At 41.7% G+C, this 129,486-nt stretch overlaps 1 long non-coding RNA gene across 1 annotated transcript; it reads right to left on the reverse strand.

Moving 5' to 3' along the window:
- Window positions 1-52,814: 52,814 nt before the first annotated feature.
- On the reverse strand, window positions 52,815-108,417 carry LOC144458399 (uncharacterized). Its single transcript, XR_013487892.1, has 3 exons — window positions 108,359-108,417; window positions 107,283-107,419; window positions 52,815-54,466 (listed from the first exon to the last, which is right to left on the reverse strand). It is a non-coding gene; the product is annotated as an uncharacterized LOC144458399 (long non-coding RNA).
- Window positions 108,418-129,486: the final 21,069 nt, after the last annotated feature.

The following is a 129,486-nucleotide window of genomic DNA, read 5'->3' on the forward strand; positions in this document are numbered from 1 at the left end:
AGTGAAGTCTTGGCTTTACTGAGCATATATGTCATGGTGGAACGCAATTTGGACTCATCAAAATGAAAGTAATGTTACCAACCACTGCGATGTGAATGCAAACTGAACAAAGCCCTTAAAGGTATTAACGTTTTTGGGAGATCTCCCCATGGGTGGTTTCTCTCAGGGAGTCCCCAAAATTGTTAGGGGTTGTCCAAAAACGTCTATTGTTGCCCCCAGTTTAAAGAAATACTGACAAACCTTTGCATGTAAGCTTGAATAATAGCTCTGAAGAGTTGCTTTGTGGATGACAGGCGCTGTAGTCAGCTTTGATTCATAGCAGTCATATTGAACTCCAATGATAACTCCATATCAGGGCAAAAAAAAGAATTGAAATGTCCTTAAAACTTTCTCAAACCATTCCTGCTGCATAATATACTTATTCTCCTTTGACATGCCTAGTACATTCCAAACAATCATTTCTCTGACAACACATCTGTAAATATGCCACCTCCCAGTTTACAACATGGTGATTTTTGGCAGGAACACCAAACTGCTTCTTCCATGTTGTATTAACTATGCCTGCATCTCTTGCTTGTTGATACACAATCTGTATTGTACTGTACTGTCAGACCCTGGTACATGTAGGTCTGCACCTTCTCTGCCTCCTCATCTTTACAGAATGTAAAGCAACTTGTGTAGAGCATATCTTTTTGGCAGTGCACCCAGAAAATTTCTCACAAAGCAGAGTCTTTTTATTCATAAGACTCATAGCTGAGGGCATCCCAGAGATGCTGCCAAAAACAGAGCCAGTGATTTGATCTGACCCTGTGCTACCAGATCAAGAGATGAAAGCAGAGCAGCATATTGCCCCTCTCAGTTTGTTTTGTTCCGTAGAGGTAGCCGGCTGCGGTTAAGTAATGAACCCTTTTGAAACGAGGCCAGTGTTACCTGTGTTTGCAGAGCACTTAGGGCCATTGGCGGCTTGCACACCATTTGCTTATCTTTGGGGTGAGTAATGTGTGTTTGTGTGTGTCTGTGGTTGAAGCCTGGCCCTGGCTGAAGTCATCAATCACCGCAACCCTGGGGCTGGTCGACTCACGTGGCCTATAGGGAGTGAGGGTCCTTGGATCAAGAGTGGGAGAGAAAGAGTGCATGTTAGAGAGAGATAGAGGAAGGCGGGCATGCATACATTCATGTAAAGCCTGTGTGTGTGTGTGTGTGTGTGTGTGTGTGTGTGTGTGTGTGTGTGTGTGTGTGTGTTTCTGGGTTATAGAGGCTACATCAGGGTAGTCACCCTCATTTGTTTAGTCAAACTCATGGTTCTCTCCGCTATATGATCAAATCAGCAATGGTTTGCATAATGTAACTGCTGACAACAGCAACATTGTGCAGTGTGTTTACAAGCCCACACACAAGCAAAGATGACAGAAAGGCTTCTAAATACACCTTGATATGATGATCTATATACCAAATCTCCACATGCATTTAATAAACCTGCACCTTCTCCTCAGTCGGCTCATGTAGCACCTCAATATCAGTGGACAGGGCTGAAGTGGAAAGTGAATCCTTCTTAATCCAGTTAAGCTTGCTTTTTATCTGTGGAGCAGTTTGGACAGCTTTTCAGATAAATGTAAATCTTTCTGACTGAAATTAATAGCTAAGGCCCACATAATACAATCGAAGCAGATCGGAGCTAGAGCCGATAAATACCCGTGACTATTGCAGAGTCTTTTGTCCTGGGAGTGAATGCCGACTGTAACCTTTCCAATTGAACACAAAAGCCAGATGCTAGTGGGTGTTGGTGGGTTTCTCCTGTGCAGTGGGAAATGGGTTTTAGATGGATCGACATGAAATTAACCACAAATATTCAAGGCCCCCAGACAATGTATTCCAATGATTTGGCGATTATCAGACTTTCTCTGGCACCACTAGCAGATCAGGTATTTCCCTCATTCTGTCGAATATTTCAATATCTTTAAAACAGTTTGGCACACAAATTGATACATGTATTCAAGCTAACCAGCCGATATATATCCTGCTGACTTGGGTGATCCTCTGGCATTTCCTTTCATGCCATCATCAGGTTTATTTAATGGTTCTTTATTGAAATACCGTAACAGCTGCTGGATGGATTGCTGTGAAATTTGGTACACACATTCATTTGTATTTACTTTGATCCTTTGAATTCTTATGGTTTAGCACAATATCTGCTGCATATTCCTCAGTATATGTACGTATATGTTGTATGTAACTATTTGTTGGTTTACATCTTTCATTTGTGTCTGCGCTACATCTTATTTTCTGCTGCAGCAATGACCCCATTTACCCACATGGACTTGTAATTTTCATCTAATAAATCAGCTACCCATGACTCGTATTCAAGGTCTGGCATATGCAAACTGCAGGTCAATGGTGTGCAAAAGTGTCCCTGTTTTTACTCAACAAGATCTAGTAATCCTCATTTCACATGAGTCATCGAGGATTTTACTTCCCTGATTGGAGCACTGGCAGGGCCCTCTCTAGAAACACCTCGACTCATAGTAACAGGTCAGAAATAAAGTGGTTGTAGAATATTGAGATGGATGGGTAAGTATAACCAGCCATGCACCATTTATGGAAAAGCTATGTGTTCAGTGTAATGTCTCAATCACAGCGAGGGATTCTCAGCTGTGTTGTTAGCACAAGGACAGGAGCTATAAATCCTACCAATGGCACCAGGCTGGATACAGAAATAACAGTGCAAATACTGTGTAGATCTCTGTGTGTAGCATGTCTTTGTGTCCGTGTGTCTGCATGTGTTTATGTCTTCCACAGATAATCTACATGATGGCTTAGTGCACAGGGTGTCCCCCAACAAGTGGACCATGTTGTCCTGCTGAATATTCCTGAACAAGATGTTTAGCATGCGAGTCATCCACCCAGTTACAGCTGAATATTTAATGTGACACTCATTTCACAATTTCAATATAATGTAGTCATTATAATATGTTGCTGCCAATGCATCATTATAATAAACTGTACAGATATGTGGCGTGCAAGTCATAATGACCCATGGCTACCTTGAAGACATTTTGTATATTTTTCCATTTCCACATTTAGACTTTTTAAGACAGTCTTAATCTCTATAGGCTCTAGTTCTGTGCAAGTGGCAGGCCACCAGAGGCACAGACACAGGTACACTGGGTCTGGCTGTGCGTGGTGCTGCATAGTGGACATGGATCACACTTCCCAGGACTGTTTTTCAGCGTTTTATGGCAGGACATCAGACATTACAATAGCAATACCCCCCTTCCCAAAGAAATGTTCAGAACAAAATGAGGTGGTAAAGCAAGGAGAAGTGTAACACTTACAGTTTGGTTCATAGAATCTAAAAAACATATACATCACCTTATTATATAGAAGCATACACATTAAAAATTATTTTAAGAATACAGTTACACTTCAGGAAGCATGGGCAAAGTCGGAAATGTAACACCAGAAGTACTATTTACTATTTACTCATATATACTTCCACAATGACATGTCCCGATATCGATAGTGCGATAGTGCGATAGTGCGATAGTGCAAAGTGGCGGTGATGAGCTAGCCAATGGGATACATAGGATACACATGCACTTACATGAATGCATTGCCAGCCCACCTTACCACAACAAACCAGAGAAGCTTGTTGGGCGGCTGTGGCTCAGGAGGTAGAGTGGGTTGAGTATTCCTAGGCAAGATACTGAACCCCAAATTGCAGTGAGTGCGTGTGAATGGTTAATTGGGTAGCAGGTGGCTCCTTGTACAGACACCTTAGGGGCCGATCACACCTTCAGGTGGCGCTAGAAACGCGGATGCTTCAATGACGCTTGAAATGCCTGAAACGCCCTTTCAATGAGCGCCACTTAAGAGGAGCACACGATCACAACATTGAAAATGGACGCAAGACAGCTATGGTGCTACTGGTGCCTGATGGCCAAAAGTTGAGATTATTTCAACTTTCAGCATCTACAAATGCGTGTCTAAAAAGACGCCAGAAAAAGAACGTGCGTCTAAAAAGACGCCAGAATGATGCTCGTCATAAAAAATGCTTGAAAACCAGTCAGATGCGTCGTATCATAGGGAGTCAATTGTTTTACTGGCGTCTCGTTCCTAGCGCTCCTTGCAGGTGTGATCACCTCCTTAGCCACCAGTGTAAGAATGTGTGTGTGTGAATAGGTGAATGTGACGTGGTGTAAAAGTGCTTTGAGTGGTCAGAAGACTCAAAATGATATGGAATATATAAGTACAAGTCCAACCATTGCAACACACACAAAGACGTAGCGTGACTTTGTTCTCTGCTCAGGATACCATTACTTCACTTTATTTTTACATTACAGTAGTGGTTCGGTGACGCCCCCCCCCCCCCCCCCCCCCACCCTCTCCCCCCCCCCCCCCCCCCCCCCTCTGGATGATGAAGCTGAAATGGATCAGGCATATGTGAACATTGGGAAAAGCCAAATCTCAAACAACAAATCCTCCTGTACAAAAAGTAGGAGCTGTTGTCCAACAATCTGCCTGTGCATCTGCTGTGGAGGAGTTGAGCGTGAAAATGTTTGACAGCAGGTATCTGGAGGCCTCTTAACCTCTGCTTCCTTCCCCAGGCCTGCGGAGCTCCTCTGCCCTCATTTGTTCCATATCAGAGTCGTATACTCTCTCATCACTCTGCAATCTGTATGAAAATAAACAGCCGTGCAGGGAAGCAGCCGCGCTGACGTCAAGGAAGAAGACGGAATCTGATCAAAAACACATCGAGGCAAAGAGGAGGGAGACCATGGCGTGATATGATGGTCAGAGAAAGGATTTTATTAGTGGAAACCCCACAGTTAAAGATATAGATTAGATTTCTTTGAGGTGTTAATTGCCATTGAGCAAGGCACTGACCCCTGCAGCACTTCCTGTAGAACAGACACCAGTACAGGACTGTGGTTACTGCAGGGTATCTCCCAGGTGCGAGTGTACGTGCTTGAACGTACCCCGGTGGGAGCAGTCCCGCTGACGTCAAGGAAGAGAAGAGGATCTAATCAGAAACACACACGACAGCTGAGGAGGATAAAGAATTGGAACAGAAGTTGATCTATATTCAGATTTGGATGTAATATCTAAAGGACAGCACGGAGAAAAGTTCCAGGTTAAATCTGCACTGAGGTGAACAGGGACAAACAATGAGCAAGAAACTTTTTGATCAGTTGAGTCCCTGTGGTGCAGCAGAGTTTGGTGAGTGTGTGTGTGTGTGTGTGTGTGTGTGAGATATTGTCCAGACACCTGACAACTCAACACACTCAGCCTGTGGTGTTGATAGGGGTGGGTGGGACCTGCAGGTTGGAGTGACAGATCAGCCACTTGGTGGGATCTGACAGCAGGCCGGTGGTTATCTCACTGACCTGCTGACAGCAATACACACACACACACACACACACACGCACAAATGTATGTTACACAACAAAACATCTGTCTCTGACAAGATGGACTGACAAGCGAATAGCCACACACACTAACACACATACACTCTGACCATAGTCACCCCACCCCCCACCAACCCCGTAAAACACACACATCTTCAAACATCAAACAACACCTTGAACCCGCTCCCTTTACCCTACGGTTTACCCTCTGACCCTGTCCAGACCCTCCCCTAACACAAACACCCCCAGCCCCTCACTCCTGACCTCACACTCACACCCAGCGCCCTGCAAAACATGAGCTGGCCATTCCATCGTTGCTCCACTTGGCACATGTAGAGCAATGCTTCACTCCTAGTGGCTTTCTTATCGCTCCCTCCAGGCCACCTAGACTTCTGTCAGTAAGAGCCACTAATTAGACAAATGTCCCAATCGCTCTGTGATCAAAAAATACATAATACAACTAATCAGTAAACAGTGTCTTTTTTGGATGAAGAAGTAAAGTCTTAAATGTAACCACATGCAACTAGATCATAGCCAGGATGAAATTAAGTAAGTAATACTGTTGATAGAAATGCCATTGGGTTTGCAAATAAAGCTTATTTTTGTTATTGATTAATCTGAAAAATATTTTCTTCATTGATCAGTTTATCACATGGCCTATAAAATGTCAAATAACGGTTATGAACTTTCAACATAACTTCCCAAAGCCCATGGTGACGTCTTCAAATGTCTTGTTTTGTTTTAAACTGAACAGTAAAGCTGTAAAGATGTGTTTGTGCCCACCTCAAGAGATGACATCATAAATGTTCTATACCCATCCACTTCCTAATGGTGCATCACAGAAGTGAATCTGTGGCACAGTACAGAATACCTAGCAGAGAAAACAGAGATGAAGGTTATACACTGCAACAGTCCAGAGAAAGGCAAAGGAGCAATGTGTAATCCACTTCCCTACCCTTGATGATATTGCACTCACATTTGCAAAAGAAGGCATTCCTGCACAGCAAAAAGATGCGACAGAATGATTATATTTTACATATAAACTCTTAACCAAAAATAATATATTTGAATGCAACCCAAACATTCTGATTAGTAACTTAATGTCTTAAACAGTCATTCATTTTCCATCACTGCTTATCCTGTTAGGGGTCATGGCGGAGCTAGAGCCTAAACCAGCTGACACTGGGCGTGAAGCGGGATACACTGTGGACTAGGGGTGTAACGGTACACAAAAATCTCAGTTCGGTACGTACCTCGGTACACAAGTCACGGTTTGGTTTTTTCGGTACAGTAATGAAAAAATTAGACAACTATTAAATATCTTTTACTTATTGGTAACCTTATTAAAACATACGACCACAGCAGTTAACTCTTTTTACACAATTTTTGAATGAAACAAATATATATATAAAATCCTGCTTTTTCACATTGTTTGAATGAAAATAGAAATATAAAAGTGAAAAATAAAATCCTGCTGTTTTTTTAACACATTTTTTGAATGAAAAATATAAATATACATTTCTGCTCTAACAGTTTTACTCAATTAAAATAAAAAGTATAGTGCAGCTGGTCAGCTTTAAAGCCTGCTCAGATTCAGTTTTACTAGGAACTTACTTAGCTTTCCCACTCTGTTAAAGTGCAGTAAACAAAACATGCTTATATCTAAAGTGCAGCTTAAACAATTTTACTCAACTCCAATGGCATTGATTATTTCTTTAGCGCGATGGTCAGGGAAACACTCTTTCTTTTTAAATGACGACGATATCGTAGTTTGCACCAGATTGCTTTTTCTAGTCGTGCCGGTTAACGTTCAAACTCGGGTGGTGTCGCTTAAGACGCGTTAGCATGTTGGACGTGTTTCCAAGTACATACCCGACCGCCGTTCCGCAGTGTCGGCACACTGCTTTTGTCTTGTCCACTTGTTTATTGCCATCTTCGTATTTTACCCTGAAACCAAAGTGTTCCCAAACGGAGGACTTAAGGTTTGCGGGTGGGTCTTCAGGTTCGTCAGGCTCACTTGCCATGTTGTCAAAATGCGAGAATGCACTGCACAAAGTGAAAGCGGAGATTTACGGGACTCGGTCCGTCACTCAATTATGTCCGTCGGGGAACTAGATATTTTAAATGGTTCGGCTAGCAAAAACGGAATTAAAATAAAACAAAATAAAATAAAAATAATATCCTGCGCCCAATAATTCGGTACAGGGTCGTGCCGAACCGAAAGTCGCGTACCGAACGGTTCGACACAAATACATGTACCATTACGGCCCTACTGTGGACAGACCGCCAGACTATCACAGGGCTGACACATAGGGACAGACAACCATTCATGCTCACTTTCCCACCTACGGCCAATTTAGAGTCACCAATTAACCTGCATGTCTTTGGACTGTGGGAGGAAGCTGAAGTACCCAAAGAAAACCCAAGCTAACACAGGGACAATGAGAGGCATGGGGCGCCAATGCTAACCACGGCACCCAGTAAATGTAACAGATAACAATTATATTTATTTTGTACTCTCATTACACAATGCTGTTACATGTAACTAGTTAGATCCCAACACTATCAAAGAGATTCAGTTTACTAACATATAAGACAGAGAAAATTATTGAATCCTCACAAATTCTCTGCATTTTTGGTCAAAAAGGGACTTAAATGATAAACCAATTATCAAATGAATTTCTGGTGATTGACTAACAGATTAATCTAAGCTAAATGACACAACTCATCTGAACTCTAAAGTAATAGTCTGCAATCCTGCTAAATGGTCCATGGATGTTGACAGTTTTAGCTGAAGTGGCTATTGGCACATAAAAAATTAAATCAGATCAGATTTTCCTTCTGTGTAAAAACTGAGCCTCAGCTATCTCTGCTGTTGACGAAAGCAACAAACTCTTTCTTCTTTCTTCTATCTACGACTCCACCAAACACAGAGGCATCCGCCCACACACACACACGTACACACACAGAGTGTTTCCCTGACCTGAGCCACATGACAGCGGGAGCTGTACACACAGTCCCACCACATCCCTATCATAACGCGTCCCTCCTCAAGACACCCAGGAGGATCCTAGTCTGTCATTGGCTCTCACAGCAGACCGCTTTTCAACAGCAGTGACACAACACCTCTCTAATTAGCCTTCTTTAAAGGTTACTAATCTCAGTAAAGATGACTCTCCGTAACACACACAATAGCCCCCTACCCTTCCCTCTGTCCCAGGTTGACTGTTGGGAGCTTCTGGATCCCACCGACATCGACTGCGGTGGGTAGAACAGGGAGTGTGTGTGTGTGTGTTTTTGCATATCTGGTTGTGTGGCGGTTTTGAAGTGTGATGACAGTGACCATGAAGGATGTGTGAGCGTGTGTGCGTGCATGTGTGTGTGTGTGTGTGTGTGTGTGTGTGTGAGAGAGAGAGAGAGAGAGAGAGAGAGAGAGAGAGAGAGAGAAGCAGAAGGCCGAGAGACTGGATTTAATTTTGATAGTGATAGCGAAAGTGTACACAGGTGTGTATTTGTCTGGATGTATATGGATGTCCATGTTGTTTATGCCTGCATCCGTGTGTGTGTGTGTGTGTGTGTGTGTGTAGGTGTGGGAGTGTGTGTGTCTGTGTCAGTATTTTGGTCGGGTTTGCTCGGCAAGGCCTGTGATCACACTACGTTAAAGACTGTGATTAGGAGAACACACACACACACACACACACACACACACACACACACACACACAGCAGATCCCAGACTGCAGGAACACACACACATGCATGTGCACACATACCACTCACCAGTAGTAACTTTGCTCACATACACACACTCCCACATACAGAAGCAAACCACTACACACACACACACACACTTGCACTCCTGTGAAATGACACACACTCGTCTCTGGATGCTCTCTAATTTGCTGAGGATGAGCTGTGAGCTCGTGAGGTAAGTCATGATGAGGGATGGCTCATCACGCTTGGTGGAGATTATACAGGGAACTCCATCCCAACACGCTCACACACTCATTTCTGACTGGATGCGTCACTCAAGGTCGGGGAAACTAAACTCAAAATGGTAACATGTGGCACATTTGCAAAACCCACTGTAATCAGTAGCCATAATGTCATCATTACTCAGGGCTATTTACACTCTGTGTCCAAGCTCCTCTTACTGTAGGTCTTTTGGGGCCACGTCAAATCTTGTCAAAACAAGTCTAAGTTAAGTCCAAAGACAATCAAGACAAGTCCAAGTCAAGCCTCCAGTCTTATTAAAACAACTCTAAGTAAAGCCACAAGACAACTGAGACACAATTTAGTTCAGGTCTCATATCTTATTATCTTATCAAAGCAAGTCAGGTCAGGTCTCCGAGACAGTCAAGACAAGTCTGCAGTCTGAAGTCCTGTCAAAGTCCAAGTCTCAAATACTGTCAGAGCAAGTGTGTGTACATCCTCAAGACAATTGAAACAGGTCTAAGTAAAGCCTAAGGTCTTCATTTTTTCTGACTTAAATCTGACTAGAGACCAAGTCTGAAGTGGACAGCTCTTTAAGACAATATTTTGCAAGATAATTTCTGAATAGGATATATGAAAGGAAAAAATTAACTCATGGACACCATCTTAACAAAGCAACCGATGGGGTATTCACACAATAGAGCAATAGATAAGTGTAGCATACTGCAGGGTCATCAACTACTTTTGCCCAAAGGCCAGAATTGTTCTGAGCAGACACTGTGGGGGCTGGGAGATAAGAGTTTGTTCATATTCTAGCGTGAAAATATGGCACAAGCTGCATTCCATTTTTAAAATTAGGGAACTGGTTTCAGCTTCACCTATTCAATCAGCACCACACAACCTGCAAAACTAAAATCAGGAACACTCTTTTCATAGATTTAACCATTTATTGCAACAAATGGAAATACAGTAATGTTTTGCACTGAGAGCTTCGCTGTTGAGATGCTCCCTGGATTAGACAAGCAAAATGCTATGTAATAATAGGGAGCGCAATGCAGAAAACCCCCAGGTATACAAGAGTGGGCCCAAGCAAGACAATACCATTTTGACCGTAGCCATGTTATGACTCTAAATTAGAAAGGTGGAGGCTGGGGTGATGGAGGTAAAGTTTTGCCAGCAGCAGTGGCTGCAGTGTGTGGCAGCATTGGTGTAGCAGGGGTCAGTGACTAGGAAGCAATATTTAAATGGACCGCCTTGTGTGGCAGTGGGCTGCAATTGGTGTGTGACTGATAAGAGACAATGATCCAATCAGCTTGCTGACAGCTGGTTACAGCTGGGGCATATGATTTCCATGTCCTGAGTGAACTAATGCAAAGCTTCATTAAGCGTGAATTAGCCACCCAAGCCCAACCTGACCCACATCTGCCAATAGGTGCATTCTAGTAGCCCAATTGTTGTAAGGACTGAGACGAGGATAGACAAGGCCTGACCGCTGCATGTTTTGTGTGTGTGTTTGAGAGAGAGAGACAACACGAGGGATAGAAAAGGTGGAACGTGGACTATGACGCGCAATGTTTAACAGCTTACTTGTTATGCTGCTTTGTTACTTTTTGACCCACTGAATCTGTGATATTTTCTAGTAGGTAAGATCCATCTACACCCCACTGGTTGTGGGTTAACCCACATATAACTATTACACACTAATAACATACTGAAAGACTGATTTATAACATCTTTAGTATTTACAGTACGGGTCGAACATACATATTTGAGGTAGTCAAATCATTCCTAATAAAATGATTTCCAATTCTGGACTGTTTGTGGGGTTGGTTCAATTTAGAAAGACAAACAATGCTGAATATCCTACATTTTTTCTTCCTAATATTTTTTAAAATTCATTAATAATCTGCAGCCCAGATGGGAATCTTTGGTGACACATACAGTATGTGACCCACGTTGACAATCACTGATGTACTGTGATGGAGTTTTAGACCTGTCAAATTCCTGAGCTGGCAGCAGTAGTCAGGTCAGGTTTTTTACTTTTAGAAGTATGTGAAACAGAACCATCACAAGTATGATTCCCACTATGGCTATAAAGTGTGACTGACAAAAATTCTGAACCACAACCTGCTCACTCATTGTGTGTCTGAGTAAAAGCATCATAAAAAGCACAAAGTGTACAAGCGTTCTTTTGTCCTTGCGAGGGATTATGATTGACAGTTTTATTATGGAGCAATATGATTTTATTCCAGTCTCATGTAGTCTGTTGCTCCACAATCCATGATCTTACTCCACAATCTCCTCAAACACTCCCCACAGCTTGGAAAAGCTCCCTCATAGTTCGTGGATGAATCACACACATAGCAGGTTTGCAAAACTATCTATTTTGAGAGATCACATGTCAAATCTGGCATCTGCCACTTAGAAATTTTGAACCATATGCTGCTATAAAACCTGTCAGTGATAAATGTCACCTCGGGATGCATTGAGCAAAACAAGTCTTTATAACGAAATGACATGGTAAAGGGAAGTACAGTTTTATGATATAATCTGGATTCACTATTTACATTTTTTAAAACCCTACAGTGCCTGCCAGTTCTGCGAGGGTCTGCAGGGCGCCAAAATGGCCGACCTCCTGTTCCAATGGCCTTTAACTACAGGCTTCAATGGAAAATGACCACCTTAAGTCTGCCTCGACCGCCCTGCACGGTGACAAGCACCCCGGAGACCCGTGATTGGTAGGTTGGTGACAGATGTGTGCCATGATTCGTGGGGGCCGTAATTCAGGCTGTAATTTGCAAAGTGGAAATGTAGGTGACTGAGAGGTTTGTCTGTGTGTGTGTGTGTGTGTGTGTGTGTGTGTGTGTGTGTGTGTGAGAGAGAGAGAGAGAGAGAGAGGGGGGGAAAAACAGCCATGTGAGAGTGGGATGGTTATGCACAATTTGCAGGGAGATCTTAGACAGAGTTTTCCTTCTTCCTTTTTCTTTTTACGCCCCACATGACTCGATGCACTTTCCACCAACTCTATCATCAAACTATCAAACTAGAAGCATGAAAGTAAGTCATGACATCATTTCCTTTTTAATCCCTTTCGACTTCCTGTGGTCTGGGAATCCAGAGTGTCTTCCCACATGACCTAGTGACAGTGCATTTGGTTGTATAATTACTGCTCACAATTCCAGTAATGAATATGCTGCTGAGGTCAAAGGTCAGAGAAGTAAAGAAGGGGGCTTTTCTCCGAGAGGAAACAGTGGTTAGAAAAGAGGAAGCGTCTCCTTATTTTTATTGTAGCGGCAGCCAGAAGAGATCTGCCCAGCTGCAGTGCTGAGAGATAGGCAGCTCAAAACACACATGCACATGCACATGCACATGCTCACTCGTACACACACACACAACTCCCCACCTGTTCCTCTGTCGCGATCGATAGCTGCTTTGATGCTTGGGGGCGATGGTGGTGAGGTGGAGGTGCTTGGGTACAGGGCTACATGGCCCATGGGACCCACGAGTGTCAGGGGCACTTTGATCCTTGTTACGCCCCTACATGTAGAATACCGGTCTCTGGAGGGGGTCCCATATCCCCTCTATCCCCCCTCCTCACACCAAGTTACCCTCAATTCGCCCCCCTCTTACTCCTTGCCTCTCTCCCAGCTCCAGTGCTGATCCTCGGGGACAGGTGAACCAGATTCCAGGCCCGGGGAAACACGGACGCTCTCACGGTTGAACTGCACTGATTATTACACAGCTGGAACACATGCTGGAGTTACAGGCCAAAGTACACGAACACTGTATATGTACAAACACAGGCTGTCTGCCTTTGTGCATATATTTAAAGTAATAGTTTGACATTTGGGAACATACTTATTTGCTTTTTTGCTGAGAATTATATGGGAAGATTGATACTAGTCTCATGTTTATTTGTATGTTAAGTATGAAGCAACACCCAGCAACTGGTTAGCTTTGCTTAACTTAGCTTAGCTTAGCATAAAGACTAGAAACAGGGGGAAACAGCCAGCCCGGTTTAGTCTGAAGAAAATCCACCTATAAGCACCTCTAAAGATCACTAATTAACATGTTATCATCTTGTTTTTTTGTTTTGTTTTGTTTTGTTTTGTTTGTTTGTTTCCAAAAATCTCATATTGTTCCTAGTCTCTAGTCTTTAAGCTATTTAAACTAAGCTAACTGGCTGTAGGTCAGTCTGGTCTTACAGAAAAACATGAAATGATCATGACCGCTCAACACAGCATTACGTAGTAGGGGCACGTAATGTGCTATAATTACATGATGAGACCACAGAAACAATGTCAGTGTAAAGTCAATTAAAACATTTTGTTCTGATGGACACACAAATTCCCAGGACAACGTAACACAGTGGTATAAAGAGCGAGAAAGTCCATGGGTAGGGGGTTGGGATGGTAGACAGGTAAACCGTGGATACATTACTTTACATGGTTATGTTACTTTTCATGGATCTGTTACTTTACGTTATTTACATGGTTACACTGCATGTAGATACATTTTCTTCCTTTACTTACTTTAACCCAGATCACAATCTTTTACCAAATCTAACCCAGTACTTTTTTCCCTAAACCCAACCAAACTGTGACAGTGTCAAGACCTTAACAGCATATTTAAGCTGTGACTATTCTTAACTGACTTTCCATTGGCAATGTTTCAGTGGTGGCGGCATAAAGTTTTAACACCATATGTGTCACCACTGGTGTAAAGAGGTCATGGTTGGGGCGTCAGTAGCGTAGTGGATAGATTCTATTCTATTATTCTATCATGAATAAGATTAGTGATTTGAAAAGTGTATGTTGATGATCTCTTCATCGAAAGCAAAATTTGGCCTTCTAGCCAAAGTTTCTATCAAAGTCAGACAGAGCGAGCAACACACAAACACAAGTAATATTAAAATCATATATCAGGACACTTTATACAAAACTCTGGTCAACAGCTGAAATGAGTTAGCTAACGGTACTAAAGGCAGCAATACTTATGCTACATACTGCATTTCTATTACTTACACTGAAATTAATGTAACTGAGTTAAACTGACAAAGAACCCCTTAATGATATGTGAATATTACATGATAGTATAAACGTTTACCTAGTTTTCCTTTGGTAAGTGACCATGGTACAACCTTAATAACCAACTCAGTGTTTTTTGCCTCTTCCTTGTATGTTAATTTCTCATACTAGAAACTCTTAGAGTGTATTATTTACAAATTAATACACATATGGACTTTGTTCAACATTTAGTTTAGATCAAGAGTAAACAAAATGATGTCTTCGTGTCATTCCAAGATATCACACATTAAAAGTTCTGATACAGATACATTTTGAGTGTGCACATGTACGTACATACACATACATGTACACACACAGATACCCAGGCATCCATATATACACACACTTATGTAAAGTTAATTCAGTATCATTTGCGTGCCTGAGCATAATCAGATTTATGACTGCTTGGTTCATACAGAGTTGAAATGTGTTCAGGTTGAATCTAAAGAGGACTGACACAGTAACCACAGCGCAGAAGAAAAGAAAATGACACAAAGGAACGTTGGGGGAAAAAAGCAAGAGATGGAAGGTAAAACTGAAAATGGGTCTGTGTTTGTGGGTTCGCGGTTTCAACGACAGTCAAGGCCAATGGATGTTTCAGAAGATAAAGAGGGAGATGAAGGGGGCATAGAGAGAGAGGGAAGCAGAGAGAGAAAGAGCAACACAGCTCAGCATGAAGAGGACAGCAGGACGAACAGTGCGTCCATTGTCCATGTGGCCTGGTTAACATTTTAATGAAGGAGCTGTATCCAGAGTCCTGCCACAAACTACACACTGACTCACACAATGATTAACACTCTGCAAATACGCTCGGACAATACAACAGCTAACTGCAAACTCATTGACATGAGCACATGCGGACATACTGTGGACACATGCCAATGACACAAAACAGGAGGACTCTCATTCAAATAAACCCACAGCCGCAAAACCACACAGCGATCCATGTGGATGAATATTTTTAAAATAATTCTGGTTTATTACAGGTTATCTGCGTAGATTTGGATATCATTTTTATTGGTTATTTTACACAAGAAAAACCTTGACAAGTCACACTGTAGGTAGTTAATTCATCATTCCATTTTGCAACCCAATCACCAGAAAAAAAATGTTGGCAGTATACATTTATGTAAACCACGGAAATGTTACATTTGTACGTTTTTATGTCGCTAATACTGTGGTTAATGTGTGGTTAGGTTTAGGCACAAAAAAGACTTGGTTATGGTTGGAAAAGTTTGGGCTTAAAAAAATCCAGTTTTGGTGGCACAGTTTCTGTTGGAAACGCAGCAATGTCTTGGTAAAACAAAATCGCATTTTACGGCACTATCGAGGCTGGAAAAGCAGTGATATCTGTGAAAAACAAAGGGTTTTTGTGACACCATTCCTGGTGGAAAACATCAACACGTCAGTAGAAACACCCAGGTTTGGTGCAGTGTTAATTTTGTCAACTAAAACTTAAACGACAACTTTTCGTTGACGACCCTTTATTCCGTGACTAATTTGTAACAAGAACGTAAATTTGATAAGTACTGACAACAACAACAACTAAAACGAAATCTCTGTTCATTATGAAGTGACGAGTCGAAAACGTGACGAAAAAGCTGACGCTGGCCAGCCGGACAATCTGGATTACAACCATCCTCAATGCCTTGATTGTTTTCCTTTTTAACCAATTAATTATCTTAACTCAAATTCAAACTCTCAGTCTATCTTGCTGATTGGATGACCTCCCCCTGCCCTCCGCTCAGTGGCGGTGCACGTCCAGTTTTGCCACACAGACGCCTTGGCTCCACAGCGGGAAGCCGGGAACAACAATGCCTGGTCAGAGCGTTGAGTTGAACGAAAGTACGTAATTATGAGCGGATTATCTTCACCTATGACTTGTCAAGTGGGAAGAAAAAGAAGAGAAGATTTATGGACACACTTCTGTTACCTTCCAGCCGAACGAAAGACTGAGTGTATCGTTCCCAACGAGGATGGAAAGCCTTGTGGATTCAAGTTTAGTGGAAAAAACAAGACAAATTTAAAAACCCTTGTAAGAAAATACTAAATTAAAATGGGCATAACGGTTAAGATGTTATGATCTTCTATTGATGTCTTAAGAGGATTGGAGCTTTATTCTTGCAGGTTCTAAGTTATTTGTTATACAAATATACAAAAAAAAAACAAGAATTTGTGAAGGACATGATTATGTATTGCACATTTTCTAACAAGCCTTAGACATTCATTTTTATTACACAAGAGTAATATGGTACATTCTCAGTTTAAATGACTGAACACACAGTATAAAGGTATGCTTACAATGGAGTTTTTACTACCATGACAAACATTCTTTTGCAAAATCTATTACAGTATAACAAAACTGTCAAACTACATCAAAAGACTAAAATGAGACTAAACTAAAACTGATTTCCACTGACTAAATTTTAACTAAAACAAAACTAAACTAAAAGACTAAAATCTGACTTTAACTAAATCCAGTCTTTGGTGAGTGACTAAGACTAAAATGAAATTAAAAATTCTTGTCAAAATTAACACTGGTTTGGTGTTGCCACTGGAAATACAAAAATTACTCCCTAAGAACAACCCGTTTTTGTTTCAGCTTTGTTCTGTTGATCTCTAAATGTCTTCTGCAGTGGTCTGCACCTTGGTAGGTATCTCGCCTAAATTCCACCATCCCCTCTTCTTCCTGATGACAAAGTCAGCTCATATACTACACTTTAGAAATGTTGATATACATATGGAACATAAAAATGCAACATATTTGTGATTTGCAGAAATGTACAATGCCAGCATTTTCCATCTGGCAACTAAGAACCTTAGCTAACCAGGGTGTTGGTTAAAACTTTTCTAATCACACTGCATGTGTTTCTAGCCTCATCAGGGTTTATTTATAGCGATGTTGCCATGTTCCCAGACCTCACCAATTAATCTATAAGTACAGTGTTATTATTACTAATGGGAATGATGACCAAAATTACAAAAATGAGACCCTGTGCGCACACTCACACATGAAACTGATGGACCCAACAACTTTTCCCATGAATCAAAATCCAAATGTCCAGCTTCCATGCCCACAATAATATAGATGATTGGAGGGGACTGCTCTGATCTGGCAGGGGAGAACAGTTGCAACGGACCTGAATGTTAAAGACGAGTACGAATGTTTATTTACTTTTTTCTTTTCCAAGAAATGCAATTTTCTATGATGAATAGGCAATTTTGAAATTGTGGGTGAAATGACCCCTCAGATTGTGGTGAAATAACCATAAAGACTAACATCAGAGCTGAACTCCAGCCATCAGCCGTCAGCCCACCACCCATACTGCTCGATGCACAGGAAGCAAGAGATTCCTAAACTTTGGTCAAATGTTCAAATGCATAACAACGACTGTCGTTTTGAATGAGCATAAAAGAAGGCCCCCCTTTCTCTTCCCCACACACACACACACACACACACACACACTCACACAAATGATCCAACTGATGGTGATCTGCAAGACATATGTTGGAGGGGCTACGAAGGGGTTGTTTTCAAATCAGATGCAAATGTTTTTGAGAGGAGACTGCGGAAACACGTACATGTAAGTCGGCAAAAGTTCAGTGTGCCTTCTGCTGCCACTGTGTCGAATGCTCTCTTTCTCCATCTCTCACACCCTTTCCATTCACTCCTTATCTTCCCATTTTCTTTTTTCTTTTTATCTCTCTCTCTCTCTCTTTCTCACACACACAGACACACACACATGCAGCACAACATAATGTCTTCCGCAGCTGTCTCTCCAGGGCAGGCAGTGTAAGGGTGATATGATGAAGAGAGTGAGAGAGAAGAGAAGGGAGGAAGAAGAGGAAAGGAGAGGAGGAGAAGGAGGAGGAGGGAGAGTAAATCTTGGGGGTCACCGCCACTGGAGTTGGATTCCTTCACACCAGTTGTTGAAAGCTTCTCCTGCACGCTTGGGAACATGTGTGCATGCAAACACACATTGAAGTGGCTACCAGGCGGCAGCCTCCAGGGCTGAAGAATGAAGCCAATGCAGAAGTGAGAAAAAGTGCAGTTCCTTGAATGGACACTTGAAGCTGGCTCCACAAGCAAGTTAAAACCCCCACAGACATCCAAGTAAAAATGCCCAACTTAACAGCAGAAATAAACATGTTTACAGCCTGGCACAGAAAAACACTTTTGGTCTCTATTGCTAATTTCCCCGTTAAAGGAAAATTTCGGTTTATTTGATCTATCGTCCTAAATTTGGTTCAAGTGACTAGTGACATACAGATAATAGTTAGCATGTTAGCCGTTAGCCTAGATACAGCCGTAGCGTCAGACCTGTTAAAACGTAATTGAACGGGCAACCCTTCAAGTGCAAAGTTAGTCCACTGAACAAGCTTTTTTTCCACAAAGACCACCTCATATCGTTAGGATAAATGTCAGAGAACATATAGAAAACGACATGTAAACGTGTTGTCTTACCTTACCGGTGTGGTGCCATGTTTGTTTACAATTTAGCTCTGCTTTCCAAAGCGCTGCCGAAATATCGCGAGAACAAGCAGCGATCTCATAGCATGCCTGAACAAGCAGCAACAGCTGGAAGGCAGAACCGGACGGTCGCCTGAACGGAGGAGGAGAGAGAGAGGCGCAACAGGTAACGTTAGAGGACGAGAGAGGAGGAATGGCTGCTGCAAGGCTGCATAGCTCTGGAGATTGGTGGAGTAGCTGTGAATGCTGTGCACCAGTGCCCACAGAAGAGGAATGCCTCTGTTGCAAGGAATGGGACCAGTTGCAGCCTTATTTTCTAGGTCTGGATGTGACCGAGGACGAGACACCTCCACCTGGAGTAGTATCCAGCTGGGCTTTATCTAGAGCTGGCGAGATATATTTCGGCCACGCTTTGGAAAGCAGAGCTAAATGGTAAACAAACATGGCACCACACCGGTAAGGTAAGACAACACGTTTACATGTCGTTTTCTATATGTTCTCTGACATTTATCCTAACGATATGAGGCGGTCTTTGTGGAAAAAAAGCTCGTTTAGTGGACTAACTTTGCACTTGAAGGGTTGCCCGTTCAATTACGTTTTAACAGGTCTGACGCTACGGCTGTATCTAGGCTAACGGCTAACATGCTAACTATTATCTGTATGTCACTAGTCACTTGAACCAAATTTAGGACGATAGGAGACGGGTTCAAATAAACCGAAATTTTCCTTTAACGGGGAAATTAGCAATAGAGACCAAAAGTGTTTTTCTGTGCCAGGCTGTAAACATTTTTATGTTATGTTTATTTCTGCTGTTAAGTTGGGCATTTTTACTTGGATGTCTGTGGGGGTTATAACTTTCAAATAAACCGAAATTTCCCTTTAATGTCATCTGTATGGGGGGGGTGGGGAGGGGGGGGGGGGGGGGGGGTTATATAACTCACCTGTTTAAAGGGGCACAGCCACTTTAGGTGACAGATGACTGCTATCTGCTACCACACTGTCAACATTGGTGAGGTAGTGTAACCATGGCATAACTATAGTTTTTTCTGGTAAGTACATTTTATTCAATGGTTTAAGCCTGTTTTTTGCTAGCAGAAATTAGCATTAGTATTATCACAGTCAACCATAGCTGTAAATGCACCATGCTAACCAAGCTAGCAAATAGTAGGATTAGCTCACTTTCTCGTCCAATTATGGTCACGTCTGGCTGCAAAAATCCAAGATAGCAACGGCCAAAATGCCAAACTGAAGGTTTCAAAATGGTAGATTACTCCATAAACCAGTAGGGGGCGTCACAGTGGCTACATGCATTATTTTAACACATTCTCTGGTGGCTACGCATACTGTTTCCTGTCAGCCCCTACTACTGCCTCTCTATTAAGGTGACTGTGTGCTGTGGGAAGGATGTCTTGACCACGTGTGTTTGGTTATACACACACACACACACACACACACACGCACGCATGCGCACGCGCATGCACACGCACACACACACACACACACACACACACACACACACACACACACACCAAGAAAGCCAAACACACAGCTGAGGACATCTGTATAAGAGGCCGTTTACACGTTGCTGGCTATTTTCATAAACGGACATTTCACTGTCTCCGTTTTCAAAAAGATCTTCGTTTACACTTACCCGTGTATATATACACAAGAGCATGCCAAACCTGTAGGTGGCAGTGTAACGAGAAGCTCAAGCCTTCCATGTATCCATTGTCACCATAGCAACATAGGTCGCACTTTTTACACAGGCACAAGTTCTGGCGCATACTGTGACGTGGGCCGCCTATAACTCCGTTTATCTGCGTTTATCTCAGTTTACATGCAAACGCGCAACCGGAGTTTTCCAAAATCTCCACTCTGGCCGGAGTTTTTAGAAAGACTCGTTTTCAGAGGAGAAATCTCCGTTTGCGTGTAAACAAAGGGCACAAACGAAGGAAGATGTCTCCGTTTATCAAAATCACCGTGTACGTGTAAACGGCCTCTAAAGAGAGGAGGCAGATTGCAGGAGCTATCTTTATGTTCATTTTTCCCAGAAAGGGATACAGCAGCAGGTGAGTGGTGGGACTTTCCAGACTGAGTATAGACAGGTAGTACAATGGATGCTCCCCAAAATCCCCCAATCCCTGAAACCAGGGTGCCTTACCAAGAGTTCGGTCCCTCTTTAGTCAATCAATCCCTTCTACCATGGCCAGTTCAATTAATGGTTTCAAAACTCCACTCTACCACTGGACAATAGAGGCTATAGTTTTGAAAGGTGCATCGGTAACAAGGTGTTATGTATAATGGAGCCAGAGCATTAGAATCACATTACTGATGATATCACTGCTGTACAATCACTGTCACAGTGTTATAACTCTATTAGTATCCCTGTCGAATTACTACAGAGGGAGGAGTTCTTACGGTAAGTGCCTTAACTGCTGTTAACATATTATTATATGACATATCTGGGTTAACATTAAAATTAAACATCTCTGCAGTGTTACTGGTCACATCAACATGGCAGCAGTGGAATCATTGGCACATAACTTTGCAGAGAGAATTCCTATTGCATTATCATTACTATGTTATATAGTCACTGTAAAAGTTTAACTGCTGTCCCAGCTAGCAATTATCGGTTTCAGGGCCGCTCCCCTAACATTCCTATTGGCTTATGAGAATATTTTGTGAAAATGTTCTGATAATGTGCTGCGCGTAATGTTTTAAAAGGTTCTCAGATTGGGCTTTTTGAAGAAGCTATGACAATATCCCTGAAACTTTTTGATACAACTCTCGCACCAGTGCGCTAAAAATAGAATTATGTAATTTCTGCTCTAGCCAGTGGTGGAAAGTAACTAATTACATTTACCCAAGCACCTGGAAGTACTTAACCTGTACTTTACTTGAGTACTATAATTGTCTCCTACTTTATACTTCTACTCCACCACATTACTACAGATGCAAATATTGTCCTTGTTACTCCACTTCATCTATTTTTGCAGTTATGTTGCTGTTATGTTGCAGATTTTGATTCTGCATTCACTACTTGTGATAAGCTTATTAAATACAGACTATTCTTAAAGATTAAGTGGTTTGGCTTGTGACCTCTTAGCGAAAAATGCAGTTTGTAGATCGAGCCCCTTATCATGCTTGAGATGTGTTAGCAAAAAAACATTTTTCCCTCTAAACTTCTCATTCAACAAAAAAGAAAAGATTAGAGAAAATAAAAGAATGGATACAGATTTGTGTGACAGAACTTGGATTTTCCTCCTATCTGAGCCACAAATCATCTCACAGTCCCTAAGATTCATCTCGTGACCCCTTGGAGGGGCCCAACCTGTAGGCTAGGAACAACTGGACTTAACTATTGACTCTATATTGAGTGTTTAGAACTGGCTACACCTGGACCAGGTACAACAATAAAATGCTGCTTACACATACATGTCAGAATTGACAATCTAACAATGCTGTTTACTGATAGTAACGGGACATTTTACAACTTTACTTTGTAAAGGGGCTCTACACTAAATAGCTGTCTGGACACAGTTCTCAACATGTATGTGGCTGAGCTGGCTGCTAGCAGCTAATGGCGCTAACTCCATAAACAGGGCAAAAACAATGGCAACAGTGCTGACAGAGCTAATTGTGACTAACTGGTGGGTCGGTGTCTGTTTAACAGGACAGCCTGCAAAATGGGATCATAGGCGGCACGGGTGTGACGTTTCAGGTGGTTCTCACAAATTTTTTGTATGTTTTACTATTGCCTAAAGCTAACCTCCATAAATTAACGGTAATTACGAAACTGTACATCAGGGACGTAACGTCATTTGTGAGGTGCAAATTCGTAGGATATCATATGAACCATTCTATGAGAATACGTTAGGCGTTTTGACAATGTATTATGCATACAACCTACCGCGGGATATTTCAAAAGTAACTGTTAGCAGTTAGCGGCTAGCTCACAAAGGAGGAACAGCAACCATAAATGTCTGCAAATTGGGAAAACAATGAGATGTGGGAGCTCTTTGCCTTTTAAGATCAGATGTCATACAGCAGGGATGTTAAATGATTGTTACTGACACAGTAATGCTATTGTTGTTGGTTAGAAACTGCTGCTGACGCGTATGTTTTATGTCCTACTTGTCAAGCTTATCACACCTCTTTTGATTCCACAAAACCCTAATGCAGTGTATAATCACACACTAAGGTAGAATAATGCCACAAAATGCAAAGGTGGCATAAAGAAGCGACTTTGTAGCTGCCCCATAGCACAATCTCTGTAAAAAAGGGCAGAGGGAGTGTGACTTCTCTGCTCGGGACACCATGACTCTACTATATTTTTTCATAGCAAATAGCAGTTTGCTGTTATGTTAATGCTCTGAATGTTGCACACTGAACCTTTAATTACATTTTGCTGATGATTCTGTGGTACTTTCACTTTAATAGGATTTAGAATGCAGGACTTTTGCTTTTAAGAGAGTGGGCTCTAGTTTCGCAGACCGGGCGAGGCGGGGGCGCAGAGCACCTGCGCTTCCAACTGGGTGTGGCCAGGTGGATTTTGCAAGTTTGGCACACCGTGCGCCTGGCGCAGCTACTCCTCTTTCCCACCTCCGTCCCTTCTACCTGCGCAAGTCGGAAAGAGGGAGGAGAGAAGGCGTGGAGTGGGTTTTACACACATCACACCAATCAAATGAGCCCCTCTCCTCGCCCTTAAATGCGCCGTGCGAAGGCATAATGAGAGTTTACTCAATTCGCCATGGCAGAAGAGAGCAGCGAAGCCTTTTGGCACGAAACTGTCACTGCGCCAAGCTGGATCTGTCGACACCTCCCCCTGCTGCGCCACCACACCCATCTCAGCGCACCTCGGTCTGCCAAACTACCAAACTGAGCGCGCCTCGGGTTGCGCTGTTCGAAACTAGCTCTGCGCGGGGTTCGCCACCCTGCGCCACCCTGCACTGTGCCCGGAAACTAGAGCCCAGTATCTTTATATTGTCATATTGGTTATTAACTTAAGGACTGGAATACTTCCTCCACAACTGCTTGCCAACAGAATCATAATGTTCCATGTAGGACATTGTTTGGCTATGTGTAACACATAACAAAACAACATTACGTGAGCGTTCATTGAAACACTTAGCTAAATGTCCTTTAAATGTTGCAGGTCAAACTGTGTATGCATGATTATATAACTTTATATCTGACTCACTAACATACTGAATGAACGGAATGTTCTGCTAATCATTCAACACACACCTTTACCTGTATGGCACCTCCACTGCATATCAGTTAGCACAATTACACTGTACACACTTCCTGTCAGGGAGTAATGGCAGTCACCTAATCTTAACCACACACTAAACACACAAACGCATGAACACACACAGACTCACACACTACACACAACTAGGGACACACACAGACTCAGAGTTTATACTACACATGCACACACAGTCTAGCTTTCACTGACAGGTATGCAGACTTACAGTATACCGATTAGTGTGAGCACTGAAACACACACACACTCAGAAAGCAAACCCACACAGTGTCTGAGCATGGCTGGAGGTGCCTGGTGTTGTTTTCTGACTCATATTTCAGCTCGCTGAAGCTGCTCCATGCAGCTCTTTCTGCGGCCGCGGCTCTCATTCCTCTGAAGCCACATCAAGGGGTGCTGGCTTCCCTGCTAAACAGACGCTTTAGCAGCACCGCCGCTGGGTCCCACCAACCAAGAGAAAGAGGGGGGGGGGGGGGGGGGGGGGGGGGGGGGAGAGAGAACCCTCCAGCACGGCCACACCACAGCCATTATGTGCAGATTCAATGGAATCTAATGTGGAGGATGTGGCTGGCTATCTCAGATGCTGTTTATGTAACCGTGAAGAGAAGAAGAGAGGAGAATATTGAACAGAGAATAGCAGAGGGCCAGAGACAGAATAAAGCCGTCCATTCTCTGCCTTTTGTCTAACTGGGTGGACGCTCCTCTGCAGCCCGTCAGCTGCCCTGCACTTTCTAATGGCTTAATGAGCGCTAAACAGAGCCATTATAGACTAAATGACCATGTGTTTAAGGTTGGTTTGAAAAATTGGGCGATTACGAAGTGATGATCATCTGTATAAACAAAACTAGGGCTGTTTGTGCCAGATTTGGACTGTGCTGTTGTTTTCTAGGAGGGTTAAAAAAAAAAGTTTGGGGCTTCAAGCAACATGCCTGTGTGTGATCAACCACCATGCAGCTCTCTGTATCACTGGAGTATGAGTGATTCAGGACTCTATTCAGCTGTCATGCTTTGTATTAGACTGCCCCCTAGTGTTGGCATGTCCCCTGCTTCCTCTCTCCTCTCCTCTGCTCTCTCTCTGTGTGCATGAAGTTATCTAACAGGTATTAGCACCGGGGGAATCTTGACTTGAGTGAAACCAGCAGATGTGGAGGTGATAATGACTCTCAAAGTCCTCTCAATCTTGGCTCGGGGAGTTTTCCCAGACTTTATGCGCTCAGTCAGCTAAATTAATAGAACAACAAGTGCTTGGGGAGCTCAAGCGCACTGTATGTGTGTGTGTGTGTGTGGGGATGGTGAAAGATGGAAAGATCATGCTTGCTGATGCTCACAGCCCACTCACTGTCCAAGCACACATATCCTCAATACATCACAGATTTTTAAGTCATTGTTGAGCTGATATGTCAACCGCAGATTTCTTTATTTCCTGTTTTTGTCAGCTTGTAATTCACTCCCGTGTCGCTGGCTGTTTATGCTGTCAAGACAGTAATAACTTTGTCATGCTTAAAGGCAAAAGGAGACACTGGAATCTGTTCTTCGTTTCTGTTTAACAACTCCCCAGCAATGTTTATCTGAGCGCAATCTGGGGCCTTATTTAACTTCATTTTCAAGATGTTAAAAACTGTGAGAATGAAATGTTGGAGCATTGGAAACAGGTGGAGTTGTCTTACCACACTGCCTTGAGTAAGTCCGTTCTGTGAGACTTGATACTTTTTTTCCCCACCAGATTTCACAAGATCCTTTCCTCCACTAGATTAATCTGACAGCTGCAGTTTTTACTTTGCAGAGTAGACTTTCACATGCAAAACCTACAATGAGCTCATGCTGTGCAGGATCGTGCACTGATACAGCTTAAACTACCAGTGTTATACAATAGTGGAATCACCTAGAACTCTGAAATATTTTCTACTTTACTTAAAAGGGTCATCCAGAATAAGTACTTCTGCTTTGAATATTTTTCCATACAAGTTTCACTACTGATTAGCTTTGGCCTTCATGAATGTGGGATTTGAACCAAACATCAGACATGCATGTGAGATGATTGACATTTTAAAAGTCTGAACAACAGCTTTCTAGAAAGATCTTCACAATAATTGGAACATTTTACAGGTGCATCCCTGAAATAGTGAGGTGAAATTGTTGTTGTTGTTTTTTTTTCCATTCATTTTTTTAAACAGACTATAGACTAAAAGTCTTGATGCCCTGTGCACTGTTCCTCATGTGTAATGAAAGGTGTGTTGACATACAAACCTAAAATTCCATAAAAATTGTGTCATAAAAAATAATTATAGGGTCAAACCTGATTTAAAGCAGGAGATGCTAATTAAAAGAAGGGCCTACATAGTTATTAAATGAATATATATCATATAGCATGGGCAATAGGAAAAGTTCAAGAGGCAGTGTTTGACAACCAGGCCTCAATCACGTCGTAATTTTACGGTATAGTACGTGATCGCGTTGTGCTGGAATATCCCCTCCAATGGAATCTACACACTGGTTGTGTGACGGTGTGAAAAGCAGCCTGGCTGAATATCTGAATGGATGTGATGTGGAGCGGGACTGATGAGCTCACGGTATTAACCCATTGCATTACACGTGGCATCGATCTGACAGAGAAATGACAGCTGACGGGGGCAGAGGAAAAAGCTGTTTCCATAGGAATGAGATGATTTGCTGAAAGAGGCAAAATCTTGACTGACTTAAGTGAAAAGTGTTAACCCCCATTGTCAGCTGAACGGGTTGTGGATGGATCAGGAAATATTCAAATCTATGAACATGATCGCAAATGATCAATAAGGTCTCCAATTGGATTTTCATTGAGTTATTAGTTATCAGTTTGCAATGTAATGTTATCTTCCTATATAATGACGAAAACTCTGGGTGTGTCTGTTCCATGTTTTTCTCATCACTGACTTGGTCAATCCATGTGAAATTTGGCACAGTGGTAGAGGGTCATGGGAGGATGCGAATGAAGCAATATTACATCAATTGGCCAAAGGGGGCGCTATAGCAACCAATTGAAATTGCAAAATTTGAATGGGCATATCTCATGCCCCGTATGTCATAGAGACATGAAACTTTGCACAGAGATGCCTCTCCTCATGAGGAACAAAATTGCCTCAAGAACCCATAACTTCTGGTTATATAGATTTTCCGCCATTTTGAATTTTTTGAAAAACACTTAAAATCGATCTCTTCCTAGGAAGTTTGACCGATCTGCATGAAACTCGGTGAATATAATCTAGGGACCAATATCTTCCCTCTTGGCAAAAGTTGGAAAACGTCATAAAACTGAGCTTCTATAAGGCAATGAATATTGTGGAGGGCGTGGCTCATCACATAAAGGTGTATAACATCTAAAGGGTTTCACCGATCACCACGCAACTTTGTAGGCATATGACCACACATAATCTGAGGGGACCCCTCCATTATTGATCCGATCAAACAAAATGGAGACACTAGAGAGCTAATTTCTTATCTAGGCCTAGATTTTTGATGATTTTTGATGATTTTTACTAAACTTGGTAGATATGTAGAACAGGACGCCTCAAGGTGACTGGAGAAACTGAACTCTAATTGGCAAATGGGTGGTGCTATAACAACAGAAAAATGGCTCAAATGCGACACATCGCTGTGGCTGCAATCGTACTATCAAATTCACAAAAACTCTGTCTGAATACATTGCTCTTCTTAATGGGTTCAGTTGACTATTTAATCTGCAATTTCCTATGATCTGTATCCTAAACACACACCATGTGAAACTGTACATGGGCAACTGTGCATTCAATGGGTATATAATTTAAGAAGTTACGTTCTTTTTTCATACAAATGTTTCACCACTGGTAACTGTCTTAAATCCATGTGAGCCTAGCACAAATATGTGCATGACATAGTAAACAGCAGCAACTACTACCATTACTTTCACTGCTACTGATACAATGATTTTTAGCAAGGTATTAAATTATTGAGTTGTGCAGGGATGGCAATTTGTTGTTAGCCAACCTGGAATTTAACTTCACCTTGGTTTCACCCTGCTCATGGGCATGAACAGAGTCCCGCTTACAACGCTTCCACTTCTCCTATACATCCATGCTCTGATTCGGTATTGGAAACAAATCATGAGCTGCCTAGAGATTCCCACTCCTATATGGTTTTGCTTTTTCTTATTTTTTTAATTCTCCACTTGACAGAGTGTGAAATTAAATGACATGTTAAGAAATGGTTTTGCAATGCAGATGGCTCCCATTTTTCTGTAAAGCTCTTCAGTGTATGTCAGAAATAAAACTAGCTTTAATTCATTGGCAAGTAAAAACAAGGAAATTGAAAAGGGTCTTTCTCTACAGCCTGCCTAGGTTTGACTTGTATGTTGTTCACAGAGGTCAGAGTTCATACACTGTTTTCCAATAAGAAGAGATGATATTTTCTCTTTAGACAGAATCCAACACTGTCACTGAGATAATGATTATAAACCTGTTGGGATGTTAGAAACATGATGAATATGTCTGTACGTGTGTGAGGAAAGTGGGTTTTTGGTTTGTATCTCCTGACCTGGAACAGATCCTCAGACATGACTATGTGGCACTTTCCAAAACTCATTCATCTCCCCAAGCAAGGCAGCTTTCAGTGCATACCTCACACACACACACACACGCACACACACACACACACACACACACACACACGCATTAACAGTACAGTGTATGTTTAACTTAGCAGCTAGAATAGTCCCCCAGTGAGAGGTGTTGATGGATGGATGTCAGAAGGCAATGACCTGCCTGGGTCTCCTCTATTTCACATAACCACATTAACTGGGTCATCAATCAGTGTGTGTGTGTGTGTGTGTGTGTGTGTGTGTGTGCACATGTGTGCGTGTGTGCACATGTGTGTGTGTGCACATGTGTGTGTGTTTTTGAACACACACAAGCACACCATGTGTTTGGCTAGGCCAGCGTTCCAGCATGTGAATTGTGAGCATGAATCCATACGTACTGGCAATACGCTTAACAGCAGGATACACACACACACACACACACACAGAGGGATACGGATCTGTACTGTTGACCTGCAGGACCTCATTACTGCAGCCAATCAGGAGACAAAACATCAGGCTGATTAGTGAAAGACCTACACAAATAAACAGCGAAAGATTGAGCAGAGAGAGAGAGAGGGGAGTGAGGGAGGAGGGAGAAGGGAGAGAGAGGGTGGGTGAGAAAGAGATGGGGGAGAGAGAGGGAGATAGTGTTGCCTGAGGTGAGAGGGGTTTCTCTCTTGTACAACTTAACCTCACACTGCCCCCTCTGAGTTCATGTCAGAGGCCCTGTGGATACATTACTATGTGCTCTCACACACACACACACACATACAAACACATCCACCAGTTCACACACTTGTTTTTCTTTCCTTGCGCTTATATCTCTCCTGCACACACAAACATACATACACACACACACCACACCTAATGTTCCCTGCAAAGAAGATGCATCCACAGATGAGCTGCGTCACAGCTCAGTGGTTGTGATGAATGAGGAAAATCATGGCTACAAATCTTATCTGGGCCTTCAGTGTGTGTGTGTGTGTGTGTGTGTGTGTGTGTGTGTGTGTGTGTGTTTCCAGCTGTGCTCTACTTAATGGCCTAGTCCCCTCTGATACAACCTCAGTGGGTTATATAAGAATTGGCAGACTCAATTGTAGAGTGTGTGTGTGTGTGAGTAAATTACTACGTACATTACATTACAGTCTGTAGATGCAGGTTGTGTGTGTGTGTGTGTGTGTGTGTGTGTGTGTGTGTGTGTATTTGTGTGTCTCCTGCTTGGTAATGCCCTACAGCAAAAAACACACTTCTGTAAAACAAAGGTTATCTGAAATGGACATACAGATGTTTACAGCAACGATGAAAGAGCCCACATTTTCTAAGCCTCACACAAACACACACACACACACAAACACACACATTTATACTTTAACATACAGGACTATAGACATGCGCACAACCAAACAACACACACACGCCTCGGTGACACACTCACACCAGTGTGAATGGCATTACAAGAGCTGAGGAATCTGGCTGCTGGATATTTCCTCCATTCCTCTGTCAACCATTCATCTCTCGCTCCGAGGGAGGAGGGGAGCTAGGGGCGAGAGAGGTATACAGAGAGTTAGAGACCGAAAGAGAGAGAGAGAGAGAGAGAGAGAGAGATGGTCTCTTCATTCACCCATTGGCGGGCGGCCAAGAACATTCTGTACTCGTTTGTTTGTGGGGGGAAATAGAGAATACGTTTCTATTCCTCATGAACCTGACCTTCCTGTCTGCTGCCTCTCTGTTCATTTACTGTCTGTAGGATTCCCTGTGTGTCTGCTTTCACATGTCTCTGTGTGACTGGCTGAGCCCCTGTGTCAGATCATCTGCCTATGGGTCTGTATACTTAAAAGCTCATGCTGTAGAAGAAGCCAGTCAAGTAATGACCTAAGACAGTAAATATGTGTAAATATCTGTGCATCTGCATGTGTAGCTGTGGAACCTGCTGGAAACAATACTCTGTTCAGTTTCTCCAAAAGTCAAAATTTAGCCCTGGTACCCAAATGGCAACAGAGACCTAAATTCCAGACTCATACCAGATTTGTGAGGAATGATGCATCAGATCACTGCTCTTATTCTGGGTGCTGACACTGTGCATAGACTGGCCCAAGGGCTTATAACTGTAAATTGATTCTCAGCCCAAAGTTCAAACTTAGCCAAATCTGGTAGCTAAATATGGGCCACAGCTAGCTCACTTGTAGCCCTTCACCGCTAAGAAACACCTGTGGCTTAAAAGCAGACCATATTACAAAATCCAAAAAATTACCATCACCTTGAACTAATCCTTGAGACGCTATGTATTTGCTAGGGTTGTGTTCACTGATCAAAGATCCAATATCATTGATGCAAAGTGAAAACATCGATCCATATCATCATCTTTAGGATATGCCTTTATTTTGAAATGCTTTGTCACTGTGAAAGATCGAAGAAACGTTATTTACTCAGGATAAATGAGCAGTGTGAAAACATTTTGGATTTCGGAAAAAACAGGGTCAACAGACAAAGCACACACCATATTTAAATAATGCTGTTATGAGATAAAATTCTCAGGAAACACAACAAACCTGGTCGGGAATTTCAGTCCGCTAATGTGTTGCTCTCGCTGAGGAAGTTTCAACAATTTAAGGCTGAAATGATGTGCAAGCAGGCTGAAATTCAACTGTGCTGATCTGTTGGGAGACACAGTAACTTGACCAGAAAAGTTTTAATAATAAATGTAATTTGCTAAGCCATGAGTAGAGGAACAGTACACTAGCTCCTAGGCTAATTTATGCAATGTAGAAGTGCTTAAGCTAATAATGGACAACTAGCAAAATCAATTGTTTTGTCTATTGACAGTTATTATTGAGCTGAATTGTTGTCAAATGATCTTGTTGTTAAACCATATATGATGGCTGTTTGGAGAAGTTTGTCTTCAGGGCTTCAAGCTAGTTAACAGTTAGCCCTGCAGTTTCAGGAACAATTATGTATGTGTTGTTTTTATCTTTTATGGACGAAAGCAAAAATGAAAGAGGTTGCAGCTTCTTATGTACTTATGTAACAGATGGTGTTAAATGGGCATATAATATTGTCTCATCAATCCCAGGCCCTGGTATTTAATTGAATCAAAACTGTATTGTAGCAGACTTTGTGATATTGTCAAATATAATATTGTTGTCCAGAGAACCAACATAATAAATATTGTACTGCAATGAAACAAGTTCTAGTAAAGTGAACTTCCAACAATTTCTGGTTACTCAGTGAAAATCAGTTAGGTGTTGTTCCTACTTACTGTGATTAGGGGGCTCCGACTTGAGGCAGTGTCACACGTAGCTTTAAACTCCACACTAAATTGTATGACATGCTAATGGATATGTTTGAAATGAATTTACCTGCCTATCTGCCTGTCTGTCTGTCTGTGTGTCTCTTTGTCTGCCGTTCTGGCTGCACAGACCACATTACACCATATGACAGTCTAAACACAACCAGCTGTGCCCTGCACTGCTGGGAGCCCCCCATCACACAACTCTGCTTTCCACACACACACACACACACACACACACACACACACACACACACACACAGAGTCACACAAGCAAAAGTATATACAGTATGAACATACTGATGTATAAAAAACATGCTTAGAGGCAAACAGGGGTGCATACTGGAGGTATACACATGCACACACTGAAAAAACAATGCACGAATCCATCAGTAAAGAGAATCTATATTTAAACGGCAAAATATACACTTTATTCACTTACATATTTCATTATATAGACTTTGTCTTTCTAAATCGTATTGCTTTGCTGCTTCTTCTTTTTTACTTCTTAATCAAGAGCACATGCTAGCATATGTACATTTTTATTCGACCATGTCCTTTGTGTGTGTGTATCTATGCAAGTACATGGTGCACAAATGTCCACTCAGTCCAACAATCAATAAAAGCCTCTTTGTTAGAAATATATTAGAAGCAGTAGACCTCTCTATGGGCCTTGCTGTGCCATAAACACCACTTATTAAACTGTACGACTTGGTATTATCCAGCACAGATCTGACAGTAAAAAAATGTATTTTCAGTGCTGCCTTGGCTGGCGTATATCAATAACAGCTTCTATAAGTTATTAGTGAGGGTGTGTGGAAAAGCTATGATGACAGAGGAATATGTGGCATACAGCACAGAGCTATAAACAGAGTATGAGCTCAATGTGAATTGAAGCACGGGCAATTAGAGAAAGCAGTGGAGTTCATTTGTTTGCTGCGACCAGAGAAAAGTCTGCCAACGTTGACTGACAGCTCATAAGTGTCTGTACTGAAACTGTGATGGAGGTGATGATACTGAACATTGAGGCAAAGAGTTCATGAGGGCCCAAAGAAAACAAAGCATACAGTTGTGACACATTTTTAAGCAATGTAACATCTACCTCTGAGGCAGGCTTGTTCACATCGACTTCTGAATCGTCATGGCTAGTAGTGTAAAGTGAAACTACAATACATATCGGTGTAATGCAGCTAATGTAAATGACCATAAAAGCCAGATTTTGACTTCAGGAAAACCCAAAACCAGGACTGAATTTTTAAGAACCTTGTAGGCTTTGATTTTTGCAACTATGTCCAACATTACTGTTAGGTATGCCATAAGTATTTGTGGGATCAACCCAATCTCATTCCCAGATCGTCAAATACTGACACTTTAAAATGGCCTTTCGGCATCTGATAATGACTCATAGGGCACCCTTCAGAGTGTGTATGTGACACACAGCTGAAACACATGGTAATGTGGTTAATGATGGGAAATGGGCGCAGTTAGGGTTAGGCAACAAACTACTCGCTTAGGTATCATGTTTTCTTTCTTACACATGGTGTGGAAATGACCTCAGTAATGTCTCCACAATGTGTCCGCATAAGTGGACATCAAATCCCTATAGACCAAATTGTTTTTTGGTTAATGATGATTCTATATTTAACTTGTTTGAAAAGCAGAGGAAAATTTGGCTTTCTGGTTTAACCGCAGCAAAGAAAATTATAGCTCAACGCTGGCTCCTTCCGCACTCGCTCAGCATTTCTCAGTGGTTAGCCTGTTTTTGTGATACAATGATGTTCGAAACTATCCTAAGCAAGGATCTGCAAAGCAAGGTCCTCAATTCACAGCCTTTGGAGAGATGAAGCGTCACATATTTCTAACCTAATAATCTCAGTGCCTCAGGAATCAGTGCTCCGATAGTAAAGTGTGATTGTTTCATTTGAATAGAGACCATAGAGATGGAGGGGTTAAGGGGTGTTCAGAAGGGCATTCTGTGGGTGGTGCTGGTGAGGAGTATGTGTTCAGGGGGCCGAGAAGGGACTGTTCAGACCATCTGATATCTTCTCTGTACCAGCAATATACCTGTATTGAATAAATAGTGATAATAATAATAATCACTGTGATGATAATTGTTACATCACGTGAGCGATGTCGATGCATGACGACCATACATAAATAATGTAATGTTACATCAGTAAATTGGTAACTTATGTTTTCCCTTGAGATGTAGGTACGTAAGTTACATAATATTATGCTAAAACAACAGTGATTTTTGGTTTCATGCAGGACACAAACTAATGTCTCCTGGGTGAAAGTCTGATTTTGTCCCTGTGTAGACTTTTTCACCCTTTGTACTCCATCAGGTGCTTTCAGTGTTAAGTTTTGCCATGGATGGGTTTACATCTGAGTCAGTTGAGGGCCTAGTGCGTCTCACAAAGATGCTAAAAGGTGGTGTCGATATCACATGCCAAGGGGCATGACAAAGCATTGGTATTTGATGACCTGGAAATAAAAACAGACTGGTGGGACAGACAAAGAGAAGAAGTGGTACTGATATTAATTCTTTCTTTTATATAAACACGTGATACATGTTTATATACTAATGAAGAACTCAGGGCAAAAAAGGTAAAATGTTGTGAGCCTTACAACCAAAGCTACAACAGGGAACTGAAAAAAAAAAAAAAAAAAAAAAAAAAGATTAGACCAACTTTAAGTTCCTGCAGTGGAATAGGGCTACAAGCGTCACCAAATAAAATGTTCAGCAGTAAAAAACACAGGTGCAACCTAGATTTTTCCTTCTATCTGGTTCTTCGTCTTCAAACCTGAATCGGTCAGCCTCAGGCTATCTGCTGTTTCACAGGTAGACAGCTCATCAAAATGAGTGACAACTGCTGGGGTGGAAACTTGACCAACTGTGGGGGAGGAGAGCACTGCTGACAATACACTTACTGCCTCTAGGCAAGGAAGTTGCATTTTGGGGCTTCAAGTTGTGTCTTGCAACATGTGAGGCCATGAGCAATTCAGGAAACTTCCAACAGGTTTTCCTCCTTGAATCCAGAATTCACAGCAGCTTATGAATATTGAACCCATTAAAATGAAACTCAAAAACTCCCCTGTCTGGTGGAGAAACCAACAGTTAAAAGTTTATCACCAATCCGTGCTGAGGCATGTTTCTACCTACCTTTGTTTTTACACAGCAGAAATTCTCATATCTAGCACTAAGTCCAAGCCAAACAATGCTATATCACTATGCTATGACTTTCACAGCACCACAGCCTTTAACACACACACACACAAGAGGTTGAGTGTGTAAAGGGTCCACGTTTCTGTCTTTGAAAGCAGCCCGAGTGCTCAGCAGCTGTAATACTCTCCTGTTGACTTCATGTTGACTTAGCCATTGAAAGCTGTAGCAGGTTTGAAATTAAAACCTGCACTGTTTGGCTTGGACCGAGCGTGCCTTATAAGTGTACACTTGAGCTGGGTTAAACACTTGTACTTCTGACACACTCCTCACACAGGTCACTAGTGCATCTCTTACAGAAGAACGTCACTCCGATTAATCTTCTCATCCACCCGCACAAAAATAGTGAAAAAATCTGCAACTCAGAGTGTCAGACGCCAGAGACTGAAACTTCGAGTTTAGTCAAGTTGAGAGACGACTGTTTCTTTCAAAAATGAAAAAGTGTGTGTGTGTGTGTGTGTGTGTGTGTGTGTGTGTTTGTGCATGTTTGTGCAGATGGGTGATTAATTGCACTGGCTTGGATAAAACAATAAACAGTGGAAGAGCAGGATTGTTCCCGTCAACCTGACTGTCATGTAAGGCTCAAACATCTTGATTTCAACATTCCTCCAGTCTCCACATTTCATTCCTGACTCATGTGTTTGTTCTTCTTGAGTCTGCTTTTTTTGTAAAGACATTTCAAGAACAGGTCCAAAATCTTTGGAATCTTTTTTGCTTTGCTTCTCTTACCCCTTAAAGGAGCAGTGCATAGGATTTTCTGGCAGCTAGTGGTGATGATTGTAGACTGCAACCAGCTGAAACTTCTCCAATGTGCCAAGCGTGAGCTCCCAGTTAGAATTCCTTCAGTGTTCATTATTTAGGAGTCTAATAATTTATTAAGTTCTCTTCCTCTTCAAAACAAATGCACCTGCTGATTTATAAGTAAAACACTGAATAAAGCAATTACATGTTAAAAAATCAATGTTTTTCCTATGCTGTTCTGCCCGTTGCAGCTGCTAACTATGGTGGCCGATGCGAAAATGCAAGATCGCAAAAACGTGAATGGCCCGATATAGAGCCAGTGTTTGGCTTGTCCATTCTGGGCTACTGTACAAACATGGCAGTGCAACAGTGATCTCTGTCAACGAGGATCCACTCCCTATGTAGATATAAATGGCTCATTCTAAGGTTAAAAAAAAAAAAACACAACTTATTTTATTTTCAGGTGATTAAACACTGAAGAAAACATATTTCATTATATTCCATCTCTGCCAATATATCACCTAAATCCTAAATGCTGAACCTTTTAAGTTGCTTGTTTTTTGTTTCTTTTAAGTCAAAATAACATAACCTTGCCTTTTAAGATGTATTCATTTTATAATGTGGTGCATCTAAATGTGCATGCACACAATGTCTGTCAACACACCAAGAACATTCCAAAAAGCTCTCAGACTGATTGCTACACCCTATTAGATCTCATGCAGGTTGCATGAACCCGCTCGTTTTTCATTTAATGTTTTTTCTTTTTTTTCTTCTTCTTCGCTTTGACGTTCTAAAGATATTTTGGCAGATTGTTGGAACGACGTTTAAAGTTCTTCCAGATGGAGCCTAAAAAGAAGTCCTTGTTTTATGGAATCAAAGTGGAGTCAGGCCTAATTAGAGCTGGGAGTGACATTGTAGAAGGAAAGGAAAGTGGCTCAAGAGGAAAACTGATGTCTCAGGTGTTTCAAGTGTCCCACTTCAGAACCACAACCTGTCCTCACTTTTTGTTCCCAGTCCGTCTGCTTTTACTGAACAAACTTCCAATCATTACCTCCTTTTTTCCATTGGCAGAATCATATCCTGTGATGTTTTTGTACACCGTAAAACAACCTCAAACTCCAATCAGATGTGCTTCCCCAAAAAACAGTTGTGCACTTACAGTATGATCAAGTAATGTACTAAATACAGATGTCTGACGCCGTTTGGACATTGGGAGTGGTGGGAGACAAGGAACGAGACAAAAAGTGTTTCCTGAGAACCGCATCGTCCGTCTGATTAGTCATCGTAACTCTCCTCCAACAAAAACACACAAAAATACAAAAACATAGCTTCCTTCCTCACTCCCATGTTCTGCACCGAGACAGGGATGATGTATTTCATGCTGTATGGTCACACATTATTAAAAAAGGCCAATATGCAATGTAAATATTGTTGCTTTCTTCTCCTACTGATAGAGCATTTGCTGGCCCCATTATTCACTGATCAGTTAAATAGTCCAGCCGGGGTTCTGGGACCTGGAAATACTGAGGAGATGACAAATACACAACACACACACACACATACATACACACAACCATGTGCAGACAAGTATGTTTTATCTGTCAGTTCAGCCAGATACGAAGTTCCGTAGTGGGTTTCTCCCAAGACACACACACACACACACACACACACACACACACACACACGCACACACATACGCATGATAATACAAACACGTGCATTTATGTATGCACCAAAAAAAAGCCATAGATGATGACACACATCCCTTCAGTTATGCTGGTTAGATCATTTCCAGTTCACATGTAGTGATTTCAAGCTAACGAGGGGGAGGGCAGAGTGTATTAAAGCAGGACTGAAACATCAGCTGGCCTGGACAGGCAGACTGTAGCTCCATATATTAGATAAGCTATGCTAAGCAACAATTAGCCTTAAAGCAATAAAGGGTATATCCTGTTTTGTCTTCTCTCTCAGCTATTAACTACCTTTAAAAAGTTTTTTAAAACTTTAATTTACCTAGATGTGCCTGGGTCCAATGGATCACTTCCATGCTTAATGATTCTTTGAGCACACCAGACTGGCATCAACCCTCTGGTCTACGCAAGTGCCTCTGTGGCTGTCCTAATGTCGAAAACACACCAAGCAGCGGCAAAATGCATCGTGCAGCAAACTGCCATGCAACAGCTATGGAAAGCTATGACAGCTGCTCCGAGCTGCAGCAGCTTGATTCTATGGCAAAATGCAGCCAAACTGAAAGTTGAGGATAGTAACTTCAAGTGGTGAATTGTAGCAAAAGAATATCTGCACGCAATCAGTAAACAGAGTCCAGTGACTCCTGTTACATGTTGACTTAAACTTCAAAGAATTACTTCCTACCTAAAACACATGAACATGCTTCTAAGCCAAAGAAACGTATAGTTATTGCAACAAGCTATACTGTAGCAATGCTTGGTGTGTTTTATTGGTGTAAATGCCTTTAATTCAAATGCCATTCTTCCATGACTTTCGGGCAAAAGCTAAATCTTAGCTCCAGCCCATTTCAGTCTCTGTGCATGAAACTGGCCATGAATATAGATGTTTTCCATATTCTTTGGCGTCACTTTGCTGCACTTGTGCTATCATTTTGCTAGCATTACCCAACCTTAACCCGTAGGTGATTGTTGATTTTTAACAGGGAGAACATCTATGTTTTTTAGAACATGCCAAATGAAGTTACTTTTCTCTGACTTACTTGTCTCTTGTCTTGTCTCTCTCATGTCTGTATCTCACTTACTCAAGCCTCAGTGCTTACTGGAATGCACAGATTTGATTGGCTGAGTACCATTGGTGAAATGATTTAATGCATGCACTGGTCTGTGAGCTTTCTGGTCACTAAACCAGTAGTGCAACTGGTTCAAATAGAAATGCTTTGTCAAAAAGAAATAATTCTGGGTCTGGGTAGGACTCTGGACCTGGGGATGGAAAGGGATGGCACATTAACAAGGGGGATGCATTTTGGTGGAAGGCGTTCCCCCTCAAATCACTTACTGCCCCTTACCTAGCTATGATGTTCCATCACAGCAATATTGCGTGTGATAAAAATCCCCAACTCCATTAAAATACCCACATTGCACCTGTGTTGATTTAGTTTTTGGCTATGTGAGGACCATCTGAGCAGAGCAACATTAGCAATCATGTGGAATAGTGTTTCTGGTTATCCAGTGGATTTAAGCCCAACCTTCACTTTCCATGTAACTGTTTTAGTTTCCACCAACTCCTGTGAAAAATATTTGGCTGTTTTGTTTCTAAATAATCCACCATATTTACCAGCTAAATGGCTGGCTAGATGACTTTATCTGTCTGTCTTCTGGTGCTGCAGGTTGTGCACAGTGGGTGTTTTCAAAGGTTTTCCACTACAAAAAGCAGCCCGCTGCTGCTGGAAATAAGGCTGATAAGAGTGGTGAGACTAAATCAAATGAGTCAAGTTTTGACCATGAAAGCAAAACAAATGAGCTGTAAGATGATAAGATGCTTTATAGAGCTGAGAGGAACTACAGAGCAAGCTATTCTTTGTGGGTTTATCACCACAAACAAACCTTATCACATTACACATAGTCAGTTGGTCCATTGTTGATAAAGAAATATTGATTTGTGAAGCTTTAAGTTAAATTTCTATATCCATATTTATTTCTGAGTCTCAATCTGGAGTTGTACAGACATGAATGTACTATACATTATAGTGGCAGCCTATTTGTATATGACTGAAGTAATTTAGTTTTTAAATAACCTTAACCTGACACTGCCTGTATTTATTTCCATGTATTTTCATGTTACTTTATTATAGAAATTTCTGTGGCAGGCTAACCTTAATGTAACCCACGATAACTATAACACAGTCTGACAGTAATATCACAATAGTTTGTCTTTCTGCTGATCCATAGAATAATAAAAATGCTATTTCAACCAGCCTCTATTATCATTCCACATGCAAGGCAGTTTGGTTCCAGGAGAAACAACCCGGCTGCCATACGTCCAGTTATCTAAGAAATAAAGAGTTTCTCTGTGAATTAGAAATGCGGAATATGTAGTACGGCTGAGGGCTTTAACATAACAAGGCAACAAATCATTGGCAGGCAGACATGCCGACACACAAACAGGCGGGCAAGAACTCACAGGCCGAGACACACAATACTGTACACACACATGTACTGTAAGCACAGCCACAATGCGTCAGCTGGGTAGTTATTGTGTAGAGCAGTGTAAACAGGAAACATGTCGCAGGACCACGCGATTCGTCATCAGACCTCCCAAAGCTTTGGTACACAGCAGAACAATACGAGCAAGATGCTAAAAATACACACAGACATACACACACACAAATACACACACATTTGTCAGCATATCTACACATAGCCGCCATGTGTGTGAGCATGTTGGTGTGCATGTTTGTGTATGAGTTTATCTACTGTATGTGTGTGTGTGTGTGTGTGTGTTTGTGCGCGAGTTTATCTACTGTATCTGTGTGTGTGTTTTTGTGTGTGTGGTTTGCTGTGTTGGTAAGGACGTAGAGATACAAACAAACTTGTGGTCTGCTCTGGAGAATGGGGCAATTTCCTGGTACACACAGCACACAGCAGGATAAAACCCTGGACAAGTCAAGACAGACAGAGAGAGAGAGGAAAAAGTGTGGACCATGATTTTCTTTTTCATCTTCTCACTGCTTTCACATGAAATGGTGTGGGCTTTGTAGATCAGTAGTTATTTAAAAAGTACCTGTATAGAATATAGAACATAGTGACAGAGAGCATTAAATGACAGCACACATAAACATTACTGTGAAAGTGTTGGTTGGATAACTCTAATGTAGTACTTTTTAGTTTTTAGAAAACAATACTGAAGGGCGAATTCGCAAAGAATGGATTGCACTGCCGAAAACAACATGAATTGCATCACGTGCAACCCCTATCTGCCCCATCTCAAGGTCTATTTCACAAAGGATATTGTGCTTATGATATTGCATGCCCATAAAGTTTTGCAGCTGAGTGCAATTTGCCATTTTCTGTGTCTGACTGCAATTATCTATGTGGCAAAGTATAAATGTTGTCTTTGCGCCAAGAACACAGAACAATGGCAGAGAGAAAAAGAAAAAAGAATCAGACCACAAGCTCCAGGACCTGTCTGACAAGCCAGTGTAGTAAGTAGGCCACAATCATATAAGTTGTATCATTTACGTCATTTACTATCTCATAACCGTAATACTGTTACAGAAGCTCATCAATAAGAGTCCACAGTGGAGGGAGCTATTGTAGCTTGTAAGCTGTTGCAGACAGTCGTGAGACAGGAGTCAGTGGTACACATTGTTTCAAAAAACTGTGTGAACCTATTGTTCCAGTAGTGACAGAGCTAAGTTGACAACCTAACATGTTTGCTAAATGAAAATAAGCAAGATTTAGCTTGGAGAGCTTTGTTTTTCCTCTTTTATTGAACAAAATCGTGTAGCCTACAAAATGGCAGGGTGAAGTGAACAGAACAGTAGAGAAAACTAGAAATAACACTAAGAAAAGGGTGAGGAGGTGGACATCGGGAGGGAGCTCAGAGTGGAGCCGCTGCTCCTTCGCATCAAAAGGGGTCAATTGAGGTGGTTCGAGCATCTGATCAGGAGGCCTCCTGGGCACCTTCTGTTAGAGGTGTTCTGGATAGTCCAACTGGCAGGAGGCCCTGGGGTAGACCCAGAACACACTGGAGGGATTACATATCTCATCTGGCCTGGGCACGCCTTGGAGTCCCCCGGGAGGAGCTGGAAAGCGTTGCTGGGGAGACGGATGTCTGGGGTGCTTTGCTTGGCCTGCTGCCCCTGGCTGCAGATAAACAGTTGAAAATGGATGGATGGATGGATGGATGGATGGATGGATCTGCCTCTGTGCACTGGTCAAGTTGTATTATAGTTTAAATCCATGTCTGTAAAAACATGGATGCCTCACACACATCCTCTACTCCGCAGCACAGAAGATCTATACAATCAGCACAGTATCAAGGTGAGCACCCAAGACTAGCTTCACCAGATCAGTATCTGACCAAATGTCTCCCCTTCTGTTCCTGAGATATGGTGTTGAATAATGACTAGAAAAGTGTTTTTGTAGAACATTATGATGTCACGGTGAAGCTGACCTTTGACCCTTTCAAATATAAAATGACCTCACTTCAAAATCTTATCCTACTGGACATTTGTTATGGCTAAAAACATTTTGTGAGGTCACAGTGACCTTGACCCTTGACCTTAAATCTCCAAATTCTCATCAGTTCATTGTTGAGGCTAAGTGGAGGTTTGTGCCAAATTTGAGGAAACTCCCCCAAGGCCTTCTCGTGATATTGCATTCTGAAGAATGAGAAGGACTCAAGGTCACAGTGACCTTGACCTTTGGCCTTTATAATTTAATCAGTTTCACGATGAGTCCAAGTGGAGGTTTGTGCCCAATTTGTCCCTCAAGTTGTTCTTGAGATATCCCCGTTAAAGGGGATTTTTTGGGGAGTTTTTCCTTATCCGCTGCGAGGGTCATAAGGACAGAGGGATGTCGTATGCTGTAAAGCCCTGTGAGGCAAATTGTGATTTGTGATATTGGGCTTTATAAATAAAATTGATTGATTGATTGATTGATTGATTGATATCCTGTTCCCAGGAATGAAACAGATGAGGTGACAGTGACCTTTGACCACAGAGTGTAATCAGTTCATTGTTGACTCCAAGTGCCAGATTTGAAAAAAATCCCTCAGGGTGTTTGTGAGATATTGCGTTCATATCGCAGGAGGGGATGGATGGACATCCCGAAAACATAATGCCTCTGGCTACAGCTGTTGCCGGTGTGAAGGCATAAAAATTGGGAAGCTCTGGGAGCCAGCAGCCTGGCCAAGCCAGCTAGCCACGTAACAGTTAGCTAGCTAGCTACAGCAGTTCACCAACTAGCCCTGTGAGTAGCCTAGTCACTTCATCACCATACATCCGGCCCAATACAATTGGCCTAAATGAACAGTCACTTTTTGACTTAGTGATTTTGTCACTCAGCTTAACCCTACAGAAATTGTCCCACTACCAGGAAGTCACAGGCTTGATCCCAGAAAGTCCACTGTTCTCCCTCAGTGTTAATTCTTCCAGATAGAATCAGGCAGCAGTGTTTTTAAGTAAAATTAAATTAGGTAATTGCACAGCAAGTGTGTTGAAGCGAAATTTGGCAGATTGCTCTGAATAACGTGACACAGTCAAAAGTCAGACCTGTCTGCAAATGCACACACAGCAATACTGATGTAATTGGATGGCAAAGAACAATGTTATCATTCTGCCGTCTGAAAGGACTCATTCCACATACACACACAAACTGGGAGGATGAAAGCGGCACATTTTATACATTGCTCCGGCTGTACTTAACCTGCTATAAATTAACGGTGCGTTTCCTATATTTAGTTTGGAGCTGAGCCAAATGTTCTCACAGCCTGTATGTCTGACTAACTTTCTTCATACCGTGTCACTGGTTAAGAGTCGGGCTGCGGATCAGCCATGCATGTTCACACACACGCACACATGCACAAGTCATTAATGTGCGACCCCCACAAAAACACTTAAACCCTTACAGATTACTCTGGGGTAAGCCCTCTGATGATTTTCATTTGAAGTGCGGAGAGCTTGTTTCAGTACAGCACATTTAAAATATTTTTAAAGCTTAATTGACCACGAACGTGACTTAAGATTTTTCTCTATCTGTGCTCAACTGTTTTTTTCCGTACTGAAACAAAGAAGGCGTTGTGTGTCTGTAAAGTCTGGGGATTATGATTAACGCTTTGATTACTGAGGCTATATTAGGAAGAGATGGAGGGGTGAGAATGAAGGAGGGAGGGGGAGAGACATGAGAAAGAGAGGAGGTGAGGGTGTGGTGGTGGGTGGGAGGGTAAAAACAAGAGGTGATGACAAACATCTTAACTGTCCGTGCTTGTGTGTATGTGTGTGTGTAGGGCATCATGCCAAGGTCTCACACCTTGGAAGCAACCTGACACTCATTTCTATTGTTATCTTTGTTTTCCATCAAGTTTCTAGAACACTGTGCGTGTGCGTGTGTGTGTAAGATCTTCTGCATGCTTTTGTAAGATAATGTCTGGGGCACACTAGAGGATTTTTAAGTCTAAACTGATTTTAAAAATGTGGGGGAACACAGACACAACAACATGTTTCAACAAATTTTAATATTTTCATCTTAAGAACGCACACAACAGACGATTCAGTCAAGATGCAGGATCACACACTTGGCATGCATACTAAACAATGTCTGAGGTCTTGGGATCTCAATGAGACTTGTAAGTGTTCAGACCAGCCTTGAATCGGGAACACCCCCGCAATTGTTGGTAGGGGCGAATCGGACCGAAAATCTGCCCAATTATCCTCCAGTGTGAGACCAGCGTTACCCTACCCTTACTTTGAAACCTGATTCGTACAGCACCTGCACAGTACATATAAACAGTGGTTGTAAACTAATATAGTACAGACAACATTCATATGGAAATACCCTACAGTCTTGCTCATTTTATCCTGTGAGCAGAATCTACTGTAACTTACCTGCTGATCTGTCAGAACACTGGAATTTATCAAAAAAAAAAGCTTTACTGTACTCATGTAGCATTGTCTGCTATCACTGTGTGTTTAGCTCAGCAGGTAAAGAGGAGGTTTTCCACTGAAGCAGCAGTGAAATGGCCATCTGGATCAGTGGCAAATCCTTGGACGAGTCAGTCATGAGCCCAGCAACACCAATATAAAAACAGTGCAATTGTCCAGTGTGAGTACTGCTGAATGACAGGGTAGTAAATCCATCACGTCTCATGAGTACATCTTCCTTCACTTACAATTTTCACATCATGCTGCCTTCAGGTGCTTGTCATAAATTTCAGAAATCCAAATTGAACACATACTGACAATGTGGATAATGGAAACAACTGATGTGAAAGAAAATAAGTGGGGTTGCAAATCTGGGTCGTATTTCCAGAGTGGTTTTTATCCCAGTCCACTTCTGTGTGCTAGAGTTCTGGGTTTATTCAAAGCATATCAGTTTAGCACCAAATTGTTCGCAGGTTTTCTCGCTTATTTTTGGTTCACTGATGTGGTGTTACTTTATTTCCCGTCTATCCTCTATACACGTGTATCCTGTTCAGGGTCTGTTCAGTGACTGGAGCCTACTCCAGCTTGTTTTAGGTGAGAGGTATTTTATTTTGTCTTACTTTTAAATGTGAAGTGCTGATTGTGGTTTTCTTTCCATTTCACTTCAGAGAGGCCATTTGTCACTCCGCAGTACTCCCTTCGTACCAGACAAAACAGTAAATGCAAAAGAGAGAGAGAGTAGAATCTCTATCATAGCTGAGCTGTTTGTATATGGCTGCAACATGGATATTTCCTTGTGTAAAAATGTTATTGTTCATATAACCTGTATTTCTGCCTTCATCTACCATTCATGTCCTCTCCCCTCAATTACAAAACAAGCCTCACTATAGAAGCTATATGAACTGCGGTGCTTGGAGCTAAATGCTGTCATCATGGTAATATGCTCTGAGTGACAATGCGGACATGCTCATGTTTCAGCTGTAATGCTTACCATGTTCACCATCTTAGTTTTGTATGTTAGCATGCTAACATTTGCTAATTAGCACTAAACACAAAGTATAGCTGAGGTTGATGTGAATGTCATTAGTATTGTGAGTGAGGTGTGTATCCATAACTTCATGTATTGGACAAGTAAAAATTTGACCTTATGAAATTTTCAGTTCATCTTGAGGGGACCATGAATGTCAAAATCTTATGCCAATCCATCCAACAGTTACTGAGACCAAAGTGGTATACCCCGCCCCCTGGAAGTGCATCTGTTTTTGTGGTGGCTAGACAGTAGAATTACAATTTTCAGGTCCGTCACACAATGCCATGGGGTCAAAAATTACTTTATCCCATAGACTTACATTGTGGAAAAAAACAACTGTAAATCAGTGAATAGGTGTTTCTGAGCTTCACAACCCTGAAATGACTGGTTTCACTTTTGGCATTTGATCCATTTGGTCCCATAACATCTCGAAAGTCCAGAAAACCTGCAAGATTAAATCATTTTATCTCCATTCAAGTTAGCAGAGAGCTAAACTTGGAGTAGCCGGCTCAGACAGCGGAAGTTCCTGGTGTGTTTGCTTTATGGTGTGTTTTGCTTTATATTTCTAATGATGCAGACGATCCTTGTAATTTTACAACTGAGAAGTCAAACATTTTTGGCTTTATGCACCACTGAGCAACTTTTATAGGACTGACCAGGCCCCGCCTTCAACTCTATATCCAGTTCTCCTTATGTATCCATTGGTGTACCCACCAACATTGCCCTAACAAGAACCTTGCTGTTATTACCCAGCTTTTGAAATATCCAATTCTGAAGTTCTGCCTCCTTCGAGATACAGCAAAGATTTTTGTTTTGTTCAATAGCAGGAAGTTCCAACGAAAACTGTTTTATATCCAAAGCAACAGGGACATTGTTTCTGAAAAGGCACAGTTCTGTTGCAAGTTATTAAACATAATTTTTCAATTCATCCCATTTACCACCAGTTTATTGGGGTGGAGGCAGAAACTGATATCTTGACAATTCAACAAATTGAATCAGAACTATCTGTCTGGCAAGCTACCCATAAAGGAAAGTGGAAAAATATGTTTTTTTCTTAATATGGCTGAACCTTTTAACCCTGAGTGCTTCATGTCAACCACCACACAAAGAAACAGGTCTGTTCAGCTTCTCAGGCTTTTACTGCAAAGTGAGCCGAGCTCTCCCAATCCCGATGCTGACTTATGCTTTATGAGCTCATATTGTGGCTGCAGCACGTGTGTATTAGAGAACTCGGAGCATGAGTGATGTATGCTGTGAAATGGATTCCACTCTCATAAATGTACAGATTTGATCTGATTCTTTTCTAGGCTCTGCCTTTGAACTGTGGCTCGTGTAATAAACTCTGAATTCCAGCACAATTTCCTGTCTCACTGGAAGATGCTTTGTGATTGGGAGATGAGATCAGAGTTAAAAGTATACATACTCACACAGACATACGGTTTATCTCATACATATGCGTATGGATGAACACCCACATCCACCCAGACACACTTGTTATACAAACTGATTACATGCACTACAGGGCTCAGAGGAATCCAGATAAGGTTTGAATGTGGAGGCATGTATAAAACCTGACCTGACACACAGGCTTACAAGACAAAAGCCTGCATAAAGACAGGATGTAAAATGCAGACAGTAAGTAAATACCTCCACAAAGGAATCCTCATAACTGCACTCGTGCCAGGTCCCTTTTCTCTGATATTAAAGCAGGCTGGAGTTTTAAGTCTGCCCTGCAGTCAGAGCTTAAAGGACAATTCCAGCAATTTGCTGTAAGTTTTACAATATTACATTCAAGTCAACTTTAGTAAAAGAAAACTTAATTTTGCAGTATGATATTTAGCACTATGGCTCTTTTCTGGTATCTCCCTGCCCTTTCATGTGCTTACATGGAAAGCCTAAGGCAGAGAGAGCAGCAACAAAGACCCCAAGGCTGCAGAACAGAACAGTCAACAATGGCAATAAAAATGACATGATTAGTGAGTCACATCATGAAAAGTGGAGCTGGGTGGAGGCAGGTAGCAAAGCAGCATGTAGAGGAAGCAGCAACGGCAGGCAGGCTAAAGCAGCTTATAAGGGTACCCTCTTTGAGATTTGCAAATTGGATGCATAAAAGGCAATCAGGTGATCCAGCAGCTGACTTCCCTCTATCAACCAGCTGATCTATCAGCTGATGGGGCTGCATGAGATCAGCTGATGTAGCTGGGATATGAGCTGAGCTTAACTCTGTGGCCTGCCTGAACTAACACTATACTCAATTTAATTAGTCTTGAGAGAAGTCTAACATTTTAGACTGTGGATACAAATGCACCATCAATTTCGCTTTGGTATCCTAGTTAAAGAAATACTTCACCCACCAAATGACTAATTGTATGTCAGTGACTCACTGTGTGTTATATTAAATCTATGAAGAAGACCATGTTTTTCTCTTATGCCTCAGGTGAACAAAGAATACAGGCTCAAGAGTTTCTTAAGCAGAGAAGAAAATTGTGGCGATACAAATGGGTTGGAGAAATATTCTCCAAACATTGGATGAGAGTGAGTAAATGAAATGCTATAAGATTTGATCATGCAGGCATAATAATGTTTGTCTCATTAGGGATATACACACACTTCCCACCCAGCGCAATAACGATATAATTTAGTGATCACAACACCAAGATATTTGGAAAACTGGAAAAATGCAACAGTGCAGCAGCGATAACTTGGATCTGTCACAACCTTCCATCATCAGAGTGATCACACGAACAATGACAACACCTTCACAGTCTCATACTGTGATGCAGTTCAGCTCAATTCCACTGGGTGTCCACACCTTGCAGGCTCACAGAAGGGTGTGTCTGTGACAACCAATCACATCTGTTAAAAGAATGTGGCATACCTACCAACAGGGTCAACCACACCTCCTCACTAAGGTAAAAGTTTCTGTCCTTTTCTTGCACAGTTGCTCGCAGTTGCTCTGAGAACTTTCCTAATTCACTCCTAAGCTAGGGCTCTGTACAAAAAATGTTTAGGCTAAATTAGGAGCTCTCTGAGAATACTCTCAGAATATTTGTGAACACGGCCCCTGTTGTCCCCGCTGGTTGCCTAGCAAACTCACACAGATAGCATATTTTTTACCTTTGGACAGAGCCAGGCTGACTGCTTCCCTTTGTTTTAAGTCTTTATGCTAAGCTAAGCTTACTACTCTTACATATAGCGCACAGACATGTCATGGCCTGCAACTGCAGTGGAGCTACTGAGGATCACGTGCCTTGCTCAAAGGCAAAGGTTGTTGAGGGAGGGGCAAATTGAAGTCCGGTGAATTGTCTTCATCCAGATGTCTGTTATCTGTACTAGAGACTGGGGTGGAGGGATACGGACGATATGAGAATGATATCAGAGAATGATATCTTTGGATCAGCCAGCCTCACTCTCCAATGAGAATCCTGCAGGCCACACATCCAGAATCATCCGAAGTCCCAAAGCATTCCTTGACAGGAGACTGCAGTGATCTGCCTCTCTTTGTCTTAGACACAAATCTTAAGCGCCATGCAGTTTCTAAGATTTAAATCAGAGTCAGCCACTATCAGCTGTGCCTGTTCTTCTCTCTCTCACGTCACTCCTTTGGATCCCTGACTCACCAAGTTGACCTTAAAGAAGTCTTTACCGCAGCTTTTAAAAGTTGAGCTAGAACACAAGAGCTGCTGGCCAACGTGAACTTATGTTCCACAGTTATTATTCAAAACATTGCAGAAAGACAAACAAAGAATTTTGACAACAGTTATCAAAATAATGTCACTTAATTTACATGGTCTTACATGCTTGGAACATGGAGTGGTGGAAAGTAACTACAGTACAGTACATTTAATCCTGAAGAGTTTTAAGGTATTTAGCCTATCCTTTACTTGAGTATGTTCCATTTTATGCCACTGTATACTTATATTTTGCTATGTATTGTACAACAGCATCTTTTATAAAAAAACATTTTTCAAATCTTATTGTAGCCTATTTAATGAATATTTCGTTTTTAAACCAGTTGTCTAAAATCAGCATTTCAGCATCAGTCCTTTCCTGTCTTATTCTTTTTGTTTCAAGATACAGACACTCACTTGTAGAACTATTTTTAACAAGTTGATTCACATTTAAAAAATGACTGAACATCAAAATAAGGTTTTTAGGGCTCAGTCTTTGACAGAAATTTCTATATAATTTATCTGTCAACCAAAACAAAAATGCTGCTCAAACATTAATGCATCAGTAATAATAATCCTTTGACATACATAGCACTATGAAAGGGGCATTACCTTTACTTTTGTTACTTTTGGTATACTTTGCTGATGATACTGTTTTACTTTTACTTCAGTAATACTGTGAACTACAGACTTGCAATCAATCAGAAGGGGCTCTATGTGCATACCAGTTGTCTAGACACAGTTCTCAACATGAAGGTGGCTGAGCTGTTGGCTAGCAGCTAACAGTACTAACTCCATAAAGAGCACAAAACAACATTAACAGTTCTGACAGACCTAACAGTGTTAACCAGGAGGGAACCCGAGGGTGGGCGCTTCGCTTCCACACTGACACTGTCCCCATATGAGTGCAGTGCAAAGCGATGAGCAATGAGTTAGCCAGTGGGCTACATACATGCACTAACAAACACACATGGCAGGACTGTCTTACCACAACAAAGAAGCTCCGATTACAACACACACACACAGAGGAACCGTGACTTCACTCACTGCTCAGGATGCCATTACTCCACTGTATCTTTACATAGCCAATAGTGGTTTGCTGCTTTAATAATGCTCTGACTGTCACATAGAGAAGGGTTTTTATTTTGTCATACTTTTACAGTGAATACACTGATTCACTACTCCTCCCACTCCAATCTAACATGCTGAATCAACCAACTTTAGTGCCAACAATGACGGACACAGCAGGTTCAGGTTTAAATTTATTATCCAAAAAGAATCTCTAGAAACATCATGCAATGGCTGACCGTCAGCTCATTGTGTCAGAGCCCTTAGACTCCCAACATTTCTCTTTATCCTTCAATTTTGTCTTCCCTCAATACTCTCAGCCCCTGTCCCTCCACCCCTCCCCTCTCTCATTCTTTGTCTCTCTCCCTCTGTAGCCCCAGGATTTTGATAAACACAGTTGATCCTGGGCCTATGCGCTGAGTATGGAGTGTTTGAAGGGCAGCCTTTCTACTCGGGACCTTGTTTATTCTGCCCACTCCCCGTCAACCGTGTTTAATGTCACCAAGGTTTTTCTCTCCCTTAAACACACACACACACACACACACACGGTCTTTACATAAGTTGTAACAAAAGGGAGAGAGAGAGTGAAATAAGGGAAAAAACAGATAGCAGCTCCATGTGTGTATGTGTTATGGGAAAAGGGGGACGTAATGCATGAAAGCCAGAGTTGCTGATTACATCTCTTTAGAGTGTGTATGTGTGTGTATGCGTGTGTATGAGTGAGTATGGGGTGAGTTTGCTGAGTAAAACCAGGCATACCAGCGTCTTGGCACATGCATATGGTTTTGGCATTTCGGTTTTGTTCGGAGAAAAACAGCAAAAAAAAAAAAAAAAAAAGCCTAGTGTGTGTGAGAGAGAGTACATTAAACCTGTTTGAACAGTGAGTTTGTATGCTACTAGCAATCAGGTTAAGGTGTATAATCTGTATGGTGTGCATGCTTGTGTGTGTGTGTAGTTCATGTTTAAAGTGAACCAGCAGTGTAATCTGAGTGCTGACAGCCTAAATCCCCAGTGGGAAAGTGGCTTTTGTGCAGTAAAAAAAGACATGTGACCCAGATAGCTTGCAGCAGTGTACATATCATTAGATTATACAACATATAATCAAATATCAGTCATTAAAGTGGGGAACTCTTGGTTTGGAAAAATATATATATAAGTCATGTAGGATCAAGGGATATCCTTGGAAAAACAAACAGCAACACTGAGTTCAGGATTTTTGTGTCATGTTTCCTTGTCAAAGACGTTTGCTGGTAATTCATTGGATTAAATTTAGTTTTTACTTTAAAGCTAGTTATTGCAAAGTATAGCTTTCCCACTTTTCAAGACTGCTGATGTATTTAAGCGTTTAGTCACATTTGATTGACAGCGACCAAACAACCAACCAGCTGTCATAAGATTGCGATTTAAATATTGCTCAACTCTGATTGGCTCACGATGCACATGGTATGCTTTCAACTGAGCCCTGTGTACTTCATACCAGTGAGAAGCAAGATAAAAACACAATACACAAATGTTAATGTAAAATGACCCAAACTTTTTCAACTTTTGCAACTGTGTGTTTATGTTGAGCCCCAAGGATTGGGGAAATTGGATTTAAGTGCATTTATATTGGTCTTTCATGGAGTGTTCTTTCCTTTCTCAGACTGTAAAACTTTTTGTTTGTTTTTCTTTTTCGTCTTATTATTTTTTCCACAAAAACCTCCATGAGGCCCTGTTTACACCTGGGTGATCAGATCTCAATTGCACAGCTCTAAGTACAGGGGTAAATGCATCCAAGACGTCATCAATGCATCCTGCATTCTTTCAGTAGTGTGTATGCTACAATGAGAGGCCGCCTGCTCAGCTTGCGTTCTCTGCATATATGGAAGTATGTGCTCATTTGTGCACCAACTTAGCACTGCAAACAGCAGCATTGATGCACTTCATAATGCTTTTGGTGCATGTTTGGCCATTTACCACAATAGTTGTAATTCAAAATGTGAGCATCAGACGCTTTCAGGGTATTTCAGCCTGTAGAGTTGTCCATTTGGGATCAGATCACCCAAGACAGATGTTAAGGTGTACACTAGCCAGCATTTTTCTTAAACCACAGAGGGCACTAAAACACCGTAAAGCGAAATCCATTCAGTCAAATTCCTGAACTCTAGGCTTTATCTGTAAAGCAATAATGTGCAACCTTTGCTGTACAGCAGCCACTGTGGCTACAGGTGGAAATTACTGGCACACTAAATTTTCCATTTTCATTAGGTCTTTGGAAATGAGCTGAATATGACCACAAGCAGAAAATAAAAAGTCGTGTTTAAAACTTCTGGTTTAGCATTTGTGATAAAACCATTGAAATATTTTGCTAACGTGGTGATGTGCTAAAATATAGTTAGCCTAAACAGAGTCATATAGTAAGCAGGCTGACACCAGTAATGTTAGTTTCACAGCAATATAAAGTTGATGCTAGCTAAAATGAGCCACCATAAATTACTGGTCATACCAAACCATGTAAGGGTGTAGTGAAAGAAACCCTGAGTGTTTTATATTGAGCAACAGCGTGTTTTATTGCTGATTCAATGTTATATTTGCAAGACAAAGAATATGTTATCTCGTCTTTAAAAAGTTACACAGACTGGCTTTAATTCACTACTAGCTCCACTAGCACCTGAATATATCCTGGCTTGTATCAGTAGGCAGCAGACTGGGGGTTTGTACTCCCTGCGGGTCGACTTGATAGATTTCTATAAATCAATGGGAGCAGCAGCTAAAGACATTTGTACACTGGGACTGATGTTTTACTGGAACCAAACACACTCACATGCACACACATAGATGCACGTGTGCTAATAAAACCCTGAATGGTTCTTCAACGAGATCATGGATGCGAGCACACTACACAAACACACGTGCACACTTTTACAAACACACGCACACGAGTACATCCAAACTTACACACGCAAACAGCCCCCTAAGGTCCAGCCTGCTCTACACCCCCCCCTTTGAAAGCTCCCAAACCCCACCACGTCTGCAGAGTTCACAAAGAAATTTATTAGTCGAGCCACATCTGCAAGCCATTTCAGTTGTTGTTGTTGAGTCGGGCCGGGTCGAGGAGGGGGACTGGACACTGCATCCAGCTCCCCCCCTTTACCTCCCCCCACACCCCTCTCCCCTCCCTGGGTCAGGACATCTTAAGGAGGTCCAGGGAGGAAGGAGAGTGTGTTAGGAGGAGACCAGCAGGAAACCCATCCTACCATTTCATGCTCAGGGGGACTTTATTGTCCAGGTCCGGTGCTAAACCCCTCAAGTTCATTAACACGTTCAAACTGCTTCAAGGTTTCTTCACCAATACACCCCCACCTCCACCCCCTCCACCCACATTTACTGCAACAACAAAACAATAGTTCTTTTCTCCAGGATTAACATTCAAATGGTGCATACAGTAACAGGCCCTTTGACGTTCATATTAATGGCCCTTATGCATGTGAATGACACACGGTAGGGGGGACGGAGCTGGATGAGCTGTTGGATATTTGCATGTTTCATTAATCTGCTAACATTTGTCCTTGGGTGGGCTGTCTGTGTGTGCGAGTAGGAGCATTTAAATTTTCCACTATTTTAGGCATTCTGTTGAATAGAGATGGTCTGTGAAAACCACACACACAAAAAAAGAAAAATGTCAAAAAGTAAAAGGAGCACACAGAAAGTTTGGGTGGCCCCATCGTGTACAGAGTGTGTGTGTGTGTGTGTGTGTGTTTGTGTGTGTGCGTGAGTGAGTGAGCTAGGGATCTACAGTAAGCCCCGTGCACACAGACCGTCATCAGTGATGAATAGGCCTACCTGGTGAGAGGGCTCTTCATGGACACACACAAACACACACGGTCTTCTTGCAAATGGATTACACTGCACCGGCAATAGTCCTCCTCTGTTTCATCTCTTTTATCCCCCTTCACACACACACACATACAGGCACACACTGAGTGTAATCCACTGTGTGTGTTTATATTGTCCATGGCCCCCAGGATTACAGCAGCTAAGCGGTGAATGCTGGGAACAGCAGGTGAAGCACTGTGATGGGTCTTCTTTCCGTGACGTGGGGCTCTGGAGCTGAGGCGGCCACACAGGTCTGTAGAGAGAGAGACAGAGTGAGGAAGAGAGCAATGGAAAAGGAAGGTGACAGAAAACTGTGGAAGTAATAATGAATATGTGTGACACATTTTCTGTATTTAAAGCTGCAATGATCAATAATCTTATATTAACAATGGGTTAAATAACTATAAAGGTCACGAACACATGGGTAGCCTTTCTTTGAAACACAGCTTTTTGTATGCACTTTGACCATTGTCCACACTGAAAACAGACCTTTTGTAAAACTCTGTCCAGGATGGAGATTTTCAGAAATTCCATTTTCATAGTTGACATGTCAACAGATAAAACAGAGTTTTGGGCTTGTAATGTCAGAGTGGGTGCTGTTATCTCCTTTGTTAGGCGCCACAAATCAAGTGACAATTCATCCAATAGTGAATGTTGCCAAAATGGTGCTGATTCCAGCCCTGCTAACAGGACTTTTACATGTTTAAGTGTAGAGTTACTTTTTCACCATAGGAACAGAGGTGTCAGAATGCTGTACAGCAACACGTTCTCATTTTAACTTGTCTGTGGACACTGGCGTCTACATTAGACACGCTAGGTATTATCCTGCATCTGTTGTTGACATTCCCAGACACTGTGTCAATTTATGCTTGTTACATGCATTGTGTCTTCAAAGTACACCTCCTTTTTTAACAGGAAATGTATAGTTTCTGCTCATTAGATGCATACAGTCTTTTTTAACATAAACTTGCAACATCAGTAAAACACCTTGCTTTTCAGTGTATTTCCTTGTGCAACAAAAGCACCGGGTTAGGTTTGAAAGAAAACATAGTTTGGCTTAACATTCACACAGGAAGAGAACATTAGGCCCCCAAAGGTGAAAGTCCGGGGTTTGTTGATTCCATCCACTGTCCCTCCTGCCTGCCTGCCCCATAGAGACTTTCTAGCTCCTTTTATTATGTTTTTTACCAGCGGTTTTACAAAATGCTGCCGAATGGTGCATTTTATAATGATGAGGAAGGCCTTTCTATCTTATGCGGACGTGCACTGACATAGCGCTGGTATTTGACTTGTTGGTTGGTGGTCACTCTGTCAACAACTGCTGCTGCCCGTTGTGAATTATACCACTGTGAAAGCTACCTTTTTGCGTCACTATCTAACGCCCAGATCACTGACAAAGTGGCGGTATTTGACAAGTTAATAGCTTTTTTGGCTGGACATCAGCAGCGAGGCCAGCTCTATGAATTAGAAATTCTCTAGTACATCCTTATGGGGCTTATACATCTGTTCTGCCCATAACTGATGTTCCTACATTCCGAATCTATTGTACGCTGTGCGGCTGATGGCTGCACAGCCTGCAACAGTCACATGGGCATGCACATCATTGACTGGAGCTGAAGAGGGCAGGGTTATGGTAAATGACTGGTGGGTGCAGCTTCAGAGAAAGCAGATCCCTTCTGCTGTGTGTCTGTATCTAAGTGTACCAGAGCATGTGAGCGGAGCGGAGGATTTTGTGTTGAGCGAGGAGCGGCTATTTTTTAAAAGGTGGAGCGGAGTCTTATCTCTCGCTCCAATTTCACTCCGGCTGCTCATGCCCCATCCAGAATGCATCTTTGCACCTGCGCAAACCCCCACACTATTTTCTTTCAAAACTATGGAGTTTACTGTGTACTTCAGAAAAGAAACTGAGAAGAGAAGCAGCAGTACCTTGGAGAATGGTCCCTAACTGCGGGGAGAGGCAAGAGGGCTTCGGAGGTCGGCCGCTTAACCTGGTCCGTCTCCTCCACACTTTGACTATTTCCACCCTGCCAGCGGTACCGTGTAGAACGGTCCCTAACTGTGGGGAGAGGTGAGAGGGCTTCCCCGGAGAATCTACCAAAGCTCATGTTTTATTGGTGCCGTAGCATTGTTCCGACCTCTCATTGTTCCGACCTCTCATTAGTCAGATGTCCCGTTGTTCCGATATGTGATTATTACTGTAGCCTATTTGTGTACCATAGAGGATCAGCAACGCAACAAAAGTAGGCTACTGGTCGAGATACAAGTGTCATAGAGAGGAGAGAATGAAACACCATAACCTCCTGTTATTAACTCTGGGGTCCGGGTTGTCTGGGGAGCTCTCCGCAGTGCTGAATGGCTCCCGGCGGGCGTATTTCTGCCTTCATGGTGCGCCGCGACCGGCTCTGGGTCGGCTGGGAAAGGCTTGAGGCGAAGCAGGCTCACGGCTTATGTGTTTGCCACTTTGTTTGTTATTTTAACCCACACCATTATTTTTTCCTAACCCTAACCAAGTGGTTTTTGTGCCTAAACCTAACCAGGTACCTAACCAGTGTACTGTTCTTTATTTCAAGATGTATTTATGTGATTTTTTGGGCTGGACCACAACTGTGTGGTCAGTGCTGAAAAAGCAAATGGCGCTGACTGAGTGAATGTTGCCACTTCCTGTATCAATTTAAAAGACCTTGTTTTAAATTCAAAGTGTTTTAAACATGATCCAGCCTGTTGGTTTGGTATGTTCCTGATAATGTTTCAATTGTGTTTTTGTCTTTTCATTTGGACAGAGAGGTTGTTTTTTTATGAAAATATGTGTGGACAGGATTTTTATTTATTTGATTTTTATTTGTTTATTTTGAGAACAGAGGGAAAAAAATCTGTGCACATGTGGACTAGGTCTTAATTCTGGAGTCTGCATCAGCTCTAAGTAGCATTTTAACATCTTTTAACTCATTACTGATTTTACTTTGTTTTGTTCTGTTCTCAACACAACACAAAGGCCCTGTCCCCACTGCACACTACCTGCTCAGCACCAAACAGCAGACTCACAAAGTTAGCAACTAGCTGCCTTTAGTGGAGCATTTACTGGCTAAAGAACAAGGCCCTGTTTAGACGACAACGATTTCTCTAAAAATGGAAAAGTCTGTCCTTTGCGTTTTAAAAAACTTCTGCACTTATATGATGACGTTATAGAAACGATCCCACACAAACAGAGCTCGGCATTGTTGTTGTGACAGTCGGCTTGCCTAGTGACTGGAACCATAATATGCATGTACGAAAGATCTCCGTTTTCAGAGGAACTGCATATTGCAAGTTTACATGACAACGGAGACGCTGCCGTTTCCATAAAGTTGCACTCTCGAACCCGTTTTCAAAACATTGTGTTTTCAGGCACCCAAAACGCCGCTGTCGTGCCGTTTTCAGTTGAAATCATTGTCGTACAAACGGGGCCTAAATTTTTCCTCAGGGTTTGGTGAAGACCAAAACAGAGCTAAAAGGAGACTGAATATTGGACTTACATTCATCAGGTGGACACACACACACAGCTCAAAATAAATCATAATGTTGCCCTGTGTCTGCTGGATGTGCCAATAACCCTCTGCTGGCTAACAAATTACACCCAAAATGTCTGTGATAATGACATCGGGAGCACACACAACTATGGCAAGTACTGCTCGTTTAAACTGATATCTACAAAAAACCTTTGGGTAATAATTAACCATTTAACTTTGTTTTCTGGCCGTTCTTATTTCATGCCTCACAAAAACCTATTTTTAGTGTTGCCATTGCATTTCCAAATCTCAACAGTAAACCTCATGAGTACAAAGTTATTATAACCACTAGAAATGCTGGCCAAAACTACAAAAAGACCCATGCTTTAAATAAAACAGAACTATACTAGCTGGAGAGCAAAACAGAGATGCACCAAAAACAATCATGTAAAGAGACAAACGTCCTCGCCTCTCCCCGTCTGCTGATCACTGGGGGCAGCAGCACTTAACCTGCCTGTCACTGGTTCTACAACTGAGGAAACCGCTGTCCAAACAAGATATGCTGCCACTCCAAATACCCTCTCTGACTCATCTGACTCATCTTCCTCGCTTTTATCACCGACACCACTTTCCCACAGCTACATCCAAAGCCATTACTGAGCAGTTTCCAGGTCAGAAGTTATGGTGGCAGCCTGGGCGTCTAAAACTTTCTGAGGATAGAGTATGAGATTCCATGAGTAACAATATTCTATTACCAACTTACACATACATTTTACTCCTCCACACAGTGTAAAGAGCTGCAGGTGTAATGTTGGTATCATGTCTTTTATTTAGGTGCAGTGTTATCTTAGAGTGTAAATGAAGCCTGCGCCACACTGGCGCCACACTAGATTCATTCTGTACACTTTCCTGGATTTATGTGTTAGAAGATATTGATAGTGATCCTCTCCATAACGTCTGCCTGTCTGGATGTGGAGATGCTTGGCTTTGAAAAATAGTCAACACACTCAATAATACAGTTTTTTTGGGGGGAGAACTGGTTACTAAGCTTGCCAAAGGAATTTTCTTATGGAAGGAAGTCTCTGGTTCCCAAGCCAGGGCTATTTGAAGCTTTAAGCTCTGTCAATGCTGCTGAATCCTGATGTTTCCACATGCAGACATCAGGTTTGTCTAAGGAAATAACTATAAAAGCAGCAATTATGGAGGTACTCCAGGTGGGGTAAGCAGGTAGTGTGGTGGTGTAAATGTGTCATAGAAAGAAATGGGAAGAATGGTGCGCCAGTGTATGTGGATTTTGAGGACAGCGCAGATGAATGGACCCTGCATTAGTCTGAATGGTGCTTTATTCAGATGTCCCACATTTCTATGGATTTAGAAAGGCCAATGTTCTGTCTTTTGATGGCTGTTTTGAATTGCTTTCAACATGACATTTCCAACAGCCTCTCTCTATACAAAACCACCATTGGTTGATTGTCAAAATCATGCAGAGAGAGAGCAGTTATAATTATATTTGCTCCTTTTAATGACAGCCGCTTGGCCTTCACTGAGACCCCCCCAGATCCTTTGAGCACCCAAGGTTAAAGCATCTGGAAATATTTAGTTCATATAAATGCTTTATGTCGGTCAGCTTTGTCCAATGCTTTATTTGTGATTTCATTTTGCATGTTGTGCATGTTTTTTATCTGCCCCTTCAGATGTGATTCTCCTCTTGCCAAACTATGAACATGCTCTTGAATGACCAGTTGATTCAAGTTTAATTACAAGAGACAGAATAACAGAAAAAATACAGACAGACAGATGAGGAGACGTGGATGTGGTGAGGCAGCGGAGAGCTGGAGGCATGATTTGGAAAAACAAAAGGAGGGGATGGATGGGAACAGAAAGCAGGAAGGCGGCACTCATCAGTCAGTTATATAAGCCGGCTAAATGAGTCAGTGCAGAAATCAGAGCTATCAGACCAGAGAAACAGACAGACTTGGCTGAGGAACTGGAACACCGTGAGGAATAACACACAAATGATAAGGTTGTGTTGTTTGGCTTCACGGCCACCGAGTCATGTTTGGTCTGTTACAATAAAACTGGGGTTTAAAGTCTGCAGCAGAACAGTTGCTACATTAAGTTGTGATTCCTATTAACTCTTCGATAGATCAGTTATGCCACATGTAAAGTCCCTGCAATGAAGCTGTCAATCATAAATTTGGAAATGCTCCGTGGTCATTGACTAAAATTTCTGGCATCCTCATTGTTTTGTCCATTTGCCAACAATTCCATTACAGGTATATCTTACCTTACGCAGGTATGTACAGTAAAAATGTGTGCAGGTGATTAGCCATAGATTATATAAATGAGGTTTAGAGATAAAGGTGTAGGATTTCATTTCCTTAAAACTCAACTTCAGGTGTGTGTTACTATATTCATGGTTGTGAGCATGTGGGTGAGTGAGTGAGTGAGTGAGTGAGTGTGTGTGTGTTGTGACGCCACAGAGGAGCCTGGCTGTAATGGTCCAGCTCAGTTTGTTTGCACAGCCACCCAAAGACCCAGCAGGTCCAGACATTCAATCAGAGAGGATGTGGTTTCACTTCTAATTTTACACAAACAGTTTCGGCTACGCTATGGGTGCCTGTAGAGCTGGGGATGAATGGATGTACAGATGGATGGGTAGCAAGAGATATGAGTGTGTGTGAGTGTGAGTGTGTGTGTGTGTGTGTGTGTGTGTGTGTCTTTCTTTTTTCTTTGTCTGCCTCCATTCATGTCTGCATGTGAAGCATGCAGGAAAGGGATTCTGTTTGTGCAAAAGCATGTAGAAGGTGTGTTATCGTACATGTATTTGTGTATATGTACACACAGAATTACAGTGTGTGTGTGTGTGTGTGTGTGCCAAATTCCTGACCCACTGCTCTTACAGCAGAGCAGTAATGAGCTTATTAGTCTGGGGATGTATTTAAAGCAGGTCACAGCAGTCTGGATTATTAACAGCAGACTGTATGCACACAGACATGTGATATATGTGGCAGTGGCAGTAATTGTAACAGCAGTAATAATAGTTCAGGCAGTGTTAGTGCAAGTCGTTAATGCTGTGGTTGTGTAGTTTTGTTAAAAAGGGGGATGGGTCTGTGTCACATCATTTTGATAATTGTAACCATTTGGCTGTGGATACACACATATTTCCCATATGCTCGATGTTCTCAACACTTCAGGTTTGCAAGGAGTCTCACAATGTGTCAGACCAACACCTACATGAAAAACTGGCATTGATTGATATGGACATAGCCAATTCACTGGCAATGCTGCATGTGATTATGGTCAGGGCAGTAAAGGCAGCTTGAAATGATAGAGACATACCAGCATGTAGGATACAACTTTACCCTAATCTTCATTTTCCCCTGAAGACTCGACATCAATGATAGTCGCTTGTGGCAACAGTGCGAACAGGTTTAGTAATTGTGGTAGAGTAGAAGCAGTGGTCACTGCACAGTAAATGGAAGTGGTCGCTGTAACAATAAAAAACCAAGACTAAAACATCCAGTTTAATGAACATTTAAACTGACAATGCAACATATTGTAACACTTTACGACACAGGATGCAAAGTGGGGCTGACCCAGGGATGCTTCAAGTGGCGCCATGACCAAGTCTTGATGAAGCTGGTCAAGGTCCTGGAGAACTGTTGGGTAGCATCAAACCACACACCGGCAACAGCACAGCCTGCCCTAACAGGCTTCGTTAAGCCTGGCAGCATGCTCCAAGCTCCTGCTCAAAAGATGAACACCATGCTCATGCCTGGCAAAGAGTGGCAGATGGTGGTGGACCTAAGAAAGCAGGTGGTCTTCCCGAGAGAGATCATAAAACTACTCTCAAGCCAGTTATTGTTATGTGGTCTGCAGGGGAAAAGAGGGTCCTCCTCATTGAGCTTACCATCCCCTGGGAAGAGGGCATGACAGTAGCCCACGAAAGGAAGCACCTCAAGTACACCAAGCTGGCAGCAGAGTGCCAAGAGGTTGGCTGGAAAGCCTCAGTTTATCCTGTGGAGGTCGGATGCTGGGGCTTTGTTGGCAAAACAGTAGTCCAACTACTCCACTGTGCTGGAATGGCGGGGTCAAGTCTGCGGAAGGCCGTGAAGGAACTAAGAGAGGAGGCAGAGAAAGCGAGCTACTGGCTGTGGCTCCGGAGGAAGGACAATTGTTGGGGGACAACACCCCAATAAAGGTAGCTGCAGGGAGTGGCGGAGAGACATCCCCTATCTGCCATTGCCCCTCAACCAGGAGATGTACTGGAATAGGGGGCGAAACATCAGTGAACAGCGACCTCCAGCTGACGACCCTGCAGCTGACCTTATGGCACCAGTGGAGGTGCCACAGGGCAAATGCCGAAGCAGGAAACAACACCTCAAAGAAGTACGACACTGTAAGGTTACTAAGGAGTAAGATAAAAAAAAAACTGTCTTCATAATAAGGAGCCCCTTTATGCACTGGTGGTTATGTTGCGCCATTATTCCCTCTGTATAAAAGGTGTATTCATGAAATTGGGCTACAGTGTTGTCTCGCCTTTAATTTGGCTGCAGATGGACGTCTATGTAAAAAGTGTGAACCAGGGTCTTTGTCAGGGTAGTATTACAGGATCACTGTGTAAGAAGGACTAGAGTCAGTCACCATTTTGTTTCTCTTTATTTATTCAATTTGACACTGTGTTCATATTAGCTAATTACTGTTGGGAGATGCGTTTTTTTTGTCTTGGCCAGTCAGTAGTAAGTGTGTAAAAGTAAAAGTGCAGTTATTTCTGAAATCCCCAAAAAGCGTTCCGGAGATATCACGTTTACAAAAATGGGACAGATGGACAGACAAATGGACGGACCCAAAAACATATTGGCTCTGGTTACGACTGTTGCTGGTGAGGAGGCTTAAACAGACAGCTCTTGCACTCTTTGCTGTGTCTGAATCTTTTATGCAGAGTTATTGGTTCGACGGTTTAAAACGTCCTCTCTGAGCTAGACTGCAGTGATGGCAGTAATTGAGTAAAAAGGTGGGTAAACACACAGGTCAAAAGTTAAAGGCAAATATTGACCCACTGACTTGAGACCAGGGGGCTCAAGAAAACACCTCCACAAAATGAGCAAGGTAAGCGAGGAGGCTGTGAGACATTAATCTCGGAAATTTTTCACTGCTGGTTCACAGAACAGCCTTCTTGGACCATTTTCATGGGCAAAGAAATTCACACCACAGGTCCAACTCTCTTCATTTCTATGTGGGCTTTAAGATTTCCAGCAACGAGACAACAATTTCAAGTTCAAGTTCCTTGTAATCCTCACAGAGTCAGGCAGGAGGAATTCATTTCAGCTCAGATGAAAATTGCTCTGACATTTACAGCACCTAGCAGTGCAATGCAGAACCTAAAAACAACAAATCCTGCAGACAGAATGAAGTACAGTAGTGCTGTACAGTTAAAGTTCACAGAGGAAGAACGTGGTTGCTTTGGGTTAAACATTATGCAGCTTGCTCGTATAGATGCTTCCTTACTTTTCGTTTTAATGAATCTTTTAGTTATCCAACAAACTCAAAAATTACTTTCCAGACTTTCCGCTGTATCCTTCACCCTGATGGCCAGGCATTCCACTTCCTTCTTAAATTACAATTGCCTATCACTGACATCTGCACAGAAGAATTAGACCCTTGAAACCCCAATCTCCAAGACTGGACAAAGATCCTTATTGCCTTTCATAGTAAATTACCTATATCAGTGTATGCATATCTTAGCTATATCTTCAACTGCTTGCTTTTGCTGCCATTGGGCATTCATTATGAAAACTCTTGAGTTTCAGCCAAGCAACTATCACGATAAAGACCCCTGGGTGGAAATCTAGAGCAGGGGCCATTTTGGTTCTTCAGTGACACGTAATGGAGGCCATTGAGTAGTCCCTGGACAGGAAACCAGGGACCGTTGGGGGTCGTTGACAGGCGTCACTGACCCCTTTCTCCGCTCATCTGGGGAGAAACCAGAGCCCTCCAGCTGACAACACAACATCTCCTCACATTCAGGCACGGCCAAAGATTTGGTGCTAATAGCTGAGGAATGATTATTGTCCCCACGGTCGGGTTTCACAGAGGAGACGTTTGCGGACAAAGGACAGGGAGGGGAGAGTCAGCTCAGTGTCAAACACTATGTGCATGTAAACTCCTGGAGATAGACTCCACAGATTCTGTGTGCAGAGAAATGTCTAAATGTCCATCTCTCTACATTTTGTTTGTGCCTGTTAAAAGTAAGTATATCATTAGCTACAATATTACAACACATATAATACACATATCAGTACCAATCTGAAATGGGTTGAACAACTCAGGAAATATTTTGTAACCACAGTCAAGCTCAGTTATACTTGAATCTTGTAAGTTATGAATTCAGATGACACAACCATCCATCACCACAAGACCCACATACACAAATACCCCTCTCAGATTATGACATGTGCAGTGAATCAAGTGATCGAGTGACACTTGGTCCCACAGATCCCACTCTTCAAACACTCTCTCAAACCCACCACAGAAGGAGAGTGAGAGGCCTCCGATGGAGCGACAAGTCAAACTCCACCTCAGAACCAAACAAACAAGACGATTTGCTAAAGACAAGCGAGACCAAATGGGATTAGTGTCGATTGCATGAAACACCAACATAAAGAACATAAAGTAGTGACTTGAATGTCACAGGCAAAACTCTGCTTTACTTTTCAGACCACAGTTTGAAGCCTGAAGGACTGGATGCAGGTCGACAGAGCCCATCTCTCTCCGTCTCCGTTTAAAAAGCATCCAGACCTCTCGTCCTTCCTCAAACCACAGATATCCTACAGTTTCTGCCAAGTCTTCTCTTGGCGTCCATCCAGCAGGCAAGCACAAACCTCCCCTCCTCATTCCACCCCACCATCCAACCCTCCTTCTTCTTCTCGTTTCTCCGTCTGTTGTGTAAACCTCATAACTACAACCACGGGGATTTTCATGTTTTTACTTGAAATGAAGTTTGACATGGCCCTTAAAGGTACAGCGAGCTGCATGACCCCAGGTCCCCTGTAAGCTATTCAAACCCCATGAGAGCAAATTAAAAATGCATCGTCATTAATCTGAAGTGACGTCTGTTTTTTTTTCCTTCTGTTTTTTTTTAAGGGAAGGTTTTATTTTTCTCTTATTTATCCCATCCGTCCATCTCCCTTGAAAAGCACTATTACCACTAATCCTGCTGTCTGACTCAGGCCTGGGACCCTCTTCACATGGATGGCCAAGAGGGAGAAATCCCATCTGGGAGCAGGCAACCAAAACCACATAACATTATGAAGGACGTGTGAAACCTTGCAAATATCTGGGTTCAGAGTAATGAGAGGGAATCTGATGTATAGCACGGAAACATGAATACTTATTGCTTTGTTTTTGTTCTCTTGCCCGCTCCGTCTCTCGGCTCCCTTCCCTCAGATACATGTGTCACTGAATCACAGTTTGTGTTGCTGGTACATTCAAGGAGCTGATAGTTGTATCAAACCAAATTTTTACTGGCACAGTTCAAAAGCAAATACCAGTGTTCTAGCAGTCGAGCACTATATACACACACACAGCTTTCTTTGTTTAAGATACGACGGCATGCCTGGGGTGTAAAATTAAACTTGTTTAATCAACAAAGTTCCTTTTTGTCTTTTAAGTCACATAAAATTGTCCACAGATCCTCATCCAACATTTGAATGTGCAAACATGAGAGATTAACGTGCCTATATTTCTGAATTAGAATCAAGCATGTTTAAGTTTCAGCAATGTTTTAATGCCAGAACACTTCAACACAAATCGAAATAAAATCTGATCTCTTGTTTTAACCCCTGTCATCAACATGAAACATCAACTTTGCAAAATGTGGTTGACATATTCTTATTAGTGATCGGAATAAAAACCCTGGAGACATAAAAGTCTCTGTAGTTGTTTTCCCATCTTTGGAAAGAGACTGGGAGTTATGGGAAGATTGATTTCAACAAATCTTTAGTCATGGTGCACGCATGCAAAATATAGTCACAACAGAAAAACTGAGCAAAAGTCATGCCAGAAGTCTTCTTTCATGTTTTTTCCTGAAAGTAACCAGTGAACAATAATATCAATTTATCATTACCTTTTCACTGAAGCCGCTCAGACTCTTTGGCTCCATTCACATTACAGGACTTAATGCTCAATTCCGATTATTTCCCCAGATCTGATTTTTCTGCCTGGACTATTCATTCATGTTTGAAGTGACCCATATCTGAAATTTGTGTGAATGGACGTGTGCCCTCAAATGGCTCACATACAACCAATAACATCCCACACATGCGCATTCATCTAACAACAGAAAGGTCACACTTGAAAACAGGCATTTGGGGATAAAAATGAATGACAGTGTTGATGCATGATGATGTCAGTCTGCAAAATGACTAGCCATGTGTTTTGGTTTGAGTGTGTAAGCTATTTTTGGAGAAATATCCCTTTGGAGCAATGGCTGTTTGTTTTAAAGATAAGGGGCTGTCACACAAATGAGCTTTCGGTCCAATAATTGTACTAGCAGCTATTGCTGGTAGTCCTGTGGGGAAAGAGGTGTGTATGTGGCCGGGAGAAGAGTCAGAAGTGGTGGGACAGCAATAGGGAGGGTTCTTCCAAGCCTTAGGATGTCCAGGGCTACATTCCAATATCTCCATCAACGCCTCACAACCATGCTATCACCACATGCTGGCAAGCTGTCCCTGTCAGAAAGTGTAGTGCTACGGTAACCTTCCATATTTTTAACAGACCACTTTGACACTGTATGTTCAGTGATGTGCTTCAACCATGGGCGAAAGGGAAAAACACACGTAAATTCCAATCTGACCATTCTCACAGTGATCATATGGCCAGTGATCGAATATGTATCGGATTAAGGGCCACATATGAAGTGGCACAGGTCTGAATGGAAAATAAACTGATTTCTGTGTCCAGACTTATGTGAAAAAATCTGATCTGTGTCACACGAGAGCAAAAAAAAATCAGATTACGGCACATTTGCTTGTAATGTGAACATAGCCTAAGATTCTCAGTAGTGATACCATTTACTAAAGAGCCAAGTCAAATCCATTAAGTTGTAGGAAAAGAGATAAAAGGTCAAAGGTCACCAGGCTTTTGTCCCCCAGCATGAGTCTGTGATGATTTACCATGGAGAAGCTAGAGAGTCTTATCCTGCTCCGCTAAAATAAAGTACAGAGTAGTCTTAGCATGAGACCACCCATTTGACAGAAACACACACATACAAATAAGGCCAGATTTAAACCCCAGTGGTGGGAGATAAATAGGAACATGACACTCACAGTATCAACAGGCCTGGAAGGGTCACTGAGGGAGAGGGCTTGTCCTTAACGCCTTTGTCGCAACGGAAAACATCCAGCCAGACAATGATGTGAATCTGAAAGGCATTCTGGGAGAACACAGCTGACTAATGACAGGCTAAACGCCCAACAGACACTGCGAGCCAGAAGACAACTCACATTCCACTGCTTCTCTAACTCTACTTTGGTACCCCACCCTTGCAGCATAGTATATCCAATGCATTATTTGCAAAAAGTTGGTAGCCTATTTTCAGTATGACATATGATTCGCCAAAGATGCAGCTCACTGTTCCTTTGCTAACACCATTGCAAACACTGCTGCAAAGGCTGCTAATGTTATTATTATTGTATTACTGTCTATAATTACTGCACTGAGATTTGTATATTATTCCCAGGAAGTCAAGGTCAGAGTCTGGATGACATTTTCACCTTGTCATTTGATACACTCTCAATATAAAAATAATGATTATGGCCACTTTAAAGTGGACTCATAATGCCAATTTTCAGGTTCATTGTACTGCACTTGTATTTTTGGTTTCTCCTACATGTCTACATGCTTTTAATGGTCAAATAACACTTTACTTTCCTCATACTCTCTGTGCCAGGACACCTGTATTCCTCCTCTGTTTGAAACGCTCTGTTTAAATGTCATTAAACTGCAGAATGACCCTAACAAAAAATAGCGGCATTTTCTGCAATGAAAAATCATCAGTAAAAGCTTCTTAACATAACAAGACATGTTCCAGTGGGAATATGTTTCAAAATTGAGGAGAATTATACAGCATTAGCAATGAATTTACATATTTCCCTGATGTTAGCATGTAGTTACATGTACGTTAGCTGGGGAACTGCCCACTGGTTCGACAGCCCATTGGTTCGACATCCCATTGTTCCGACCATATTAAACTCATTGTTCTGAAGTCCGTTCCGAAATCATCATGATGCCCTGTGGTTAAGGTCTGGTTAGGTTTAGGCACAAAAACCACTTGGTTAGGGTTAGGAAAAGATCATGGTGTGGGTTAATATGAAAAAGAAAGTGACAAACTCATAAGCCGTGAGCCTGCTCCGCCTCAAGCCGGTCGCGGCGCACCATACGCCCGCCGCGAGCCGTTCAGCACCGCGGACAGTCGGACTAATGGGATGTCGAACCAATGGGCTGTCGAACCAATGACATGGACCCCGTTAGCTGCAGCCAGGGATCACCTGTAATAGAGTATAGCCCCACTTTTACCCCTTGAAAATCACCAGTTAAAGCTTCAAAACACAATGTTCCGAATATATAAATATGTTCTGAAACCCAGGAGACATTAATATAAGCAACGGAGATTACATGTTTCCCGACATTAGCATGTAGCTTAACGTAGCAGTGTATGCTACATATTGTAAACACTTGCAGTAGCATGCCTGGAGCAGATTACTAGGCTATATAAAGAGATCCTTCATGAGCTGATGTCAGCTTGTCTCTAAAGTAGAAAAAAATGTTGGAAACAGTATTCAGAGCGATGTGAAGCTTGAGGGTTTTGCTCACTTATGTTTACTTTAATATTTCAAACTTTGGCCACATTTTATATAAACATCCGACACTGTCATATTATATGACAGAAAGAAAGGAGAAGCATAGGTCCCCTTTAAGGTTTACTCTTGACTTGCAAAACAATAACTTTCTCCCATCTCTGTGCAATAGCATAGAATTAAACCAGTGAATTCAGTGTAAGGGCTTTGCATAGACCGCAAGTGTATATGGGTTAATTTGACATTAAATTAAATATTGTTTGAGACTAAGTGGACCATATCTGATTTTTATAAAAATTGGCCTCATACATGCACTGCACTTCAGCAAGCTCATACATCAGTCAAATCCTAATATGCAATAAAATGTTCAAAGCGTTTTCCTGTAATACTGAAATGGAGAATGGTACTCAGGACTTTATTTTCCTCTTCACACTCTATCCAGCATACCATTTATTGTGGCATTTCTGAAGTACCATTATTAGGTGTTATTACGAGGTGAATTACAGTCTATCTCCCGACACACATGCTAACTTCAATGACACCGTAAATGTACAGACTCCCACACACACACACACACACACAGCAGCAGCAGCTGGTGCGTAGGCCTCCCATCTGTACAACTCAGACACTGATAGACCCCCATTACTTTAATATGAAAATCACAACCACATGAAATTTCTCCCATGGTTCAAACATACAGCGGCTGGCAACCGCACTGTATGGCAGCCTGTCGCTCCAGTTCTGTGTTTTTTTTCCCCTCCCCTCCCTCATCTGTAGATCAGGCACTTCAAGGTTTGCCAACCATAACACAGTTGGCACAGAATTTGCCCTTCCATCACTGTGGTGCACGCAAACGTTGTTTCACGTCTTTCTTCTCTTTTTCCTCATCATCTGTTTATTTTGATTTTTTTTTCTTTTCTTTTCTTTTCCGAGTGGAAATTTTGAAGTCGATTGGTGTTGCCTGTTCCGGGCGAACAGTTCCAAGCACAAAGGGTAGGATGAGGGATGGGCGGAGGGTTGAAGAAAGACAGGGAGAAGTCGCGGGGGAAATTTAGATTTTTAACCGGCAATGAGGGAGCTTCAAAACAGCTCCCATGTGTTTTTTATTTCAGCTGGGGTTTGATGGCAAATGGAGCAAGGCGAGATCTGGCTAGACCCTCTACCCGACACACAAGTACACACATACACACACACAGCAAGAAATACGTACATGCTCTGCCCACTATTCCCATCTGCCAACCACATCCACTGACTACAAACCAATACAGAGCAGAGGACTGTACTTTCCCAGACCCGGCTGCCAGTTTGGACTTATTACATTACCTAGATTTGGTTTATGACAATACAACAAGACACTGAGGTTTAAAAGAATGTAGGACTGTCTTACAGAGCCATGAAAATACACGTATTGTAGCTTATAGTCATCCAGGGGAGGCAATTGAGAACACTTTCTCTTTTCCAGCAGCAATCTGCTTCACATTCAATCAGTTTCAGGCCTTGGAGCTGCCAGTAGACTGTTGGCCACGGAGCAGGGCTTCCTGCCTTGCTCAAGGGCAAGCAATGCAACTGATGAGGGGGAGGAGAACTTACTCATTCACATCATCCTGGCTGATCATAAGATTGAAAGGAACACCCATCTAGCCGCAACCCCGTCATGTCATACAAGATGAATTTCTTGGCCACAGTTATTAAAGGGAAATGGTTAATTATAGCTTGGGTCTTATTTATCATTTGTAGCTGTGATGATGCGATTCTTGTTTACAATGGATATAATTTTTCCATTTGCCTTCATTTTCTCTTCCAGTTAAGTTGCTCATCTGCACATGCTCCTTGCCATGTGTGACTTCTTTTTAGGGAGGTTGCCATGCTCTGAGAGCTCAGCGATTCATTTGGTCAATACAGTGTTATTATAATTCATCCAGATGATAGCCAAAATTATTATTATTATTTATTTATTAATTTTGCGACTTGGGGGCAGCACAACAGGCTGTAAACACAACACTGACTTATTATGAGAGCAAACGCTATTTTTACATCCAGCAGACACAGGGGCTCATCAGCAGTTATCTGGAGGTGTGTTTTATGGCCACTCGACACATTTAAGTCCAATATTTTCTCTCCTTTAAGCTTTGTTTTGGTCTCCACTGACTCCTAGCAAACCGCTAAGTGTGTCTATCTGTTGTCTGGTACTGAGCAGGAAATGTACATTGTGTTTATCAGAGATTTTTCAAGTGGAATAGCTGTCTGTTCTGTCCGGAAATGGACTGTCCATTGTACTGACTGTTCATCATTCTGAAACCCCATTAGTCTAAAAAATGTCCCATTGGACTGAAACGCTATTTGTCCAACAGCCCAGTATCTCAAAAACAAACATGCGAGATTAGTTAGGGTTAGGGTAAGAATCTCAGGATAGGCTAATCAAAGGCAGAGTAGGGTGGGTCAGCATAATAATTAACTTCCTACTATGGCTCTGATTGTCTTACCTTGATATTCTTAACCTAACCCTAACCAGTCTCACATCTCATGCTTTAACCTAACCAACCCAAGCAACAAAGGCAACGAAGGCAACGAGTACTAGCCTATCAGAGGCAGAGTAGCCATGGTAGTTAAGTCCAGTGACATCATTATGCATAATAATCAGCCATGTGTTTCTGTTTAGAGGAGTGTTTAATGTATTTTCAGAGAAACCCTTCAGAGCAATGCACGTTTGTTTTCATTGTAAGACAAATGGGCTTTCACACCAATGGGACAATTTTTTGGACTACTGGGGTGTAGGAATTATGAGCCATTGGAACAGTGGCATGGCACCTTGGTGACAGCAGTGGGACTGAACTAAAACAGTACAGTTGTGGGGAGTAAAATCAAAACAATGGCTGGAAGACGATGGAATTTCTCTGGTGGAGCTGAGGGGAACTGTTGGGTGATGGTTCTTCACTACTAGAAACACCTTTCACATTACAGTAGTAATGTTTTCCCAGTGTTCAAATATTCATCAGTGCAGCTTTGAAATAAGAGGGGAGTTATAATAGATCAAAATGATCTTTTCAGAGGATGAATTTATTGGACATAACTATCAGTATTTGACTTACTAAGTATTTGATCTCATTTGTGACATAACCTTTGTTCATAAGCAATAAGCTCGAGTCTGAATGATCATTATGAATTACAACAAACAACATCTCAATTGTTCTTTAACGCTCACTGCTTGTCAGAGTCTAACCCGTCAAAGCAAATGTTCTGTTTCTTACTGCTAGGAGGGAAGGCAGTCATGGAAACAAGCATATTACAGATAAACACAGGAGGTGAAGCCCTCCTCTGTTTGTTCTGCTGTAAACATGAAAGCACTTTCATGCTGGTGGAATGCAGCGGCCTTGTGTTTCTGAGTGCGTGTGTGAGCTTTCATGTATGAATGTGTATAGAGCTCTATATCTGTTTATCCTCACTCTTGAATGTGTCAGCACTATTGCTCAACCTTGACGTGTCAGCGATATCGCTGCGTTATGTTTCAGTGAACAAATAGAGCTCACTCGCTGCCATTTGTAGCACAAATGTTGTTGCTTTAACAGGCGGGACGTATAGTTGTTCTAATCTTGGCTGCTGGATGGGAGATGTAGCTCCAAAGTTCAGCTGCAGCCAAACTCTCAAACCCACCAGATGAAGAAACGAGGTGACCGTGGTTAGAATTTGCTTGTCATTTGAAATAAATGGATTTCTTGAGGTTTCTTTAGTTTATTGCGGTGAACACATACCTTGCATTCAAGGCATATGGTTGTAAAGAGAGTATACATAGAAACAAGGGTCATAAATCCATGTGTGCAAGTCTGAGAAAGTGGTTTAAGGTGCATTTTTTAACACCAGTATACGTCTATCAAAGATACTGATGAGAGTGTGTTCTTTTGGCAGCCTCTATCTAATACTGATAAATCAATATTACTAAAGGATTAGGCTGGTATTACAGTAGTAGTATATTTTAGGCAATGACATGACTTTACATTCTGTCTGGAGGACAGGAAGTTGGATGGCTCAACCAGAGTATGCCTCTAATATTCAAGAGCCTTAGTTTGCCCACGCGGAAACTTCCATCCTTGGTATCCACTTCTCTTAAAGGAGAAATTTGTTACATTTTATGTAGATATCAAATCAGTGTTGTTAGAAATGTGGTCAATGAAGCAATAAATTACCCAGGGTTTGCTGTATTGACAGAGGAGCTGAATTTTTCTGAGTTTTATGGATTGCCCCCGAGCTGCTGATGTTTAGCTTCCAAATACTTCCCAGACCTGCCCAGCACATGGAGGTGGACGTTTCAAGTGCAGTTTTATTTACAACAAGTAAAGTCATCTGAAATTAGTTTCTGTTTGGCTAGAACAACGGTAAAAACAACAACATCAATTGAATGATATTAGTTTTTAATCAATAAACATGTCTTACTGTTTAGTGCCTGGTTGCTGTTAATCACCACCGTAGCCTAGAGCTACTTGGCTGACCAAAATATAGCATTAGGTGACAAAAATATTCACTCAACGGTTATCTGCCTTCTCTGCCCTGCTTGGCTTGGGTGTCTTTTCCAGTATATCTGCGGGACCCTGATAAAGGTCTCTAGTCAGGCTGTTCTAATGCACTGTTTGACGTCTCTGAAAAGTAATGCACCAAAATTTGTATATATTTGAAGTAATCATCAGCCAGTTATTTGTGTAATACCCACATGTTTAAGAAGGCTGCAATCATTTAACCTATATGTAGAATAAAGAAGGAAATAATCCCCATAAGGAGGCTGGTTGGGGTGGTTGGTTGGTCACAAATCACAGGACTTTTCCCAGGACACCAGTGCTTGGGACTGTGTGAACTCTGAGTCATTTTGAGGTACATCATCACAATGTAACATTTACTGAATCTACCTACGTTACTTTACATTAAGTACATAACTTAAAGAGGATACCTTGCTCTAATGATTTTCCAATTGGCCATGCACATCTTTAAAATTCGACAGAAACAAAATAAAATTCACCAAAATGGTCATGGTTAGTTAGTCCACTCTTCAAACAGTTAAGGGTTTGGTCAAAATAAAAACTTTAATTCGCCAAGTAAGATGCGATACACTGGCTCTACACACTGTTCTCCCCACTGCCTCTCAGCTGATGGCGGAGGCCTTATTCTTCAGAGGCTGACACAATATAAAATGACTAAAACTTCTGCTGAAACCCAGGCTGAAATAGCCTGTAGTTTTTCCAAGAACCAATGATGTCATTGGTTTACGGAGAAAAAACAGATTTTGAAGCAGCCCCCAGAGACAGAAAGAACATTTAAAAAAATGTTGTTGTTTGTCCCACTATAATCCTAATTTGGATAGATGGAGGTAAGGATGAAAATTCGCAAAGTTATCCTTTAATACCTTAATTCCTTGGTTTGAACTCAGAACTCTCCAGAGATCACATTTGCAGTTGTGGATTTGAGTCAGACCAAACTGCATTTTCCATGTTCGTTGTAATGAATGAATCTAGCTCTTTTATTTGTAATATGAGTAGCTGAAGTGCTCTTAAAAAATAATGGGTCGCCTTAACCATTGAACTCTGTTGGACATCTGTAACAATGAGCAACCTGTGGCCTACCAGTCTAGACACACTGTAACAGGTCCCCCCATGACTGCGATTATGCTCTTAATCTCACGGAAAATGTCAATGATCTGTGCTAAATAACTTGACCTATAGCCTTGAACACTTACACATGCAAACATACGCACATGCACTGTGCAGATTGGCCATTTGGTTTTCTTTCAGACACAGAAGAAGGTGTGGTATAACAGATAGACATCGATCAGGACATTACATCGCTCCCCAGGTTCTCACACGCTGTTAAAACACACAACCATTTAGAGCCAGATCCTTGCTTGGGGAGAACTAACGGCTCACCAGATGTGACTGTAACGCTATTTTAATGTTGGACTATATAGAAACTTTTATAAGAACAACGTGCCTCAGCTAGAGCACCTTCAATGCATCATCAGCACTAGAGCTACTGAAGCATAACAAATTCTTTGTCTGAAGATGAATTTGCGCTTCACTACCACGTGTAGGTGGTCAAAGACTAAGTGCAGTGCAGCAGTTTGATAGCATCACTGCCAAACATTTGGATGTTTTGTCTTTTTAAAAGTTTGGCAGTTCTCCTGTCTGATGATGATGTTTGTGAACATTGCCATGGAAATGTTGGACATAACAATTATTATCATAACGGGAGTCATGATGAGGGAATTTCCACTGGAGGAGAAGTGTTTATGTGTGTATGTGCAAATGTGTGTATGTTTGCGTGTGTATCCGTGGAGGAGATGCAAGCAGAGATGAGAGAGATATCTGTGATAGCGGTGGTTTGGACTGAATCATTGTGCAGGTTGGTACGGCCAAGTCTCTTCATCCATGGTGGCTCTTACTTCTCCATCTCTCCCTCTTTTCCCTTCTCTCCTCTTGGCTTTATCATATGGGAAATATTTTTGTTCTACATTTCACTTACTTTGTGTTTAGAAGAGCTAATCTGAAAGCTTTTATGGAAATAAATGAAATGCTTTCAAGTAAATTAAGATTGACTAACTTATCAGACCTGGAGTAAACTGTAGTCCTTTACTTAGTTGCTCGTACATGAACAAAGTGACAAAGAAGTTTTGTGCTGCCTTATTAGATAATAAAAAAAATCGGAGGTATGTTTTTGTGCATGCACATATGTGTGTCAGCTGAAGAATCTTGGTGTAGCCAACCCTAACACCCCCTGTAATGAGCTGGATGTATTTGTTTTTGTAATCGTTGCTGTTTTAGATCAGTCAGCCATGAACAGCAGCAAAACTGACTGTAAAGGCATCCTTTCAGAAGACTGTGGATCTGCTGCAGCAATAGTTCTAATGAGGAAAAAAGAACGGGCGCACCTGCATAAGAGGGAGCGGCCAGCCAATAAGGTGCATGCAGTACCTTTACAGTGGAGACCTGTAAACTTTTATAATTTCACAATTAGCTGTTTGTCATGGAGCTGTGTTATGTGACTATGCAAAATGTTCTCACACCGAACTCATCAAATACAGCAGCTTGGTCACTGGTCCTATGCTTCTAACTCTGACGCTCTAGCTACACCTTTGGAGACAGTTTTGGACATGTGAATTTATGTGTCAGGCACCATGGTGGTTGTGAGGCACGGTGGATCAGTGGTTAGCATTGCTGCCTCACAGCAAAAGGATTTTGAGTCCGCCAGCTAGCTGGTGCCCTTTTGGGTGGAGCTTACATGTTCTCCCAGTGTCAGCATGGGTTTTCTCTGCGTCCTCCTGCTACCTCCCAGAGTCCAAAGACATGCAGGTCAGGTTAATTGAGGATTCTAAAAAACAGCCCATAGGTGTGAATGTGGTGTGAATGTGAACATGAATTGTGGTTTGTCTCTATGTGTCAGCCTTCTGGCAACCTGTCCAGGATGAACCCTGCCTCTCGCCCAGTGTCAGCAGGGATAGGCTCCTGAGCAGTCCAGTAAGGAGGCAGGTTAAGGCGATGGATGGGTCACAAAACATAGGACTTTCCCCTGGGACTATCCCAAGAAGACCTGTGTTAAGAACCATGTGAACGTTGTGTGAGCTTTGAGTCATTTTAAGGTAAGTCCTCACCATATTTTCTTTTCCTAAACCTAACCACAGTAACTTATAGCCTCGTTAATGACATAACTTGATGTTACAAACTTAAGGTCATTTGTGGGGCGCTAATTCGTAGGATATCAAATGAACCATTCTGTGTGGATTTTCATAGGACATCGTACGAACTGTTTTATGAGGACATGTTGTTGTCTCATATAGACAGTGCTTTGTGCATCAGAATAGAAGCCAAGGGACACTAACCAGGCTGCTGTATTTGATACCCTGAGAATGAAAACAGGTTGGACAATGCGTATGGACCAATCGCCTAGACACACAAATTTTAGGGTGGTATTGATGTATTCCAAAGTGTGTTTCCATCCACCTGTTCTTATGAGCATTTTCAATTTGCACATGGAAAACCAGACTGAAACTCCAGAAATTCTAAAAAAGTTGAAATATTGCAAAAAATTATTACTCTTGTCTGAGATAGAAAAGTTGATGTATCAATAAAAACAAAATGCAACAAAGTGTAATGAAAACAGACTTAGGGAATAAATCATGACCTACATGAAGCATGTTACAAAAAACATTACTCGATCTTCCACTGAAGAGACCTTAAGTCAGTTTGGTTTTCCTTCTTTCGAGATTTACCTGTAGCTCTTTTAATTACTTTAATTACTTAATCAAATTGTTGAGCCCTCTTCTTCTGAAATCACTTAATGGCACCAAACTGGCTAGTTAGCACCCCCAACTGTTAACCCAGTGCTCACCACTCCTAACTACTAATTTTCAGATAACAGTACTGAATGGAGACGCAAATTAATCCCATTCTCTTTTGCTCATTTTCTGGAAATTTGGTTAAAGTTTGCACTAAATATCAATGGAAACTTGACTGCTAAAAAAAGAGGAAAGACATCTAATGCAGCCAGCCTATAGTGCAAGACTTTATTTGACATTAAGGCCTCAAAGAATGCTTCAAAATGTGCTCAGCATATTTTAAAAGTATGGGTAGCTACTGTGCGAAAAGACCACTCAGGTCATTTGGTGTTCTTGTTGTAACGAGGGTAATTTCAAAATCTGAGGAAGCTGTGCTCTCGTTGTTGAAACAGCCATTCCGCCACCTGAGTTGTGCTCAGACTCTAATTTCTTTTAAAAGCAGCCTCACAGCTTGCCTCCACTGGCTTTCAATATCAATGCACATTAGAAATTGGCTTTTCTGTTTGTGCTTGCGGTGACCACATTTTTGTGAATGGGTCCTTAACATCTGTAACTTCGGTTTTCTTTCTTTCCTTTTCTTTTTAATGCTCATTGTACAGGGCATTGAGTTTTTCCTTGTGAACAAAATTTTGCTATTGAATCTCATTATATCATCTACCATCACAAATACGTCAGGGAAAATACATGTGTGTATTTGTTGCACAGTTCCAGTGGGAAATCATGCCGAGACCATGACAGTGTTGATTAACCATTACCCGTAATTAGGTTTCAGAACATCAGAAATACAGACTATGCCAAAACTCATTACAACTTGAAGACATTAACCATTGGCAGCAACTCAGGGAGCAAAGCATAACTGTTTTAACTGGAATAACTGCATTTAGGTCTTTATTCTTTATCCAGCTATAATTATTGGCAAATATTAATGGCTGAATAAATTGTGAATAGTCCTTACGAATTTTTGACTGTACGTAAGATCCCGATTCTCATGTACTGTGCCAGGACTCTGTGTATCCTACTGTGAAGAGCTATTTGCCAATAAGTAATCATCGATGTAACAACATGAAAATCCTCAGTATTTATTGTACTGTGTGATTTAAAGTGGCTCTTTTTCTGTTCCTGATCTAATGAGTCGGAGCTGCAGACAGTTTCTGCCAAACATTTCTGAGCCCAAGTTCCAAAACAAATCCTTGCAGACTTTGGGGTGAGTCTATCAGCCATGGGAAATCAAACCCATTAACCTCCTCTTATTCCACCTCCTCCTCCTTTACAGTAAATGTTGAAGAGTAAATACATAACAATGAGAGAGAAAAGGCAAACAGAGAGCCTGGACTCTGCTCCGTCCACTCCCTCCTTTCATTCACAATCTCTTCTCCTCCTTTCTTCAACCCCTATCTGAAGTTTACAAAGTCGAACACACTTTTTCTTCCTCCGGAGTGAGTAAAGCTATAACCATGTTTGAAACTTGTAACTACCAAAAAGTTCTGTAGTGATAGTGCATTAGTGTTTTCCAGGGAGATGTTTTCAGTTCTAATTAATGATGCCAGTGCTGATAATTTCATTGGCCAATATCTTTGCAAGAACAATAGATCAAACAATATAATTTCAATTCCAAGAGTTGAAGATGCAGTTAATCGTGTTACTGGGTGACATCGTTAGCTGTTGCTCAGTCCCATCCTGTGCAGTGTGACTGTCTACATTTGTTACTGTGTGTCATGAGTAATGTATGCAGTAAATTTTCATTTCATTTTCATTTTCATTCATTTACGTGTGTTAATAGTCATGTACTAACCGTACAGACATTAGCTGTGAGCTAGCAGGAAACAGAACCATCCATTATGTGTATCTGGGAGGCCTCCAGTTGATCTTAGAAATCATTAACTTTCTTCAGTTATTCCCCTTCAGTCTCTCTACATTTTCCTCCCCTTTTACATTTATGAAGCAGATTAATAAAGCACCAGGTGCAGCAAGAACTGTTCGCTCCACTTTCTCAGTGAAAGCTAGTTAGCTTAGCTTGCTAGCTTCCACTTTCCAAATGGAATACAAACTTAATAGCACAACAGGTCCTCCCAAATGGTGAAAGTTAACTATAACGATACATAAAAGAACAATACATCAACGTGTTTATGGACTTTACAGTGTATGAGGTGGTCTAGTCCGTAGTACACCATGGAAGCATTTCTTTAGAATTTTCTTTTTAAATAAAGGACGGTAATGCACAATAGCTGCAGTGTCAGGAGGCTTCCACATCATGGTCCGGATTCAGGTGAACTTGACCCCAAAGTCCAGTTCATTTGATTAGTGTAAACACGTGTGCCATACCCGGGCACGGGTGGACCCTGCATTCAATCTTTCGCAGGGTCCACTGGAAAAGGAGGTCCGCAATATTATTCATAGGTATAACTTACATCGGGTGTGAAAACCAACTGCACTAAAACACTGGGGTGGACTGTTGTTTAAGAAGAAGTGGGCGAGTACAGATGTAAAGGTGTGCCGCATGCATCAGTGCCTGAACTGCACAGGCAGGGGTCATAAAGTAGGAAGGAGAGCAAGAGGGTTGTCCTTTACATTATCTCCAAAATATAAGCAATAGTGGCTATAATGTTGAAACTCGAATCCATTGTACAGACTTGGGATCTTGCAATTGCCGTGCTTTTCTACACAGTAGCAGTGCAAGTTTACTCGTGAGTGGTTGGGGAGTGGAGGGGGGATAATCGTGCTTGGGCTAAGTACAAAGCAATTGTACTTAATGTGAAAATGCTCTCAGGCCTTGTCAACATGTGCATGGGTATATTTCAAAACATAGCTTTTTTTAATGCGTTTTTTCGCCATTCATCCACACACAAACTGCATTTTAAGTCATTAAAATTTAACTTCTGTAGAATTCTCTCCAGGGTGAAGATTTTCAGAAACTCTGTTTTCAGTGTTGAAGTGTAGATGTCACAGTGTGCACCATTATCTCCTGTGTGATGTGTCACAAATGTGAAATGTCTTCTTCTTCACAAAGCTTTAAGGTTAGGGTTATATCACTGCTGGTTGCTTTGGCATGCTCTTGACAGCACTTCAACTGTGCTTTTGCTCTCTCATTTGAACCAAGATTTTTTTTTTAATGGTGCTTATAAGGAGGTATATATAAGGATATACAGTACACTCAGTTTCCAGTTTATGAGGTACACCCAGTTGATTTCAACTGTTTGATCATTTTGGCTGCAGTTTGTGGTGCTGGGATATTGAATTGTATTACGTTATGCTAAACCTGTAAACAAACAAATTAAAAACGAATGCGCTCACACAAAAACGTAACCCTCAAAAACACACACATGGGAACAGCAGCCAAACAGGTGCACACACACACTCTGGCCTTTTTCCCTTATTTTTCTACCTGATTAAACACTAAATTAGAAGGCCTTCATGTTCCTGCCTGGGAACTGAGCTTTGGCACACGCCACCTGGCTCCAGCTCTGCCACACATCCTGGGAAAAATCATCATGTATGGGACTTACACAATTTCCATGTAGAAATCCAATGGAACAATATTGATATTTTGAAAAGCATGTGTTTCCAGACCCCTCATACACACACACACACACACACACACACTCTCAGACAAGGAGTTCATTGAGGGAAAAAAATACGCTAAGCCGTCTTGATTGCTGGAGCGACCTTTTCCTCCAACTCCCTTGGGTCACCTGCTGCTTCACCCCACCACTGCCACCATCACCTCCCCCCTCTCCTCCCGACTCTGCCATTTCTCTTTTTCTTTCTTTACATTGTTTGCCCACAGCGGGCCAGGAATGTGTTAATCCGCTGAGCATGCCAGCAGATTAATTGAGGGCGTTTTCCTTTGATCAGGACGATGGTATCTAACGCTTGAAATATTTAAACCCAATCAGCAGTGATCAATTAGCAGAACAATAGCTCTGGGGTCAGAGTTGAGGAGCAGCAAGTGCCCCTTTGTCTTTTTCTCCTCCTTCTTCTTCTTGTGTTATTTTTTCTGTCTGCTGATGATGACCCCCCGGCCAGCAATCAGGGCAGCGCAGGAAGGATTAGACGGACATTAACTATGATTAATGGGAAAAATAACAAGGCAGCCAAACAAAGGCTCCACTTCCATGGCATCTTGGAGCCGCTTTGAAGAGGGCTTCTCTTTCTTGATCTCCTCACATGCAAACACACACACACACACACACACACACATGCACTAGCAAATGCATGTGTGCAAATGTGCACAGATGTACACACAGATACGCACACATGCAAACACACTCTCCCACACAAAACACACACTTTTCCATCTGTAGACAGCCTTTCACCCTGACTGAGGACCTATAAATCAGAGCCTGAAGAAAGAGAGGGAGTCCTGGACTTGTGTTTGTGATATAAAGGAACGGAGCATGTGTGCATGCATGTGTGTGTGTGTTTGTGAGAGATTTAAGGGGAACTGTAGGGCCATAAACCCCCTGGGCTGAAAGAGAACAAAGGGCAGACATTCATTAATCTCTTTGTGCAGGGCCTCTATTCTCTCCACTCCACTGGAGTACAGTCAGCCACACACACTCTGCTGCACCGCTTCTTATAGTATGTGACAACCTGCCCCTCTGGTGTGTGTGTGTGTGTGTGTGTGTGTGATCTCAAATCAGCCCCAACCCTGCTTCTTGAAAAATGCATCTTTACTGTTTATGTATTTCTTCCATTGATGTGGACACAAATAAATAAATGATTTGTGTGTGTGTGTGTGTTTCCTGGTTGGTGTGTGCAGAGCTTCAGAGGGAGCTGGTGCTGCAGTCAGGCCAGGGAGGCAGGATGTTCCCATGCTATGGAGTGTCAGGCAGCTGGCTGGCCCACAGCCAAGCCAAACCTGTGGCGGCTGGAAGGAGAGCAGCCCAGCACCAAGATCCAGTTACCATTTCCTCAATCACAGAGCAAGAGAGAAAGAGACCTGATGAGCAGTCTTTCCTGTCTACACAGAGATGATAAAATGACAGATTTGGGAGAGCAGCCTTGGCTGTGGGCAAACGTCCCGCGCCAGCTAAAGATGAAAGCCGCATGTCAAATTTCACTCGGAAAGATAAACTGCCAATTCTCTTGTTTCTTCTTCTTCTTGTCCTCCCATCATGCCCATCAACCTCCGCCTCTGTGGAAAAGGAGGGAGAGGTAAAAGTAGAGAGGAGGGGGGAGTGTGTGTACCCCATATGGAAGCCATTCTGCCGTCCCTCCTCTATGCTGCTGGGAATGTTTTGGTGTGCTCTGGAGATGAGCGCTGTGATGTCACACACTGGCACAGTACTGCTGTGTCAGTATAGAGGAGGAGAAAGAGAGGACCAGGATGAGGAGGGGTGGCGATGGCGGTCGGCAGGAGGAGGAGGGATAGGAGAGTGAATTGCTGAGCCGCCAGTTTTTTCTCACCACACTGTAAATTAGCGTGCCGGTTCCTTGATGGAAAACATTCGGGGGGCAACACCGACGGGCCTCCTGAGATCCTAGAAATGCGAGAGAGCCGTGTTCTGACGAGGATGGGGGTGGCTCGGGTTTTGGTGTCTTTTCAATTAAAACGGCCGCGAACAAAACATCCCTCCCTCGGGGATGAGTCCCAGCAGAGGAGCAAGAGCATGAGAGAGAGCAGATGAGTCCTGATCTGAAACAGCAGAGGCTGCTTCTAATAAAGTCTTTACGTACTCCCCCCTTTACGGAAAAATGAGAGGCGGTACAAACAGACAGGCCTCGCACTCCGCTGGAGATAATTAGGTAAAAATAGAAGTGTAATTTCCACTGGTTATTATTGCAGTGCTGTGGTGTTGTCACACTGGCTGTCTCTTGAAGTGGGACATGCTGCAATCTCCAGTCACTCTCTCAGGCCTTTGTTCTGCTGTAAACCAGATCCACTTCAAGACCTTACCCATTGATTGTTTTTATTCAAAAAAGTTGGACCTTCAAAATAATGTTGATTATGTTATGACTCCAAAAAAATCCATCATGAAAAGTTTTGGACCGCTTTTCATTAGATGTTATCATCTGTTGCTACAAGCTAGGGGTGTCAGAGAACAGTCAACTAACAAAACCACTAGTCAACACTGTGCATCACTGTAGTCAAATTTTATTTTAGCACAGTGCAGCAATAAAGCAGTGGCAGTGCATCTACAGCAGATATGCAGCTGGGGGCACTGTGGGTAGTTGTTGTTGACCAGTCATAGTTGTCATGTGTGACTTTACCCCTTTGCAGTCACTAAAGCAGCAGACGTGCAGCAAGAGCAAGAGGCTGAAAGAAACATGGCTGTACACTGCTTGACTACGATCAGCCAGAGCAGATAAAACCATCAGCTATAAACTTTTCTCTGAAGTGCCACAACAGCTCCAGCGCCATGCATACCCATTTTAAGCTACACCCACTAATAGCTAGAGCTAGTCACTGGATATGTTTACATGAGCACTAATATTCCAGTATAATTCCAAATATGACAATATTGTGAACTTGATACAGATCATGTAAACACCATATTCTGTTTGGATGTACCGAATTAGGCCTGTAGCATTTTCCAATTATTACATGTGGGATATACTGGTATTATTCAGGTTTAAGGAGCATTATGTCGACATGTATACAGAGTATTTGGTAGTACTGGTGTGCGCTGTACACAAACCAAGTAGTAACATCTAACTACATCGAACTTTTCAAGAGGGTAGCTGAAGGAATGAAAGAGGGAGGCTGTGTTCACACGGTCCAACAAGTCCACTACCAGGGGAAACTTTGAAAAAGCGCAGAGGCAAAATGGCACACGTGACCCTAGCTGCTCCACTATATTTTTGCGTGATAAACGTTGGGGCATGTTAATCAGAGTATGCACAGCTGCATGTAAACATGAATAGAAGTGTAACATTCATTTTCATTAGATATGTTAACAGCTTAGTAGGAATATTTAGTTTTTCAGAGTAAGGGCAAAAAACAAAATATTTTCTGCAATATTTTATGGACTACCTGTTTCATTAAAAACACATAAGGCTTAGTACTCAGCTTTTCCAAAATGGCCCAAAATCAGTATTTGAAACAGCATTACAGCAAATGTGTGTGCCAAAGTTTACCAAAAAAAGAAAGTGACACAAAGTTAGGGATTTACTTTGCTATTCCATCGAATTAAACTGATTTTGCCACAAAAAGTTGGTGCTTTAAATATGTGTGACTAAGCCTGTAGACAAAGGGACATTGTGACATTGAGTTTTAACCAAAAGTCTACTCACTGGCTTTTTCTGGAGCTGTTAAGCACAACTTACTAAAATAAGTGCCAGTTAGTGGATCAGATACACACCAAATTAAGTACAGGCCCTTACTCACTCCAAGACTGACTTAAGACAGCTCCGACTGAGTTTTATGACCATCTTACAACGAATGATCATGAGAGTGTGCACCAACTGAGGCTATGGAAATTTGTCTGTGGCAGTTACCTTGCTCGAAAAGTTGTTTGGTGCACTGCTCACATCAGTTGCTATTATGTGACCTTGGTATGTATCACGTGATAACAGGTCGTAGTACATTGGAGGGTCCTTTTAAAGATGGTCCTTCATACTTCCATAGGTCACATGACAACTACTGAGATGAGAAAACCATTTGCTAATGAAGACTATGAGATGAAAGCAATGGGAAAAGGTAGCAAGTGGACCTTGAGTGAAGATTTTATCATCAAACTACTGTTTCAAAGGTTAAGAATGAACTTTTGTGCTCAACTGCCCATCTGGTCTGTAGATAGTTGTTAGTTTAAAGATCACTTCATCTATACTAAGTGACATGATTTAAACACATCTGGTACTTAATATAAGGTTGGTATTGGGCTGATAGATATTTGTATAACAACACACACATTAACACACAGTCCTCCCCCGCCCCCCTCTTCCCTACAGTTGAAGACAGACCAGATCTTCCGTTCTCTAGTTATAAATTTGGACAGAAATGGGAGGTGAGAGCAGTGAAGAAAAAAGAAAAAGAAGGCCAGTCTTTACGAGACTCAACTGTATTGACTGTGGCACACATGGTGACTGTGGGGGTCGAGGGGTATTCTGTCACATACACCTAAATTTAAGCCATTCCCAGATGCCAGGCCAAACAAAGCCTCAGGAAAAGGCCCCTGCCTCGGTGCGGTGGGCCGACGCAGTGCTGCTAGCCTGAAAAACAACAGGAAACACATGTGGAGGGCTCGATACAGGGAGGGACGGCGAGGCCCGCAGAGCAGCCAGGAACCAGGATCCCAGGACTGAGACCCCACCTGACCCTACCGGTTCCCACTGACACTTCCTTATCCGCTACATTAGGGCAAAGGTCAGGGCAGAGGGACGGGCAGCAGATGTCAGTGCTGAGCTCAGCTACAGGAAGCAGCCTGGGCATACAGTGAGGGATGGAGGGAGTGAGAGGAAGAAATGATGGATGTTTTTGTCCTATCTATGGCGTTGTCATGCTTACACAACACATAAACACAGCCTTAACTCTTAATGCTCCTGCAAAGCTATTCCTGCATTGTAGAGCAAAACATTACATCAATATATCTTGATATTTATATACAAAGATAACAGTTATACACACCAGCTGGGATTAAAGAGCAGCACCTGTGTCTCATATTCGACACTGAGGTGGACAAGGCTCATTCAGCCATGTCTGTTTTGGGAACCAGGCCTCGTTTGAAGAGAGTGGGATTACCGAATGACTTGAACAGAGGCTGAAATGGGGTGTCAGCTGAGATGTGTATGAAGCCTTGTCTTCCTCAGGCTCATACACAAGAGATGGATCTCTTAAACGCCCCCCTTCCACATCATCATCATCATCATCATCCTCACTGTCATCTTCATCTTTATGTACTTCTTTTCTGTTCTCTGTCATTCATCAGCGATTCAGACAGAAAGCGGGGCAGTTTAGTCTGACTTTGGGAAATGGTAATCTCCTTTTCCAGTATATTCCAACCACTCATCGCACAGCCAATGTCAATGTTTAGCCCGACACACAGTGAACGGAGTAAGCCAAGTGCTTAGCATTGGGAAATGATATCAGTTTCTAAAACTGACAAACACGCATAAAGAGAACAGTGACTACAGTGTATTTTCCTCAGTTTTCTTCACACTCCAAACTTCACTTATTTTTTAACATTGCACATATGTCATTAGTTTCGGAATCTTATCTTCTTCTATCTATATCTAATATCTTATTTGTCTTTTGTGTACCTCATGTCATCCATATTTTCATTAATTTCTTTGTTTAAGTACATCTTTAATCTTTTAACAGTGTCCAGCTGCCAAAATCCAAATGAGGAAGGCTGATAAAAAAAATGTTGATACACGTAGTGTTGAGGAAGCTACTTGGTAAGCATAGCTGTGCAAGCCACCAATACTTTCATTCAAGAGGATGATGACCTACAGCAAAGCTATCCAAGGGAGAAATCTAGTTTGGTTTATTAAGACTATAAAAACAAAGGTAGATCAAAGTACTTTGTAAAAAAAAAAAAAAATTGACAATGTACACATGGTATGAAATTGTACGAAATCTCACACGCCAGCAAAACATACCACTTAAATGATTTTATTGAAACTCGTTTAAGTTTCAATAAACTCAGCAGTTCATAACACATGTTTAGCATTGCAAGAAAGTGAATTGAAATATATTCATATTTTGTTGCTTTGTATTTGTGTATGTAAACCTACAGAAACAGTTCACCCCAAAATTAAAAATACATATTTATCCTCTTACTTTTATTGCTGTTTATCAGATTATATCATTTTGGTGTGGGTTGCCGAGTGTTGGAGATATCAGCCTCAAAGATGTCTGTCTTCTCTTCAATATAATGGAACTAGATGGCACTCGCACTTGTGATGCTCAAAGCGCCAAAAAAATTAATTTGGAAAAACTCAACTGTGTCACCGCGCAGAAGGAAGCGTGCATCTACTGCTAGCTGACATAGCACCACTGAGCTAGCTAGCATTACAGCTCAGCCAAGGAGGACACCATTAATGTTTACATCTCACACTGTCGCAAGCATGAGCCTCTCATCCATGAGTAGATGCATGCCTCCTTCTGTGCAGTGATACATTTGGTGGGTGTAGTTTGGTAGAGAAAAAATAGTTCCTACATAAAACATAAAGGTCTGTGGATTATCTTGAGTAACCAGGTTGTGATTTCTGTAAAAAGACATTGCTGTTGAGTTTTCAAATGTATTTTCTGGGCGCTTTGAGCACCACAAGCTGAGTGCTATCTAGTTCCAGACATCTCTATGGCCGATATCCGGCTACTTACACCAAAATGATCTAGATTGATAGAACGCACTACAGGTAAGAGGAAAAAATATCTTTTTGATTTTGGTGTGAACTGTTCTTTTGAGAATATATGATCCAAGTTACAAGAGCTTGTTGGAGCTATACACAGCCTTACTGGAAGCCCTACAGACACTACTCAGGGCTCAAAAACACTCTTTATGTTTTTGGAGAAAAGACATGCAATTTATGTTATTAATTTTTTTGTTTGATTTGTTTGTTTATGGTCGGAGATGTAAATATAGCACTTGCCTCATCTGTATCAGTTCTCCATCCAAGGAACAAAATAATTTTTAGGGTCAGAGCATAAAAATAAGAAAGAAATAATAAGAAATTTAGGCCACACTTCTAATTACATTGTCTAATTCATCAAAGTGATGAAGAAGGGCGTCATTATATATGTTTTACTTGGTAATAAATGTATGTATTCAGATTTAAAGTGTTTTTATCTCTGTATGGGTGAAACACCCTAGATTGTCCCCCTCTACTCTGAAACCAAACCTACAGGACTGTGTATGACATTTTGACCCCTATCATCCAATGACTCATATTGTCATGTTAAATACCTTATGTTTACTATATTCCTTTCTTCCCTCAATGAATCACTCTGCAGTACGTAACCGCTGCGACCACCCAGTTTCCCTGCAGGATCATTAAAGTTTCATCTCATCTTAAAAACAAATACAATTTTTCTCTGTGCTGTTCTGTCTGCACATTTAAGTCTTCCTGCATAATATTATGTGTGTCATATGTGCTGACAGAATCATGCGTCATAGCCTCATGTAAAAACCCATATCCCTGATCCAAATCATACAGCACTCATAACTGATAACAAAACATTTGATTTCTTAGGGATTATTTACATTGTCTCCTGTCAGAAAACACCGATTCTGCAGGAGGCACTTTAAGCCAGCAGTTTGCAGGTGTGATCCCGACATGCCAGGGCGGACCAGCACCAAGATGAGGAATGTGATCCAGTAACACACAGATGAACCAACTCACGCATAAACCTGCACTTGTAACTACAAGCTTCCCATAGCCCTCCGCTAATCGACCTGGGAAACTTTTGATTCACTGAGTGCGGTTTATTGAAAAAAAATCAATCACTTAGTTGCATGTTTAAACCGTGGGATTGGGGAGTGACTCTTTAAGATTAAATGAGTAAGGATGAATTTCTTTCACATTTGCTCTCCGTCTTGGTTCAGCACAGCGCTCACAGGCGAAGCTATTCCAATGGTAATGAAAATAAATACAGGCCTTGGGAATCCATGTCCATTCCAAGAGCCATTCATCTATGAAGCAACCTCATTCTTATATAAGAGTCCCTACTTGGATTCGGTTCACATCACAGTTTATTTAACTTGATTTCCCTAAATAGGGTCCTGATTGGGTTGCATAAGGGCTCTGGGTCCTCAGTGGAAAGGGGGAGGTGGGTTATGGGACGGGTAGAAGAGGGAAGGGGTGATCAGGAGGAGAGAGAGAGACTGAAAGAATAATGAGTGGGGTGTTTTAAGTTCAAGTTAACTTTATGTGTCCAAGTGGGGAGATGGTTTGGCAGCGTGGAGTTACACGTACATAAATATGCAAGCCAGTCACTGATGCAAGGTGCTGAAAACAAGCAATGTAAGACAAATCATCACTGTCATCAACATCATCGACATCTTCGTCATCATCATTATTCTCATACAGTCGTAGTGGAGCCTGAACCACAGTCATCTTCCTCTTTGTACCAACAGTACAAGAGTCCTTACACCTGTTTGGCTGTGGAGTGACTGTAGTGATGGCAAGAAAATGTTACTGAATGTTAAACACACTGTAAAGGATTAAATGCTTTATCTCTGTTAAAATTTGCACTTTGCAGCTGGTGGACAGGAAAAGGCTGCCATTCAACTTATAGTTATAAAACTCTTGTCTTGTACGATGGTCTATATATAAACATCTGATAAGTCAGAGAGACTTTTTGGCTTCTTTGTATCTTAACTGGCAGGCACAAGTATGCTGGCCATGCAGCATATGTTGATATGTTTTAACACTGAGACATATGTTTTATTCACAGGACTTATGATGTTAAGTAAGGAAAATTAACTCAAACGCATCTTGCTATAATTTCTTTGCTGCCACGCACAGTTCTCATTTTCCCTGACTATTGTTACTGGCCAGCCTTCTCCTTTAAGACAGGTTCTGTGTGTATGTGACGTAGTCTGGTGGCTGTTGTTATGGAAAGTAAACTCTCCTGTGCACGGTGTGTGTAGAGAAGTACTGTAACCGTGCATTTTCCCAAGCTGCAGTAGCCAGCAGGAAGTGTGTAGATAAGCTTAGGTTCCAGTAAAGTGACTAGGGCTGTTTTGCGCTTCTGTTAATGCAATGTTATTGCAGATTGAAAAAGCTAGTCACCAGCTACGTGCTAAGCTAAAGCTATCAAGTTAGCCTAAAGAAACCAAAGGTCTCCCAACTCGGAGCCGTGCAGCTGTACAGGTAATATTAACATTAACGTTAATCTACAAGAGAGGTCTGTCTGATAAACAACCAAAGCACACCTTGCTAGTAGTCGACCACAACCTGAAAATGATCAAGGGGAGCATATAGATACTGTATAGAATATATATACTGTATATAATAATAGCTACCATGACATCACCCTTTGGTTTGTGGACTGACGTTTCAAAGCCTCGAGTTTGGGATTTCAGCCATTGCCATCTTGGTTTTTTGGAACCAAAAGTGACTATATTTGGACAAGAGGGTGGCGCTATGGAGAAGCAAGGGGTGGATTTGAGTCACAGAGTGCTGTGACACCTTGCAGAAAGCCTGTCACTTCAGCGGCCCCACCCTTAAATATGTGTAACTTTGGGCCCTAATAAAAAAAGGTTAGTTCTAAAAAAAAAAAAAAAAAAAAAAAAAGTCAAAGAAAGTTAAAAAAAATGTCATGAAGGGGGCAATTAGTTGAAGACCCAAAACAGTTTTTATGGCAGGCAGTAAACATGTTTATTTCTTATTATGGGGGTCTGTGGGGATTGACCCTGTTTTGGAGCCAGCCTCAAGTGGTCATTTGATGAACTGCAGTTTTTGGCATTTCAGTGTTGGCTTCATTTTTCAGCCTCAGAAGTTGCTGCTTGGTAACAACATACATTATCATCATGACATGTTAGATCACTGACTTTTGCCTGGATTGTTAGATGAATATTTTATGAATACAATGGACTCATGATGAGTCAACCAGTGCATTAAACTTATTCTAAATCTATTCACTCATAATTTCATACAAGCTCTTAAAAATAACTTCATCTTGGTCTTCTATTTTGCACTCCATATTAGTGTTATAACAACATCTCAGCCAATTCTATTGCATACAGTGTTTCAGGTTAAAAAAGTCTGTGAACCAGTAATGTTGAACTCCATCAGCACTTGAATCTATCAAAAATAAAACAGTTGAACACAAGAGTTGAATTGGACTCTTGAATCTTAGAAAAGCATATCCAGGAATTTAGAAATATGTGACTCACAGTACTTCAAATGGTTTTCAGAGCAGGATAATAACCCTTCATCACCTTTCACAAGACCGTTTATATTTTATGGATGTTATCCGTTTAGTTATTTCACAGTGCATCCACACCTGAGTAAAATATAATATCTTAAACAAGCTTTTCATGGCAAACACTGACAGGAAATGACAAGAAACTGGAGACTTAGCGAAGGCCTTCCCATGACTGCTTGTATCACAGAATATTTTTGCAGATATTTGGCCCTCAAACCTTTGCGGTCGGTACATCCAAAGTAAATTTGGAGCTGCAGCTGAGTGAAATGAAAAACCCAAGAACTCTTCTGATGATTTATTCAGAGAGATTTTTGAGAAGCAGGAGAGATTTTACACACTGCAGACACAACAACAACTGTTCAGTCGATAAAAAAAAAAAAAAGAAAAAAAGGTGTGCACATATTTCCACACAGGGTGGCCTCACAACCCCAAAAGCACCATCACCACGAAAACTCCCAGACTGGCATGACGGCACTCTTAACACACAGGAACAGGTGTGTGTGGGGGGTAGTGTGAGAATCCCTGCTCGCGTGATGACAATGGTGAGAGACTGCTAACACCGCAGGCTTAATATATAGTTTCCAAGGTTGAGCTTTTTCTCCCACACGTCTCGTCTGGTGAATAACCCTCTGTACGGTGCGGCGGCCCATCCGCAGGCCCATCCGGATGCCGACGCAATTACCGCGGGGATATTGCGGCTGGATTCCTGAGTGGCCGCTGTGACATTTCGGGATTAGTCATGATGGCTGATAGCATGAGCGCCTGTTAATTTTATTATCAATGGATGGTACTGTCTGCTCTGTTCGCCCACTCATATTTGAGGAATTCTCTCTTCCTCTCTCCCCAACTGTCTGTCCTTATGGTTCCTCTCTATTCATCCCTGTTGGGGCTGAGAGTCGGCCTACTTTGAATTTACATCCAAAACTGTAAATCAGACATTCAAGCAAACATCTTGGGATCCAATTTATGACCTTTGGAACACAAACCTGCTTCTAAATTAACTCTCACTGTGTTAGTCGTTCCTATTTGACCCAGTGTATTTCTCTATCTATAGGTGTAGCACCAAGTTCAGCTACAATATGGAGCCCTAATCCTCAAGAGACCACTGTATAGAGATGGGAGGTGATGGACAGTGAGAACTATGTGGACTATGAGATCCCTCTCTAAACCCCAGTGATTGTGGGATAAGACGAAGGTCTGCTGAGGTGTCTTAGTGGAGTGAGAGGAAGCATGTTAAAGCAAAAAAAAAAAAAGCACCTCATCTTCTCCCCAACATCTGCAGCCACTCACAGTTTCCATGTTCTGGCTTGATGAGCCAACAACACATGTTGGGTCTGAGTGAACACTCAGCACACACGCACACACAACGAATCAGGGGCGACAGTGTGCGTGTGTGTGTATCTGTGTTTGTGTACATTAGAGGCAGGGGAGAGATGTTCTTGGCCCAGGCACAATCAGGAATCAGACGTCTTTCTTTGCCAAGGACAAGTTTAACTCTATTCTGCTTATTTTTGGCAGCAGTGGCCCGAGTAAATCACAGTGCTGCTTTATTGGCAGCACTGTGAGGCTACCATGGTCTGCAGCCCAGCTCCTATCCGCTCACTACGTCAACAAGACTCCGTGCCGTTTTGGGGTCAGGGGTCACATGGCTATACAACTCCGGGCCAGTGGAGGGGCACAGAGAGAGCAGCAGTTTCAGACTGGAAAACTATTCTTCAAATGTCTGAAGAAAGAAGGAAACAAGTGAGACAGCTGCTCCTTTTTCTTAGTCACACACTGAAGAGGATTGTACAGTCATACTATACGACAGAGAAATTCACAGTTTCTCAGGGCTTTCATATAGGCTTTCACTGATTTTAGCAACTAATGGACAACAGTTTGTTCAAATTTCTTTCTTTTGGTAGGCTTCAGATCAAAAGTCACTATTAAAGGCACTGTCTGAAATTGGCCCAACATTTATACGTGAGTTATTCTGGAACAGGTTTACTATCTACTATTATAAAAGCAAATCTTTGCGTTTATTACCATGTTATGTGATTCAAGTCATATGACTTGTCTTAGAGTCAGACCTGAGTTGCAAATGTGAGGAATTCAAAGTTTTTTACTTTCTTTAATAACCCAGATAACAGACTCAATTTTACTTTGACTTGGCATTTATGACTTGAGACAGGTAACTCTAAATCTAACTAATCTGAACTAAATTAAATTTTGCATGTTTCTAGATATCAAGAAGTTACGTTGTGTTTTTTAAAACATGATTGGGTGATTTCAAGTGAAAACCAACCTACTGGACCAACAGAGGCCAACACGTGACGCAGCTATCATGGAGGGTGCTAGTCCAAAAAATAATAACATTTTGATTCTGTGATTATGTTGTTAATGGCGGTAGTAAGAAGAGAACAGCAATATGCAAGGTCTGCAGCTTAAAAATCAGACACAACCACCATAACATCCAACTTCATCCCTCACTACAAAACCTACAAAGAAAGGTACGTGAATGTCTTTTTGGTTAACTTAAGATCTTATTGGTTGGTTAAACATTAGCTAGGAAGCTAACATGTGACCAGATTATCAGAATCTCCTGTGACTGATTCCCATATGATTTGATTTGTGACTTGCTTGATCTGAGTAATGACGTTGTCTGAGCAGTCTTTTTGTTGTTGTTGTTGTTGTTGTTGTTGTTTGTTTGTCAGTCACTGTGCAGTGAACTTCTGGGGATGTTTTGGTTTTAGCTGCAGAGTGGGTGCCCCTCGCTTTCACACTGCTCTTTGGTACAGACAGCTGCAGACACAGAGGCAGCTGCCCAGACACGGAGAGGCTTTGCCCGACCAGGCTTCGAGATAACATTATCTTCTGCCTTTTGCTCAGAGGTGGGGAAATTATAGCGCACAGCAACTTAATACGTTACAATCTCTGGCTTTTGTTTGATATCTAGTGGCAGCAAAAAAAAAAGTTGCACATTTCTGATTCCTCGTTAGCATAGTTAGCTTGTTTATTGTATTACACTAATGTCAATGTCACACGGGAACAAAAGTAGAATATTTGTGTTCAACAGCAGAATCTGATTTAACTGACATTTCTGAGTCGGGTGCGGCCCTAGACTCAACTTGATTTGCTTGATTCTTACCACAGTAACTTGGGACTCCCTTAAGATTTAAAGGTTAAGACTTGAAAGTTGCATGTGACTTGCACATGTGTGAATTACTCCCACTTCTGTATGTAAGGCATCGAGCAAGTTCAGGCTGCCTTGTTCACAGTTCGGGGTCCTAGCCTGAGGGGGTTAAGAGGTTGTGTAGAAGGGGGGTGAGAGGGATAAAACCATGTTGGTGTCTCTCCAGTGATTAGAGTAGCATTACAGGAGGATTAGCCGGAGGATCATCCAGGAGGTTACACTAAGACAGCTGTGGTGTGTAGGGTGGTCGAGTGGTCCTGGGAACTGAAGGGCCCAACTCACAGAGACATCGAGCTAACAGACAATAACGTCATTTAAACTGTGAGAAAAATCTAAACCTGCTTCCAGCTCAGAAACACTGTTGTGTCTGCGACTAAGACATGTGGTGGGCAGGCGGTGGAGGCCATTTTGGCTCTGAACTACCCTCAGTGGAAGAGTCAAGTGTCTGCAATGTCACCGCTACGATTCATGCAAAGCTGTAACCAAACCTGCTCCCTGGGGAGCACTGGGCAACCGCCGCCGCAGTGTGTGTCACTGTGTGTTTGTATGTGTGGTATGTATGTGTGTGTGTGTGTGTGATGTAGACCGTGAGAAAGTGTAGTCCAACCCCAGAGGTTCAGGCTTACAGACCAGAGGGGTAAAGCACACAGGAGACCAGACTTCGCTACACTGTATAACACTCAAAGAGAGAAGTTACACTGACCAGACCAGCGAGTGTGGGGTAAGTCGTACTTAGGTTGTTCTGTGCTGTAAATGCCAAAGCAATTTTTCATATGTAAGAAACACTCCACCTATGAAAACAACTTAAACATGATTTTTGTTCAGATTCTGTTTCCCTCTCTCTCTCTTAGAGTAAAGGGGCCCCTGAAACACTTGATTTTACCAGTAGAATCTGTCTTGGTCTTGTAGGCAGGTTGATGCTCACTTAGGTGGTAAACATGGAGCCAGACAGGCTATGCTTGCATTGTTTAATGCATTCTTTATATCTTTGCTCTTGTGTCTTGGGTTTTGGAAAGGCCAATAAAAATCATTATGTACCAAGTACCAAATAACTCCATACACCTTGCTTCAACATGTGGAGTAATCCAGGCCCAATCTCATTACCAGGGAGTCAAATACCACCCCTTTGTCATGCCCCTTGCCACGTGATATCATCACTAAAAGCAGCCTTTAGCATCTTTATGAAACACAGCGGGCTTTCAGCTAACTCAAATGTAAATCTATCCATGGCAGTACATAGCACTAAGAGCTATTTACCAGACTTTCATCCAGGAGACCACAGTTCATGTCCAGTATGAAACAAAAAGTCACCGTTGTTAAATGTAACGTTTTGTGATTTGCGTGCAGCCATTGTGCTCTGCTGTCTCTTACGTGACATCACAAATGTATTTATTTTAAGCCATGATCTTTTTTCTAAACCTTAGCAGTTTTGTTGCTTAAACCTAACTGCAACCAATTGACAACATTAACACATGTTAAAATGTGTTTCAGCTGGATGTCACATAAAGACGCTTAGGAGTGCCCTGTGCATCACTATGAGATGCCGAGGGCCGTGACAGAGCGTCAGTATTTAACAACCTGAGAATGAGAATGTTCTGTAATCCAAAGCTTGACAGGCTTGCCATGCCTGCCTGGTTGCTGTGCTCTGATTGGACAATCACTTTTCAGGTGAGGGATTTTGTCATAATATATTCAGTTTTACAAAAAGCATTTTTTTACAGAGCTAGTTATATTAAACAGTTTTATTTCATGCATATCTTGTACTGTGCAGCAGCTCGTCACCAAACTCTGAGCCCTGGCATGAAGATACTATTTTAGGCCGTTTGAATCAGATCCTTGTCCTTGAATGCAACTTCAACATTAGAGAACTTCAGGTCTTGTAATCATAACAATCATACACACACATACACGCACACATTAGATGGTAAGTCTGATACACTGCTGATTGAGAGGAAGGATGAATAACAGCCTTGTGTTTGACGTCACTGTGTCGGCCTTGAAAAGGGCCAAATAGGCCTCCATTCATAATCGCTAATCATAGACCCGTCGCTTGGCGACAGCAACAAAAACACAACTGTTGCGGAACAAATTAGTCGATGTGATTCAGTGAAAATTCATAAAAGAGGACATGAAGCCCTGGATGGCGAAGGTCTGAGTCATGAGTGTCGTCATGCTGCGCTGAAGAGCTTTAATACAATGTGTGGAGAGAGATGTCATCTCATTAGAATAAATTAATTATCCAGACACTTTAACATTGAATATGTATTCACCACACTGATGCACTTCTACTTTTCACACAAATTCTGTATCCCTCTCCCACACATACATCTCAGAGTGCCTTTACAACTCCCTGGAGATGAAATCCCTTTATTAGTGGCCAGTGGCCCACTGGCTGGCTTTAAACCTGGCAGCGTCTGCCCGGGCCCCAGAGAGAGTGGCGAGCCATCTATAAATGTGATGATTGTTGCCCTGCGTTTTCCCCTGCGCTGTGTAAAAACCAGCCAATGACCTCCCTACCTCCCACCCTGGCACCAGTCTCAGCATCCCACTGGCCCCAGATCAGCTCCCGCAACAGAGCCGCGAGCTCCAGTCGCCTACACTTAACTGTAATCTCAGCGACGTTATTGGGAATTCAATAAAAATAACAGCCGCTGAATCTTTCACCCAAATTATAGGGTTGAGTGTGGGGCAGATTGAGGGGCGGGGGGTTGGAGGGGTAATGTGTGGGGGTCTTGAGGAGTAAAAATAAGGGGTGGGAGCACGAGGGATGTACAGGCTGAACCCTGAGTTATGGCCACAAACTGACCGCTAATGGACCAAACTCACACTCCTCTATGATTTGTGAGGGGTAAAGGGTCACTCCACAATTCTCTGTCCCTGCTCTGAATCCAAGAACCTCGCAACACCACCATTTATTTTCTCCATCCTTCAGTTACTTCCTCTATGCACTAACACCGCAGTTTTCAATCAGGGGCTCATGATTCCCAAAGGAGTCACAAGATGATTCATTGGGTGTGAAAACATGGACTTCAAATTCACAGAGCTGTGAGACTAATGCCTTTTTCCGTATGAAATTAGTGTTTGCAGTCTTCAACCGCCTAAAATTAATCAAATTAAGTAGCCTCAAAAAGGGAATATTAGATTTGGTGGTGCAAAGTCACACATGTATGTTCACACCACAGCAAGGGGCTGTGAGTGGGGTCCTGCTGATGTATGGGTTTGATTAGGACCGTGCTGGCCTTACTGGCAACTGGCCAGTATCTGATTTGGGTCATATTTTAATAGCTTTGGCCATGAGTTCTGTCTGTCATGATGACATTGTATTCACAAAGTAATTGCTGAGATCTGGGAACAAGTTTGTCTAACCTGGGAGTTTGCTTTACATGTATGATAGTCTGACTGCTTGTATTTCTTGCCCCATCTAACTTCTTTGGAGCAATGTCACCAAGTTCTCATACCTCAGCAATTAACTTGATTTCTGCCATGTTGTTATAATCAATAAGAAAGATTTAAGAAAAACTATAAAAATAAGATCCACATTGTAATAAACCAGAATGATCCGTTAAAGTTTCTCAGGGTTTTAATTCAGCCCAGTCGCCACAAGACAATGTTGGCATTGTGCGTTTCTGCAAAACCAGGAATAGTTGCATGTTTCCAGTAGCTTTTCAGATCCCAAGAGTATTTTTAGGGACCCATCACGCACGTTCAAATGGGGATAGTGCCATGAAAAGTAATTGTTTTTTTTACCAAGACATCGCTGTGTTTCCAGCAGGGGTGCTCATTTTCTAAGTTACAGTAGTGGTGTCTTGGGAAACTAGAAAACCTAAGGCATCTGTTGGTACTTGCCATGTTGGCATAGCTTGACAGGAAAGGCGCTGAATAATGCTCCAAATTGGGCTAAATTTTGGCAAAGAAACAACTACCATGATCATTTTCAAAGGTGTCCATTGAACTCTCACTTCAAGATATCTGAATGAAAATGTGCTCTATGGGTACCCAAGAGTCTTCCCTAACCTTGAAAAGGCTTGTTCCCAGTACATGTTAATGTTCCTTACAGTCAATGTATTCCTTCTACTTAAAGCTGTATATTTGACTTTTTAAGGGAAAGGATAACCAGCTATTTGTAGAACAATGAATTGCCCAACATGATACACATACATAACAACACATACATTAAAACAGGATTGCTGTGGGACTCAAAATGCTAACTGTGTTAGTATTAGTCTATGCATATCAGATAATTAGTAACATGAATTGTAAAATAAGAAATCAAAGTATTTCAGTTTGTGTTTATTGTATATCAATTTCCAAGCCTATTGTTTCGACAATATTATCGAATTCCTGAAGTTTGGTAATGGCTTTTTGTTTTGGATTTTCAGTGGCCCCATGTGGCCACACCAATAGAACATTTCTTGAGCAACACTGGTCTCCAGCTCCAATTGTGCCCCCAAACCAGATACAAAACAAAACACGTTTTTTCCTAACCATAACCCAAGTGTTTTTGTGCCTAAACCTAACCACATGTTAATCATAGTATTATTGAAACTTAAGAAACATAAAGTTTCAACGTATCTGCTAAATAGTGACATGCAAATGTAATGTATCTGTAGTTTGCAGTAACATGCGAAGCCAACATTTTTTTCTGGTGATTGGGTTGTTGAATTGTAAGTTTAGTGTCTTTTCATGATGTAAATGTTGTTTTGAAAGGGGTGTCCACCTTGAAGAGAATATGCATCTAAATAAAGTATAATAGTCTTACACATTGTGTGATTATAAACTGCTTTGCTTTTCAGGGATGAGCACCAACAAGGCTGTGACCGACTCATATAACCTCTTGCTCACTTGTGGGTCTCATCCAGAGGTCCAGCAATGTGGGACTCTCAGCAGGTCAATCCAGGGAGGGTGTTTAATGGTTGGGCGGAGGCTTGAACACAAAGCTTCCCAGAATAAAGACTACAACAGCTCATTTGGGAGATATAACATCAGATGAGCTTAAACTGTAATGATCCCTGCGAGGACTCTGGGGCGTTGGGGCAGCCAGTGGGTGTAAGATACAAATAATTAGGAAAGGAGATGATGGTATGATGTGTTTGAAGAACAACAAGAACTTAAGACAAAGTATATGAATATGCAATAAATACATATATATATAGACTACTCCACTGCAATCCATTCAGTCCATGCAACAGTTTGCTCAGTGACGCCATCCCTCCTCCTCTCTCCATGTTTAACAAGAAGCCAAAGACTCAGAGCAGCCAGCTGTTTCTTATTTTTCTTCTGCACCCCCCAAATCCTCCACCCATCCCCTCTTTCAGTCTCTCCTCCATCAGCACTCCCTCCATCCAAACATCTAGCCCAACTCCCCTCTACAAGAGCTGCAGAGCCTACCTGATACCCAGATCATATACACACACATGCACACATAGGAAGGGTGGAGGAACGTAGACAACATATGATTGGTCTTTACTAGTGTTGGAGGTTAGAGATGATTTGATTGGCTTGTGCCCTGCGCACACAATACCACTCCTCCAAAAAGGTGTCCCAAAGAGTGTATTCTGTGTTTGCAGATTAAAAGATGAATTAAAGAATTTGTGTGCGTTTTCATGTGTGCACAGTCTCATGTAGAAGTTTTCTTTTCAAACTAATAGTGCACAGATGGAGGTGAGTAACTCACTCTCCAAGCTGTCAGCCGTTTCCCTCGACAGTGATAGAGTTATGAGGGCCTAGACACACACAAACACACATAAACTGTCCAATTAGGTCCTGACATGAAAAACACTACTTAGTGCTGTTTTCCTGTAGTTTATTGAGTAAACAGTGAAGGTGAATGAGCATCAGACAGCAGTAGTAAAAGGCACACACATAACTGACAGTGTCTCTCTCTCACTTTCCCGTTTCTTTTTATCACTCACGAACTCGGTCTCTGGGCCTTAAATAGCATCTCTTGATATCTGAATATTTTTCCTTTTTTCACAGAGGGGATGATGGAACGATTCCTGAAATGTAAGCCTGTCAAAATAAGTCTGTGTGTGTGTGTGTGTGTGTGTGTGTGTGTGTGTGCGTGTGCACACAGTGAACCATTTCTAGAACTGATATTTTAACCTCTCTCAAAATATCTCCAACTGACTCAACTTAATATTTATTCAAAACAGGCCCCTCTATCCACCAAATATCTCACGCTTTTGTGTGCTTTTAAAAAAAACTTAATTCATGCATGTGCACTCTCTCTCCGTCACACACACAAACATAACCACAGAAAGCATCTTTGTTCTTGCCCTATCTGGAGAGGGCGAAAGATAAACAAGCATTCTTTTAGGGGAGATGAAAGAGCTGGAGCGATTGTGAGGGAGTAGGAGAAGCTAGGGGGGAGGTGATGATAAGATCTGACCCTAATTATGTGGGTGAGATAGAGCCCTATATTGGAGGGGGGTGGGGGAGGGCCTCTACGATGGACACAAAAAAAAACTGCTTTCAGATAGAAAGATGTTACACTTGTTAATCAACACATGGGCATCATAAATTCCTCCAAAATCTAAAGCATGCTGCGAGGAACCCTGTGGTTTCTTTATCAAGTAGTTAGCTGGGTTTATATCAAGCCAAATATTTTGTTATCGGAATAGTTTCATATTTTGGGAAATATGCTTTCTTGCTGAGACTTAGATAAGAAGATAAGAAGATTAATATGACTTGCACATCTCTACACTAAATATAAAGCTGGAACCAGCAGCCAGTTAGCTTAGCATAAAGACTGGAGATATGAGAAAACAGTTAGCCTGGCTCTGTCTGTAAAGCTCATTAATTAACATGATAAGCCTCATTTCCACTGTCAACATGGCTTAGAAGAATTCATATTTGGTTTTCCATGAGCAGAAGTTAGAGATAGTACCTGGTATTTTATTTGGTATCACTTCAGTCAAGGCTCCAGCGAGCTGAGCTGATACTAGAAGGTGGAGTTCAACACTGCAGACCTCTGATTGGTCACTGGTGTGACAAAGGACACCATAACCCGTTTTCATTCCAAGGTCGTCAAATACCAAAGCTTTGTCACAGTCCCCTGGCGTCTCATATGCACAAGGTATCCCTTAGCACCTGTATAAGATGCACAAATGTCTCCTGGGTGAAACGTGGTTAATGTTATAAGGCAGGCATGGTTAGGTTTAGGCAACAAAACTACGAAAACCTAATGTTTTGGGATCAAGTAAGTATGTATCATGATGTAAACTACGTCATGTGAGTAATGTAAGCATGTCACATACCTATAAGTTATGTAACACTACATCAAAGCAACACTGACCTTTGCTTTCTCACTGGACACAAACCTTTTGATACTGTCACTGCAATTTCACATGCTGCAGCTATGACCATCAGCTAAGAGTCCCGCTAACACTGACTTTGCAGTGGAAAACAAAATTGAAAAAAGCACCTGGTACCAAGAGTGAGCTAAGTAGAGTTGAGTTGAGCTGCACCATGCAGTAGATATCTTGTTTGTTCAATCTGTACAAAAACTGAAGCTTAAAAGGTATTGTTGTGTTGGCAGCTAGCATGTTAACACAACATTTAAAGGCTAGTTTTTATCCTTCTGTTATTAGTCTTTAGGCTATGCTAAGCTAACCATCTCATAGCTCAAGTTACACTAATAAATACCAGCGTGTCAAACTATTCCTTTATTAACCTTAATGGCACCCCAATCAGACTGAATGTGTGTAACATTTTATTTTAACACCATCATTTCTTAGGTCTCAGATGGGAGATTAACAGAGATGGGACCAAGTCACACATGTGCAAGTCTCAAGTAAGTCTCTAGTCTTAACCTTCAAGTCTCAAGTAAGTCCCAAGTCATTTTTTCTCGGGCAAGTCAAGTCACAGGTTATGTCAAGTCAAGTCAAGTCCTGTAATAGGTCAAGTCAAGTCCAAGTCAAGTCACCTTATTATTGTAATTTTACCTGTAGAATCTGATCTTAGCTATATATACACCTCATTAACTCAGCTGTTAACCCAAATCAACTTCATATGCTGTTTTTAACTAAAAGTTACTTCATTTTAAAATCTTATTTATTTCATGTACTGTTTTAACATATTTATTCCATTTTAAATTATATTTACTTACTCTGCTAAGTTTTAAACTCATATTCATGATCTGTTTTTAAGCAATATCTACTTTGTTTACTAGTGTTTTAGCATGTAATAATTACTAAATTTTAAAACCATTACTTCATTTAGTCCATCTCAAACAGTATTCACTCAACTTTACAACCTAAGTTACTTGGGTTACTCAGTTTTAACCAAATTTTAGGTGACTTCATCGCTGCAATGTTTACTTTGCAGGGACGACCCCCATGCGTGCACGCACGCGAGCACACACACACACACACACTAACCAAGGCAGCGGCCAAAATCACCCATTTAGCTCATTTAACCCTGTGTTGCTCGTTCATAAAACGTCCAGCCGGTCTTGTGATGAACCGGTCAGAATGTTCGCTCACGTTTTCTGGGGTTAATGTTAGCAAATAAATTAGAAAACAAGTTCCACCAGTGAATTTATTAATTTTATATTCAAACTGAAAATATGATGTGAATAACACTCAAGTCATTCAAGTCATCGTGTCTCAAGTCAAGTCAAGTCCCGAGTCTTTAACTTCCAAGTCTGAGTCAAGTCTCAAGTCTTTTATTTTTTGTCAAGTCAAGTCAAGTCACAAGTCATCAAAACAACATCCATATTTGCACATTCAATCATGTAAGATTGAGTATTTTAAGCTTTTTAAAAGTTTAAAAGTTTGATCTTTCGTCTGGTCACTGAATGTTCCTTCAGGATCGTCCAAAACACAGCTGGTCAGCAGGTGATGCAACTCTCTTGGTGGAAACTTGGCAAGATGCAAGAATCAAAGTGCTGATAGATGAAATGCTCAAAGTACATTGTATAAACAATAGATTTAATGGCTGAACAAAGCTAGAACATTGGATTGTTTATCTATGCACGTCAGAAAGTTTTTATTCTGAGTTATAAATGTTTGCAAATGAAAACTCAGGAGTCTCATTTTAGAATAAGCCATCAAGTCTACAGTTACAAATGTTGGTAAGTCATTTGTGAAGCGTTTTTTAAATGTTCATAAGTTGTTGAGTAGGTTTTGGGCCATTTGCTCTGCACCCCATTATTAGAAGGTCTTCCTGAACTCAACATCTAGCTCAAAAGACAAATCAAGCATTATGCTGGAGAAAGTTTAACAGCAGCAAAATGGATTGTTTTTCAACCTTCCAACCAAGGGGTTATCTCATGGTCTGAAAAGTAAAGCCAAGGCTTAAGTGCCTTAAATCTGTATTCTTTCTAATGGCCAGCAGGGGGCAGCTCCACTGATTGCAAAAAGAACTCAATTTGTATCTATGACGAAATGACCCTACTTCTCACTTTATTACCTCAGTAAACAAAACATTTTCCGAAGTTTATGATCTTAATTGTTAATTTCGAGTCTTCTTCAATACAACACAATGTTCATTTTGTAAATTATGGTTCCATTATTTACCACGGTGGTGTCCTCAGGTTCTCAGTCAGATCCACCCCTAGCTCCTCCCCAGCTCCACTCTTTAGTCCAAATATGGTCTCCTCTGGCTCCAAAAAACCAACATGGCAATGGCCAATTTGCCATACTCAAGGCTTCATTGCAGTAGTTCACAAACCAATGGGTGACTTCACGGGGACTATGTCCACTTCGTTTTATGAAGTCTATGCCTCCAACCAAAAGTTGCTAATGGCTTTTACCTTATGGTAAATGGGAAATGGACTGCACTTGTATAGCGCTTTTCTAGTCATGCAACCACTCAAAGTGCTCTTACACCACATGTCACATTCACCCATTCACACACATTGGTGGCTGAGGCAACCATGCATGCTGTCACCTGCTACTCAGTAAGCATTCACACACACTCACACACCAATGGAACAGCCATCGGGAGCAATATTTGGTTCCATATCCTGCTCAAGGATACTTCAACGTGCAGACTGGAGGGGTCGGGGATCGAACCGCTGATCTTCCAATTAGATGGTGATCCGCGCTGCTGCTGAACCACAGCCACCCCTTATCTATGAAACATTGTTAAATCTTATATTAACCATTATTTAAGTCATCAGTTACAATTTATGAACCCCTTACAAAGAAGGCCTTATTAGAAAGTGGTTTTAAATTTTCATACATGGAATTAACTCTCACCTTATAAAGTTAATTTGCCAAACTGTTGTTTATGTACACATCCAACAGACACTGAGCAGCATGAGCATTACTTTAGAGTCCTGTTTATGGCCACTTGGCAAATGTAAGTTTAATAATCACTCTTTTTTTTGGTCTCCACTACCTCAGTGGGAAATGTCTGGCTCTTAAGCTGCCAAATTGTTTATACCTAGCTTACTTTGTCATGTCGTTTGGTGCTGGACAGGTAGTATACAGAGATTTTTGATTTCTCTGTGTTTAAAGCAGCTGGCTGCTGCTGCTGCTGCTGCTGCTGCTGCTGGAAATGAAGCACTAAACCAAAAGCTGTGGGCCATAAAACCAAAACAATTTTGGTGCAGTCAGTGGCTTAAGTCTGCGACTCATCAGCAGACATTTGGTATCTTCCCTTTTTGTATGCTTGGCCTTCAGCAAATGAAACACATGTTTAATTAAAATGAGATCAGGTGACTGGCTTGGTCATTCAAAAAGTTTCCACTGTCTGGTCATAAATGTCTTGGTGCACTGACTTAAAATCTCTTAAAGGGGCGACAAGTTATTGTTTCATTTCAAGTCAAATATGTTGGGAATCTCAAACAAGAGATAATGTGTCATTGTCCTATAAATTACAGACTGCACAGTTCAAAGGGAATTGCAGATCTTTTTAGACCCAATCCCAATTCTCCCCTTTGGCCCTACACTACAATTTTGGAGTGGCCTCGACTGAGTAGTGGCCCTTCAAAACCAAGCCACAAGGGGTAGGGTTTGAAATCATGACCTAGGAAATGGGATGCCACTTGTTCTGCAGCAGTAGTTAGCTGACAGTGAAGTATCATGGTTCAAACAGCTAAAAGTAACTGAGAAATGGTTGAAATAGCATTATAACATCTGACAGGGCTTTTTCAGAAATGCTTGATATAGAACTCAAATTACATATTCCTTTGCCTCTACGTTAAACTAAGATATCCCAACAGATTTTAACCTTTTTGCATAATTACTTGCGAAGATATGGGCTACTTACATTTTTGCAGTGCCACCTAGAGGGTTGAATGACCACTACCCCTCGATCCCCCTAAAGAAAAGGGACACCCTATACCCTCAGAAGCAGCACTCAAAACGGAGTGGTAGAGCCAAGGGGGAGAATTGGGATTGGCCCTTAATGTAGATAACTGCATTACAGATGTCATTTTACTTCACTGACCCTATACTAATGCTTTATATTGTTAAAAGTGATGGATGAGTGCAGTGCTCATCAGTATCAGTCACATCTTAATGTGTAACACTTGGTTCTGGAAAAGGAAAAAACAGTGGTACAGTTGCTATTACCATGCCACAACCCAAGGCCTCATAAATCAAACAAGGGCTGATCCCTTACTGTCAAGCACTCCAAGACACACTGTGAAATGGAGTTATCAACAAGGGACGGAGGGAGGGGTGAGGTTTGGATGGTGTGTGTGTGTGTGTGTTGGGTGAATGGAAGAAAGTGGATGGTGATAAGATTGAATTAACTCAGTAGTGTGTTTACTTTAAGAGTCAGTGGTGCTGGTTGTAGTCCAGACCAGCTGAGAGTTGTCTACAAAATGAGGGATCAGGGAGGAAGAGTGTTTGTGTGTGTGTGGGTGTGTGTGTGTGTGTGTGTGAGTCCATGTTCATTCCCTACTGTAAGTATTGTACAAAAGGTCAATGGGCTAAAGAAGTAAGTAGCTTGCATCATATACAATAAAAGCAGGAATGCTCTCAATCTGGCTGGATCTTCCTGTTCGTCGGTCTCTCCATCGTGGTTTTTTGTTCTCTCTCTCTCTCTTTCTCTCTGTAGGGATTTAACGTGGATCAGTGTGCCTTGTTGCAGCCAATCACAGCGGTCCTGAGGTCTTTTGTGCCAAGCGTGAGTGTGTTTTTTGAGTTATGTGTACTCAGTGGACTGCAAAATCTAAACACATGCATGCACGCAAGCACACACACACATGCATAAACACAGCAGGTAAACCTACCATATTCTCCTGATGTGCATCATATTTCAGTATTGAATTGCTTGTGAGATAGATAAAGTACCTCCACTTGTACAAATATTTATTGTACGTATATTCCATATAAAGTTGATTATTTGATTGTTTATTTCATATATTATGTTAGTAATTTTATCTCTGAGAAGTTACATTTAATCAGTTTAGCATGTCTAATAGCTACAATGCATATTAGCCTCAGCTGCGAGCACTATGGAGAAGAAGCCAATTACATGTCTACATACAGTCCCACTTTACAGTTCTACAGGAAATGTCTTAACCTGCTTTCATACCAAATTATGATCAGATTCAACAAGTTTACTCCTTGAGAAAAACACAAAATACGTTCTATTTGAATGAACTACCGTCAGGAAAAAAGGAAATCAAGAACACATTTTGCACATTACATTACATATTATCATATTTAGTGACAACTATATGCCCCCCTTGTGTTCCGTGAGAAAAGCCAGAAACGTCTGAGGAAGCAGAGGGGTAAATTTGTTTTCCCAGAACTGTTTGGGGAAAAAATCTAATTTGAATTTAAAATGTCACGGCACTGCTGCCTGTGGCTTACAATGAATGAACTAAAACATGCTCATTGACACATCTTGGTGTTCCTTTACACGTGAAACAAACAAAACTAAAACCCTGATTCATTTTGGGTTCCAACCAATAGTTTAGAAAAGCAGGATCTAATGCTGTGGTATTTTCCTGTTCCTATAGTTCTGCCTCTCTTTACACGCTCTGCTGCTTTTCATTCTCTCACATGGTGATTGCTGTCTGTTTTTCAAGAGCCTAGCGATAGTTCCCTGGTGGATGGGGGGCCATGATACTTTACAGATGTGTATGCCTGTGTGTGTGTGTGTGTGTGTGTGTGTGTGTGTGTGTGTGTGTGTGTGTGTGTGTGTGTGGAGTGTAAGCATGCCAGTGCAGTTTCCAGTGATCTGTTCTTAGGTTTACCAGCAGGCCTATCAGATGAAGAGAGCTTCTGAAATGTTGCTGCAGGTCTCACCTCACCACAACAACTGCAAGTCTGAGGTACATGCATGCATTTGTTTGTGCATACATGCATGGATGTGTTGCTCTTCCTGCCAACCAACATTCCCTTTCCATCCATCAAAAGCAGGACCCAACAAGCCTGCATTTATTAACCAAAGCCATCCTTTGGAAATCCACAGAATCCTCCATAAGTCCCCTATAGCCCCCTTATAAACACTCAAAAAAGCTTACCTCATGCTTTGCCTCATCAAGGATCTGCATTGCCAACCACCATGGACAAAAGGTGGAGACGCCCATCACTCAATAATCAGAGACAGGCCGACTGCATGAACAGACTCAGAGGCAGCCAGCGCTCATCATTTGGGTCACTGTGTTACAAAAGACAAGGAGTGCAATTGTCATGTGAGGATATTTTCTTTCTGTTTGTGTGTCTGTGTGTTAGTGTGCTTTCAACCTCAAGGCGAACAAAGATTATAATAAGAAATTTTATTGCTTTAGCACTTATAAAAACTTACAGTGCTTCATGAAAAGCTTAAAACCAACAAAACATCCACAATAGTTTCATAGAAAAAAAGAGTTGACCCTAACACCATGGCTACCAGACAGAACGTTGGTTCATCTGCAAAGAAAATTATGTTGATTTTGTTGATTTCTTATAATATGACCTGTTTAGAGCAGAGAGCTTAGGTAGATTGAGAAGATAATTGGGCCAAGGATGGATCCTTGTGATACTCCGCAGGCAAACTTTGTTAATGTTTCCTAATAAAGAACATTAAAAAATGGTTAACCACGAAAAAAAGGCTGCACTTAAACAAAGTAAAACATTTTACAAAATCACCCATAAAAGTTGATGGTCAGAGCTCACTCAGTGCTGTGCAGGGCTATGAAACAAAAAAATGTTTTAAGAGAGATTGTGACTGCTCATAAAGTTAGCTGCTGTTTGTTACTGTGCTCTCTGGATCTTTTCACAGGAACAGTAATTTGGATCTTGGTCTATAAGAGGGGTCAAGAGAGGGTTTCCAGAGGAGGTGTTCAGCCACAGCAGTCTTAAAACAAACTGCTACAGTGCCAGCAGTTATTAGTTCCTCATATTCAAAGGCTTTGGTTTGAGTGTCAAATGCACATACAGAGGTGTTATGACAAGAGAGCGATACATCTACAGCTCAGCCATTGTTGGTGAGTCCAGCACACATAGCAGTCCAACCTTTGATTTAGGCTTTTTTTTTCGTAAGTGCTGTACCTTTATATCTCACAGTACAACAAGCATGTGTATGTGTGTGTGGCGACAGGAAAGAGAGAAAGTATACCTTAGTCCTTGGATATGCTCCAGCCAGGCCTTTGTCTGTACTTGAGGATTAAGTGTCTCTCATCAACTACACCCCACTGCTGACTCATAGACACACACTCATACAGAAAATCTCCACTGATTGTGCAAGTCCAGGCCTGTTACAAGTGTTGCAATCACTATTAACACACTTACTGTACACAGGTCATGAAGTGTATCAACACACAAACACTCAAACACAAGTATGATTGTGTACCTGTGCAGATTTGCAAAACTACTTGGATAGAGTCCTTTTGTGTCAACATACGCAACCATAGATGCACACATATACAGATGCTGAGCTGACAAATCATTCGTCCCAGTGACAGCAATAAAGGGTTGATGTGTTCTGCATGCATTCATACACAGTAACATGTGGCTTCACAGCGGTAGGTACTGACAAATGCATATATTAAAAAGCACATGCAACACACAACTCCCACTAACACAACACCCTGACACTTATTATATGTGCAGTAAAGCTCCCTAGACTTAACACCAACAATCAGACAAGACTGTTTTAAGTCAAACTGCCAGAGCACATATTTGGCAGGTCTTGTAGTGACCCTCCTGGGAGAAGGTCAGCCCCCGCTGTTACAGAATAGTGCAGTCTGGAGCGAGTCCCATCTGTATCAAACATGTTGGATATCTGTAACAGTTTATCTCACCATAATTTGACCTGAATGTTTGCAGAAGTTGTATCTGTTGCTTTTTCTAGTCACACAAACAGAAAGACCAAATAAATTTTCAGTTTCTGTTAAGTTCACTTTCTTATACTTAGCATAAAGGCCGGAAACAGAGGAAGACAGCTAGCCTAGATCTGTCCAAAAGTGAAATAATTTGCCTACCAGCACCTCTAAAATACAATATATATCATTTGCTTAAAAACTATTTTAAAAATCACAATTTGTGGCTTTATTGTGAGTAATGTACAGGGCTCTTTCTTGGCAAGCAACAGCTGTGCAGTGACCTCCTGGAGTCTCCTCTAGTTGGGGGCTTCATGGTTGCAGCATGATTCTAGGATGTCACTGCGCACAGCCAAGAAATAGAGTGCTGCCAGAATAAGTCCTAAAACACAGAAATGAGTTAGTATTTCTGCTCTTCCTGTTCCCTCGTCTTAAAGTCCATGTTTTTTTTTTTAATGGGGTTTTGGGTTTGATGCCAGAAATAATTTCAGTAGTTAACACATGCTTAAGAGACGTTTACATTTGGTTCTACAGTATGAAATACCCCACTTGTCAATTTTGATGCTTTTGCACAAGCTAAATGAGACTACAAAGCGTAATCACACTGAAAATGGCTTTACAGCCTCATGGTGGCAACAGTGAAGTTGTGACTCTGATGTCATTCGTTTATCGCCCAATGTTGGTTTTTTACCTCTGGCAATTGCATTCAAGAATCATAAAAGTGGTGTTCATTTTCGAAGATTATCTTGCTGAACAAAACATGTAAGTATCATAAACTTTTGTTTGCCAAGGAGCTTATTTTCTGCAGTTATCCAAAGTCCAGTGAAAAAATCCCATCTGCTTTATGTTGAGGGAACCACGGTGACAATAATCTCTGGATTGCCCTACGAATAAACGTCATCCCTGTAGCATTCTAAAGCCCAGCACAGGTTTCGTACAGATTAAATAAACAATACAGACAGCATCGATTGATAACCTTTAGAGGTGGTTGTTTTCCCATATATTGTTGCTAAGGAACCTGTTTCCCCCTGTTTCTTTATGCTAAGGTAAGCTAACAAGCTTTTGGCCCCAATTCCATATTAATGGGATAGATGTGAGAGTGGTATCGATCTCCTCATCAAACTCTTAGCAAGAAGGAGGAAAACTGTATTTCCAAAATGTTGAGCAATTCCTTTAATGCCTTGTAACATTTGAGGACTGGGACAGGGTTTCAGCTGTGACATCTCCTGGTCTACGTGCAGCTTTAATAAAGACCTATGGGCTCCCTGTGCAGTGTTGCATTTCAAACACTCAGCAGTCATAAACCGTGTTGTTTCCAGGACCCCACTCTGAAAGTCTCAAAGAGGGGTCGTAACACAGGACAGGAGTCCCACCATTGCACCTGATTTGTGTCAGAGGAAGATGGTTACTGGAATAGCACTTGGTTTAAGTCATGTGCATTACTGTCTTTATTTGAAGAGGCCACAGGGAGATTCTGACGCATTCTGGCGCTCCAACAGAGAGCGGCAATGAGAAACAGACCTTAGTTGAGTGGAGGGTGGAGTGGAGGTAGAGAAAGAGGGAGGGGATTATGGAGAAAGTGTGTGAGAGAATTTGATTTCTGACACGTTTTTATGGTTGCAATACAATACCACTTACATCTGATAAAAATACCTTACGCTTAACCAAGCACTAGTAAAGCCAGATAAAGATTAAACTGTCTCACATTTGGAAATCAAGTTCCGGCATGGCAAGAAAATAAGAAAAGGGAAAACAGTGAGCAGAGTAGCAGAGCAAAAGGCAGTTAAATCAAGGTCAACTGCACCGTAACTCATTTTGTTGGCTTGGTGGCCAGTTGGCAGTGCTAACCTGGAAGATCCCAGAGAACCCAGAGTTCCAATTAAGTTCCAATGGGTGGATCTGCATCCAAGGGGGACGCATTTATGTCCCAGTGTCCCATACAGGCTTGACTTCCTGCTGTCCAAGCGGAATGAATGGAGTGTGAAAAGACCATCTGGAAAAATGAGAGGTGATCCAGGAGAAAAAAAGAAGGGACAGAGGGATAAAGAAGTAAGAGGGAGAATGGTGGGATATTTATCTTTTCTGTCAGAGGTAGAGCACAGAGAATCCTTAGAGTTACAAATGACGTCTTGTTGCAGGCCAATTGTGCTGAAAGCTGCATCTAAGTTCTGATTAAAGTGCTGATTTTGATACTACGGATCATAATATTTCATTAGACTGCACAGGAGGTAGTTTGTAATATCTGGTGGAGCTCTTAAATAGTTTTCCTCCTACTTATCTATCTTATTTTTTCAATCTATTGCTGAGAAAGTGTCTGACTGTGCCTCTCTGACCTGTGGAATTCCTCAAGTGTCAGTCTTGGGGCCTGTCATATTCTCCCTTTACTGTACATGCTTTCTGTAGGGCACATCAGTCAGTTTGGCTGTGTGTCTTATCATCACTAAGCTAATGATGTCCAGCTTTATAAATCTGTGAAACCTGGTAACCTTTCAAATTTAGCCATTTTACAAAATTGCCTTAAAAGAAAGGGATTTTAGGAATATTATTTTGGAGAATATGCTTATTTGTTTTTGTGGTTTTTTTCTTGTTTTGTTTTTGTTTTCTCCACTCTCATATTTCTCAAATGAATATGTAGTTGGAGCCAGCAGACAGTTAGCTTAAGTTAGGGAGAAGGGAGAAGGGAGAACACATTTTTTTAATTAAAAAAAAAAAAAAATAGATTAAACAAACGTGAAATAACGGTGGTGAATGTGTGGTTTCCAGAAACCAACTCTGGTAATTTTTGTTTCCCAGTTGCCCTTCTTACAGAATGTTGGTTGTTCAAACCTCTTTTTTTTTTCTCACAATTAAGAAATACTGCCAAAACACGCCCCTTCAACTCATTTGCTCTTGACTGTTGTGATGCAGTCCATTCTTGTTTAAGACAAGAAGCTGCAGCTTCATTATAATAAGATCAAAATTCTGTTGCATGGTTACTAAGTAAGACTTAACAGTGTTCCCATAGCACCCATGTATTGGCTTTGTTACACTGGCTTTGTATCAAATTTAGGGTTGAATGCAAAATCCCTCTAATACTTTTAAGGCGTTACACAATTTGGCTCCACCAAATATCAGTGAGTTGCTGATCCCATTCAGGCCCATGAGGTCTCTCAGGTCATCAGAACCTGGTTGTGCCCCTCTCAGAGTTCAAGACTTGCAGTGACCAAGCCTTTTCTGTCCTGACTCCTTTGGTATGGAACAACCAGCGGTTGAGTGTTTTAAATCTCTACGACCTTTTTATTTTTAAAGGCATTTTGTTCAGACTGCCCCAAATTGAGCCTATTTTCTAACTATTCTTGCTTTTCTAAATTGAATATTTATTCAAATGTTTTTATTGTCTTTTTTGTTACCATGAGACACTTTCTAACCCTGGTTTCAAAAGTACTTTATAAGTTAAGCTTTACTATTTACTTCCACACAAAAAATCTGTGGGTCAAAACCAACTTGGTTTAGGCCAGCATACAGTAATACAAATCTGTGTTGGAAGAAGTATTCAGAAGAAAAAGTACTAATACCATGCTGTGACTCCATTACAAGTAGAAGTCCTGCATTCAAAACCTTACTTAGAAAAAGTCTGAGTATTATTATCAGATGTGCTTAAAGTATGAAAATATTAGTATAATTGTGCTGTAAAATGTCCCCTTAGTGTCTTACTATCATATCTGATGTATTAATGTATTACTGCTACATTAATGTGTAAATTGCATTTTACTGCTGTAGATGTCTCAGATTGTGCTAATTTAAACTCCATTATACACTGTTAGGTCATTTAATCCATGCATCATATTTAATAAGATTATCATATGTTTGTAGTGTCACTGTTCTGTGAGAACCATGTATGTCTAAAAAGTCAACTTTTCATAGTGTCAGAAAAACAGCTCTATTATGTTGCATTTTCCAGCTGATCCAAAAAAAGTTTGATTACATCAATAAGTATGTAGAGAATTCTCTGAACACATAAAGAAATGCCTCATTCTTACGATTATCACAAACATTCAACACCAACACATCTGGAGATACATAATTTTCACTGGACAGGAAGGGAATAGCAAACTGTAATCTGAAAAGTAACCAAAGCTGTCAGACAAATGTAGGGCAGTAAAACGTACAATGTTTATCTCTGAGATGTAGTGGAGTGAAAGTGTAATGTAGCATAAAATGGAAATACTCAAGTATAGTACAAATACCTTAAATTTGTACTTAAGGGCAGCACTTGAGTAAATGTACATACACTCTTACAAATAAAGGCACTAACTCGATCCAAACATACCCATTACAAACCCAACATAAAGGGTTATACCTTAATCCATCTGTGAAAGATTCCACCCAGAACCCCTGAGATGTTGTACTGAGAACCTTTCTGTGGTGTAACGTTTCCAACCAGAAACCTCTCTGGCAGTTCTATCCAGAACCATTCCACCCTCTATGAGTGCTAACAAGAACCCAACCATGGGGCTCCACAAAGAACCTTTTATATTCCAAGAGTTTTCTTCTAGAGCCCACCCAGAGGGTGTACTGTTTGAAACATGGGTAAACATTTGAATATTTGACTGTGAGGATCTTTTAACACCAAGCTTTTAACAATGCTTGAAGAAAACCTTGTTCCAAAAAATGGTTCTTTGGATACAAAGGGTTCTTAATAGAACCCTTACGGTTCAGTTCAGACCAGAGATTTGTGAGACGAGTTGAAACAGGCAGCTACTTGCAATGGGCCATTCTGCAACATTCTAAAAACTTTCTGGTTCACACCAATGCAACTAGACTAGTGAAACTGTGGAAAACAAACAAGATAGACTATATTCATAATAAATAGGTAACAATAATAACCAGTGCCAACTAATCAGTCACTGAGAATGTGTGTGTATGGGTGGGGGGGCATAAGCATACACAGTGAGCAGCAGCAGCGACCAACCGTCCGACACCCCCACACTGTGAAGATGGAAACAGAGGGCTCAGCAGGGATGGAAGTGATGGCTCCATGGGTAGACAACCCAAGACAATAGGTAGTTTTGATCAATCAGGTTAAAACAACACATTGGTTGATGAGTTAATTTAATCCAGTTTTGCATCAGTGGTGGAGTGACGCAAAGTGATTTTTTAGTGTGTAACTGTGGGGTTGTGAGTCTGCCATGGACACATTTATCCAAGCAGTCCCTCCTTCACAAAAAGTGTCAGATTTGATTAGTTGGCTGTAAGATGTGGCTGAAAATTTGAGGAAGAGAAAAATGGTCAATGGGAGAAGAAAGCAATGATGATATAAATGGGAACAGACAGAAAGGGTAACAGACCCAGGTCAAATAATCTTGAACATTTACTTTAACCTGCTTGGAGTACCAGCAGGTTAGGTGGGGTTTACACCATTAAAACAGCTCAAATAGTGTCAAGTCAAGTTGCCAGCCACAGAAAAGTTCAACAAACTGACTTTCAAATACTTTCAAATGATTGTCTAATAGTTCTGGCACTTGTTGTATTGTTCTATGTGGCAAATCCCACCCATCTGGCACCGAGGCAGAGCCAACACAAATCATAAAAATTATTGTCAAACGTTATTTGGCTTAGTTTTTAGGCCCCTGGTGGGAAGGGGGGGAAGGAGAGATGGAAAATAGAAGAGTTATCCTCTCTGCCGTGAGTCTCTAGCTCCCCCAGTGGGGCGGCTGAGGCATCTCTCAGGCATTCTGCATCCGTTTGTCATGTTCTTATCTGTCATCCATTAAAGCATAATGGAGAGCAGATGCCCTGGAGATGGATAGCTAACCATAACACCCACCCACACACACGTACACACACTGAGACACACACAGACATCTGCAGCATCCATAGAACTAGGTCTAATTACATAACACTTGCTTCGCTCCCTGTGGAACACTGGCAACCATGCCAGGTTTTCCAAAATCAAGAGATGCTGGGGTGGTATGTGACACCCACACTCATAAACACACAAAATGACAACTGAAATGTACACTCATGCACACTTAAACAGAAGGAAGTGCGTACAAACACACTTTTCGCACAAATATACAAAACTGATTGAACGATCACAAGCAGTAAAAGACAAACGCACGCACACAGACTCAATTGGTCACACATTCAGATGCAATGATGTAGCGATGGGGAAATGGAACAACAATTAGCGTAACGCCTTGGGAGAGCAACGCCTATAAACTGCTGAGGACGCACAGCCAAGAATAGACCGTCAGAGAAAGGAAAGGAAGAGAGGGAAAGAGGGGAAAAAGTGCACTGTCACTGGGACCGAATCACCACCGAGCCTCATCACCTGCCAAGAAAAACAGCCATCACCAAGAACACAGAAGGAGAAAGAGGAAGAGAAAGAGAGAAACAGACAGGGAGGGATGGAAAGAGAGGAGGGGGAAAGGCAGATGGAGAGAGAAACAGAAGCAGAGGGACAAAGAAAGAGGTACAAAGAGACAGAATAGGGAAGCCAGCGTGAAATGGATAGTTTGCAGTCAGAGTGGAGGTCAGGGCTAGAGGGACGACGTAACTGGACGGCCCTATGAAGGCGATGATGATGATGCACGGATGCTGATTGGAGGTGAAGGGCCGACGCCGTGGAGACGGGGCCAAAGTGGCTGTCCGTTTACGTGGAAACGAACATTGTTATGAGTACAGTTTGTCCTCTGATGTCATCCTCCTGCTTCTCATGGCCGGGCCTTCAGCCATACCGTCCAGCCGAATGCTGGTAACACACACAGAAACACACACGCACACACGCTAACACACACACACACACACACACACACACACATAGAGAGGTATGAAAGAGTAAAAAAAAACACAAAAAATGCAAATAATCACATATTAACACTCACAATTCACAAAAATACATCTACAAAGCTCATACAAATACACACGTTAACATGCAAAGGTGTGAAACAGCAGCTAAGGCCTTATGAATACAACACCTCACTGTCACTCAACACTTGGATGACTTATTATTTTACCATGAATCAACAAAGTGATGATGATACAAGAGGCTCTATTTATGGAGACACAGTGGGTAGGCTGCTGAAAAGTGTTGAGAACTGTCCCCCCTCCCTCTAAATGGAGGCTTTAGAGTCTGGGCAGAGTGTAAGTAAGCCGGCTGTCTCACTCTAGGCTCAGCTCACATTGACCGATTAGATCTCCTTCTGGGTTTGGCGAACGATGACGGATACTGTCACCGTTGGCAAAGTGGGTCTCCACATGCACAGTCACGAGTCTCCACCCTGCAGCCTCCTATCACACTTACACACAGGGAGCAGAACACACACACACACAGCCTACTGGCCTTTGGGTAGCCTGAAACTGACTATCTCATGGATCATAATGGTTTAGTAAATAACAGGAACATGACAAAATATAGAGTCAACCTTCCTGTTAATTATGAGAAAACAGGCCTACAGTACAAATCATTAAGAGTAACATTCATCATGTTAATAGTTTAGCCTATGTAAGTGATCCCATGCAATTGTTATTACACAGAGACAGCTTTTTGGAATAATTTCATGTAAAACAACTACGTAATGTTTGTAGCTATGTGCACGCAGATAGCCAGGCAAGCTGAGTATCTGCACACCAAAGGGCCAGGCATGGCTAAAAACAAGCAGGAGTTCTTTCTGAAATGTTCTGCATGTACAACAATAACTGTACCAAAGGGTGTCATCACAGAAAGCTATATGCTCAGTAGATTGATAAAGGCATAGCCAATGACTTTACAAGATCTTAATCCACTTGATCCACACTGAGCAGGATCAAATGATAAGCTGAGGACTTAATCTGTGAGTTATAGCATACAGCTTTAATAATCTGTGTTTTCCATCAGTTTTAAGTGTTTTTGTATGACTAATCTTTACACAACTGCAGCTTTGAACCATGGTTGGGGAACCACTGGTTCTAAAATAGCTTAGCCTTGCTCATGCCAATAGATGGTAACATTATCAGACATGTTGATAATGCAATGTCAGACATAAACAAGAAATTTGTTTTTCTTCTGTGGCTGTAAATACAACACATGGGTACACCATACATTGTATGAAATAATTGACATAGCCACTGTAATGTCACCTACTGGTTTAATAACAAGATACCAGATGCCAAGACAAGGTGCCTATTCATTCCAATGGAGTTCCTCGGCTAGCACATATGCCAATGAAAGTTGCTAGCTTCCAGATTTACTTTTGCAGTATGCGGCCCACAGAATATGCACAGAAGTGTTTCTCCAGCTGGACCCGCCCATGAGCTCCTGCTCAGCTCATAGACTTTACACTGTGATGACATCACAGATTTTAAAATCGCTCAAATCACTTGAGATAAGTTTTACTAATATAAACCTATAACAATATAAAACATGTTTAAGGTGTTTAACAGTTTAAACAGACGTCTCTTTTATAATGGTGGTCTATGGGCAAAATGCTTTTTGGGCCACAGGGGATATTTAACTGCAATACTCTGAGTGGCCACTGAGAAAAATGGCTGCAGGGCTGAGCAAAGTTCCTGAGGGCCTGCTTTGGCATTTTCACCATCATCATCCTGGGTTTTTGGAGCTATGAGTAACCATATTTGGATGAGAGGGTGAAGGTAACATTAACACTAGCTGTTAGCTTCTTAGCACAGTGCATTTACAGCTGTGTTTAACTGTGATACTAAGGCTAATGCTAATTTGCTAGCCAAAAACAGGCTTAAAACCATTAAAACAAAATGTGCATACTGATAAAATTGATATCCAACTCCTTTGATGGTCTTTTAATCCAACCAAACACTGAACAAGACTTTTTTAGGTGACCAAAAAAACACACTGTAATAGTGTACTCTGTGAATCTGGGGTTACACCATTGTCATGTTACCTGACCGGTGTCAGTGTGACACCAAAACTGTTTTTGTACCAGGCTGTGAATATGTTTATTTCTGCTGTAAAGTTGGGCATTTTAACATGGGGGTCTATATGGGGATATATCCACAAGAGGATTGGCTCATTCTTGAAGCCAGCCTCAAGTGGCTATTTGAGGAACTGCAGTTTCTGGGACTTGCGCATTGGCTTCCGCATTAACCCAACAGTAACTGGCTGTGGCTGGTTAGCTCTGACTACTGACACCGCATCACACACTTCCCTATCCATGTGGTGAGTGGCTAGCTCAGCCTTGTGACTCCACACCTAGTGTGTCATCAGTGTGCCTGACACAGATGCTTGCCCTGCACCTATGCCCCACTGGGTCCAGACTTTGATTTGCTGAGAATCACCTCAACCCAGCAGCACTTGGGCTAGGCTTAAGGCAGTGCTGGCACCCAAAATTGGACCAGTGTTAGATAGACTCTGACATGCCATTTATCACAAGTTTGGCATCAGTCCCAGAACCAGCCATACTGGTTTTAGGCCTCTGTTGGACCCATTTTGGCCTCCTGGGAATCTAACATCAGCTGTGTTATAAACAACATTGGTAGCTTAATTAAGTAGTTCAAATCAGTTTATTTTTGATGTCATATTTCATGTGGGGGAGAGCGGGGCAAAACCTAACACGGGGTAAATTATAACAGTCTTTTTAACGGGTTACACAGGGTTGAACCTTTCATGCTTCGGGCCAGTTGACCACAATATCACCAAACAGTGACCCACAAAATTCCACAAAGATTGGAGTTCAGTGACAAAGAGTGTTTTCAGCTGATTTAAGTAAATGCCTAAAACATAGCACCATTTTGAATTATGTAACCAACTTCATGCAGGTGTTAGCTAAACCTGATAAAATTTCCACCCAGCGGGGTTAGTTGTAACGCAGTCTTACAACTAAGCCACCTATAGCGCATTTTCTCTATTTTTGCACATAAAATGTATGCTCAGTTTGAACTAATGTCCTCAATTAAATGAGATATACTTTCTATTTTAATTTGTCAGGTCCAGAGTTGGGTATAATGCGTTACTTTGTGACGTGTTAGAGTAACCTAACGCGTTAGTTTGCTGTTTGAGTAATCAAATACTTGAGTACATTTTCAAACAAGCCATCAGTTACTTCCTTTACTTTTAGAACGCTGGTCCTTCAGCTCTGAAACAGCAGCGACTGTCTTTTGGTTCTAATAACGGAGATAACGTTAAACCTATCAGTCCAAAAGAAGTCATGAAGCTTGTGGCTCGCTACGTGGTAGAAGAAATGCTGCCGTTGTCTACAGTGGAGTCTAAAAAAAGGTGGAGGACTCACTGACAGACAGGTCAGACTCAGGAGGACTTGCATTATGCCTGGTCCACACTACATGACTTTTCTGCCTGTTCTGAAAGTCACTATGTCACATTGCACGATTGTAGAATCATAAAATCGTGCTGTGACTTGGCCGACAGACATGACACACTACACGATGGTACTCACCAATTATCCCCGGTCGTCTTTCACGATGTGTGTAATGTCATCGGGTTATTCTTGTCCTGTTTTTATTACTTTTACTATTATTTGAGTCACTGTGTCTGTTCATGTGTCAGCCGAAATGTTGTTGTAGTCACCTAAAAGTGCCAGCAGATGGCAGGAGCTACATTTGAAGTGCCGTACGTAAACATTCAAGCTACTGTATCCTTATCTTACTATATAATGACGAAAACTCTGTGGGTGTGTCTGTCTGTCTGTGTGTCTGTTCCACGTTTTTCTCCTCACTGACTTGGTCAATCCATGTGAAATTTGGCACAGTGGTAGAGGGTCATGAGAGGATGCGAATGAAGCAATATTACGTCAATTGGCCAAAGGGGGGCGCTATAGCAACTGATTGAAATTGCAAACTTTGAATGGGCATAACTCATGCCCCGTATGTCGTAGAGACATGAAACTTTGCACAGAGATGCCTCTCCTCATGAGGAACAAATTTGCCTCAAGAGACCATAATTCCGGTTACATAGATTTTCTGCCATTTTGAATTTTTTGAAAAACACTATCTCTTCCTAGGAAGTTTGACCGATCTGCATGAAACTCGGTGAACATAATCTAGGGAGCAATGTCTAAAGTTCCCTCTTGGCAAAAGTTGGAAAACTTACTAAAACTGAGCTTCTATAAGGCAATGAATATTGCAGAGGGCGTGGCTCATCACATAAAGGTGTATAACATCTCAAGGGTTTCACCGATCACCACGCAACTTTGTAGGCATATGACCACACATAATCTGAGGGAACCCCTCCATTATTGACCTGATCAAACAAAATGGGGGCGCTAAAGAGCTAATTTCTTATCTAAGCCTAACCACCATATCGATTTTTACTAAACTTGGTAGATATGTAGAACAGGACGCTTCAAGGTGACTGGAGAAATTTAACTCTAGTTGGCAACTGGGTGACGCTATAACAACAGAAAAATGCTTAAAAATGGCTAAAATGCGACCGATCGCTGTGGCTCCCCCTGTGGCCCAATGGGTTTTTGTTTTTTTTCTAATTTTTGGTATGACTAAGTCATGGTATGGTATGGTGTACATAATCACGGAAACTGTCAGTGTGTCATTCTGTCACTCAGTCATTCTGTCTGTCCCATGTTTTTCAAAAACTCTGTCTGAATACATTGCTCTTCTTAATGGGTTCAGTTGACTATCAAATCTGCAATTTCCTATGACCTGTATCCCAAACACACACCATGTGAAACTGTACATGGGCAACTGTGCACCCAATGGGTATGGGCTAGTGACAAATAATTTACTCATATTGTGATTATGATGTCTTTTTTTTTCCTATAAAGCTTAACATTTTCCAACAGGCCAATACACCCAAAACTGTGTGCTCCATTAGCACAGAAAGGAAATCCCAGTTGCTAAAGTTCACCAGCCAGAGTATACAGCTACTGAACTCTGCTGTAGGTGAGGCCAAACAAGACTTGACCTGTTCCACACATGGATTATTAACACATGACTGGATTTGTTCTTGTTTAATTAGGCTGGTTGATCTGCAAACAACTGCAGCAGGTTTATTTTGGCTAATGTGTCACCACTGGCTGAGTCATGCCATGACAGATGAGGTGAGCTGGGATCTAGAGATAATTATATGTATAGATTGAGTGATTTGAAGTTTCCTTTGTTTTGTTAACTTGTTAATGTTGTCATAGACATCTTGAACACGGACCAAGAAACTATCATATTTCAGAGAGTGGGGAGTGTACTGTACATTAGATGAATTGCTGAGGGCAGTTCAGTAAGAGTCCACTCTTATTTACAGCAGGAGGCTGAGAACAGCAGTTGAGTGGGAAGGATCAAACACTAACACCTGATGGCTGCACTGCAGAGCCACAATTACATATGTGGGGATTTGAACAAGCAGCCGGTATATTTGCAGGTTGGCCTGGTGTCAGTTAACATGTGAATGGAGGTCATAGGTGCAATCCCCTCACCACCCCAAAGGGAAGTATATCACCATTAGGTTGTCCTTAAGCAGGGCACATGGGCCATATCCAAACCCAATATATATGGATTGAAACAAACATAAAGACAAGAACGAAGAGTAAAGGTCACAAATAGTTTAATGAAGGATAATAAGGCAGAAGAAATAATTAAACTAGGTTTATAATTATATGTTTAATTGGAAGTGGTTTAATGGATGACTGTGATTAAGCAGCCTTATCTGTGTAACCTCAGCCAAACTCTTTATAGTTTGTTTATACCAGTAATACAGCAACCAAAGTGCTCTGACAGATATGTGAATGTTCTCTGGGGCCTGATTGTGTAGGTATGTCCTATGGGACACCCAGATAATAGGAGTCCCCTCATAAATTTGCAGCTTTCTAGGGAACTTAGTGTTCTTTGGGCAGCAATGATTGACTGCTGCTCCAAGGGTCATTATTTTCTGGGTGAGTGGCTACATCTTAGAGGAGACAGCAAGTAACTCATGCCTCCAGGACCAGAGCTATAAATCTGAGTGTGTGTGTGTGTGTGTGTGTGTGTGTGTGTGTATACAATATATTTGTGTGACTCCATGTCACTGTGTTGCCTCAAGGCTCACTTGATGCTGCTGTGGAGCTTGCTCTTGCTTGCCCATCAATCAGTTCTCACTTTAGAATTGTAGAGTTGCACAGACACAGAGTCAATTTAGTTACCTCTGAACTTAAAATATCAGTGACTGGTGGATTCTGAAGTTAGAAAAGAAGAGGAAGGTCCTCACACTTGTTGCTTCCAGTTGAAGTGCACTATAAATTTATTTAGCACATCCCAAAAAACAGTGACGCGTTATGAGCAGCGTATGCTCTTCTTCAGACTGGACGACTGTATTCTGAAGTTAAACATCTGAATTCTGCAGCCACTTATGCTCTGCCTAGACGATACAGGTGGAAGGTTGGATTGAAAATGGTAGCGGGTGTTGGATGTATATTTGTAAATCTAAACTGACTAGACTGACTCCAAACCCTGCTGTCAAACAGTATAGGACCTTAATTAAAGGTATGAGAAACAACATAAAGAATACAATGTGATCTCATCCCAACCAGTTCTCACCCCCACGTCATCAAATACTGACACAGTGACAACGTTTACATGCACACCATATTCCTGTATTATTCGGAATATCCTCAATATTCCAGTTGCGCACGAGTCATGTAAACACATGCATAACCCGATTAAGGTCATATTCCGGTTGGAGAATATTCCAAATAAGACCCCTGGCATATGCCTTTTTTAACCAGAATATTGTGACATGTATACACCCTAATCGGAAAATGCCCCGTACCGGAATATTCAGTAACATCTGCACATGCTCGATTCACAAGAAATCCTGGGTTGTCGGTGTTGTTATGGTTATGGCAAGCAGGGGGAACAGCAGAACTGGCTTCATACCTTCATCCACAGACTCCGGGGGGGCTCTGGCTGGCGTGAACGGCATAAGCTGGAAGGAAAGGTCCATACACTAATTCGCTTTTTCTTCTCGCTCTCGTCTTCCATTGTTGAGGACAAAATGGATCAGCAGGAGTGTTGTAGTTAAGTTGTGGTGCAAAAGCGCAAGTAGGACAACACAGGGGTATGTCGGAAACAAACATTATAGCTTCTGTTCATTGTAAACACAACTTCTTCTTCTTCTTCTTCTTCTTCTTCTTCTTCTTCTTCTGTATTTCCGGCAGACCAGACGCCTATAGGCGTATTGCTGCCCCCCGCAGGTTGAGTGTTGCATTAGCCTAAATAAGAGCGTTTCTGGTAGGCCAGTAGCCCAGGGTCTTTTCTGGAATACGGTGAAACACGGGAATATGTCAGTTAACATGTAAATGGAATATTCCAGTTGCTGCAGGGCATATAAACACCTTATTCGGAATATTACCTAAACCAGAATATTGACCCTTAATCGGAATATGGTGTGCTTGTAAACGTAGTCATTTTGTCACACCCCTGGGAGTCTAATAGAGATAAACAAGGCACCTTTTAGCATCTCTCTGTGAGACAGAGCTGAAACACATTGTAACACATGGTTAACATTGTGAAACGGTCGCAGTTAAGTTAGACAACAAAACTACTACTATGTTGAAAGGTTGGATGTGTTTGACCCATTGCAGGGACTTTCTCGCATTTTATACTACTATTTTATACTACTACCCAGATGAGTTGACACTGAGTTAGTTAAAAGCCTCGTGTATCTTTTAAAGATGACAAAGGTTGTCTTTAGCATCAGTATCAATGAGGGATGTGACAAAGCATAGGTATTTCACGACTTGGGAATGAGAACAGGCTGCTCATCCCTACTCATTATATTTTGTTGTTTGGGCAAAAGCCTTAGCATTACTATAATGTCACCCAGGACAGCCTTTTTGCGTTGTATCTTGATGCAAAAGGGGTTCAGCAGTAAGAAGGGACCAGCGGTTAGGTTAAGGAAACAAAACTACATGGTTATGATTAGGAAAAGTTTGCGCCAAAAATCCAGCTTTGGTGGCACAAACACTGTTGGAAAGGCAGTGATGTGCTGCCAAAAACAGGCCACAACTGATGTTGCTTGTTGGTTTAATATACTTGTCTCCTGTTTTAAAGTCTGTCTTTGTCTCTATTCATGTATAAAGGAGTAATCATGCATCCATGTGAGAGGTAAAGCATTCTAGCTAACACAGCACGTTTTAACACCTAGTTCATCATTCTTCAACACATACAAGGGTTCACTTTCACAAGAGTCAAACTCCAAGCTTCCAGGTCAAATTCAAAGCTTGAGCAATATGCTCTGGTTTATACACACACACACACACATATTATGTGTGCGTAAACTGTCACATCACGTGCGTTCCTCATAACTGACTTTACTGGTTACCAACTGATGTTCTGAGACATGAACAGGCCTGCAGTTGGCGCAATGAGGATGACTCACTTACCCATAATAACACCCTCTGCTGTGATTTGCCTAAATCAATCAAACCTCAACAAAAACAGTCGTCTTCTTTGACCTTATAAAACTGAGATTTGACATGAACTGTGTCATGTTTGTTGAAACCTGCTTGAATGAAGGAGACGTGTCAATAACAGGCGCATACAGTGCATGATGTCTCTTTATATTTACAATCTGTTCACCTAAAATCACAGTACAATGTAGGAGATCTATTTTAGATCATCACTGAATATCTTTTTTTCTTAGCAGAAAGTTCATTGTTCTGTTCCTCACTACTGTATCCTGCAGCACATACAACCATTTATTGAAAATCTCAATGATCAATCATTCAAATATGTTTCCTTTTTTTTTAAGTTAATGTTCAGCAGAGTGTCTACAAAAACAAGGAAGATCCTAGTCTGCCAGAAAACTGGGTGGCCATTTTGTTGGTTGGTCATATTGTATTGTTTATTTATAGTTCTGTGACAACGTCATCCGAGGAAATGTCAGCTCAGTCTGTGGTCTTGTATTCCAGCCCCCCGTCTGCTTCCCAGAGATACTATCACATCACTTTTTTCTCCAAATAGCATGATGACTCTAAATCATTGTGATGTAGGGAGAAGGCAAGGAGCTGGCTCGATGAAAACCGGCAACAACAACACCTCGCTGTGAATGTGAGAAGGCGGCAGCAGCCTCGGGATCGAGGGAAAGCATTGTGACAAGAGCTGCGTACTTGTTGTTATTGTTATGATACAGCAAGACAAAAGTGAAACATTTTTCTCTTTGCAATGGAAAACCGCTCGGCTCAGTGCACTCCAGCTGCTCTGGTTTCCTCCCTCACCCACCTCCCCCGGCAAGACGTCTTTCATGCCATTGTGGATATGGCATGCTGGAAACACAATGAAACAAGCATGAACCCAAACTACACTTCCCCTGGCACCAGCGCTGCATTGTGGGACCCGATGGGAGGAGATGCTGGGTCAGGGGAAACTCAACTGGGGCCTTTGCACCCACAGCTAACAATTTACGGTTGAGAAGGCAAAGACAAAGGGCAGCCATACTGGCCTTCTGGCTACTTCCTTGTGATTACAGACCTCTTTTCATGCTTTACCTTTACAAAGTTACTTCTTTCCATCTGTTGGAAGCCAAGTATGTGGAGGTTACCAAATTTTTTCCCCCCACCTATTGGTGAAACAAATCCAAGTTTGAAATTGTTTCAACACTTGGGGGAAAATAAATGTTACATATGACAGTGATTAATTGAATAAGATACATAAGGAATATATTAATGGACACCATATAGAATGAGGCATATGTAAGTGTAGTGTGATTATATAGTACTGGCTTGTGTCACAAGGTGGTGTCTGTCTGTTTGATGGAGTTACAGGTGTGTGTAGCATCTGTTTGTAAGGTCACTTGTCTACATAAAAGAAAAAATTATAATAATTACAATAGCAGCACATGTTGGTTGCAGCAGTCCTCCGAGCCATAGCGAGTCAATATGCATCAGTGACTCAAATACTAAGTTGTCCATAGCAGCTGTGCGGTTTAGCTAGCCATCTAAACACTCATTCTAATGCCAAACGGTGCGATGCCATTGTTCCGACAGCCCAAAATTCCAAAGCCCCATTAGTCTGAAAAATGTCCCATTGGACGGAAAGCCCATTTCTCCAACAGCTCATTATTCCAAAAACAAATGTCTGTTGCTCTCAAGTCCTGTTTCTCTGAAAAAACACACTTCCTGCTGTTACTTTCAGTTTCCAAACGTTTGAGCCACCAGTTCCTGGTGTTTTTTACCAGCCCTTCACAGCGTTTCCCAGCAGCATTTGAGCCTTTGAACCCAGGTATTTTTTTTACCAACCACTATATTTTTTTTCCATTGTCTTTTGTGGTACCAAATGTGGATGTTTAATGCCAAAACCTGATCTTTTCCTAACCATAACCAAGGGGGTTTTGTGCCTTAACCTAACCACACATTCACCACAGCGTTGCTGACAAATGTAACATATCAGGGGTTTACAGAAACGTACAATGCAAATTTTGGAGCACTGGACAATTGTTTTTGGGATAACAGGCTGTTGGAGAAATGGGCTTTCGGTCCAATGGGAATTTTTTCAGAGTAATAGGGCTTCAGAAATTTGGGCTGTTAGAACAATGGGCTGTCCTGTGCCACACTACCAGCTTCACAAAATCAGCTAACAGCTATTGAAGCATCACTAGTGTTAGATGCTTACATGTGTAGTCAAGAGATTGGTTTATCCTGTTGTAACAGGTAACAGCTGTTTAGGTTACAGTGCTTTTTGTTGATATCAGAAAATGTGTTGCCTGGAAGTTTTGGAGCATTATTTGCTATATTAATATTTTTAACTTGTGTGAAAAGTGACAAAATGGAGTTGGAGCACCATAACTTTAAGTGGAGCCATTCTTTTTTTAATTATTGTTAAATTATCATCTTTTTCTTTTTTCTTTTTTTTTTTTTTTGTTAATTAACCAACTACTAATAATGAACACATCCACAAATGATAAAGGAATTTGTGATGTGCTGAAGAGTAGGTTTTGAAACACATATAGAAACAAAGAAGACGAGCAGGATACTTCAGAGCAGACAGTATTGAAGTCTTCAGTTAGCTGCTCATTTTACACCCAGAACCTTGGAGCCAATTAAGGTTTAGTTGGCAGTGTATTGTTTTGATTAAAGAAATACCCTCAAGCTCACCAGCAACACCCGTTTACAGCACAGATCATGAGCTCACCTCAGGGGGCTCTATGGGTAGCAATTACAGCCACCACCCACCTGAACCACACACACAAACCATCTCTGTCCCTCTTTCTCCTGACCATGACCCTGCTATCCATCTCCCGTATCTCCTTGTCCTCCCTTCTCAGTGAGATCAGATTACAGGCCCATCTGATAATGGTAAACACTGTGGTTAAATGTTGGGCTAGGCCTGCAAGTACGTCAGTGTGTGTTGGGGGATGAGACAGACGTAGTTGTCGGTGTACAAGGAGAGCCATTCCTGGTTCACCTTTTTTCTAGGAGCCGTCCTACCTTAAGCACTACGACACGCACACACACATACACACACTCATACTTTTGTTTGCATTTCAAAATAGATTATAGGCTGTTTTGTTTTCCTCCACTCCTAAATTCAATTTGCAACCATACACGCGGTCTGCGCTATGTGTTTAACTCCATCATCCGTTAGGTCATGGTCTGTTCAGCCGTGACATCCAGACCGTTCTGCCCCTGCAATCGAGCCAGCCAATTACAGTAATCCTATTGATCCAAAACACACCTAACCCCTCCATTACATGTTATCTGCAGGATCAGCCACAAACAACGAGGCAGCCTCTTACTGTATACATCCATGTGGTGAGTCGTACCTCTGAGCAGTGCTTGATATTTATGAAAAATGACATCTCCCATCCAAATCAAGCCCTTACTAGAAGCCTCCTCCCTTCAGAGTTTGAGTCAGACTTCTTGCTGGAGTAAGAGAAAAAAAAGCCAACCGGCTGCAGAAACGTTGCTGTGGTTATGTACAGCTGTCTAGTGCACAGACACGCTGGATTTATGTTTACATGCTAGCCTGGTTTAATCTGAGCCGCCTGAGTGGTGCGTAAAAGAGTTGGAATTTGGTGGATGTTAATCAAAAACACAGAGCTGAGAGGAGAGTGTCAATCATCGTCTGTGTGAAGAGTTTCTTTCTAATATTTTTGTTCTGTCTACATCTTGCTGACTTCATGGTCTTGTTAAATTGCCATGATTTTACTCTATATGAAATAGGGTTTAATGTGACCAAGTGACCTGAAAGACTGTAGCCAACTGTACTGTACTGTACTACACTAAAGGTTCTGAAAATTAAGCGACTTGAATACTCAGTATTTTTTAGAAGATATCTATTTTCTTGCCTGTAAAGTTTTAAGGCTTACCTCATTAGTTTATACTAGTAAAAGGGTAAAGATTAAAAGCAGACATATGTCACCTGAGAGCTGCATACTGTAGATGACACAAAGTAGGATGAGTAAATGTCAGTTAGCAGCACTTAAACCAGGCTTAGCATAAAGACTGGAAGCAGGGGGAACGGCTCAGTCACCAGAAGAAAATGTTGGCATTGTGTGTTTCTTCAACCCACAAATACATTTGCACATTTCAGATGGATCATAGCGACATTTCAAAAGTGAAGTAGTATATGAGCTGACTCTGTTATCTCTGTTAGGAAAGAAAAGTGGTTGTTTTTTATCGAGACATCACTGCTTTTCCTGCACAGACCAGGTATTTTAGGCCAAAAAATTACCTTTTTCTAATCATAACTGAGCGTTTTTGTGTCTAAACCTAACTACACATTGTCCACGGTGTTGTTGAAATGTAATGTTTCAATGCATCTGCTACATAATAACATACAAATGAAACATACCCATGGTTTGCAGAAAATTACAATGCCAGAATTTTTCTGGCAACTGGTTTGGGGGGAAACCACTTGTCTAGCTCTCTTGGAAATTATGAAATCCACCCTTTAAAGCTGCTATTAACACATTGTATCTTTTTGGTTAAGTTGCCTTCAAACAGAAATGTAAAAAAAAAAAAAAAAACTAAAGCCACATCAGCTAAATACTAACACCAGCATGCTGACAAGCTGATATTTAGCAGGTAGCTTATAAATGTTTACCATGTTCACCATCTTAGTTTGGTTTGTTAGCATGCTAAGACTTGCAAATTAGCACTAAAAAAAAGAGAGAAACTGACTTTTTGGCCTAACCACAGCACTTAAAAGTTAGGCGATCACCACACAAATTGCAATCTTGTGGGGAACATGAATGTGTGTGCCAAAATTCATGGCAATCCATCCAGTAGTTGTTGAGACATTTCACTCTGAACAAAAAAATGCCAGCCTGTTGGTGCTGGAGGAAAACTAAGGGAATCGCCATCGTCATGAGGTTTCATTGTCTATAAAACATGAATGTTTGTGCAAAATTTTGTGCCAGTTCAGCTAACGCATGAAAGTGTGGGACCAACCACTGACAATGACAATAAGTGACAGAGCCATGTGTGGCTCATAAAAAGTTGGATGAACAAAGTATTTTGAGATAGGTTAGAGGTCCCTTAAGGCAAGGAGA

This window comes from Epinephelus lanceolatus, chromosome 17 (assembly GCF_041903045.1).
Source record: "Epinephelus lanceolatus isolate andai-2023 chromosome 17, ASM4190304v1, whole genome shotgun sequence".
NCBI lineage: Eukaryota > Metazoa > Chordata > Actinopteri > Perciformes > Serranidae > Epinephelus > Epinephelus lanceolatus.